General features: G+C 41.7%; 4 protein-coding genes across 6 annotated transcripts; 2 read left to right on the top strand and 2 right to left on the bottom strand.

Annotated features, from left to right (window-relative positions):
• Positions 1-5373: 5373 nt before the first annotated feature.
• On the bottom strand, positions 5374-23312 carry LOC126981351 (medium-chain acyl-CoA ligase ACSF2, mitochondrial-like). The gene is made up of 14 exons (XM_050832365.1): positions 23120-23312; positions 22121-22310; positions 19558-19686; positions 18236-18336; positions 17571-17690; positions 15656-15773; positions 14851-14946; positions 13556-13704; positions 12735-12903; positions 12001-12108; positions 11731-11879; positions 8138-8279; positions 7583-7693; positions 5374-6227 (listed from the first exon to the last, which is right to left on the bottom strand). Exons 1-14 carry the CDS (start codon positions 23215-23217, stop codon positions 6102-6104), a joined length of 1806 nt encoding a protein of 601 aa, XP_050688322.1. The 5' UTR covers positions 23218-23312; the 3' UTR covers positions 5374-6101.
• A 2038-nt stretch (positions 23313-25350) lies between these two features.
• Positions 25351-36565, bottom strand: LOC126981352 (ferritin subunit-like). The gene is made up of 6 exons (XM_050832366.1): positions 36239-36565; positions 35994-36047; positions 34713-34810; positions 31978-32136; positions 28493-28588; positions 25351-26100 (listed from the first exon to the last, which is right to left on the bottom strand). The coding sequence occupies exons 1-6, from the start codon at positions 36273-36275 to the stop codon at positions 25882-25884; spliced, it is 663 nt and encodes a 220-aa protein (XP_050688323.1). The 5' UTR covers positions 36276-36565; the 3' UTR covers positions 25351-25881.
• Positions 36566-42612: 6047 nt separating this feature from the next.
• On the top strand, positions 42613-50955 carry LOC126981353 (uncharacterized). Of its 3 annotated transcripts, none has more exons than XM_050832370.1 (6): positions 42613-42914; positions 45033-45120; positions 46791-46888; positions 48214-48384; positions 49275-49424; positions 50468-50955. In XM_050832370.1, exons 2-6 carry the CDS (start codon positions 45033-45035, stop codon positions 50597-50599), a joined length of 639 nt encoding a protein of 212 aa, XP_050688327.1. In that variant the 5' UTR covers positions 42613-42914; the 3' UTR covers positions 50600-50955. The 3 variants fall into 3 exon arrangements, with proteins under 3 accessions (XP_050688327.1, XP_050688325.1, XP_050688326.1); XM_050832368.1 differs by having other exon boundaries at positions 42613-42894; XM_050832369.1 differs by lacking the exon at positions 42613-42914 and adding an exon at positions 44510-44662.
• A 2790-nt stretch (positions 50956-53745) lies between these two features.
• On the top strand, positions 53746-102465 carry LOC126981355 (NACHT and WD repeat domain-containing protein 2-like). The gene is made up of 33 exons (XM_050832374.1): positions 53746-53986; positions 55797-55926; positions 56157-56245; positions 57755-57871; positions 57989-58192; positions 58373-58517; positions 59305-59530; positions 60205-60403; positions 64762-65001; positions 66486-66587; positions 69151-69249; positions 70338-70477; positions 73232-73442; positions 75338-75439; positions 78255-78397; positions 79058-79204; positions 81450-81555; positions 82863-83039; positions 86244-86459; positions 86941-87153; positions 87557-87672; positions 88092-88289; positions 88830-89028; positions 89609-89742; positions 90997-91108; positions 91452-91558; positions 92328-92474; positions 93963-94101; positions 95306-95467; positions 95870-96073; positions 99543-99742; positions 100184-100373; positions 101647-102465. Exons 2-33 carry the CDS (start codon positions 55824-55826, stop codon positions 101791-101793), a joined length of 5034 nt encoding a protein of 1677 aa, XP_050688331.1. The 5' UTR covers positions 53746-53986; positions 55797-55823; the 3' UTR covers positions 101794-102465.
• The last annotated feature ends 22535 nt before the right edge of the window (positions 102466-125000 follow it).

Consider the following 125000-nt stretch of genomic DNA (forward strand, 5'->3'; position numbering starts at 1 on the left):
CTTCACTTTCGGAGGTGCCCCTGCCTCCACCCTTTCCCTTCCTCCCACTCCCAGCGGCCTTCACACACACCCCAACCTCTCTCTGGTAGCCTTACGTAACCTTCACCCACTAAAATTCCTTGCCTTTTCTCCCAGCAGCGCCTGTGACCCCGGCGGAACGGAAGAGCGAACGTACGAAGAAACGGCTTATCGACACGTGAGCTCCAAAATGTCATGATTGCGGATTGTCTCTCATTACATTTTACTCAAGATCGCAACACAATGTAACTCAAGAACATGGAAAAAAGGGCACTGGTGGCGTTCTTTCCTCTCCCGTCGGAATGTGCGGGTCGTGGGCGGTGTGAGGTGGTGATCTGTCATCCCGCTCCGTGGCTGGAATGAAGAGATGATATATGTACTGCAGCTGGGGACGCGTTTATTAACCCGGTAGCAGCGGGGATCATGTTTCTTAATGGTCCCTCTAAGCGAGAAAAATGAGAAAAAAATCATCACTCACACAAACCATTTCATAATATATATCGAAGCATTTGTGATCAGTTTATGCATCATCTATTTTGGGGGGTTTATATCATGGCACAAATTTGGCCCGTCGCTGCTACACGGTAAAGCCACAAATTTGGCCCGTCGCTGCTACACGGTAAAGCCACAAATTTGGCCCGTTGCTGCTACACGGTAAAGCCACAAATTTGGCCCGTCGCTGCTACACGGTAAAGCCACAAATTTGCCCCGTCGCTGCTACACGGTTAGTGGTTTAAGATAGTCCGGAATATTGAAAAAAAAGCTGGTTTGGCTCAGAAAGATAATGGAGCAGTCACTGTCCAGCACGTGCGTGAGTGTGACTGAGCAAAGCGGGTGATGATGAACGATTAAAAGAGATTTGTATTATTTCTAGTGGCGAAACCATGCAAAATGAAGCACAGTGGATCCGAGGGGCATAGGGCAAGGCATAGGGTGTGCAGAGGGGTGGGGAACTGTGAAACATAGACCGAACAGACACATGCAAAGGGGCAGCGTGGGTATAGATATGAACAGATGTGTGGAAGTGAAGGAGGTCTTGAAAATATGTGTAAGGGGGCAGCATAGGTCTATAGGTCGTGTTTAGGAGGGAGCATGGGTCTACAATAAAGGTTTTGAGGGGCGCAACATAGGTCTATATAACGGATTTTGAGGGGCACAGCGTAGGTCTTTATAACAGGTTTTGAGGGGCACAACATAGGTCTATATAAAAGGTTTTGAGGGGGCACAACATAGGTCTATTGAACAGGTTTTGAGGGGCACAGCGTAGGTCTTTATAACAGGTTTTGAGGGGCACAACATAGGTCTATTGAACAGGTTTTGAGGGGCACAGCATAGGTCTATATAACAGGTTTTGAGGGGCATAACATAGGTCTATTGAACAGGTTTTAAGGGGCACAGCATAGGTCTATATAACAGGTTTTGAGGGGCACAACATAGGTCTATATAACGGGTTTTGAGGGGCACAGCATATGTCTATATAACAGGTGTTGAAAGGGTCTATCGAACAGGTATGTGGAGCCAGCGTAGGTCTACATAACAGGTGTAAGGGGGAGGAGCAGCTTTGGATGGCAAGTATTATATATGTATTTTTTATTTATTTTTTTCAAGGAATTTAGCAGCTACGGGCTCGCTTTCTTGTACTCCAGACGGCGTATGAGGGGATAAATATTAAGGTGTTTAAATCGTAAGTTCCCATATGGCTGAAGCTTCTCTGGACACGATGAAGCAAATGTTTGAGAGAATATGCGAAGGTTTTATGGCTAAGAGAAATGAAGCTGATGCGCTCAAGCTGATGAAAGAGAAAGTCCTGGGCGCGTTCTAGCCTGAGTTGCGTAGAACTGAGTATACGTGCGTGTGTGTGTGTGTGAGAGAGAGAGAGAGAGAGAGAGAGAGAGAGAGAGAGAGAGAGAGAGAGAGAGAGAGAGAGAGAGAGAGAGAGAGAGAGAGAGAGAGAGAGAGATACAAACATTTAGCCAAACTTACGGGTCATACACACACACACACACACACACACACACGGCAGGCGCCCTTACCAGCCTCCTTGCAGGTAATTGTCAACCATCACACTCTCTGAGGCCTACCACGGGTGATCCTCCCTGCCGTCAGCCGCTACGCGCACGACCCATTCGCGGCCTACTGCGGGTGCCCATGTGACCTACTTTACCTTGCTCTTACCAACTTGTAAGCTCTCCTTGACCCCCGGCCCGACGAAGGTGGCCTGGTATGGGTCCCTCGGCGCTTGTGGCCTCGAGGAGAGGTGAAAGTAAACTGGCTTTGTGTGGCTTTGAAGTGCGAGGGCGAGGGCGACAGCGGCGGACAAACAGACTTCAATTAGCTACTTGTAAAAAAAGGTAAAAAATATATATAGAATAATGAGGTTTCATCTTCCCATTTATCCTTGGCTTTTGTTTCTTTCCACCACCTCGGATGCAGGTCAAGGTCACGGGCGCCCTTGCGATGACGGCTCACGGCGCACGCATTTCCTGTCTGAGTTGTTGAAATCTCGTTGCAAGTGGCAAGACATTTCATCTGCCCTTGGAGAGTTTAAAGTATTAACAAGCAGCAGCGACAGTCTCTTGGAAACGAGAACACTTTCCGTACATCCTTTCCTCGTCTCCCTTACGACCTGTTGCTCGCCACCTGCCCACACCTGGCGGAGAGGCGCGCGCCACTCACTGTACGAGACAAGCCGCCAGGTGCTGCCCACAGATGCTGCTGCTGCTGATGATGATGATGATGGTAATGGTGTTGGTGATGAAGATTGATTGATTGATAGTTTAATGTTGCAGGTAAACAACAAGGGAGAAGGGAGGAACATGCCGTCCCAATCAACCCCCAGGAAGGACAGTGTGACTATATAATTGAAGGTGGCGATGATGGTTATAACAACTTTTCAAGTATGACTGAACATAACAAAGTAATAATAATGATTATATATAAAAAAAAAGAATAAAAAGCCATAGTAATGGTTAAGTCTCTTTATGACCTCGATAACTCATTACATAATTAGGAATTTTGAAAAAAAAAACGAAATTACACGCCCTTCGTCTGGTATTTGAGTATTTCCATGTTGCATCAGAAGTCTCTATGACAAAAAATAAAACCAGGGGAAGTTGTGACGTCATGAAAAACGTTATGACGTCATACCGTCGGACGCGATGACAAACCACATTCTCCTGCTCATCTAAAGACGATAGTGATGATTTGGATATACCCTGAAAGTTTCAAGTTAAAAGATCTTATACTTTTTTATTTTTTTTATTTGTGTGTGTCAGAGGGTGAGTGTTCCCTTAACCTTAGACCATACTATCATTTCCGATTGGGGCAAGAAGAACCTGGTGTCCTTCAAGGCCTCAAAAATTCAATTTTTCACCTATCAACTCGACACAACCTTCCAAACACCTATCCCCTATTCGTTGACAACACTCAGCTGTCACCTTCTCCTACACAAAACATCCTTGGTCTATCCAAACTGAAAATCTCAACTGGAAACTCCATATCTCCTCTCTCACTAAATCAGTTTCCTCGAGGTTGGGCGTTCCGTATCGTCTCCGCCAGTTTTTCTCCCCCGCACATATGTTGTCCATATAGAGGGGCCTTGTCTGCCCTCATATGGAGCAAGCATTACATGTGTGGGGGGGCTCCACTCACACAGCTTTCTTGGACAGAGTGGAGTCAAAGGCTCTTCGTCTCATCAACTCCCCTCCTCATACTGACAGTCTTCTACCTCTTAAAATCCACAGCCATGTTGCCTCTCTTTCTATCTTCTATCGATATTTTCATGCTGACTGCTCTTCTGAACTTGCTAACTGCATGCCTCCCCCCCCTCCGCAGTCCTACTGCACTTGACTTTCTATTCTAGCTCATCTCTATACTGTCCAAACCCCTTATGCAAGAGTTAACCAGCATCTACACTCTTTCATCCCTTACACTGGTAAACTCTGGAACAGCCTTCCTTCGTCTGTATTTCCTTCTGCCTGTGACTTGACCTCTTTCAAGAAGAGTGTATCAAGGCACCTCTCCATCCGAAATTAACAGATATTTTTCTATAAAAAAAAGTAGGCTGAGCGACTCTTTGGTGTTAATAAGACAATAGGGACGCGAAAATGAAGACACGAGATTGATATACTTCAAACACCCCATCGCCTCCAGTACATACCTCACTGGTAGTGGCTTATACCCAATTCGGCAGGTGTCTACCTGCCTACACCCATTGAGTGCTGCAGCGACAAGGCTATGATCAGTTGCAAAGAACTCAACCCTCCCGAAAACCATGCAGATCTAGAGGATCCTCCATCAAGTACTTATAAGGATGTGGTCAATTTTCTTAGCTACCCCTCCAGCATTACCATACCAAGTAAATGGGAGGCAGTCACTGAGTGGTCAGCGTGCCTGCGAGGCGTCCGGGAAGACACCGCTGGAAACAAGCTGGCAATTTTTCAGTCATCACCGAGTGGCTTAGTGTACCACATGCTGTCCTGAAGACCATCTGTCAACCCAGACTCTAGATTCTCTCTCTCTAAAAAAAGGAGGATCAAAGATGAGCTCCGGGGGCAGCATAAACACCAACGCCATTATAAACACTTGCCTGTGCCATAACGGTCCAAGAAAGCCCACCGGTGCCACAGGCAAAACATAATAAAAAATATAAAAATTCTAGCGGCGAAGTTTTAGTCTCTGCTACCAAGAACCTACAATTTACAACTTTCTGGATTTTGCTGAATTCAGGAGGAAAGAGATGTTGGGGACCGTAGTGCAAGAACCAAGGGGGCCAACACATGGCTCACATCCAACCCTAGCATTACCAGTAGCAGCACTGAAGTCGCCCAAGACAATGAGTGTGTTCCGGGAGAGGGGGGAGAGGGGCATTGGTCTAATACGGAGTTGAGTTTGGCGTAGAACATATTTCTCGGTAGAAGCGTACACTGCAACAGGAGACACGAACGGCAAGATGTGTTTCAGCCTCACTCGCATTCTACGTTCAACAACTGGAATAATTTTAACAAATGACTGCACTTGGCTGGAGATGCCTAAGGCTACCTCCATACGACGGGTATCATTGCTCCATTGTTAGTATGTGCACCACCCACTACTGATCTTGCCACTGCCAGACATCCTCGTCTCAGAGTCCAACAGCATCCATCTTCAACCTTCAAGGTTCATTCGATAGGTCAGTTAGTCTGTGATTCTCCACGAACTCAGGATGCTCCAGCCTCTAGGAACTGATAGGCTAAATATATATACAAAAAATAGGTGGAGGTTGAGCGTTGCACAGATGGAATATATAGACATGCAAAGCTGGTTGACTGCATAAAAAATAATATCCTAAATCCCTGGACGAAATGGGACAACAGAGTTACAGGCAGATATATATTCAAAATAACTACACTTGCATGCCATAAAATATTATTAACAAGTGTCTTACTTGGCAAAAACTATACAAACTTTTAGGGTGTGAAGATTTCATTTAGGTCAGCTTAAATTTATCTAAACTTGCTACCAAAGCAATGAAAGCAAATGTGTAGAAAATCATTTGCTATAAGATAGGTCCCCAGTTTAACTCCCAACAATGCTTTAATGTTCTGCAATTGGGAGAACGCAGAGACTTACTTACACAGTATCTACGTAAACATTTTATTTTACAATAAAACTTATTTAGAAAATTTCACAAGTGAAGCATAAATGTGATTACTTAACAATTAAAAATTTTGAATTAAACGTCATGTCAACTTATCATAAAACATTAAGTTGTACCTATAAGATTATTTTTATGAAAAGCGTTTTTTCCTTATGCATAATATTGCTCCCTGAGAAAGCCTTCATACATTTTTTATAGGAATTAATCAGAGAATTGAATATATTTACTAGAAACTAAACACATGCATGATTGTACAAAAAAACATAGTAGCCCCGCAATATAGCACAGCAAAACTTTGCTACTGGGCATGTAAACTTTACACTGCTAACTTGGTTGAGTATATAAGAAATGTTTTGAAAAATATGTGAATGGCAAAGGATTCCCTAAAGAGAATGAGGCATAGTACCAGTTTCTTGGTTGATTAAATGAAAAACTTATCCACCCTTCATCCCTCTAAATTAAGTTCTTTTATTGTCATTTCCCTCATTTTAAACTTTTGAACCTTTCCAGTTACTGTAGTTGGGAACTCCTCCTTAAATATCATGTAGCGAGGAATTTTGAAGTGTGCAATCTGGAAAGAAGGCGAGTGAAACACCTATGAAACATACATCAGCTACTTTTTTTTATTTTATCATAACTCCATCACTATCAAATCAATGGAGCTGCTGCATGACTTATGTAATGCGAATGACTGCAGACTTAAGTGCTTGAACCTTTTCTTGTTTAACTTGTTTCTTAGCACTATCAGTTCCTGGATGGCTTTTTTTTCTAAATATGTGCAAAACATTTTTTTTTTTACATTAAAGGAAACAACTCAAGAGCAAAAAAACGACAATAATGAAAAAAATCCCATTAGTCACTGCTCCTTTATAAAAGACTAAAGAGGAGTGGCCAAAAGAGAGGTCAATTTCGGGAGGCTTCAGAGATGTCCTGAAACTCACTTCTTGAAAGAGTTCAAGCCACAGGCAGGAGGACATACAGATGAAATACAGAGTTTACCATCGTGAGGAATGAAAGTGTGAAGATGCTGGTTGTATATATACAGTCGTCCCTCAAATAGTACGGGGGTTAGGGACTCAGGACCCCCGTACTATTCAAAAATCCGTATAAAATTAGTGCCCCCCCTAGAAACACTCCAAGGCTGCGTTTGAGAGAAGGAATCGGGACTCTCGGTATGTCCCGAGTGCTCTCAAACGAGTGACACAGCAGCACCAGTTGCAAACTGGGCACGTCCACTCCGCTCCAGGCTCTGAGAGGTGGAACACCTCTGTGCTGTGATGACGTCATCAGCAAATGTGGCAGCCCAAACAAACACATAAGTGCTTCCATTACATCGGGAAGATCAGCGTACGGCATTTTGCTGCGAGTGAGAAGCCGCTACCATAGCAATGACGAGGCTTAGTAAAAGGACGGACTTTATTTTTATTCTTGCAGCACTCTTGGAGCACTGGCAGTTACTGCGGCAAGAATTTGTTTTACACTATGATAGATACAGCGAACACTGCTCTCATTCACGTGGTATGCTCTCCCTACCACAACGTAACTCATCCCAAAACATAACTTCTCCTAAATCTGAATTCTTCTGCAAGGTGAACATCTTTCTCGAACACTTTGGGATGCTTTCAGCAGGTGTTTTGATAGAACAGTGCTGCCACTCACGCCAAGGCTACTTGGTGCGACGAGCGGGAAATTTAAAAATCCTAAAAAAAAACTATTTCATGACAATCCGTATAAAACCGAAACCGTACTATTGGAAACCGTACTATTTAAGGGACGACTGTATATATATATATATATATATATATATATATATATATATATATATATATATATATATATATATATATATATATATATATATATATATATATTAGTAAAGGCAATTACCAGTGATAATGAAAATCTTGAAGACAACAGTATCCTTACCTTCCCTTTGCACATTTTCCTGATAGCCTCTTCATTAAGGTCAGCATTTTCTTTACTTCGTATCCAGGCACCAACTTCCTCTCCCATCCTGCTGTCAGGTACGCCAAACACCTGCAATAAGTCATATCCTGCAGCAGTAGGCACCATTTTGGTGTTGATATATATATATATATATATATATATATATATATATATATATATATATATATATATATATATATATATATATATATATATATATATATATATATATATATATATATATATATATATATATATATATATATATATATATCTATATATATATATATATATATATATATATATATATATATTGCCAAGCTCACACTATGGATATAGTAATACTGTAGACTTACAAAAGTATATAGAGCAAGAAAAGCAATGAGCAGGTGATTGGAATGCTGAGTAAAAGAGCCAAGAGTGTCCTTCAAACACTATGTTCATCCTGGAAAACTGTGTTATGCAACATGTGTGTTGTGTCAATTGTTAATTCAATAAAAAAACAGTAGTTTTAATGAAATTAGTTTATCATACCTGAGCCTCAAGAACACCCGGGAGTTCCATTAGGAAGTTTTCAATTTCTGTTGGATAAATATTTTCTCCGCCCCGAATGATCATTTCTTTTATGCGACCAATAATTTCTGTATACCCATCAGGACGCATAATCCCCAGGTCTCTGCAAATTCAGATGAAAATATTAATGGCGGACCAAAATAATATGTGTAGGATATGGCTGCTTCATTTACAAATTGTAGACGCCTCCTCCGTCATTCAGCATCTCTCACTTGCAATGCATCTATGATTCAGAATCAAAATAAAAGAAATATGTAAACAAGAGGTGTTTATATTCCTAGGGAGGGAGTAGGCAGGTAGATAGACACCTGCAGAAATGAACATAAGCCACTACCAGTGAGGCGGCGCTATGAGCCTATCAAACACTCTCCCGTGTCCTCACATTCCGCTTCCCTATCGTCTCACGTAAAAAGCTAGTGTTGTTAGGGAGACACACAATAAAAAATGAAATTATGAGCTGGGATTTTTACACAAGAAACTAAGTTATATATTTTTCTTATGGCCAGGTTTTAATAGGATAACAAACTAACTAATGGGGAACACAGGCTCGCGGTTGCGTCACTGCACTCACTTGTTGCCTATAGTGCCGACGGTCCTCCCAAATAAGATCACATGCAGCTACCCTCAAGTTCTTCCCGGCATTATCGATCGAATCGCCGAAGTCATAAGTTACGTGGATGTCCCCTTGGTCCTCCTCCACTCAGGGTTGTCTTGTACAGAAATAACCCCATGAGTAGGATCGACGTCCGGTAGGCTTACCACATGCCCGTCTCGTACAGAAACAACTCTATGAGCAGGACCAAGGTCCATGAGGCTTGGCACATTCCCATATATCCGGAGTTGGCGTTCACAGTGAGCTGGTAACAGGCCTCGATTCAGTTTCATCACGAAGTCGCTGGTTCCACATATCAGGGATACCCCATGATCCTGCAAAGACACTTGGTACGCCTCTCCTATTTAGTTTCCATGTCTCACAGTCATACAGTAAGACAGAGAGCACAAGTGACTTAAAGATTCGAATCTTTGTCTGCCTGCATACATATCGACAACTAAATATACTCATGTCCACAACAGCGTGGACCAGCCCACTAAGTCGAGTGACTTCCTGGTAAGACACACCTTTGTTATGCACAATGCTACCAAGGTATGTGAAACTTTTGGTGACCACGACATCTTCACCATAGACATGAACAGATTGAACTGTGTCATCCAGCAAGCCTCAACGTAACTGTCCCAAAGACCTTCAGTCCCAGAGGCTTCGGCCCTTTATGCAACACTTCGAGAGACAACATCAGGACCTCCACCGATTCTGCAAGAAGTACAGCAGCATCACCAAAAACAAGATCAGTTACTTTGATCTCGCCAACACATGCTTCGCAACGACTTTGATCCAAACTTTGCCTTATATCCAGTCCATGCAAGCATTGAAAAGTGGTGGAGCAAGAACGCGCCCCTGCCCCACTCGTGAATTAACAGGGAAGAAACAGAAAACGCTTCACCCACACTTCACAGCACTCTCAGTCCCAGAGTAAAGGCCATTCATTAGGTTAGTAATGCTTGTAGGAATCCCAAAAATCTGCAGAATGTCCCCGAATGCCTCACTGAGTCAAAAGCATTATTGAGATAGATATAGGCTGTGAGCAGCCGCTGTCGAAACTCACGTCGGCGTTCTATAAGGACGCAAAGTGCTAGGATCCTGTGAATTGATGACTTAGTGAGCGAGAACCCAGATTGCCTGAGTCTTTGAAACTAGAGCATATGAGATCGAATTAGCATGAGCAGCAGAGGAGCGAGCACCTTGCCCGGCACACTGAGCTGTGTAATACCACGGCAACTCCTGCAGTACTGCCGGTCCCTAATCTCTTTCCAGATAAAGACAACCAATCACCTTTTCCATTCAAGAGGAATGGCATCAGACTGGCACATGGCAAACAGCACCACATGCATGAACCACTTTTTCACGTTCGACTTTCAGCCTCTCTGCGCTGATATTGCAGATCCCAGCTGCCTTTCCACCTTTCAATGTCTTCACAGCCTCTCTCACCTCCTCAAGAGAAGGTGGAGTTTCGCTAATTAGTGGATCAGCAGCTGCCATCTGCAACCCAGAAGGAGGAAGTTGTCCATTCCATTTGAGAGCTCTGCCGTGTACAACTGAACAAAGTACTCGGCACAACGAGCCTGGTGCCCATCCGCATCTGATACTATCTGCCTATTAACCGTACGGATAGTACTCGTCTAAAATATGGGATACTGCTTCTGAGCTCAAAAGGCAGGTCTAAGGTCATTTGCATTTAGAAAACCCTCGACATCCTTAGTGAGATCTCTGACGTACCTCTCCTTATCCCTCTTCAAAAGGGTTTTCGCCCTTCGTGACAGGGTCCTGTATCGTTCCGAGTCCCTAGCATGCCTAGCACCACGACTCTCCTCTATATTATCCAGTCTCTCCCTTGAGGCAACTCCACTTCTAGACCTTAGACGCTCTCCAGTACACTCCTTCTGGCTGTGGGAGATCCACGTTTAAAGGTATCCCACAAATCTCCAGGGTCCTCAAAAGTACCAACTTACCAAGTACTTCAAACCGATTAGAGACTCCCACTGCATACTTCTGAGCCCACGCCTGGTCCTTCAGTTTCTCAAGATAAAACCACGGACGATTGCATCCTGAGAATTTCCTGGACCTGATGCGTATCCTCAGTTTTGCAACAAGTCTGTGGTCGATCGCAAAGAACTCAGCACTCCGAAAAAAACTACAGTTCTAGAGGATCCTCCAACGACCACTAACAAAGATGTAATCGAGTTCATTTGTCACACCGTCAGCATTGCTATACCAAGTCCAGCAGCGAGGCTCACGTCTCTGGAACCAGGAACCAGCAGTCCTCAGCCTTCTAGACTCTGTAAAGTTCAGAAGAAGTGAACTGTTACGTTTCAGGTGGCAGAGATGTGGAGACAACTCGTAATCATGTCTCTCTGTGCCAGTAGATGCATTTGAGTTGCCCGAGACAATGTGTCACGTGGGGGACAGTAGTTAACTATAGAGTCGAACGACGTACATCATCTCTTTCTCCTGTAGTTTGCACAACTCGGTTATGGAGCCAAAGGTGTGCTTCAACCTCACCAGCATCATGCGCACATCAACCAGAGTAACTCCGATGAAAGAGGACTGCAGTTTTCTAGAAATGGCTATAGCTAACCCTTTGAGATTCGCAATACCGCCCTAGTCTGGCCACTAGCCAAGTAGCTTTAGTCCCCAGAATGTACCTTCATAACCTTTCCTCTGTATGACTTCTAAACTAGCTTTGATGTTCGAGAGAGGTGAGAGCATGCATTTTGGCTGAATAATGTAACTATCCTTTCATGGAAACACCTGTACTGAGAACATAAGAAGTATTAACCTTGTGATAGTATAAATGCATGGTTTATCAATACAAGGTCTCCACTTGCAAACCGAAATCAGAAAAATAAAAGGTTTCCACCCATCTCTGAAAACACAGTACCCTGGATCTGAGAGAGACGAAATAGAACTTAATTATGTTGTGATCATGACTAGCTCTTACCCCGTCTTCAGCCAGCGGTCTGGGCCCATCATCTCCTCAGTTTTCTTGGGATCCCCCCAGTAGCCAAGGAAATTCAGGTACCCCCTTATGCAGACTTCTCCAGCTTCCCCTATAGGAACCACCTGCCCATTATGATCAGCAATCTTTACCTGTTGATCAAAAAATGCAGTTGGAATAAATTAAAAGAAAGCAAGATTGCCATAAAAGTAACTCGCAATGGAAATTAGAGTCGTTTTTTAAATGAAATCAAAAGAATCTGCTCAGCATTACCTCAGTGTGATCAGATGGGTACCCAATTGTGGAGAATCTCACTTCAGGTGGATCTGAAGGGAAGCACTCAAATGACACTGGGCTTGTTTCTGTCATGCCGTACATTACCTGTTGATTGCACAATTAGCATATTATTCTTAAAATCCCAGTTCCCTAAGCTTCTAAAGCGTAAATGAACATTATTAGTTACCAAAAAATCCCGAAAGGCATTTTGTATCACTGCGGTATCCAAAATATAATTACTGGAATCTGGGCCTCCGTTTACCAATAAATCCTATGATGACTATGTTCAGAAAACAAAAGCTCTAATAGTATATACTTAATATCATGAGCCCTTGATTTTGTGCAGGGAATTATTAAATGATGGGAAGGGATCGAGAGCAGCAGGTTGGTAGCCGTATCACAACCCAGCTGAGCTCACAGCGGCAGATTTAACGCAGAAGCAGCTACCATTCACAAACAACACTCCTAGGATTACCACTGCTTAAATTTATAGTTTTCGCATGGTAACATGGTCCAACCATTGTAAAAGCATGAAATATAATCATGTTAATGGTCGTACATACAGACATACAGATTCCCTGAGTTTGCAGTTGTGAAAAAAATCAATATAACCCTTTTCATTACATGTGTCCTTGCACGAAGGCACTGCAAAATGTAAGCAGAATGGGGCTTCCGAAAAAAAAAATCTACTTATATTGGCATGAAACAGAGAAGAAAAAAAAACAGCTTACCAGGAAATCCTTCATGTGAAGTTCATTCATGACCGACATCACCAGTTCTGGAGGGCACGGCGCACCAGCCATTATTCCAGTTGACAGGGAACTCATATCTCTGTTCTTCCTTCTCTGAGCGTTTAGAATATCAACAAACATGGTCGGAGTACCATAGCAAGAGGTTAATCTGTAATACCAAGAGACAGCTGTCAAGTGTGAAGTGCCAAACTGTCAAGCTAATATAATTGGTAGAAAATATTGAAGAAAAAAAAGATATGGAGTATTATTGTATGAGTATGTGTAACCTTACTATAACTGCCGAGGATGATGGCAGACTACTCGCTAACCAAGTAGCAATCAAATAATATTCAAGTTTTAAGGCAAGTGATGCTGTCATTTTTTTTTATTCACAATATGATATAACATAGATATGGCAGTCTCATGAAATCTGAATGGAATTACATTTACATACCCATGAGGGCCATGACATGAGTGTCAGTGTGCATAAATGAAAAATGTAAAGTGCAATATAAGTATGATCTACAAGCTAACAGCATACTTCGAAGATCATTATTCTCAAGGGCAAAAATGTATACAAACAAAAAAGTCCGCTCCTGTAAAGAGATGTAGTGCTGAGTAGCCAAAAGAGGTGTCAGTATCGTAAGGAGAGGTGCCTTGATACTCTCCTCTTGAAATAGCTCAAGTCGTAGGCAAGAGGTAAGTAAGTAAGTAAGTAAGTAAGGATTTGATTTTAAAGATCATGCTGAACTACTCCCTTATGTTAATGAGACAATAGGAAACCGGAGTGTGTGGAGGTGGGTACTGTTGTGTCTCCTCACCTCTCATCCTGCATCGACTGGACTGCTGTGTCTGGTTCAAACCCCCGGGAAGGCAAAACACATGTAGCGCCAAACAGCATGCTCGTCACAGCTCCTGCCACGCTCCCGAAGCAGTGATACAGAGGCACCGTCAGACATATACGGTGGTGCTAAAAAGAAACAGACAAACGCAAGAGTTACACAACATGGCAGCCTGCGCCACCGACAGACGTCCAAGAGATCCCTCAAGACAGCCTACCCTACCAGCACTATAAGCAGCATCTAAAAAAAAAAGTGCATGTGGCTTCATTTAGTTCAGTCAGTCAATTCATTCAACTTGCAGTTACATCTGAGCCTGTATGGGGAAGGAGGAGGCTACAGGACCCTAGAGAAGGCTACCCATCCGGGACAAGCCGAGCGCACTAACTGCTAGAGTATATAGCTGTGTGTGTGTGTATGTGTGTGTGTGTGTGTATTTACCTAGTTGTAGTTTTACAGGGCCTGGGCTTATGCTCGTGTGGTCCCGTCTCCGTATCTATAATTATCCAACTTTTCCTTGAAACTTTGCACACACTTCGCCGATACTATTTCTTCACTTAATCTGTTCCAAACCTCTATATTTCTTTGTGGGAAGCTATATTTCTTTATGTCTCTTGAGCATCTTCCCTTCCTCAACTTTTTACTATGTCCTCTAGTATTCCTGCTGGAAGGTTCCTCTCTTAGTAGCAATTTCTCGTTATCTACTTCTTCCATTTTACTCAATAGCCTATATATTTGTATTAGGTCTCCTCTTTCTCTTCTTTGTTCCAGTGTTGGCAAGTCCATTTCCTTTAGTCTCTCTTCATATGTCAGTCCCTCCAGTTATGTGTGTGTGTGTGTGTGTGTGTGTGTGTGTTCTTATTGACATATTTTTAATATCCTTAATTTACATATTTATATAATATAACTTCTTAACCCTGTATATGATACATTTCCATGTTTGGTAAAGAATTCAATTTACAGATCGCTCGCTTTGTAACCCTAAATCATCCTCTTTTTTTTCTTGAAATATAAATCCTATGGGGCCTCAATTTACTTCCTGCTTCAAGTATGGTTTTCTGTGAACAAATTAGTTCCGTTTCTTCTCTTAATACATATTGAAGTGAATGTGGCTCACTATCCTACTGTTAATCAATATTATTCTTTAAAATACAAGTTTAGACATATATTCTGTTCACTTACTCCCTGAAAACATTATTCACTTGTTCTGTTTTATAACTCAGTTACTATATTATATAACTGTTGGAAAGAAAAGTTGCTAAACTACGAAAACTTACCTTTTTATGATACTCTGCACGATACCCAATTCCATAAGCATTATTAGCTATCATATGGTGGGAGAGCACAGCAGCTTTTGGCAACCCTGTTGTTCCCTGAAACAAGACAAAATACATACAGAAATGAATATTTTCAACAACAGTCCGCAAACCTGCGCCAAGGTACGCGAAGCTGTACACTTGGAACCTATCTCCTATTCTCTCTCTCTCTCTCTCTCTCTCTCTCTCTCTCTCTCTCTCTCTCTCTCTCTCTCTCTCTCTCTCTCTCTCTCTCTCCTGCCTATGACTGTAACTCATGCAAGAGGAGAGCATCACGACACCTCTCCAGCCGAAATTGACCTCTTTTCTTTGGCCTCTCATTCTATCTGCTTTTGTTCGAAGCAGCGTGTAGCGTTTTTTTTTTTATTATTATTTTTGTTTTTGTTCTGAGCTGACTCCCTTGCTGTAATAAATAAATAAATAAATATAAAAACCATCAGGAGAAAAATTCACCAACAACGCGTGACAAGAAAAAGAGGTGGTCATTTGTACGCCAAATAATTCATTTACTACCTAAGTAAGTGTGTCTCTAGAGAACGTATACTGTAAACAAACACCCACTGGAAACTTAATTACAAGAAATGTATGATAGAGAATGATGTCATAAATTGATATTGGACAGATCTGCGGGGTGATTTTTACTCGTTATAAGTATATAAAGCAGAAATTAGGGTGCACCTTATATGCCGAGGACTCGAATCCCAGAAATTGCATTTATTTTCACTTCAATTTAGTTGCATCAAGCTAAGTAACATAAAATACTTACTGATGTGAACTGTATGCTGCAGGGATCATCAAACTTTATCCTTCTTCCAAGCTGTTCCAAGCTTTTGACGTGAGAACTGTCTCCTGCATCGAATAAGTCGCTGAATTTCATGGTTCCACTGTAATAAATGAGTGACATTATTTATCAATACCACTGGAAATTAATGTATGGTGTAGAAGTGAGGCGTGTACAAAAGATTTTTTTATTCTTAACTGAAATCCGCCCGCTACCACCTGGGATTTTTCAGTCATCGCCGAGTGGCCTAAGACTATCCACATGCTGTCCTGAAGATCACCCATCAACCCGGACTCTAGAAGAAACTGTCAAAGTGAATCAAGAATGAGTTCCCGGGGAAGCCCATGAGCCAAGCATAAATGGCGCCACTATAAAAATTGCCTGCGCCATGATGGGCTTGGGCTGACCACCATACCCCTGAAGAAAGCCTACCGGCGTTACAGGCGAAGACGTAAAAATAAATATAAAAGTAGCCGTAATAGCAGCAACACCTATCCACTCGTACGCTGATGACCCTACTCTGCATTATTCAACTTCTTTCAACAGAAGACCCTCCCAACAGGAATCACAAGACTTCTGACTGGAGGCTGCAGAACGCTTAACTTCAGACCTTGCTATCATTTCTGAATGGGGTGAGAGGAACCTGGTGTAATTCAACGCCTCAAAAACTCAATTTCTCCACCTATCAACTCGATACAATCTTCCAGACACCTATCCCCTATTCTTCGACAACATTCAACTGTCACCTTCTCCTACACTAAACATCCTCGGTCTAGCCCTCAAAATTTTAACTTGAAACTTCACATCTCCTGTCTTGCTAAATCAGCTTCCTCGAAGTTGGGAGTTCTGTATCGTCTCCATCAGTTCTTTCCCCCTGCACAGATGCTGTTCATATACAGGGGCCTTGTCCACCTTCGTATGGTGTATAAATCTCACATGTGGGGGGGCTCCACACACCCAGCCCTTTTCGACAGCGTGGAGTCTAAGGTTCTTCGTCTCATCAACTCCCCTCCTCTTCCTGACAGTCTCCTACGAGTAGTTCTTAAATTCCACCGCAATGTTGCATCTCTTTCTATCTTTTACCGATATTTTTTGAATACTGACTGCTCTTCTGAACTTGATAACTGCATGCCACCCCTCTTCCCACGGCCCCGCTGCACTCGCCTTTCTACTCTTGCTCCCGAAGAGTTAACTAGCACCTTTATTCTTTTATCCCTTCCACTGGTAAACTCTGGAACAGCCTTCCTTTGTCTGTATATCCTCCTGCCTATGACTTGACCTCTTTCAAGAGATTAGTGTCAAGACACCTCTTCTGAAATGGACCTCTCATTTGGCCTCTTACTCTGTTTGCGTTTATTGGAGCAGCGCCTAGCGGGCTGTTTTGTTGACTTATTGTTTTGTGGCCTTAAGCTGTCTCCCTTGGTGTAAAAAAATATACAGCATGGGAGACAGCACAAGGGCACAAAACAAAAAGTCAACAAAAAAGCCCGCTAAGCTCTGCTACAATAAACTCAAACAGAATAAATGCCAAAAGAGAGGTCAATTTCAGGTGATAAATGGATTCTCGCCACTGACAAGTCGTTTAACCAACAGAAAGGTTTCTAATATTACAGTGACCCATGATAACATATATTACGTGCACACAATTAGTTTATTGTGAAACAAACTGTAAAATCCAAAAAAGACTAACATAGGAAAGTGAGCGTATGAACAGAAAATAAAACCTAAATATTATTTCCTGAATATATAACTCAGCATATGTAGCACACTTCAACATTACACATAATTTACATAAAAGGCATTAACATAGTGAAGTAGAGTTCTTGTCAACATAGCTGAATCATACTTGTACTGTAGGTATTAAGATGAAAAGAAAAAATCAAAAGAGAAACCTACTTACCTTAACATTTCCTCAGACATGACAATAACTTTTTCAAGGTGAGGTAATCTTGCACTCTTGAGGCTGCCTGTGGCTGACGATGGCAACTCAGGCGCCAACTCGCACAGCATTTCATAGTAACTGTTAGAGCGAAAATAATAATAGCATGGGGGCCAAGCAACTACTGTAGCTTGCTTCATCTTTGACCTTTACGTTTCGTTACATATCCTCATATTTTATTGTCACAATATTCTTTAATCAATGTTACAGACGATATGGTCAAGCCTTAATAATAATTCATTGTCTGGTGGAGTACCAGAAAGCTTCTGAAACTATTATTTTCTGGAATTGGAAACAAATTTTAAAGCATTTTGGAGTCACATATCTTTAATTGCAGCGTAGAGACACTGATTATTTACAGATTCCAGTAATCTGCAACTGCCGGGGACAATGTATGAAAATACAAGAATGAAGTAAAACAAAGTTGATGAAGCAACTCGCACTGCCATGGCCTAAACAGACCCTTAAAACACTGAAGAGGAAGAAGAAATATGAATGTGACATATTTAAGAGAAAAAAGAATTTGTCCATTATCAGTGACAGTGACAACTGCATAAATTTGTTGCATTCACCAAGCCTAAACATATGAGAATAAAAATATTTAGCACCTGCACTTCATTACTTACTCTGATGTTTTGAATGCCTTGTCGCACACCAGGGCTTTTACAGCGACCTTGTTGAGACAATATTCCAGCTCCCTTGCTTGATATGCTGGATTGACATGGACCTGAATGAAGAGAAATATTACTTTTAATATTATTCTAGCTATTAAAACAGTTTTTTCAAAGCTAAATACTCTCAGATGAAGCAGTATAATTTCATTAATGAAAATAAAATATTTATTGCATATGCTGAAAAAGCTTTTCAAACATTATTTATGATGAAAGTAATGGGATGAACTATTCCTTGGATATTTCTTCAAAAAATAAAATTGATTACTGAATAATTGAAAATCATAGTGGCTCAATTCATGAATTAGTAAATTATTAAAGAGCAAAATACAACAAATTACCATATAGTTCTAAACCTCAATAATCATTTAAATAATAGCTGGAAAAATGTCTTTTTCCATTATGAGCAATTGATGGAAATGTGCACTGAAGAAATTTTTTTCTCAGTAATAAATTTTTTGTAAAGTTTAACTTTTTAACAGGGAAGCCTGAATGATTTCTCTCCATTACGTGCTCAACGAATATGAAGAGTTGCATTAATAATTAATGGTCCGTTTTGAACCTTGTATATTTGCCGTATAAATCTGCGAAGAAAACTGTTCTCCATCTATTTTAGTTACTGAAAAATTTAATTAGAAGCAGCTAGTACACAGATCAAACTTTGGAGGGGCTGATTTTTGCTGCCAAATAAAAGTACTACCTTAGTAGAAGTCAACTAATAATTATTGATCTATAAACGAACGATGAACAAAATATGAACCATTGAATAGCTAAAAAGAGAGTTAGGAGCACACGCTATGGGCTGCACGTGGCCGCGGTGTTTGTCTCCGTCTGGTTTTATTCAAATATCTGTTACTGTGTGGTGAATTGATGCATCCAGGCCCTCCAGGTTCAAAGAAGTGCTAACATTCGAGCTGTAACTATTGAAACTTTTATCTACTGGCTCTATGCAACTTACACAATAAAGCGTTAAAGAAAATCCCGAAAAACGAGTTTTGCCTCCAGGCCGGTGGAGCTAGAGACGATCAGAACAAATACGATTTTTTTTAATGCCTGTATGAGAGAAACAAGAAGTTGAATACTCTGCCAATCCTAATTCCTTTTCTTGAAAAAATGAAATTAGCTTTCTTCCTACGCTCATGAGGTAAAATGGAATAGTGTGCAAATAGGAATGATTTAAGTAATTTTCCTCTGATAATGTACTCTCAAGCAAAACAGACTTAAATAAAATGTTATGACTGTCTTTAAAAAGGAAAATACATATCAATGTCACTAACCAGTACCAGGCCCGCCTTGGCTGCTGCAAACTGTGTGAGAACCCACTCGTAGCTGTTGGGTCCCCATATTCCTAAGCGGTCTCCAGGTTCCAGACCCAAACTTCTGAGGCCGGCAGCAACACAATCACTCTGGTACATTGGAAAATTTATTAATCAGTAGTATGTAAATAATAACTCTGAAGGTAACTAGATGTTTATAATAACATCCTAATGAATCATGATGAGAATAATAATAATAATAATAATAATAATAATAATAATAATAATAATAATAATAATAATAATAATAATAATAATAATAGTAGTAGTAGTAGTAGTAGTAGTAGTAGTAGTAGTAGTAGTAGTAATAGTAGTAGTTGTAGAAGTAGTAATAATAATAATAATAATAATAATAATAATAATAATAATAATAATAATAATAATAGTAGTAGTAGTAGTAGTAGTAGTAGTAGTAGTAGTAGTAGTAGTAGTAGTAGTAGTAGTAGTAGTAGTAGTAATAATAATAATAATAATAATAATAATAATAATAATAATAATAATAATAATAGCAATAATTCGAAACTTACTTATACAAAGGTAATGTCAAAATCAGTAACCTGTGAAAGGTATCAGACATAAGAAAATGCACAATTAGGAAAGCATTAATGATTCTTAAGGCGGCTTTACACCTGACCAGCTGGGTGCTCTCGGGAGCAAGTACCTTCACACGTGGGATGAGCCGCCGGGAGCATAAAGACGTAAACTGCTAGTAAATGCAAGGGCATGAATTCATCCCGGACACCCCAAAAGGCTACTACCATATCTTAAAACCACAATGAGTTTGGTCCATTAGCCTAATATTGCAGAAATACTTTAAGTAAACGAGTTTTATCATAAGTAGTATTGACTGATTGATTGATTGTTCATTGTTGCATTTAACAACAAAGGAGAAGGGATGGAGGAACATGCCATCGCAACCCCCAGGCATTACATAGTGTGATTATATAATACACGAAAATAATCATTCCTTTCCTCCTTCGATATCTCGCAAAGAGATAAACATTTCTCATAATGTTGCTGCCACTCTCTCAAAAGTTGTTTTGCGCAGACTCAGCTTCTCATACAGCTTACCTTGTGGGTCCCACAAGTATCTATGCTGCCTCACTTCTTCTAGTAATGCCACCTCGGCCTCCCTGCTCCAAATCTTGTTATCTGCATCTGTCATTTCTTGTTTTATTGGCGCCGACATGTTGTTTACCCCAAGGCAAGTATAGAGAAGGTATCGTCATACAGGCGAGAGGAAATCACTCGTTGGCAACTCCTATAGCCTTCACGCTTGGCCCCGCCCCATCCTCGTTGTCTGCCCAAACCGACGACTTCACACACCTCACTCTCACCCTGTTTCCTGACCCCAACATTCATTTTTACGAAAAACTGAGACCACCATCATCTTCCTGAGAAAATTCTGCATCACACGAGCATAAAATTGTAACAATAGTGTAAAATTACACATACGAAAATCAGAGTTAAATGAAGTAGGGAATACATATTTTCTTGCACTTATTTCCCTTCAACTCCTTAGTACTCAGCTGGTTTTCGCCGCATCACTTTTTTAAGCACAGATCCTAAATCTGCATACTTTTCTGCTTCTGATGGTGTAGGGTATGTCCCGAGGTAAAAATATACATAGGGTCAAAATCGCCTCCGAACATAAGCCGAGCCGTGACGGCGTTCATTCGCATCGGCTTTTGTTTACTCAAGTCAGGCTCGCCGCTCACCTCAAGCCTTGGCCTCGGGGCTGTGCGTGAGCGGCGAGTCTGACTTGGGTAAACAAATGCCGATGTGAATGAACCCCGTCACGGCTCGGCTTATGTTCGAAGCGATTACCTATGCCAGATTTAGGATCTGCACCAAAAAAGTGATTCGACGAAAACCAGCTGAGTACTAAGGGTTGAAGGAAATAAGTGCAGAAAAATGTGTATTTTTACTTCATTTAACTTTCCATTTTCGTATGTTTATTTTACATTATTATTATTTATGTAATGTGAAGTCGTCGGTTTGAAGACAGGATGAGGCGGGGCTTAATTAGGCTCGAGGAAGGGGCGGAGCTTATCGAGACGCCAGCCAATCATCGTCCAGGATGATATGCCGTGAACATTTCTATTTATAATTTTTATTCACCGACAATTGCTACATAGAGTATATAACGAAAAATCCACATCTTATTTTATTTTATTGTAGTAGTTTATAACATAAAAAACATCCGAGAGGTCCTAATAAAAAAGCTCATTTCAAAATTTGGTTCTTCACGTTCTATGAGAGTGACGATACCTCTCTATACTTGCCTTGGTTTACCCAGCCGCCAGTCGGCAATACAAGACGGACACAGAGAACTTGCCGCGAGAAGGGCTCCCAGACCAAAAATGCAGCCGGCAGCACGTCGCGGCTGTATTGCCGATCAGGAATTGCCAGGTGTAAAGCCGCCTTTAGCCGTGTGGAAAATATATTAACGCATAATATAAAACGGCCGCTATAAAAACCGGTCTCATCATGCAAACGGTCAAGATGTAATGTTCTTACTCACTTCTTCTTTAAACTGCCTGAAAGTCTTCCTTGTGCCCTGAAACACTGACACCAAGGCCTCCCGCTCGCCATACAGCTGCTCGGCTCTGTTCACCACCTCACCCAGAGTAGTCCCCAAGAGCGGCCACGTGCCTGGGTTTGACACATAGCTGTATGTAAGTTTGCTGCTGTTGGTACAACTGCTTTGAAACCTGGAACATTATAGTAAAAAGGCTACATCAGTAACTAATATGGAAATACATTTATTTCTGTTTGAGTCACCATGTCTGCATTTTGGGCCAAAAGGTACGTCTTCTGAAGCTACTAAATCAAAGGAGTCATATTGTTTTCCGCTAAATGTGAACTATATGTTGACATCATCGTGGTGTTAGTACACTTTATTTACTATACAAAATTCATTCTAACGCATAAAATCTTCATAGATGCGCTTTCAATATACTTGAAAAATCTGGACCATTCCATTGCACATTTTTTTTTATCGTTGCTACCTGGTACCTACATATGGCGTGCAGTTCGTTTTTTTTTTATATTTTTACTTCCTTCGAGTTATTTGCCGTTAAAAATAGGTAATGCAAGGAATGTCAACAAACAAACTAACGGGGAGCATATGCCAAGAGGCGCGTCGCTTCACTCACCCCCCTAGTCCACCACAGACGGTCAACCCGGGCAAGCCTCCACGCAGCTGTCCTTCCCATGCTGAGCCCATCCTAGAATCGATCGACTTTTCCTATCCATGAGTTACGTGGGCGTCCCCTTGGTCTCCTCCACTCACGGTTGTCTCGTACCGAAACAATCCCTTGGTCTCCTCCACTCACGGTTGTCTCGTACCGAAACAATCCCTTGGTCTCCTCCACTCACGGTTGTCTCGTACCGAAACAATCCTATAAGTTCTTATCTTCAATCATTGACATTCATATCTCATATCTTCATATCTTGTAATGAGTAAAGCGACGCTCCAGCGAGCATATGCTCCCCGTATGTTAGTTATTAAAGAACTTACCTTGACGACTTGTTAATCTTCGGCGAAATTAGACACCTTGACACTCCGTGATGAAATATCCACTTATGGATGTGTTTTTTAAAAAGGTTGATATGCATGTTCCGATTCGTGTCCCTCCCTGGCAGGTACCACTTCACTCTCCCTTAGCAACACCCTTATAGAGTGACTGATATACCGCGACTGAGTCTTAGATAGATTAAACACTAGCATGGTAGCAGCAGTGCGGTTGACGACAGTGGAGTTTCCAACGCCCGAATTACCTCTTGCACAAATGTAAGTTAACAGAGGAATAACATTTTTGTAACCCCCTCCAAAACCTTCCTTCATGACAAGAACTGGGTGAAAATATCCATGACATTGTTTGATATCTACAAAGTAAGGATGACAATGTACCCATGGCGGCACGTATACGTGGCACCCTATCCCTCAAAAGTCCCTCACATGGCCAAGCAGTGCACACAACTCTATGTTGTTGTTGAAGGACGTTTGTTGGGAATATACCCCCAAGGAAGGAGATAATGCATGTCTGCACCGTACTGGTGGTGAGCGGACGTGCCTGTTTGAACACTTGCTTCTTCACTTGAATTAATTATATATCACTCATCACACATATTTCTGCCAGTCATCCATAGTGGCTGCTCCAGGGATGATTATTCTACTTTGATATGCTAACCATGGCAAGATGATATATACTGATCAGATGGAAAAAAAATTAGGACAGGGAAGGATTACGGTGACCAGAGTCCCGCTTTTAGGCGGGACAGTCCCGCATTTTTTTACGCTTGTCTTGCCTTTTAATTAAGTGTTCCTAAAATGTCCCGCTTTATTTACGCCTGTCCCGCTTTTATGAAATTGGTACTGAAATGTCCCGCTTTTTTCGTGAGCTACTGATAATTATACATCTCACAGTCTTCATTCTTTCACTAACTGGTAACTTTACACAAGTCGTAGTCGTAACGTTCATAGCCTACTCCATACAGGTTAAGGTGAAGGAAGATAAGCTACGGGTAGCTGCTATCTTTACCTTGATACAGGTGTGTGTGTGTGTGTGTGTGTGTCCCGCTTTTAGCTTCAGCAAATGTGATCACCTTAGGAAAGGTTGACCACTTCTCCCTCGTCATATTCTTGCCAGTGCCTTTCCCTTTACCCAATAACTGCCGTAGTGACTTGCCCACAGCAGCAAGATGCCAAATTTAAGAGAACGACAAAAACTGGCCACCGGGCCACCCACAGCTAGTGCAAAGGGGGCCATAGCATTGCCCCCTACACATGCTTCGCCAACACGTCCGAAGTTCCGAACCAGCAGACCACCATGCAGTCAACTCACGGAACAGGCGGGCGCCTCAGCATTGCCTTCCGCACAAGTCATAGCCAGAGCATTTGCTGCTGTGTCTCAGTGGGACTCTATAGACCTCCCGAAGTACGCCGGCACTTGGAAGAACAGGATACGCCAGCCAGACTTTTCATCTCTCAACACCGAAATATACAACGTTCCCTTCTCCATGCGGGAACTACAATCAGTTCTTTTCCTCTGCAACGACACCTCACAATAAAGTATAGCAGACTGGCATCATACCAAGTGGATGGCTCAAAGCCATTGTACTTCCCATCCCTAAACCTGGGAAGGATGGTTCACAGCCCTTACATCCAGATAGTAGTTTCTGTTCTTGTCATAAAACCGGCAAGAATTATGTAGAGTATGTAATCATGGTGTCGGAGCGGCTCCGATTGTCTGAAATGGCGGAGGCGGAGTTGTCAACTCGGAATTATCCACCACCCTTCCTCCTATATCTTCCCTAACACGTTTAACTATTGATAATAGATATAATGACTTTTTTAACACCAACAGAAATCATTTGGGTGCTTGATAACAATACAAAGTAAAAGATTCAACGCGTAGCTTATGGTATGCAAGGTTATTATCTAACAAGCTTAACCTCAAGCTTTCAGACATAGTGCTGCCATCAAGCTGCGCTTTGGATAACTAGTTCGCTTTCACAGTCTCGCGGGCACCATTGCCTCTCCTCCTTTGGATTCCTTACACAAGTATTCCTAATAATATTGGCCTGGTCCTAAGCGCGAGGGATCGCAAGTCCCATACGCCGTAACTCGAGGAGTGCCTGTATAAAGTCACCCCCTTCCCCAATCGGTGCGTTAAGGTAAGGGCTTACTATATTAAACATTCAAATAACAAAAAAAAAAATTACAAAGGTCAATGAAAGCAAAAATACTTCAGATTTGCATATTTATAGAACACATCATTAAAAATATTATGCTATAATCTCATTTGGTGATGCTGATGAATAAACATCATATGCGCTACAGAAAAACATTTCTACATTTCAGAGCAAAATAAGCAAACTCAGCACAATGCATGTTGATCTGGGTACACTATCTTTTACCGACTAAATAATACACAAAATTGAGTTATGTTTAGGGAGAGAAGTTAACAACTATCACAAATAGCATGTTATTGCTGACTTACAAAAATGTATGATCCACTCCTTCCATCCAGCACAATATCTTTAATGATAATTTCCTAAACATGATTAGGGCTCCTTAAAACTTGTGGTGAATAAAGAAAATTATATAAAATTCTGGTATTATATATTCATTAAATGGTGTGAACACTCAGCAATACAATCATGGGAGAGTTTAAAGCATACAGTCTACATAATCTGTCAAAAAGGATACTAGTGATAACTGCTCATACCTCAGTCAAAAAGGATATTAGTGAGAAACTGTACGCAATTGCTGATACCTTACAACTCCCCCTTGAACATTTTTTGGTCAAAGATGTATTCAGCAAAGCTGAGACCTTCACCTGAGTGGCCCCTCAGCAGCTCATCCATGGTCTTAATGGCTCCTTGCAGCTTGCGGACCCCTGTATGCTGCTCCTCCAAGATGGGATTAGTAAACACATCAGCACCATGGTAATCATCAGCACAGCTCTTCACCACTTCATGTATTTTCTTCGTGACCTGAGGGGATGATACAAATAGTCAGCTCTTACACAATCATACAAACAAAAAGGGCTGCTTGCCTTCAAAGGAAAGAGTGTGTGTGTTGTGTGTGTGTATTTACCAAGTTGTAATTTTACAGGGCCTGGGCTTACGCTCGTGTGGTCCCGTCTCCGTATCTATAATTATCCAACTTTTCCTTGAAGCTCTGCACACTCTTTGCCGATACTATTTCTTCACTTAGTCTGTTCTGTGTGTGTGTGTGTGTGTGTGTGTGTTTACCTAGCTGTGACATACAGGAAAAGAGCTATGCTCGCGCAGTCCAATCTCCATATCCACTCTTATCCAACTTTTCCTTAAAATCATGAATGTTCCTTGCACAAACCACCTCCTCCTTCAGTCTATTCCATAGCTCAATGCTTCTGTTTGGGAAGCTAAACTTTTTCACATCTCCTACATGTGGTCGCCCTCAACTTCTTTCCACGACCTCTCGTTTCTCTCTCGTTCCACTTGTGTGTATTTAACTAGTTGTGAAATAAAGGAAAAGAGGCGTACTAGGCTCGTGCTGTCCCGTCTCCTTAACGCTTATTATCCAGTTTGGCTTTAAATTCATGAATAGTTTTTGCACACACAGTTTCCTCGTCAAGTCCGTTCCATGTTGTTATACTTCTGTATGGAAAACTATTTCTTGACGTCTTTCCTACAGACATTCTTCTTCAATTTCTTACTATTCCCTCTTGTCTCACTCCTATCACGTATCACTAAGTCTTCCCTGTCCAATTTCTCCAATCCCTCTTGTATCCTGTATAATGCTATTAGGTCCTCTCTCTTCTTCTTTCCTATGTTGTTAGTCCCAATTTCTCCAGTCTTTCTTCATAAGTATGTTCTCTCAGTTTCCGGTAATTTAGTCACTGCTCTCTGTATTCTTTCCAACCTTCTAATTTCTTTCTTCAATCTAGGTGACCACGCTAATGCTGCATATTCTAGTCTTGGACGTATCATCAATGTTATTAGTTTCTTCACCATTTCTTCATGTAGATATGTAAATGTTGCTTTTATGCTTCTAAGAAGATTGTATGTTTCCCCAGTTATCCGATTTATATGGTTTCCAAAGGATAACTTGTCTGTTATGATCACTCACAGATCTTTTTCCTGTTTTTTTACGATGTGTGTGTGTGTGTTTCAACATGGTCTGACCACATGATAGCTTGTGACTGCAAACCAGTACCCTCTCCAACTGAACATGGAGCTCACAAGTGATGCATCACTGAACACTAACTGAAACCTCACACTCACACACACCTAGGAGGCAGGGCACAACCCCCAACTAACATCCAGTATCCCTTCAATGCTGGTTGGACAGGGGGCATGGGGGATTAAAAGAGACTGCCCAAGCATCTTCACTCCCCCTGGAAATTGAACCCAGGGCCTTTTAGGAAGAGATGCTCTATGCATTGGTGAAATAAAAGCTATTTTGTGTGTGTGTGGGGGGGGGGGGGGGGTTACTTGGTACCTTTTGGTACTAGGGGGCTTGAATAAAGTGTAATTAATTGTGTAAATAAAAAACAAAACCTAAACTATTCATATACATTACCTTGAGAAATATTTCCTTAAGTACCTACATGACCACAGAACAAGTCTTAAAGGGCTCAAATACCATGGTAAAGCTTGCACTAATTATCTCACTTTGACAGAAACCCTGACTTTAATTCAGCCACCCAGCCACACCCAAACAACATCTCATCAAGCAATGCTACAGCATGGCCATCTCCTAAAATATATTTGGATGGCCACAGTATCCTGTAGTATGCCTTCCTGCCTAAAGAACAGTTGAATGATTTCTCTTCAATTCTTAATTAATTTCATTCACAATCACACATGTCACATACCACCCAAAAAATGATCCTCCCTCTTTCTTTTCCTCCCTTCTCAGAAGCTCCTTCCTCCTCCTTCCCTCTTCCCGTCCCAGGAAATATGGAGACCCCCCTCAAATCACAACCAATTTCTGTCAACACCCCAGAAGGGCCATTCACAGCTGGCTGGTAAGGCTACCTAATGAAGTGCTAATTCCCTGAGGAACAAAGGTCATCAAACAGTCCAGAAACAACAGGCACCACAGCCAAAGTCTGCACAAGGATAAAATGTCATACAATAAGAAAATAAAAAAATCATACCAATTAAGTATGGTTAGTACCTCCCCTGTGGTTAGACTACGAAAAAAGAAAAAAAAAAATTATGAAAACAATAAAATGGAAGAGTAAAAGATGGGGGGTGTATTAATGGGGCAACCTAATGAAGGCAAGTTAGGACTTGGCTACCATAAGCACACCTAGTTCCCAACATTCCATTGCTTATGCAAAGAGAATATGGAAATATGATCTAAATTTTAAATTCTCAAGGAAATATTACTTACAGCAAGTTCCATTTCCAGTGCTTCCTTGAGGGCAGATGCAATGGTGAGTGTTTTAAGTTCAGCTGCAGCAATTTGCTGATCACTCAATTTCCACAGCTGAAACGGAAGAGATATTGTGAACTAAAGAAACAAAACTTGTATGGAAATTATAGGAAGGAAGTTGGATATATCTCCAGCAACAACCCATAGCACACACTAAGAGAATGTACACCAGGTCTTTACATCAGTTTGAAGAAAATAACTGGTAAAAGTTTCCCCAAAAAAAGTTTGTTTATGACAACACAAAATCAATCAATCAATCAAGCATACACCAGGGGGGAACATCACCTCACCCACCCAATAACAATGTACCCAGGGGTTCCTCTAGGCAAATCTACATGCAGGCCTCCTTCCCATCTCAAGTACCTTGTCACAGGATCTATCAAATTACTCAAGCCATGAACTCTGGCCATCCCCTTGGCCTCCTCCACTCAAGATTGTCTATCTATATCTCCGATGCCCTGCCCCCTCACGGAAACTTCCCTCCAAGGGATGGCCGCGGCAGAGGTATCTCCATTTCTTCCTATTCTGGCATTCCCTCTCAGCACACTCAATCCTGCTACTTCCAACTCTCTTGCTCCAATACTTGCTCACCCTATTGATCCACTTCACAGGTGGTCTTCCCCTGACACCCTATCCCTCAATCTAAAAATCAAATCGATGGCAACCACCAGATACTCTGTGTGAGTGTTGCCTTTCAGAGTGCGAATATTTTTTTAATAATATGTATTTGTTTTCCATACGACAAAACGAAAGGCATATCATAATTCATATCGTACAAAGTTTCACAACCACAACACAACACACACCAAAAAAACACTAGAAATGGGGAGAGTAAGTAATGGAAATTAGAATGTGTTCATATTAGCAGGGTCGAAGCGCCATAAGGCAGCTACCACAAAAATAATGGAGCAGAAACCGCTACAAAATTGAAAACTAATAAAAGGAAAAAAAAGACATTATTCGTGTTAGCAGGGTCAAGGAAACAGCATATACGGTGCGAGTAATGTATGAGAGCAGTATATGCAGACGTTCTGAGGACGTAATTTATCAGGAAAAGGATGGAAGGAGGTTGACGTATCTCTTATGTCTCCGACGCTCGAATATCTGAGCGCAGCTGACGTATCTATTACGTCACTGACGCTTTACGGGTTAAGTCGCCCTAGACGATGAGTGTGTCCCGAGGGGGGCATTGGTCTAATAAGGAATCGAGCTTGGCGTAGAACACCTCCTTCCCTTCAGTTTCACACCACTGCAACAAGAGACATTACGTCCAAGATGCTATTCACTCGCTTGCATTATACACTCATCAACCTGAGTAATCTCAATCACAAATGGCTGCAGTTGCCTGGGGAAGCCTATAGCTACCCCTTTAGATGGGCACCACTGCTCATGCCAGACCAATGGTAACCGTACCCCCACTAATGATCTCACCCCCCACTATTGATCTCACCACTTTCAGGCCTACTTGTCTCAGAGTCCCACTATTTCCACCCTCAGCATTCTGAGTTCATTAGATAGGTAAGGCAGTCTGTGATCCTCTGGAAAGCTAAGGGCATTCCAGGAGCCCACATGCAGAGACAGCCTAAGGTTAATCCTGGGCATGGTTCTGCAGGTGGGCGCAGCTTCTGCGCCCCTGTGGCTACTCCTAAAATAAAGAGGGGCTAGAGGGTCCTCCCTCCTATGAGATGCTGGGGTCCTTTAGGCCCCGTCCAGACGATGGGCAGTTGCCCGCCGTGCAAACACTGTTACCAGATATCATACTGCTTTAACTGTTTTGAAGGTGGGAGCGAAGAACTGATGACGTCAGAAGTGGGAAAACTACGGGCAAATCATCAAGTGCCCTTGCCTGTGGACGAGGCAGTGCCTTCTGGTGTGATGGTTGGTATAAAGAGAGCATGTTACCAGACACACGAAGTTAATCTGCGGAACTCCTTTGCAGTCAGTTTCAGATTTCCACTATACACTTGACGGGAGAACATGTCTGTCCCCTGTGGCAAAGAACAGGTGTTGAAATGCCTGAATTTTTACTCTTTTCTCTACTCCCACATGACCACTGCGTGTAACGAAACACACGAGAAATTAATCCAAACAAGGAAAGGTTCGCCGACGCCGGGGATCGAACCTGCGACCAGCGTAACGGGAGAGCCACTCCTTTACCAGTCGGCCAAAGAGGTACCCCGCTGGCAAAGTGGGTTATGGGAGGCTTGCCCATCAGGCAAGTCGGCACTACAGTGTGGTCAAGGGAAGCCACCGTGCAGTTAATTCACCTATATAGACAGCACCCTTGCTGTAGCCCATGTTGTGCTACTCTCAGTCCGGTTGTGCTATCAGCTGCTGCCTGCCCTGGAGTGTCCGGTCTGCAATGTGTGCCTGGTAGTGGCAGAAACCCTCCACCAAATGTTCGACCTGGTAACCCTGCTAAACAAGCAAGGAATATACGATCAACGGGCAGTGCCTGGCGGGCAACTACCCCTCTTGTGGACACAAGTTTGCCCGCCAGTCTTTGCCCAGTGAACGGACTGTGGCACACAGCAACATCTGGTAGCACTGTTTGTTGCCAGATGCTTCCTTCGTTTCTGTGCTTATGACATCATCCCATTGCTTAGTATGACATGGTAACAGTGTTTGCACGGTGGGCAACTGCCCCTCGTCTGGACGGGCCTTAAGGCTATGGCCTGTGCCTGTCACTGACAGTATGCTTGCCAAATGTAGATCCACTAAGGAAGCCTGCTGCACAGTCATGCCCCCCACTGAAACCAGATAGGAGTTGAGACTCACACCACGACTCCAACCTTTACTGCTTTTGTTTTTTGCATTGGGCAAATTTTGTGGAGAGGGGTTGCAGGCCCCTCCTCAACCAACCCAAATATGAGACTGGTCTGACAGGTGACTGTAGGGCAGGGACGCAGGACCCCAGAGTAGATAAATCCCCCAGTCACTCAGAGAAGTATGAAGAGGTAGGAAAAAAACAAAAAAAAGAAAAAGGGAAAAACAGCTTGGGGAGGTTGAGAATGCTGCACTCCTCATCCAGATAGACCAGCCTCTACAGGACTGTCTAGAGCCAAAGCGAATACTGGTACTAAATACTGCTCAGAGAAAAATAATCCATTACACTTGACAGTGTCATCAGGGCAAGCAGACCTTATCCTCAGTCTCCCCATGCACCAAATTTAAATTGTGTATGGATTTTTTTGTAAAAGTTTTTTTCATTCTGTGGATATATCCTGAACATGCATGGTACTTCCTGGGAAGGAATTAAAGAAATAATTTTAGAGGTATTTTGAGGTTTTCTCCTTAATAGATTTTCATGACTAGAAGCCGTATAGATGTAAGGCAGAGTATTTCAAATTCCTGGAGAATAAATTACCTAAGTGTATCATATCAGCTGATGTGATAGTGCTTCAGTTTTGATGTTCAAACATAAAATTTTAAAAACAACTGACCATCTCATTCCCAAATGTATAGTTCTTTGCATACATAATTCCTCGCATGTTAAGGTAGTCCATCATTTGGATTGCATGACCTCTCTCTTCTGAGGCAGATTCCAGGAAAAACTTGGTCATGCCTGGTCGCTCCACAACATACTGGCCAAACAATGCTCCCTGTAAGAAAATAGTTGCATTAGTAATTTTGACAAGACTTACTGCTGTGGTTAGTACAATATCAGAATAGTCCCCTAAAATGCTGATAACAAGTGACTGAACCAAAACTTAAAACTTCAGAATTCTACATAACACAAATACCAAGAAATTATATAGACCATTATCTATAGACACAATACAGACAATGACATACACCACAGAAATTATGCAATCATTTGTGAATAAGCAACAATGGGCTGGTATTGTTTCACTGCCTCCAGCAATAATTACCAACTCTTTTACATAAGCTTGAAAATGTTTATCACTACCTGTTTGGATGTAACAAAACTGTACACCTGTCCCCCCATATTTGTGGGTTCACTATTTGCAGATTCCCACACTCAATGGTTTCTCAAAAACTGAATAAGTACCATTATTTATGAGGTATATGTACGACGAACTGCCATTCTCCCCAACTTTCATTAATATTGTAAAGCGTTAGTCTTAACACTTCACCAACACTCAGAAACGCTTGGCTATTTCCCATTACATTTACTCTGGATTGAAAGTTTGGAAAGTTTCGTTTAGTCGGTGCAACATCTGTGGTCATATGCCGAGAGAGACAGAAGGGGAAGGAATTATAGGAGACGGGACACAACCCCCGATTAATAACTGGTGTCCATTCACTGCTGGGTGGACAGAGGTGTAGGGTATCGAAAAAGCCGCCCAAATTTTTCTACTTCGCCCGGGAATCGAACCTGGGGTCTCTCGGTTATGAGCCGAGTGTGCTAACCACTGCACCACGAAGACCCCTACTCTGGATTGATACACAAGACTATTTTGTAGTGTAAATATGTTCTTCATTTGAATGGGAACAACAAGGAGGAAAATTTTTCATCAGGTGGGCTAAAAAAAGACTACTGTAACAAAAGGATGGGAGATCAGATAAAGGGAGGAGGGCGATATGGTTAGCAGACGCTATTGCAGTTACCATATGCAATTGGTTAATTAAAAAACTACTCTTGGTCAGTTCCCTTAAATTTCTGACACTATTGACCATGTCCGTTAAATCCAAAATTTGTTAAAAGCGGGTCCATTGTACCAAGGGTTTACTATACTTTGGAATGAACACCATTACTTTAGAAAAAAATAATACTATCCCAAGCTGATAGATTTAATACTTCTTTCTCTTTGTGAGGGCTGAAGCAGGACTGGAATGAGACCATTGGTGCCATCCACAGTGGCAGGTTTCTTCTGGTTGCAGTTCATTCTCGGTCCAGTTGAGATATCTTTCGAATGGCTTACCTACTACTTGATCGTGACCATTGCTATAATGTGAATCAGGCCTTAGTTTACCCATGCACTCCCATTGATAGTGGATACCTAAGTCATAGTCTGATTGTACCAGAGCCCCTCAGTGCTCAGTACTCGGGTAAGTACATACATACATACTTGTCGTCAGGAGATGCATATCTGAGTGTACAATGCCTAAATAAACATGTTCGGTTGAATGAAATTACATGGATAACTGCAATATACCCCATGGATGGATCTCATTTATAATATCATTTAACTGACCATAGTTGTCACAAAGGAATTAAATGGAATTTTTTTTTAAAGATTACATATCTAATGGGCAGAGACTACCTACTTTTTCCATGTGTGCAAGGGTGGTTTTTGAACTTGTATTTGCAGAATAAGCGGACTTCTGTGATAATAGATGAATACCACAACTAATCAATATCAGCAACATTCCCTTATTCCTCTTAACTTTTTTTCCCAGGAATTTTTAGTTCTCCAGATATTTTGGTGATATCTTCCTACCAATTTCCTCATCTACTCTTACTTTCCCTGACCAATATTTTCACCTAACTACTCTATACTTTCTCAAGTCTTTTTCTCACCTCTTGTCACATTTCTCTGTAGTATTTTCTTGGGAGTCTTTCCATGAATCTCCATTCATTCCTCTCCTGCATACCTTAGATCTATTTATTTAGGATGCTTCTTAAACCACTGAACTCTTAACCCTTCACCTATGGTCACTCAAGATCACCATCATGCCAAATTTCTAATGCTATTGAATATAACAAGTTTTCATATATATATATATATATATATATATATATATATATATATATATATATATATATATATATATATATATATATATATATATATATATATATATATATATATATATATATATATATATATATATATATATATATATATATATATATATATATATATATATATATATATATATATATATATATATATATATATATATATATATATATATATATATATATATATATATATATATATATATATATATATATATATATATATATATATATATATATATATATATATATATATATATATATATATATATATATAATGCCTAAAAATGCTTTTTTTGAGTAGTTTTCAGAGAAAAAAAATACTAAAAAGAAAACTATCGATCATAGAGCAATAATATTTCATACAGATATGTAGCATAATGAGATATATACGGTGTGAAAATTTCGTTGAAATAATCCTATAAACAAAAAAAACCTGCATCGCCTCCCTTAAAACAATTAACTACTTACCATGTACAAATATTTGAAGGCAGCATGAAACTCATGCTCGATATGCTCCTCAATGGCAGTCATGCAGGCTGCATTGTAGCACAAAGGCTTGGGGTAAGCTGAAAATGATGTCTGATTAAGAAACTGTCCTAACAAGCTCTTTAAATGTATTATATTCTACAATGTAATCAAAGGTTCGGTGTAGTTAACAACAATGCTTACTGTGCACAACATGGAAGTAGAACTCTTAAGATTATATCGAATCAGTGCAGGCAGTGCAAACTAATGTATGGAGCAAAAAGTAATAGTAAATTTGACTCCGGCGAGAAGTTTAAAGCCCTTTAAATCCGTCAAGTTCTTTAAATGTCTGCATTCAGGATATTTTTTTTTTTTTTTTTGTGCCAGCCTATAGCACCAGTAGGCTTTCTTGAGGGGTCTGGATGGTAGTCAGCTCCAGCCCGTCATGGCACAGGCAAGTGTTTTATAGTGGCGCCATCGTTTTATAGTGGGCCCATATTTCAAATGTAGACAAAATTTCATTGTTATGTGCTGGGAAGACATCTGATGGAAATTAAATCAGTCCTGCCTTATTATTAATTACTGACCTATTAGTTTGACATTTGTATTAGGGAAAAGCCAAGAGCTGTTAAGTTTCCAGTCATGATTTAACAGGACAAACTGCCAATGTTTAATGTTGTCTATGAAGATGGGATAGCTGTCTGATGTTTAATCTATAAGAATAATAAAATAAATCACCGAGGTGTTGAAGGTCATGAAGTCTGAAATGCAAATATCAAAGTAATGTGTAATTCCTAGGTTATTTTATGTTAAACTGAAAAATGCAGTGTGGAATTATCAGTACATTTGACTTATCTATGGGTTTCGGACAGAAATGAAGGTTCCCAAAACCAATTTCTTAAGAAATCGGTACAATACCGTGGAGTGGAATGTGTACATTGTATAGGTTTAGTACAATTACTGTATTTTTACAAAAAAAGGGGATATCTACACAATGTAAACAAAGCAAAGCACCTGTGGTGGACTTCGCATATTCTGCAAGAATAATTCAATAGTGATTAACTGGGTCATCATAGTATTAAGATAAATTTATCTGTAATGTATAGTAATAACTGCACATAGAGCCATTAGAGGAGAAACCCTACAACTGGAAATCACCCAGTAATTCAATAATATGCATTTTATAAATTAAGAAAATTACCCTGAAAACTTATATAGACTATGGACTCATTATACGGATAATAACAAGCTATATACTGAGTAACTGCATTCTCAAACACTTACCACTCTCTTGGTTTTCATTACAAAACTGGTTTTCATTTGCACTTGCGCCAATACCTGCAGGGAAAAAAAGAGCAAAAGATTCGGTTACTTGGTTTGAGAGGGGTTACTCAAGAAAAAAAAAGCAAATGCACCTAACAGCAATAATTATAAATATATCCCAGCGCCCTTTAAGGCACATAGCAACTCAAGGTGCTCAAGTCAGACATCGAATTTCAAGTTAGTGTACGGTAAGCACTCTTACTAACCCAGGATCACCAAGCCACAGATGTACCACATAATCATTGTGCTGGTGTTTCTTGAGGGCAAATATCTGAAGAGCTCGAGCCTGTAATCTGCCAAGTTCCACAACGTACAAGGGGCTGGTATGATATGGCTTGCTGCTGCCCTGGCTGGCCGAGGGATGAGATATCAGTGCGGTCAACGAGCTTGAGATGATGACGTGGGGATGAAACAGATAATGGATTACGAAGGGAGAGATAGGTGGTCGGAATGGTCACGGCACTACACTGAATGCGCGTCGACCAGGCCCCAACCGTGAACTGTGTGAGACTGGCGGACACTGCTGAATGCGGGAAGGGGGCGGCGGCTGAGGGGAGCGCAGGAGGTGGGGCGGCGCCAGGCAGCGGAGCCACACACAGGAGGCCCGTATTCTCAAACCTATCGGCGCCCAAGTGCACATATTTGACAAGGCTTTCGTAGGCGTTTTGAGCATTTCCAGGGGTAGTTTAATGACCCTGGTGGTAGTTTGATCCTTCTTCTGTACCATAAACGTTAAAAAAAATCATGAAGACCCGATTAATATCCTTTTCAGCCTTTGGAAACAGTTGATATGGGAGGTATAGCTGCATGATATACCATCATTCCTCAAGCCTGCCAAACAAAGCTACGCCAAAGAAATTACATTTAATAAAAACAAAGAGAAACTGAAGAGTTATTGACCCCATCTGAACGGTTAGATAACGAATCACCTACTAGAAAAAAAATGGATCCAAAAATCAATAAAAAAAATCCGTCTACATGCAGTTCCATAAAAGCAACATGGCAATGAAAAGTTGCGAAAATTATACAAAATAACCAAAAGTAGGATAGCCTACTCACTAACAATCGTTAAGTTAGGATAGCCTAAAATAAATCATTATGAAAGCCTTTGAACATTAAAAAGAAATCGCTACTGCCCATAAATATGTCACAACTAGCTACCATACCTCCTTTCATCAAAATTTGTAAAATTTATTTTGCATGCTTAAGTATGCTATAGAGTTTGCATTACCTTAATATGATTACAACTCGCCCACTATTAGCATTGATGATAAGTGTTTATCGGACTAAAGCATTGAAAAAGGACTCACTCTCCCATTTCATAGACCCTCATATGCGTGTAATGGTGCATGGTTTCCTTTCTCTGGGAAGACCCGCCTTGGCACGTGAGCGCTGCGTGGCACTGCGTTCTAGATGAACTACGCAGTTGGCTCGCTCTCCTTGATAATGAATGTCAACTGGAAGCAACTTGGTTATTATAAACTACTGAAGCTAGTTTTAATCAGATTTCTTGATGATAAATCGCAGGGTATTGCTTTGATAGTGTTGCCCCTTTGTACTATATATATGTGACCAATATATCATCATCGTCGTCATCACCATCATCATCATCATGGCGTTATTGGGAGGTGGTGGCCGAGTGGTAAGCATGCGGGAGTAGTGAACCCGAGGACCTAGCGCGGACTATAGGTTCGCCAGTCCCCACCAAAACGCTGATTTTTCAAGTCACCGCCGAGTGGCGGAAGATTACCCGCATGCTGTCTGGATCTTCAATCAACCTTAACTTCAGCGACTTCGGTCAAGAGGAGCACTATAGGTGCCTATAGGTGCTACAGGCAGGACAAAAAGAAAAACAACAACCTATACATAAGCAGGCTCTGCCTGCAAATAGAAAGCCAGGGTATGGACTTGGGCTTATTGCACGCGTTTCCTATTCATCTATATCATGCGTGCATGAATGCTTTTTGTACCAATCATACGCTTTCCATGCTATGATTTATGAATATAGATATGAGTGTACAAAGCTCTACTTCATTCTTATGACTACTGCATCTATCTGTTTGCCTTTTTCTTTTCTTTTTATGTGTAGCTGCATGCAACCGGATATCCGATACGCGTAGGCTTCATGGCACTAACCTTCACTCATGCATGCAATACAAGAGGACAATATATATATATATATATATATATATATATATATATATATATATATATATATATATATATATATATATATATATATATATATATATATATATACCTATATTCACACAACCAAGAGGTTCAGAGTTCGATTCCCGGGTGGTGTGGAGACGGATGGGCATTGGATGAGTATTGGGTGTCAGTTGGTGGTAGTGTTCCATGTAGGTGTGTGTGGGGGGGGAGCATTTCAGCCGAACCCAGAGATCGATCCGTCACCTGTGAGTTCCAATCAGATCATTCGGGAGGGATATCGCCTGGCGACTGCGAGTCCGTCATGGGGTCAGATCATGATGAATTATATACACAGTCTTATAATATGTATAAAGAAACTCTGTATCAAAAAAAAATACACATGTTGGAGCTGTTTCTAACCAGACATACGTGTTATCGTGGTTGGGATGAAGCCATATACCCTGTTAGACGACAGAACATGAATCCTATCTATCGACTGCGACCAGCAGTATTACAGTAGCAGCTACTAGAATACTTTATTTTATTTTTTATAGTAGCAGTTGACGTGATATCGACTAGCTATATTGAGTAGCTAATCGACATTATGATTTTATCTCCACTAAATAAAACTTTGCTGGTTATGAGGGATAAAAAGAGACTTGCAATATATCGAATTCTATTAAAAGTGCAGTTAGGTCACTTACTAAAAGTCATGGATGTTATTCTACAGATTCAAAGGAGAGATGAGCGACATTCAGCAAACACATAAAAGAAACAGCTGCTACCGCGTTTGCAGAATGACTCTGGGGCACGTCCTTTGTGTGGGTCGAGGCCTCTTCCTTGAATCTTAGTGCACCACTACATAGGTTTTAATGTTGCATGGACTGCTGCAGGACGCATCTGGCATCATCCTTGATTCTTTCTTGGTCATCCTTGCTCTCAGTTTTGTAAACAGATAGAGGTCGTGAGGTTACAGAGAGTTTCAGTGCACATAAAGACATTTAATTTGATTCCATTGAACCAGGAAAGTTTCTTTCTTGTAGGTAATCGCATGTATCCATAACGAAGTATGTACGGCTTCTTTAACCTCTGTTAGCACTTTAGATACACAAATACCCAAGGTGGATGGATGGCAGGTATTCGCTATAACCTCTACATGCGACTGTTGCCATGGGACCCACAGGGTATGTTGCCCTTGGGTCGCGGCGAGGCGCCATATTCCTCTCTCTCTCTCTCTCTCTCTCTCTCTCTCTCTCTCTCTCACACACACACACACACACATATATATATATATATATATATATATATATATATATATATATATATATATATATATATATATATATATATATATATATATATATATATATATATATATATATATATATATATGTGTGTGTGTGTGTGTGTGTGTGTGTGTGTGTGAGAGAGAGAGATTGATTGATTGATTGATAGTTTATTGTTGCAGGTAAACAACAAGGGAGAAGGGAGGAACATGCCATCCCAACCCCCAGGCAGGACAGAGTGTGATTATACAACTATTAATACATGTGTAGGTAGCACCATGAAACTAAAAAGATACAATGTTAGGAAGGAAAGCACAACAAGGGAGGGGGCAGTACCTCCCCCTGGACAATAAGACAATAAAATGTGTGGACGGAGAACATTGCCCAAGCACTAGATGGGAATGAATACAGAGATAGAGTAATACTAGTCCTTAAAGTAAAATACTGCAGAGATCACAGCCTTGTATAGCGAGAGAGAGAGAGAGAGAGAGAATATGGCGCCTCGCCGCACACACACACACACACACACACACACACACACACACACATATATATATATATATATATATATATATATATATATATATATATATATATATATATATATATATATATATATGTGTGTGTGAGAGAGAGAGAGAGAGAGAGAGAGAGAGAGAGAGAGAGAGAGAGAGAGAGAGAGAGAGAGAGAATTCGTCACAGTGATCGTTTTTGCTTTTTTGAGCTCTTACTAAAACTTTAGGAAAATTCAGCGGTGGAAATATGAATATATAGAATTCTTCGAAGCTGCCTTTGTGTCCACTGTCATATGAAGGTCACCCCAAATGATACACTAGTGCTGCGACACGCAACTTGGTGATGCAAGTCATCATTTGATCGTAATTCTTGGCAGAGCCTTGGACCACATCAAGGCGACAGGATATGTCGCCACACTATATGACTCTTCGCTGCGTGAGTAGGGCTACAAGGCTCAATATAGGATGGATATGTATCCCTCTTTTTATTTGTTCACGTGTTACTTTTCTACATATTCTTAGTAATCAAGATATATAAAAACAAATCAGGCTCATGAATTTAAGTTTCTGGAGAGAAAAACAAATCATTCTATGCGAGCAGTAAACAGAAAGGCTCCCTTGCGACTCCCCAAAAGAAATTTAATTATTGCCTAATGGGAATTCTATGGGTTTTGTTTGTTAGCTGAGTCACAGCATTGGCAGCTGAAGAATATTAATTTTCATTATGCTATATACTTCATGACTAAAGGTAAGCAACTGAGATTTAAGTTTTTGGAGGCTTGCTGATTGAATGATTACAGTTTGTTTGTCGAAGAGTTTAAGATGATACGGTAGTATACTATGTAATATCGACGGGTATAATGGGCTTAATATTCGACTCTGATATATCTACCCCTTGGCAGACTAGTTATAACATATAGATTTTAATTTATTTTCTGAAATGTCTTTTTATAGTGATAAGGAGGCATATTGACGCATTTCCTTTCAGAATTATGAGGTCTTAAGAAGTGACCAATTACAGTGTCAAACCCTAGTGTTACTTTCATGGTTCTTGAAACTCTAACACTGCATATATTTGAGGTGAAGTCACTTCAAAGCCAATCTCTAGCCATTAGGATATGGCTGTAAGACAACCTTGAATGGAGAACATCAAAGCTTATGGCTGAATGGAAGTAATTGATCTAACCTAAATCTGATCAAATGATCAGGATGAGGCATGCTGGACTTTGAGGGAACTGAGTCGACAAAAGAAAACACATCGTTCCTGTGACAGTTGCTCCCGAATTATAATTCAATTAGCATTACCCTCCTAGTACTAGGCTTCAAAAAACATGTAGTGCTTGGCAATAAATTTGAAAACTGCTGCCGAGAAAGGAGGGCCCATTCTCTCAATAGTTTCCAGCCTCCGTCCGATTCTCCCCCCTACATAGTCTAAGGTGGTATGCTATCAGGGGGCCTAAATGATAATGATCGTATGCTGCAGAATAACATGATAATAATAAAGGTAACGTTGGGGGCATACGCTATAGCTGCACGTGGCCAAGGAGTTCATCTCTGTCGCATTAGCCCTTAATTAATGGGAGTAATCCATCACCCCGGGGCACAGGGTTAGTGTGACATCCGAGTCACCGCAGTTTACCTTCACCAGGTTTCCTCAGGTAGGCTACCCATTTATCGACCAGCCCGAAAGGGAGGATGAACAGCTGGGTGAGCTGCATGCTGATAATCTGGGTCGGGATTCGAACGCGGGCTCGCGGATTCGTATCTAGGCACGCTAATCACAAGACTATGGAGGCGTGTTGTGATAATGATAGCTGATATGTATTTGCAGTTATCATATTTATAGTTTTCAATGCTGTTTTCACTTTTTGAATGAAACAGACCTGAAAAGAATATAGAGGTGCCTAAGCCCGGCATACTACCTATATATGTGTAGCCTATTCAAATATTTTTTTTCCTCTACGCCAAAGTACGTGAGATATTCACTAAATTATCCCAGTAAGCGCCCCTGTTGTGAAGTTTCTTCTGTTTTAATGTTTCCAACTTACGGATCCATCTCATGTGTTCTGTCATTTAATAATGCCATGTTGTAGGGTTCATCAGGGCTAACAAATGTTATTACATATACAATGTCATGTCTACAATGCATGGGTAAGTCACGAAAACAACTTGAAGAGAACAACAACAACAACACTAAAATGGACAATCTGTTGATCGGCGTCTGCGACGCCGATAAAAATCAGGCGTTTTAGCATGAGCGACCCTCATTTGGGTCGCGACCATAGGTTTGGGAACCACTGAATCTACAGGTACCCATATTATTGCATCTTTATGTGTTATTTTGTTTTATATTATAGCTATATTGAATTTATATGTAACTTTGATCTGCGTAACCAACCTGTTTACTAGCTACACGAAAGAAAAGCTGTTTTACGGTAAAACGACTAACTCAAGCATAAAGCCATTCATTATGTTACAAGGTGTCACGTAATTCTGTGGCAAATAATAATAGTTTCATGTATTGATTATAAATCCTTACATGACGCCACCAAGCCGTACGATACTCTGGCCGAGGGGTGTCGGCAGCCAGGAATCCGCCCCGCCCACACCCGCTGCTCCAGCCTTGCCTCTCCTACGCCTCTACTTTGTTCCCAGACCCCAGAGCAGGCAAGCCGAATTGCTGCTGATCGAGCAGTAACCAGAAACTAGAGCTCCAGGTGTACTGTTGCACACTCAGTGTAGTGTCACAGTGTCCTGGGTAACGTGTAATCTGGGTTTCACAAGCTCTTTATCATCAGTTTTCCCAATATCAGTCTGGGAACCACTAAACTCGTCTGAGGTTTCAAGAGGGTCATCAGAAGTATCGTCCTTATCGTCCTTACCAGCCTATCAGATCCCCTGCTAAAGGTACTTGACCGCTTGAGAAGGTAGGCATGATAGAACGTAACATTTTATTGACTGAAGATCTGCAGATACATTGATTGTCCAGAGGTGAACGACTTATTTATGCTTTTTGTGTTTCGGGTACTTGACTGACAAGTTTACCTTGAATCATAATGGTCAGTGTTAAAACTGATGCAACGATAGACTGCATGAACACTTGGGCAGGGTCTCTCTCGGATAGAAAGTTATAACAGTTAGGTTAGGTATGGACCTAACCCAAACATGTGGACATTCTAACCTATACTACTCCCAACCAAACATTGGGTTCATCGTTGAATCCATTCTAGCACTGACCATGGTTAAATGTTAATATTGAATATCTTTGATCTAAAAAAAAATAGTTGTAGGCATCCTGTATTACTTATCATCGATCGGGTTTATTTAATGAAATTTCTATTTAGCAGCTATGAAATGTAGTTGAATATTCTTGCATGCCTTAAGAACTGACGGATTTGACTGAGCCATGCTGGGGGAGCAATTTATAACTATTATCCTCCGGGGATTGAGCCTCGAGTAGCCTCTGGGCTTTGCAATGTGATTAAGAAAAATGAAATACTAAGTACCATAGTGGCATAAAGTCGTCAGTGTGTGTGTGTGTGTGTGTGTAATTCGCCATGGTCTTATCACGTGATCGCCTATCAAGTACAGTGTAGTACCCTCCCCGACTGAATTTGAAGCTCAAGTGACTGATCTCTGGGTACGGCTGAACACACACACGCATAGGTAACCACACATATACCCGGGAGCATATTCCCGATATCTATTGGCAAAGTCACTTTGATCTGTTGGTCTGTGGTCCCCGAGTGAAGACGCTTGGCTGTAGCTCTGAAAATAATCATAGGGTACTTAGCCTACTCATTGTGATTCCCACACAAAAGTATTAACACGGGTCTTTATCAAAGCTTACCTAACCTAAAGTAACCTGAAACCTTATCTGTTAATTAAGAGTGGGCGCTCCATAGAGTAGTAAGAGTAGTACGAGAGATCGGGAATATGCTATAGGGACCATTAATTCGTGTGTGTGTGTGTGTGTGTGTGTGTGTGTAATATATACTGGTAATATTTACAAATTCTGTACAGCCCATACCTTAGTTTAGTAGCAGTTCACTTAGTGCAGGAGTTCCCAACCTTTTTGTTCCTCTGTACCCCTTGGGCATTTTTATAAGTTCCCGTGTACCCCTAATAATCTAGGATAAAAAAACTATGAAATTGCAATGTTTTGATGTTATTTTATAATGAAATATGTATGTGTAGACTGATGATATAATTTAAATAAGTTTTGTTTACTAAAATGAGGAAAAAAAAAAAAAAAAAAAAACACGACATAGTGCAATTTGAATGCAGATAACAACACCATGTATTGTACAGTAGTGGTTATTCTCTCGGACCCAATGTACCCCCTGAAAAGTGCAAATGTACCACTGGGGGTACATGTAACCCAGGTTGGGAACCCCTGATTAATTTTTTAGTGGATACGTATTACTAAACCTATGCTTTGTTTAAAAAGATTTTATATTGAAATGGGCTTGGAGAAAACAAGTCGCGCGCATCGTACTCATTTGATCTAACTCTCCGTATCTTCTGCGCGTTCACCTTTGCGCTTCTTGGTAGTTATCTCTAGGGGGACACTCGGTCGCTGCTGGACACTTTGCTCAGTGCAATCAGCGAGTGACTCGTGTATCTGTGTGGGTGCGACTTGGGATCCGTAGGTGTATCGTTTACGCTCGGAAAGGTAAGATCGTTGATATTCATATATGTAAGAGTAACCGGGAATGTGTGAATCCGCGAATACAAGGGAACAGGTGGACTGTAGAGAACTATCTGATACATTCAAGCTGTTTTGAGAGGATGTGGTGGTCACAAAAAAGTGTGAAAATAAAGGATATGAAGGTTTTTTGTTTTTTACTTGCCACATACTTTTGTGGATACTGTAGTACCCTGACACACTTATCAGTTTTATTTAATTGTGGCATAAACTGATTCAATATTAGTTTTTTTTTCATAAAATCTGTTACTTGCTCTCTCATACCCTCCACTTTTATTCTCTAGCATTACAAAAGTTGCTGTGATATGTGAAGACAACTGTAATATCATTTTTGCAGATGCATGTGATGTTCCTTTGCCTGGTGGGGATGGTGCTGGGCATCAGTGGGGCTGACTCGCAGAGAATCAGCGTACTAGATACAGATGGTAAGATTCTTTGTTTTGTACCTCTTTACCATGTTCCCACATCTGGCATGCCAATGTTCCTTGGTACGTAGTACAAGTTTTTAAGCTACGGAATTTTAAATATAAACAAATTTATTTGTTAGAATAAGGTGGTCTTTGACTTTTTTTTTATTAACACAAACAACTATTGTTCGTGATAATTAAAGTAAAAAAAATATGCATTGGTCAGTGAAGGGGTGGCCGTTTATCTCTGCCTCTTATCTATAAACTGTGTTTATTTCCTTGCCATTTAACAGTCATGCAGTGAATAATATCCTTTCATGGAGATTATTAATAACCTAGTCATGTGTTGAAAGGGAAAAAATATGCAATTCAAATGTTTGAGAGAGGGTCAGATAGTGATTTGATTTGAGGGGGAAGGCAGCAAAAATGAGTTGGAATGCAAATTGTTATATTTTGTTTGAAATATATGCTGTAATTGCTACACATGCATAGTGGACATGAATATTTTACTGTTAGTTGAATAATGATTCCTATGAGTTAATTTCTTTATAGGTTCCAGAATTCAATTATTTTAGGTGGTAGGAATGCTAGAAAGCTCATGAAAGTTGAAGCAGCAATTTGAGAAGTAAGAGATGATATGAGGCACTGAGCAGCAGAGGGTGAATGTGCCAAAAATCGCCCTATTGAGTTACAGGCGGTATCTGGTAGATCAAGGCTTCTTCTAACACAATATGAATCTTTTGAAGGTAAAACAATCAGTATGTCCATGAGTGAACTTCACCTACCTTTTCCTGCCAAACTCAATGATTATTTTCCTATTCAAATTTTTCATAAAATAAAAGAAAAAAATAATAAAAAAAATTGTGATTGATTAGGATAATACAATTGCTACAGGCAATTTTGCTCATGAGGGAACTTTATTGGGTAGCATTATTTTCAGAATCTCGCAAGATTTTGAGAAGCCTTGCAAGGTACAGTTATCTTTGCAATGCAGTGGTTTCAGGTGTTAAAAGACTTGTTTTGGCACATTATATCTGCAGTATAATGTCAAAAGCAAGAGCAGTTCAGCTCCCTATCCAGGACAAGACCAACATTTACTATGTGAGCTATAATGACACTGAGGCTGTGTTGGGGGTGAGGTGAACAGGCCGTTCTTCATGGCTGATGACCAGCATAGTGCACTGATGCAAATGAACAGTAATAACAATGTGGATTTTGTTTTTTGCCATTTAAGTGGGGGTTATAAATCATGCATATTCCATGTTAAATTGTTTCTTCATATTTCTTCTTCTCCCCTATTTCTAGATAATTTTCCTTCATTTAAAAGTGTTTTACTCAGGAAGGATAAGGGAACAAAGTCCACTTTAGTTTGTTTTCATAAAATAGAAAAAAAAAAGTTTTATTGTTCAGTGATAAATAATTATAAATAGTGACATATATTTGTTAAAAATCAAAATTAACTTCAGACAAAACCTGTTTAAGGCCATTATGATGTGCACTGCATGCAGTAAGAAATGACTAATAGGGATGTAGCTTGCATGATTCAGGAGCTAGTGGCTATTTTGTTAGAACACTCATCAAAATGGTTACATGGCCATTGAGGGAAACTTACTGATGATATTTCCATGCATCACAAATAATCTCATTGTTTTGATATAATCACAGCATGTCATTTTAATATTTTGCAGATTTTCCCTCCAAGTTCCTTGCTGGCAGAGACCATGTTGGGAGTTTCATGGATCTGATGAAAAGTCATTTTGACACCTCCCTTGACTTCCTCTTTGCTGTAAGTAATTTTGCAATGTGTATTTAACACCAAAATGACATTTCTTACTTTGCATTTTAATTACGTATTACTCGGCAACCAGCAATGTGATTTTCTTAATTTTGGTAGCAAAAAAATGCAGAAGCCTTTATCTTCACAAAACTGGTGTTTTGAGTGCATATATTTTACATACCTGTTGTGGCTATTATGATTTTATCTTTTCTTAATGTTCCAGAGGTTTGAAATATTCTGAGGCACAGCTATGATAATAAAATTACGAAACATGGAATTGTCTGCTTACATTTGAGGGGTTCAATAGGCAGGTACACTGAGCAATGCTGCACTGTACCGTACTAGATAGCACAGAATTTGTGGGTGGTCACACCACAGTCGGGTAGGCGGTGCACAGCCTGTAGTCATGAAGATGATGGTCAAGGACCCAAATCCACAACCAAACACCAAACATGCTACACAGCCCCTTCCCCCGATAGCCCCCCTTCACATTACAGCTAACGGAATACAAAAATTACTGGAAGGACTTGACGCTAGTTTTGAGGACATAATTTATCAAGAAAAGGATGGAAGGAGGGCGATGTATCTCTTACGTCTCTGACGCTCGAATGTCTGAGAGCGGCTGACGTATCTCTTATATCTCTGACGCTTTACGGGTTAAAACAGGTGACTGGACTGACCCAGCCAATTATCACCCCATCTCACTAACATTGATTCCATGTAGAATTTTCAAACACATAAAACAAATGCATCATGAATCATCTTGACACAAGCAACATCCTGACTGACTCACAACACGGCTTTTGACCTAAACGTTCCTGTGAATTGCAGCTCATTACTACATTTCATGAATTACAAGGCTACTTGACCGACGTGACATTAAACAAGTTGACACTATTGTTTTAGATATTGCCAAAGCCTTCGACAAAGTCCTGCACAAAAGACTGATATTAAAATTGAAATACTACAGTATTTCAGGACTTATTCTTCACTGAATCACTGCATTTCTTACTGACAGGACTCCATGTCCTTGATGGATCTTCATCTGACACTGTCCCTGTTTCTTAGGTGTCCCACAAGGCACTGTTCTAGGTCCCCTTCTTTTCCTCCTGTACATTAACGATCTTTCACTTTCAACGCCTAACTCTTCCACTAGACTATTTGCCAATGATAGTTTACTCTTTAGAGCAGTTAAGACTAATGATGACTGCGGACTACTACAAAAGGACCTGGATGTCCTCCAGCAGAGGGAGCGCATCTGGCAGATTTATAATTTAGTATTATGACTGCAATATATTTGGCAACAACTAATTTTACTATATATGCATTGGCAGAGCAAATTTTATGGCAGCCAGTACATTGAGCGCCCAGGAATGGCCAAGTTACTTGCTGAAGAGAGTGATCGCCACTGGGAAGAAGGAATGGATGTGCTCAAAAAGTATCTACAGCTGGGAGGAGTTACACATGAGGATGGCTTCCTTGATAAAATGTCCTTCACAAGCAAGGTTGGTTAAAAGTGTAATTTTTCTAAGTTTATCTTCTAATTCAGAAATTCACCATTTTCAGTGTTTAAAACACCTTTGTATGAAATGCACTTTTCTTTTCAAAACTTTATTTAGAGGAAAAATTACCATTTTCACACAAACACTGATTCCATTGAATTTGTCCAGCTGAAAACTTTCTATTGATGTATGGTGATATTGCTATGTGTGTTTTCATTATGTTTTTGCTATATTTGTCTTTGAAGGCCTGTAGCTCAAAACTAGGTAATTTGCTTGTTCGCCCCTTGAGCACTAGACGCCTCATATATCCTCAGGATAACCTTTCCTGTTAATCCTGTCATAAGGCATCTCCAGGTCCATGAAAATGCAAACTGCTTCCAACTCTTCTCTTGGTTCTTTCAACTATCATTTTCAATGCAAAGATTAGACTGAAATATATGCTCCCTTTCTGAAAACAAACTTGGTCATTGACCATGCTTTTATTGACACACTTTTCTGACACACTGAGCAAGCTTAATCCCCTATACCTGTTACAGTCATCCCTACTCTCTTTTTCTTTGTACAGTGGCACAGTAATGGTCCTTCCAGTTGTCTGGAACCTCACCCTGCTCCCATGCTAAAGTACATATCAACAATATCCACCCCTCAATTAGATTTTTATCAGATTTCAGCATTTCTGCATTAATGCCAGGGGCCTTTTCTACTTTCAACTTCTTTACTACCTCCTCTCACCCCAAATGAAGAGAGAGTGTCAAAACAAGGAGAGTTTGAGATGCTTCTGCTGTGGTCAACCCCTTGAGGGAACATGGCATCAGAGATATAGATAATTAGTCCTTGATACTTGTTAGGCATGAAACTTAAGGACCTAATGGATACATATTATATTTTTGCAGAATGTTTTACCTAGCCAAACTGAACCATCTCATGTGAAGTACATTAGCTCACTCAAGGCTGTGATGGGGAAGTCTCGGGACATGGTTAATGCCTACACAGACCTGAACCATGAAGCTGGCCGGAAGCATGGTGGGAATGGTGATGCTGATGTAAGTTTTCAACCTGCAATATTATATGAGGTTTTATTTATTTACTGGTTATTGTTAGAGGTGTTTCTTGAATGTCTTATTGGAATAAGATAGAAAACTACTACTATCTATGCTCTATTGGAATAAGATAGATAACTGCCATTGCTGTTTTTTTTTTTTTTTCTTTGTTCCTTTGGCAAGAAACCTAATTTTGGAATCATTGAAATAGATTTTCTAAGGAGGAAGTATTATTGATATTGGCTTTAAATAATTATAGCACTCGAGAAGTGGCCAATGTAATTCCTTAAGGCATCTTTTGCAAACTGTTTTCATGATGTGTAATATGACACCATGTTGGGTAGGTGTAATCTTATTTTAGAAGTTTAAAAGGTAAAAATCCCTGCACCACGTGAGTCCTATTTGATTAAAGGAGCATAGTCTCTTTTCAGTTTAGAGGGAGCATTGGGGCTTGTCTTTACTGGATACGTTTTTAATGTGGTTTGTGCACCAGAAAATTGAGCTTGTGGTGCTTTGCTGTTGATGTTTATGGCAAGCATCACTAAGATTTCTGCATTGCCTGGGGAGTATATAGCTCAAACTGAAACTTCAAACAATTATATTTGGTTATTTTTCTGTTAAATGTTGGATGGGATTCATCAGTGAGAGAATTGGATCTTCTGACCTCCTTCATTGGATGTTATTGATTGTCATTTTCCTAGCAGTTTTTGCTAATATTATTTTTATCTTATTGGAATTTTTTTCATGTTCTGCCTATGGTGCAAGAAGGCTTTCTTGGTGGGGCCTAATGGTATACCCCAGCCTGTTATGGCACATGCAAGTGTTTATAGGGGCATCACCTTGCTTGGCTCATGCTGTCCCCCAGAGAGAATCTAGTGTCAGGGTTGATAGGTGGTCTTCAGGGCAGCATGTGGGTGTCTTAGGCCACTTGGTGGTGACCGAAAAATCCCAGCTTGTGGAAACGAACTGGGTCTTCCTGGATGCTGCGCCGGCACGCTAACCACTCTGCCACCGCCTCCCCTATTGTATTGATTGCACCCTTTCAGGTATCCCACTTCCTCCAAGAAAAGGCAGAGAAAGAGTCTGAGGTGGCAAGGAAGATGGCTGGACACTATGTGACACTGCAGAAGATGGATGCTTCTGGTATTGCTCTTGGTATCTTTGACAAGGAGCTTTAAATTTTTTTTTGTTTGAATTAATCATTGCAGCAAGATGAAAAGATATAGAAGCATGTTAGGGCATTGATCAAAGTCATTTGTTTTGCATGGCTGCTGCAATGTCATTCTTTGAGATATAGGCTACCTAGGTATTCTGTAAAGGAAAAAATGTTTATATATTATTTCAAACAAAACTGTGAATTCTTAGTAGATTTTTAGTACATAGCTATATACTTTTGATGTGTAAAGCAATTATGATATATTCAGTTGTTCTACTTAACTGTTCACATTTAAGTGTATGTCATGTAAGAAAAAAGTTAAGCATACCTATAGATGCTCAGTTGATATACTCTTATTATTAAAAGTTAAAATTTTAATTATTTTTATTCAAAGTCCTTAAACAGACTGAAGGCATGCCATGGTTATCTTTGGCACTGTGGAAAATATTCCAGTTTGTATATATTGTATATTATTGTCTTTGATATGGGGATGTTCAGCAATGAACAAGGGAACAAGTGGTAATTCAGTATCACAGCAGGATTACAAGTGTAATAGTGAAGAGGGTTTTGACTTGTTGAATCTTTACTGACTTGGCAACTCTTAACTTGGTGAGTTTAGAATTTCCAGCAATCTCTTTGATACCAGCCAGCAACAAAAGCACACCTCCAAACCTGTGCTTCAACATAAGTTATTCTCATACCTTGAGAAGCATATTTTAAAGAAAAGGCCATGAGCAAACTGAAAACACCCAGTCCAGTCCTATAACCACCACACAACCCTTAAAGCCCATCATCATCGTTAGCTACTCTGTCTGGACTTCATCTACTTTCCTCAACACGTCTCTCCCCATCTTCCAGAACTCTAAGCTAAGTGTAGAATTAAAGGGGCTATTACACGGGGAAAATTTTCCGTGGATCTTCAGTCTTAAATCGTTGAGTTTTGCCTACGTGGACACACTACCTTAGTCTTCCAAATACACTTGCCCCGTTCTCTCTTCTTTCTGTGGTCTCGAGTCTCTTAACTGACACGTTCTCACAATTATAAAGGAAAACATGCAAAATGCTTTTGAACAATGTCTTCCTTGAATCATCAGATCTATTATATGGTCAACGTTAGTAAAAGTGTAGTTGATAGGGTAAGGTGGGGTAAGATGCCCCCCTGGGGTGAAAGGCCCCCCCCTTGGTTTTGTCTTTCTTTTCTCAACCAGTCACATGATCAAGTAGGCAACGCCAACTCTGTGTTCACAGGAACTACTGGAGTAAACAATGGACACTTGCTCTGGTCACAAGGGGACATTTCTTCTTTTTGACTAATTTCTTGCAAGTTTTCAGTGATTTTAATGATACCTAATTAACGACAAAGAACTTTAGAGTTAGTCTGATGGCTATGGATAGTTGCTCTAAGATGTCTAGACCATATTGCATGTGATTATACTCTGTCTACTTACTTGTAGGAAAGATGGTGACATTTTGTGTATATATAAGGTGCCAGGGTAAGAGGCCCCCTGTGCCTTTGGGGTAAGTTGCCCACAGGGAGGCCTTTTACCTCACATGTGGGCCTTTTACCGCGTTATCAGCAAATTGGCAAATGGCCCTGTTTTTTTGTGTGGGGAACTATTTGCTAATAGCAGACCTTCAGAAAAATGGGTCCTATGTCGGGGTTGTAGAAATTGGCCACATGCAGAATGCACAACTGGAGTAGGCCTAGATCTGTACGTATGCCAAAACTGCGAGTCTGATTAGGCATTACAGTATTGCTATAAATAGAATTTGTTGAAGTTTTTGAAAGGAATCCATAAGTGAACACTTTTGAGTTTGAGACTATAAGGAAGTTGGTGTTTTTAACTGTTTCAGATATCAATATTCAACAGAAAGGACATGTTTTATCAATTTAATTGAACATTTAGTTCCATATATTTTTCATGAAAGTAGATGTTCCTTTTGTTACAAAAATTCAGAAGAAAGGGAAGCTAGTCTAATATTACTATCCTAAAAGAAGGGGATACCTTTCAGAAAATTTGAGTGTGTTCCTATATTTCACATCAAGAGAGATTAATAGGGTATTGTTTTCAAAAAGGGAATACATATTATATTTTTATAATGTGAAAAACTATTTTCCTTATGTTTCTGAGTTTTATTATTGTAAGCCAGAGTGGGGTAAAAGGCCTACCCAGCGGGGCTTTTACCCCACATGCGGGGTAAGAAGCCCCCTTTATTATTTTTTTTTAAATTGTCATTATAATAAGGTGTAAATCATAATGAATGGATATAATATATGGGGGGCTCCCGTGGTCCCGTGGTAGTCTCTACCTTGCGCTTCGGCGGGTTGCTGGGACGTGGGTTCGAGACCTATCAGTTACCATGGGGGTGGAAAGGTGGGCTCTTTCTGACACCCTCACCCCGTTGTTGGGCCTCCTCCTTGAAAGAATTGGGTATATCTCTACCAGCTGTCTGGGGGGTTGCGCGGCATGCACCGCCTTCCTCCATTGGTGTATATCCCCAACGAAATACCAAAAAAAGAAAAAAGCTTAAGTTAAGCTTAAGCTTTCAACATAACTTTTTTTTCAATTTTATTGCAAAAAATGTGGCTAAAACAGGCAATCTCTCTTAAGGGGGGCAACTTACCCCACCTTATCCTATAGAACAGTGTTTCTTAAACTTTTTTGTGCAGCGGACCCCTTTTATTAAAATTACTCATGTAGCGGACCCTTTATTATTATAATTTTCCTCTTGAGTTTGAAAGTGTTTGCAGGTCATAATATACTGAAATTACAACTGAATTATTTATTACTGGCTTATCTTCAAAATAAATGTTTATATTTTGCTTAACATAATTTCCACAACATTTGGTGCTACAAAAATAGGAATTTATGACGTTTTGGCCGAAAATTTGACTGAAATCGATATTAAAAATTATCCTGCGGACCCCTTGGAACATTCCACGGACCCCTGGGGGTCCGCGGACCACACTTTAAGAAACACTGCTATAGAACAACGAAAACATGTAAATCTCAGGGTCAACACCGGTAGCGTCTCTCGTTGCCTAGGCAACGGCGTGTTGATGCCACTAGCAGCTTTACATGTTATAAAGAATGATTATGTTAAAGGCTAAATATAATCGTAATGAATATGATATTATCTTTTTAAACATTTTTCCAGTATGGGAAGTAAATTTTGTTCGTGTAGAAATATTACAAAGTACACGGTGATGAACGTAGAGTCGAGCTTCGAGAAAGCCATTCAGTGTGTGGTCAACAGTTTGTGTGTGTGTGTGTAACGCTCTTGCTCCGGGCCGCCGCTGCCGCCTCTGTTGCTTCGTCATGAGTTGCATGGCCATGGCTCATGACTAGGGCCACCTTCAGAACCTTCAGTCCTGGGCGGAGGAAGGAACTTGCTGAAGTCTGACGAGGTAAAAGGACATCAGCAGGAACGCTAGCCTAAAGTGTGTGTGTGTGTGTTATATATATATATATATATATATATATATATATATATATATATATATATATATATATATATATATATATATATATATATATATATATATATATATATATATATATATATATATATATATATATACACACACACACACACATACATACATACATACATACATACATCACGCCTCACCTGTTCGAATGTGAAAGTGGCTCACATAGGTTTTGCCATCACAGTTAAGAGTAAACGCCATAATTAGCCGCATCTAGCAATGCACAGTAGCGTCAAAAATCTGCCACAGATTAACCACGATTGCCGCTCGGGAAAAACCCTCCTGTCTGAAGGGCTCAATAGGCAGTGCACGCGGCCGGTAAATCACTGCCGCGCGGCAGCGTGTGAAGGGCCTTATTGAACTCCAATGATTTCTAAACCGCGCGGGAAAAAACCGCTCGTGTGAAGCGGGCCTAATGTGAATCAAGTTGCGTCTTCAACATATTTCCAAAAGCAGATTACTGTATTTTTTATGTTTGGCATACAGCGCCGGTAGGCTGTCATGATGGGCCCCAGCCTGATAGTGGTGCAGGCAAGTATTTTTACAGTGGAGCCATTATTGCGTGGCTCGTGCTGCTCATCGGAACTTAACTTGATCCTTTTTAGAGAGTCGCTGAGTCCAGCTTGTTATTTGGTCATCAGGATCTTGATCTGGACATCAGTTACTGTGGAAAGGAAGTAGGATAGACCAATTCAAGTATCCTATACCTTCTGGCAGTAAAATACTCCAAAATAATTTGTGGCTTGCTGAGAAAAGTATTAAGAAATTTAATGCTTAGAGAAGTATTTAAGAAATTTAAGTGGGTTAACATGGGAGTCGAGATAAACGGTGAATGCCTCTACATACAACCGCAGATAACATAGTATTACTAAGTAACTCTGATAAGTGTGATTGCTCTGATTGAAGAACTCCACACGAAATAAGTGAAATAAACCTGCAGATAATTATGAATAAAAGAAAGATAAAGTTTAATAATCACTTGGCAGGACCAGAAGCAGTTATCGGGAACGAAACACATAGCAGGGTATAGGAATGCACATATCTAAGACAAACAGTTAATGCAAACCCAGACCACAAAAAAATAAATCTGCAATAAAATAGGAATGGGATGGAGTGCTTTTGGTCAACGTAGGATTATCATGAATAACAACTTGCCAGTTTCATTGAAAAGTGTACAATAGTGTGCTGTCCTGCAAAATCCTAACCTACGGTTCTGAAACTTGGCGCTTCACAAAGTATATATTTAGAAAGTCAAGAAGTGTACACAAAAGAATGGAACGAAAAATGCTGCGTATAATATGGACAAACAGAAAACGACTATCATGAATTAGAGAAAAGACAGAAAAGCACACTTCAATGATTATTATTAATGAAAAAACTTGGAAAGGTTATATCATAAATAAAACCGATGACAGATGGATAACAAAAGTAAAAGAATGGCAACCCAGAAACTTTACGAGAAGTCAGGGAAGGCAAAGGATGAGGTACATCAATGAAATTCGAGCATTTGCCGGAGAACGATGAAGTACACGATCATCAAACAGAAAGAGGTGGAGAATGTTGGAAGTTTTTTTTCTTTTTTTTTTTCCTGTAGTAACCTCATCCTGAATTAATATGATGCCTTCTTACACGCAATAAAATTATGTTACTATTCAAGACACATTGAAGAAAAAATAATTTTCTTTGTGAATCTCACAGTAATATGATTTTTTTTGTCCATGCACAGTAGTAGCAGTGGAAGCACGGGCTCACAATGGACGACCGAACGGTGGACAAAATCTTCTCCGGCAGCCTGGAGACCCTGCCACCTGTCAGTTCAAAAGTGTGCCGAATTTTTACCTCCTCCACATTCACAGGTACGTTGTAGGGCTGGGCAGAAAAAGGAGTCTTGGCGGGATAGGTCATAACGGAGCGGGGTGAGGAGCTGTGAGAGGTTGGTGCGTGGCCAAATGGGCGGGGCAAGCTTGATTAAACACTCAATAATGTGATTTAGATTTTTCTTTTCAGTCCACTGAGCCATGTTTGATCCTTCATCATCATTACAATACTAAAATCGACATTCAATCTTTCTCCTTTATTTTCATAGATATGTTGATGGAGAGGAACACACTGATGGCGGAGGTATATCCGAGGCTAAAGGAGTTCTGCAGGGAGAAACATGGCCTGGAGTTTCAGGTGTGTGTGTGTGTGTGTGTGTGTGTGTGTGTGTGTGTGTGTAATTCAATATCACGGACTTGATCACGAGATGGAGTCATCATCGCCAGCAAGTACCTTCTCGATAAGAGCAAGCTTATTATAGTCAATCTCTGTGTACTGTTGGGACCATTATAGACCACATTCCCCATTTCCCTTGCTCAAGGGTGACAGTAAACACTCCATGTCAGCGGGAAAATCTCGGCCTGAGCGGGGCTGGCACCTCAGCCCAGCTAGAACCTGAAAAGGCCTTAATCCAGTGAGTAATAGGAGCGGTGTGCGTGGGTGGGTGAGGATCGAGCAAAGAATGTGGGTTGTTTCATCCACCTGGAAACCAAGGAAAGAAAACTACATGAAAACGGCGTTGTAATCGTAAAGTGGAACCTACAAGCCTTTTGGCGGCCTTAATGTGTGAATTTCTTTGTCTTGGGCGACTTTGAGATTTCTGCTTGCACCGACAAGTTGGCAAAGAATTATGTGTTGGTCCCCATGGTCTGGTATCAGGAACACCAACAGCTCTCTTCTAAATTTTGCAAGACCCAGGAGGCTGAGAATTACTATTTGTGTTATTGCCATATCACTTTTCAACGATTGTATGGACTAGGTCTTATGCAGCGTTGTGGATCAGAGTTATTGTGAAGCATCTGTTGGGAATACCAAGATCACTGACCTTGCTTTTCATGATGGCTTAGCAATCTTTGCGGTCTTGCTGGGGGCTCTGGTGATGGTTCTCGATGCACTGCGCAAGAAGTCGAAACCCTTGGAACTTCAAGTCTCCTGGGCTAAGATGAAGGGACAGGTGTTTGGAGGCTTACTGGATAAGACAGTGCAGTCATTTAGTGCGTGTTGCGGGGACATTGATATCATGTAAAATTTCACATACATTGGTAGCGTAGTGCAGTACAGAGGCAGGTCTCGTCAAGAAGTACAGGGCTACGCTTACTGGTCTGAACAAGCGCAGTTCACGACAGACCAGTGTTTGTAAACAAAAGCGCCAACTTTTGACGATGGGACACCAAATGACACAACACCGGGCGCTTTCAATACCATGGCATACTCACAAACGAATATGGAATATCAAATTTGAGGCAGCGAATAATAATTTTTTGGGCAAAGTTAAATGATTTTTCTCTTTGATATATTGATTTTTGAGTCTAACATAAAAAAATAACCTAGTGTTTTAATGTTGATCTAAGTATGAAAGTTCTTCACCGAAGTGTGTGTGTGTGTGTGTGTGTGTGTGTGTGTGTGTGTGTGTGTGTGTGTGTGTGTGTTCACATCAAGTAAAGAAAAGGCTAAACCGATTTTCTAGGGGGCATTATTCCATCCTATAAGGACAACTATAATAATTATGACCATCCTCTAGTTTTACTCGTTGCCACCACGACATTACTCTGGTTGCAGAACCCTTACACGAAGCCTCATCTGAGAAACAATGGCTGATTCATTCGCCCCGCAGAGTGATGTACAATTATTTTATCCCTGCCGCAGGTGGTGGACATGAGGTGGGGCGTGAGAGACGAGGCGACAGACGACCACATGACTACCGAACTTTGTATGAGGGAGATTGATAACTGTCAGAGACTATCTATGGGACCCAACTTTGTGGTGAGTTCCGGTGTACAGATCTTTCCTTAAGGGGAAAAAAGGATGTATGTTTTCTGCTTATATTTTGTGTTCTCTATCAAAAAACAGTATGTTCATTATTATGTTCTTTCTTCACAGTTTTTTGGAGGACAGAAGTATGGCTACCGGCCCATTCCGACAGTCATATTGGGCTCAGAGCTGCTTATGTTGCGGGAAGCCCTCATCACTATGGGCGTGGACACCTTGCTTATCGACACCTGGTACAAGAAAGACTCCAATGCAGTGCCTTTTGTCTACATTCTCCAACCCATTTCTTCCATACTCGTCAACTTCAATAACAAAGTTAGTGCTAGATCTTTAGACGCACGCTGATACCCCTGTGCAGGATAGTTCACCGAACGGCGCATGCGTGCATGTGTGTGTGTGTGTGTGTGTGTGTGTGTGTGTGTGTGTCTCGGTAACAATAGTAACAAGGATAAATATACCGTCACCTCACCTGTCATTCCTCCCTGCGCCCCGCAGCGCGTGCCGAAGTTGCAGGCTCAGGACCAGGCGACGTGGTGGGACACACTGGTTAAGATGCAGAAGCTCCTAAGGAAGGCGGCACAGGCATGCTACAACACTCACAAGATGGACAAGGAGGCCATGCATAACTACTTCATGTCAGGTGAGAGAATGGATGACATTAACCTCCCCCCCCCAAAAAAAATAGCCCCCCAACACAAAAAATCTAGATAATCAGCTTATTCTTATATTTTACACAAAAAAAGTAGCTTTACACCACACTGATAAATTAGTTCAACATATGCATACATTAAGTTTTTAAAAACCATTATGATTTTGAGAAAATCGTCAGGCATTTTGTTAATATTGTCCGTACCCTGCCAAGGAGAAACTGAGACTAAGAGCCATTTTCACAGTTTCCCATGATGGGTTAGTAAACTCTCGAACCAATACAAAAGACGTGTAGTGTTCGGTTTTCACAGTCAAGTACAGAAATTTGAGGAAACTATACGGAAAATCTCTTGTGTCTGGTGGTGAGTGAAAACCTCACCATTATGGATTGTATGGGATTGTATAGTTTGGTTTGGGCTGTTACAAAGACACAGTGTCGGACTGTGGAATTATCTCTAAGACACCGAGTACTAAGGCAACATTAGTCAAGCCTTCCTCACTCGCCCATTTCTTGTACACTGCAAGTTAACTTGGACCAACCTAAGACAATTTGTCATAAACACACACACACACACACACACACACACACAGACACACACACACCAAGTAGATAGAGTGTGTGGTGTGTGGAGGACCCGGCTGTACCCAGTGATCGATTATAATGTGCTTGCTCTTGTTGGGAGGGTATTTACTGGTGATTGCAAGTTGAACTCGTGATCAGACCGTGATGGTGAAAATATTATTACTAATTCGCTCCCTTTGTCCCCCACATATTACAGTCACAGAGCGGGAGGTCATTAAAGGGATCCTCTCTGTGCGGAACACCAAGAACCACACACTCGCCCTGGTTCGCTACATCAACAACATCAACCTTCAAAACCTCCGTCGTGCCGCCAATTTCATTGACATCGTGAACAGGCAGATCGACGGGGAGGCAATGAAGCTGCTCTCCGATCTAAGGGACGTCAGGCTACCGGCCCGGATCGAGTCCACTAATTATCACAGGTGAATATGTCGGGAAAGTTAATTTGGATGAAGGGTTATATTTCAGTAATGGAGTAGTGTAAGTGAAACGAAATGTATTTATTTGTTTTTCTATATGTTCCAGTCAGTGAACCCTACAGTATGGACCGGAAACTTGCCCCAGCACTGTCATTAAGCCACGAATTTTGGAAAATCAACCGCTTTGGTGCGAATCGCTATAACTCCCTTATTTCTGGGGCTACAGAAATGTTTTTGGTATCAATCGACGGCAAAATGAAAGGGCTATATTTGTTATTTTTAACCCCCTTTCCCAACCCTGGGGTCGCGACCCCAAGTTGGGTCGCCTAGCGTTTTTCTTGGGGTCGCGACGACCTCAAAATATCTAACATGGTGTTATTATATTATGATAACACATATACAACTAAACTAGTGGGGTCGTGGTCATGTCTAGAGATGCATGATTGGGGTCGCCTGAAAAAAAGGCTGGGAACCACTGTTTGTTAATAAGCGACCGGACTCAAAAAACGACTAGAAAGGAAAAAAAAAAAAATTATATATATATATATATATATATATATATATATATATATATATATATATATATATATATATATATATATATATATATACACACACTTCTTGCGTCGCATCATGATCGTAATCTATTGCGTAAAACTAACATTCTTTTTCTTCAGGTACTCGGTAGAATGGATAGGACGCGAAGGCTTGGCTAAGGAGACTCATGGAGAATATCTTCAGCAATTCTGTACCGATTTCTACAAAGGCATGACCAAACTAATTGATCGTGCCATGAGGAAGGAGGACTCTTCAGCGCAGGGCCAGATCATAACCGAGATTCTGCAACACCTTCACGCCTGCAAGAATTCGGTCACGGTGAGGAAAGATGGGTATCGGGTACACATGTGACTTTGGCAAAGTCCGGGTGTACATGTAGTTTACAGTAACAAGTAGAGATGTATGTTGGCTAGGAAATTATTTATAGAAAGGTTGATGTGCGCACGGTAGATTAAGAGTTATATAAAGATAAGCAGTTTGGTGTGTCGGGCATGTACAGGGATAGGTGGGTGAATGGGGAGGCGGTGGCCGATTGGCGTGGTGAATCCGGGGACCTACGTAGGTTCGAGTCCCACCAATGCACGTTGACAATTTTCAACCATCGCCGAGTGGCTTAAGATTACCCACATGCTGCCCTGATCAATCCTAACTTCAGCGACTTCGGTGGATAGGAGCTCCGGGGGTAGCATGGGCCAAACGAGAGTCATATATATATATATATATATATATATATATATATATATATATATATATATATATATATATATATATATATATATATATATATATATGGAGTAGGTAGGAAGACACCTACCGAACGGGCGCAAGCCACTCCCGGTGAGGTATATATGGGAGGTGAGAAGGGAGCTGAAGCCCTCCAAAGACCCTTCCCATGTCCTCACTAACCGTTTCCCTATTGTCTCACCAACACCGGAGAGTAGTTCAGCATGCTCTCTAAAGACAGATCCTCTCTTTATCCACACCACACTACATTCACACAACATATACACCTTTTCCCAAAATTAAAATTTCAAAATGGCGCACATAAACCAAGCCTCGGTGTCCCCGCCTGGGGGGGGGACCACAAATTCCCCCAGGGAGGACTCCCCTTCTGGCTGCCGACCCGAGAGGTGTCTTGATAACTCCTCGAACCTCTTTCTTCTCAATTTCTGCAACATTCGCGGTCTTCGCTCTAATTTTCATTCTGTGGAACATCATCTCTCCTCCTCTAAACCTCACCTTCTCTTCCTTACCGAAACACAGGTTTCTGAGGCTACTGACAACAATCTCTACTCTGTTCCCTCCTACTATCTCTATCCTAAATTTCAATCCAAAGCTAGATGTTGCTCCTACGTGCGCAACGACATCACTTGCTCTCGTGCCCACGACCTTGACTCTTCTGAATTTTCCACCATCTGGCTAAGACTTCATTGTCACTCTATTACTAAATACATCTGTGCTGTTTATCTCTCACCTAACTCTACCAACTATGTAAAATTCTTTGACTATTTGAATTCTAAAGTGGAGCACATCTTGACCCACTCTCCCTTCGCTGAAATCTCCATCCTAGGAGATTTCAATGTTCACCACCAGCTTTGGCTTTCATCCTCTTTCACTGACCATCCTGGTGAACAAGCCTACAACTTTGCTATCCTCAACGACCTAGAACAGTTGGTCCAGCACCCTACACGTATTCCCGACCGTCTTGGAGATCGGCCCAACATTCTAAACCTCTTCCTTACCTCAAACCCTTCTGCTTATTCTGTCAAACTGTTCTCTCCGTTGGGCTCCTTCGATCACAATCTTATTTCTGTATCCTGTCCTATCGCTCCTGTACACCCTCTGGACCCACCGAAGAGGCGATGCTTCTGGCATTTTGCTTCAGCTCGGTGGGACGACCTGAGGATGTACTTTTCCGATTTCCCGTGGAATGATTATTGCTTCCAGGATAGAGACCCCTCTGTGTGTGCTCAGCGCATCACAGAGGTGATTGTCTCTGGAATGGAGGCATACATTCCTCGTTCTTTCTCTACTCCTCACGCTAAAAAGCCTTGGTTTAATCACGCTTGTTCTCGTGCTGTCAATGATAGAGAGGTAGCTCACAAAAGGTACCAGAGCCTTCAAACTAATGCTAATTATGAACTTTACATTTCTGCCCGAAATCGTGCCAAATCTATTCTCCGACTAACCAAAAATTCTTTCATTAATAGAAAATGTCAAAACCTTGCTTTCTCTAACTCTTCCCGTGACTTCTGGCATCTAGCCAAAAACATCTCCTCCAACTTCACTTCTTCATCTTTCCCTCCACTCCTCAGTCCTGATGGCAACACTGCCGTCTCATCTATCTCTAAGGCTGAACTCTTCTCTCAAACATTTTCTAAAAACTCCACTCTGGACGATTCTGGGCATATTCCTTCTACTCATCCCCCCTCTGACTCCTTTATGCCTGTTATAAAGATTCTTCAAAATGATGTTTTCTACGCCCTCTCTGGCCTCAATCCTCAGAAGGCTTATGGACCTGATGGAGTGCCTCCTATTGTCCTTAAAAACTGTGCCTCCGTGCTGTCACCCTGCCTGGTCAAACTCTTTCGCCTCTGCCTGTCAACATCTACCTTTCCTTCTTGCTGGAAGTATGCCTTCATACAGCCTGTGCCTAAGAAGGGTGACCGCTCCAATCCCTCAAACTACCGTCCTATAGCTTTACTTTCTTGTCTATCTAAAGCTTTTGCCTTAACCGGAAGATTCAAAAGCACCTTTCCACTTCTGACCTTCTATCTGATCGCCAGTATGGGTTCCGCAAGGGGCGTTCTACTGGTGATCTCCTAGCCTTCTTAACTGACTCTTGGTCATCCTCTCTTAGCCGTTTCGGTGAAACTTTTGCTATTGCGCTGGACATATCAAAAGCTTTTGATAGGGTCTGGCACAAATCTTTGCTTTCTAAACTACCCTCCTACGGTTTCTATCCTTCTCTCTGTACCTTTATCTCCAGTTTCCTTTCTGACCGTTCTATTTCTGCCGTGGTAGACGGTCACTGTTCTTCCCCTAAATCTATTAACAGTGGTGTCCCACAGGGTTCTCTCCTATCTCCCACTCTTTTTCTGTTGTTCAGTGATGATCTTCTTTCCAAAACGAACTGTCCTATCCATTCCTACGCCGATGATTCCACTCTGCATTATTCAACTTTTTTTCAGGAACTTAACGACTCAAGGCTGGAGGCTGCAGAACGCTTAGCCTCAGCCCTTACTATTATTTCCGATTGGGGCAAGAAGAACCTGGTGTCCTTCAACGCCTCGAAAACACAGTTTCTCCACCTATCCACTCGACACAATCTTCCAAACAACTATCCCCTATTCTTTGACAACACCCAGCTATCACCTTCCTCAACACTAAACATCCTCGGTCTATCCTTAACTCAAAATCTCAACTGGAAACTTCATATCTCACCTCTTACTAAATCAGCTTCCTCGAGGCTGGGCGTTCTGTACCGTCTCCGCCAGTTCTTCTCCCCTGCACAGTTGCTGTCCATATACAGGAGCCTTGTCCGCCCTCGTATGGAGTATGCATCTCATGTGTGGGGGGGCTCCACTCACACAGCTCTTCTGAACAGAGTGGAGGCTAAGGCTCTTCGTCTCATCAGCTCTCCTCCTCATACTGATAGTCTTCTACCTCTTAAATTCCGCCGCAATGTTGCCTCTCTTTCTATCTTCTATCGATATTTCCACGCTGACTGCTCTTCTGAACTTGCTAACTGCATTCCTCCCCCTCCCGGCCCCGCTGCACTCGACTTTCTACTCATGCTCATCCCTATACTGTCCAAACCCCTTATGCAAGAGTTAACCAGCATCTTCACTCTTTCATCCCTCACGGTGGTAAACTCTGGAACAATCTTCCTTCATCTGTATTTCCTCCTGCCTACGACTTGAACTCTTTCAAGAGGAGGGTATCAGGACACCTCTCCAGTATTTGATCTTCCTTTCGGCCACCTCTTTTGTTTCTTTTTTAGGAGCAGCGAGTATCGGGCTTTTTTTTTTATTATTTTTTTCTTTTTTTTTGTGCCCTTTAGCTGCCTTCTTTGTTGTAAAAAAAAAAAAAAAAAAAAAATATATATATATATATATATATATATATATATATATATATATATATATATATATATATATATATATTATATATATACATTATATATATATATATATATATATATATATATATATATATATATATATATATGACGGCAGCTACTACAAATAAAATTCGCCTGCGCTACTGACAGGCTGGGGTCGCCCAAGAGACCCCTCAAGAGAGCCTACCGGCGCTATAGGCAGCAATTAAAAAAAGGGTCAACACATTATACTGTAATATACTTTGCGACATGCTTGTAAGAGTAGTGCTGACATGACATTTGAAATAGACGTCTCGTGTTAGAATGCGCAGCCTGTAGTTCATGGGTCCATTAGCAGACACGCAGAGGGATTATTTCCTTTTCCAACAAGCTGAAATATATGAGATTATAAGTTTACCAAGACTGCAACAAAACAATGTAGTAGGTAGTCATGTACGCTTTTGATATTTATGATGAATTAATTATTAAAATAATGCATAAAATACTTTTATTTGTTTATTATTTCATCTGCTTTTGTTTAATTCTTGCCTATGTTTTCTGGTATGAAAAACAGGTGTTTTATGGGAGGGAGGAAGAAGTCCAAAAGGTGAAAGACTACATCACGGGTCCGTCGGTGAACCCGTTGCTGCTGCATGGTGCGGGGGGCTGCGGCAAGACCTCTCTCCTCGCAAAATGTGCCTCCAGCTGTGTCGAATGGCTGTCGCACACCAAGCCCATATTGGTAATCCGCTTTGTCGGAACCTCCCCGGAGTCCACGGCCCTCACACCGCTCCTTACTTCCATCTGCCACCAGGTGAGTTACCGACACAAAACTACATTGTTCATATTACTGTTCCACCCATGACTCCCGAGCGGGTGCAATGTCTCACTGCCCAGTGTACTTCTTTTGGAGACCAAAATTTATTTAATAGATGAGTTCCATAAATCTTCTTTTTTCTACAGGAAAGGAAGCAGCTCAAGGCCATAAAGTGTAGAAAAAAGCCCGCTAAATGCTGCTCCTTAAAAAAAAAAGATAAAAGTAGAGAGTGTCCAAAAGAGAGGTCAATTTCGGGTGGAGAGGTGTCTTGATACTATCTATCTATCTGTCTATATCTCCGACGCCTTGCTCCCTCGCGGGAACTTTCCTCCAGGGGGTGGCCGCGGCAGAAGTGTCTCCATCTCTCCCCGTTCTGGCACTCCCTCTCAGCACATTCAATCCTGCTACTTCCAACTCTCTCGCTCCAATACTCACTCACCCTATTGATCCACTTCATAGGGAGTCTTCCCCTGACATCCCCTCCCTCAATCCTTCCCTCATACACTCTCTTCACGAATTCATTCTCCCCATTCTCATCACGCACAGACGTATTTTGTAATAGAATGACACTGAAGTCTTAGCCAGATGGCGAAAAATTCAAATGAGTGAAGGTTATGGGAAAGTGAGCAAGTGATATATTATTGCGCGCATAGACGAAGCATCAAGCTTTGGATTGAATTTTAGGATAAAGATGGTAGGAAGGAACAGAGTAAGGACTACTGTCAATAGCCTCAGAGACTTGTCTTTCGGTAAGAAAGAGAGGGTGAGGCGTAGAGGACGAGAGATGGTTTTCCAGAGAATGGAAATTAGAGCGAAGACCGCCAATGTTACAGAACTTGATGAAGATAAAGTTGGAAGAGCTTTCAAGACGCCTCTTTTTGTCATTATCAATAGTGGAAACTAACCTGAAGACATTTATGGTCCCCCCCTAGATAAGGATTCCGAGGGATGTTTTTTTTAACCAGATTCATAACAAATTTTGAGGAACTAGTATGCGCTGCGTGTATGTAGTTTGGTGTAGAAAGTAAGAGAACTTGTTGTTAATGAGACATGAATGATGAAACATAAAATGAGAACATGGAAGAGTCTTTGACAGGCTGGCAACACCCTCTCTCTTCCCATGCTGAAATAGACCGCACCGGCTTATGTCCGTTTCGGCAGTTGTTGACCTGCCTGCTTACCCCAATAACTTTTCTTGTGGAAATCAGTTCCCTAAATTGTTAAAGGTAAAAGCTCTGATGACTTGCAACTGTTAGTCTCATTATTGTCCCGATATAAACCCATTCTTATGCTGTTTCATATAAAAACACACTCAGAACACACTCCTTTTCACTTTCTATTAATGTATCATACGAATCCATGTTCACCAATGTCTCTTTACTCCATTTAAAAAAAGCAGCATCGTCACTCTCTTGAAAATATTCTGTAACTCAATGTCAGCTGCAAATGTCCTGCTATTCATGCCGATGCCTTTTCTGCAGATATCCTACAACTACATGCTGCCCTTTGAGGACATTCCTGACGACCTGGTCCCTCTCACCGCCCACCTGAAGGAACTTCTCAACTGTGCCACGCCTCAGATGGTTAGTGGGTGGTAAGAGTGCTGATAACGGTGGCAGGTGTAGACTATGACTGATGGTTGCAGCGTTGAGTATATAATTATAGGGTAACAGTTGATGAGGGATTACAGTGGTCGTATAGACTATACATTTCATCAAGTGACCTTCGGCGTGGATGGCAGTATTAGCGGATATCATCGCCGTCACCTTCACACTCACATATTGTTAGCCGTCAACTTCTAAATAAATTTTAAATACTGTTTACATTTAAATATATGATAAGACCATGTAATTCTAGGAAAGATTCGTTTTTTGAGCACAAAACAATAGATAGACCAATAGATGTTCCACAGTGACTCTGGTCCACAACTCTGCCTGGTAGGCCCAGTCCAAACAAGTGTTGAAAATCAATGGGGCAAGGACACAGCCCTGCCTCACTCTCGCACTCATGGGAAAGAAGCTGGACAAGCTCCCCCAACACTTCACAGCACTCTTAGTCCCGGAATACAGGCCAGTCAGCAAACCAATGTCCTTACTGGAATCCCTCAGGGTCGCAGGAGATCCCAGAGTGCCTCGCGATGCACTGAATTAACGCCTTGAGATCGACATATAATGCAAATATTCCCTGTCACGTCGGTGCTCCGTCAGTACGCTAAGCGCTAGGGTAGCCTACGATCAGCTGTCGACTTGCAAAAAAAGACCTAAACTATATATTTTTTTTCGATTTACAAAGAACAATGAAAGGTTAATTATTTGTTTCAATCACATTTTATAAAAATTATTGAATTTACACGTGTCAGACACCTCATTCGGTAAGCCAGCCACACCACCGCCTGTCAGCCACTTGGCCCTACAAGTGGTTATATAAACTTAAGGATATTATCGTATTACCTTATCTTTTTTCAGCAAAGGATGCAGCTCAATGGCAAAAATAATAATACTAAAAAAAAAGCCCGCTAATCTGGTTATCTGCACAAGTACAACCCCTCCGACTTGCTATAATTGCTATAATATGCTATACTTGTTTTCTAAGCTACATGTGCTTATTATTATTATTATTTTTACGTCTTCGCCTGTAGCGCCAGTAGGTTTTCTTCAGGGGCCTGGTGGTCGGCCCAAGCCCGTCATGGAGCAGGCAATTTTCATAGTTGCGCCATTTATGCTTGGCTCATGCTGCCCCCCGAAACTCATTCTTGATTCACATGGACGGTTTCCTCTAGAGTCCGGGTTGATGGGTGGTCTTCAGGACAGCATGTGGGTAGTCTTAGGCCACTCGGCGGTGACTGAAAAATCCCAGGTGGTAGCGGGCGGATTCGAACCGACGTCGTCCATGGCGCGGTGAATGCGGGGCCCGCACGCTAACCACTCAGCCACCGCAAATCTCTCCGTTTTTCTTTATAAAAAAAATAGCAACATTTCTAGTCTATCTACACAGGTGTACCCTTTCCTCTTTCCTAAAAGAGGCTGCACTTGTGCTACAGCCTACAAGTGGTTACAAAATGAACATATGGTGTTAGTAGTTCCAGATGAAGATCCAAACCACAGTCACACGCCATGTGTCGAGTAAAGAGGTAGTAATGAGCCGTCAGTGAACAGCGACACTCATGTGCAGCTGTCAACGACGAGCGACTCTCTTGTATCAGTCAGGGAGCCCATTGGCCTACATTTACACTGTTGGGAACGAAGGGTTTGATGATGTTGATCGGTTGCTACTAATATGGGAATGAAAAATTCTGAACTTCAGCATTCTTGGGGTTTAGAGGGGGCAGACCCCCAAGCGCCCCCCGCAAAATAGGCCTTTATTTACACTTTGGAGAACAAGACTGGAATTAACATGGATCAACACCATTGTACTACTGTACTGAATTAGGGCGAACTTGAGTGCGAATGCTTTGGTACCTTCTGTGAGCTGCCTCTCTATCTTTGATAGCACGAGAACAAGCATGATTGAACCAACTCTTTTTAGCATGAGGGGTAGAGAAAGTACGTGGAATGTGTACCTCCATTCCAGAGACAATCACCTCAGTGATGCGCTGGGCACACACAGAGGAGTCTCTTTCCTGCAAGCAGTAATCATTCCACAGGAAATCGGAAGAGTACATCCTCAGGTCGTCCCATAGAGCTGAAGCAAAATGTCAGAAGCATCGCCTCTTCGGTGGGTCCAGAGGCTGTACATGAGCGATAGGGCAGAATACAGAAATAAGGTTGTGATCGGAGGAGCCCAACGGAGAGAACAGTTTGACAGAGTAAGCCGAAGGGTTAGAGGTTCAGAAGAGGTCTAGAATGTTGGGCGTGTTTCCAAGGCGGTCGGGAATATGTGTAGGGTGCTGAACCAACTGCCCTAGATCACTGAGGAAAGCAAAGTTGTAGGCTTGTTCACCAGGCTGGTGAAAGCCAAAGCTGGTGGTGAACATTGAAATCTCCTAGGATGAAGATTTCAGTGAAGGGAGAGTGGGTGGTGTCTTTGTTGTTAGTGCTATTGTTGGTGATGATGTTGGTGATGATGGTGTAGGTGGTGCAGTACAAACAGCCAAAGTGTATGTAGTCTTACTACTCACCTCACCTCGCGTCTTCTTCCCTCCGCCAGCCGCTGCTCATCTTCCTAGACAGCGTGGACCAGGTGACGGGGGCAACGGACGCCAACAGGATGTCGTGGATACCCACGCGTCTCCCTCCTAACGTAAAGGTAACAGCCATGTAGCTCTGAATGCATCTCTAGGCGTTTCTTGTTCCATGATGATAAAGCTTTCTGTTGCAGATTTTTTTTCTTCTGATTTCTAACCAGCTGCTGTCCATGATGGCGAGTCACACTGCATTTTCTTTTTCTTTCCTGGGTTATCCATTTAGCATGACAATTACCATATCTAATAATGGGGCCAGCAACAAAGCACAAGCGATGTCTGAATGACGCGGAAATGTAAATGTCATTCTATGAACTAACCAAACCTGCCTTACAAGCCTAACCTACCTAGAGATAGTAATCTATTGCCGTAAAGCTTGTAAATTATTGCCGTTAAATTGGTAACCTATTACCGTTAATTTGGTAATGATATATCTCTTATCAATTGAGCTTTGGCACGTTGGCGGCGGGCCTCCTCGAGGCACCCGCATCGGGCGAAACTGCCGTGAGTGACGGGTGGAAGGCAAAACCCACGGGAAGGAGTAGGGTTCCCTAGCCCCTCCTCTTGAGTTTGGCGTGGCCGGTGAGGCACAGAAGCGGCGCTTGCCCTTTATTTGCACATACAGAGCCAGATGTCTCATATTATATATATCTGAAATGAGATGAATTGCAGGGATTTGAAAAGCCATAGATCATTCGAATATGATCTGACTATACTGTTTGATACAAACTTGTCTTGTCGTGGGCTTGTATAGTATATTATCGATACAAATCGGCATGTTTGGAATTTATAAGGACTGAAGGTTTTTTGTATTCATAAAAATTCAAATGTTTTATTGAAAAGCTAGCTTGAATATCTATCACAGCAGTTTTTACGTATTCACGAACGAGAAATGCGCAGATGCCACATCTTTCAAAATTCCCGCTTTGTTGATGGACAGATGAAATGAAACCGACTATATAGTAGCGGTGGTAGTAGTAGTAATAGTAGTAGTTGTTGTAGTAGTGATAGTAGTAGTAGTTATAGTAGTAGTAGTATGAGGAGGAGGAGTCGCAGGAGTAGTAGTAGTTGTATTAACAGTAGCAGTGGTCGTAGTAACAGTGATAACACGTAGTAAGGAGCAAAGTCAGAAGTAATGGTGGTGGTCCCGCAGATCGTGGTCTCGTGCGTGTCTGAGGAGGGGGACCCGGAGCTCTCCAAGGACTATATATTGCTGAGGCGGATGATCGATAACGTTGACAACTTTCTCGAGGTGACGGCGCTCGGCGAGGACCTGGCCATGGACATTATCAAGTGAGAGGACGAAGATATACGAATTAAAAGGGAATACTGACATAACGGGAAGGGAAGGAGAGAGGATGATAGTAATGAGTGTTTAACATCAGCGCATGCAACTTTATTTTATCATGTAGTACTAGGACCCAACAAATTGTACCCGTTAATTGTTTAGCCTCTGCGTTTAAACATATTTCTCACATGCTTGTGCTTGTGTTCCTTGCTGCTAACCTGCCATAGACGCAGATATTGCTTGAGGAGGTTAGTTAAGTGATGTGCTAACCCGTGTCCAGTCGATGTTTTCATGGGTGTTCATATAGTGATGGACGAAGTGGCGGACTAGATCTCTTCCAGCAATGAAAAGTAAACAGCTCCCCAATCCCAATCAGTTCGTCGGTTAATCGCAGTCTCAAAGGATGATGCCATCACCTAGGAATGATGAGCTTCTCTCTCGTATGACGAGCGGTAGAATGGAGCTCTTTTAGCAACTGAAAGCAAACATCTATTGATCTTGCCTGATTGGAGATGTTTCCCACTCCAGCCGTAGCTGCAGGAACTTAGACTTGAAAGAGGCCGTTTTGGGGAACATTGTAGCTCTATGTTGTGCTAATAGAATATCAGAAAAGAGGGAGAAACTATAGTGCAGCAAACAGTGTCTCTCAAGACGCAGCGACAGGGGAAGCTTCACTTAATTTTTTTCCGTGGAGCAGTGGTCAAAGTGCCTGGCTACGACTCCGCGGGCCCGGGTTCGAATCCCGACCCCGGCAGTCGGCGTTCATCCTCCCTTTCGGGCTGGTCCATAAATGGGTACCTGGGGAAACCTAAGGAAGGTAAACTGTGGTTACGTGCTAGTCCCAGATTTCACGTTTCACGTTTCTCGGATAATGGGTTCTCTTACCTACCACAGGCTCAAAGGGAGACACGCACCGCGAGAGAGTCTGGCAGGACAACTGGCAATGACTTGAAGTTTTTTTTTTTACAATAAAGGAAGCAGCTCAAGGAAAAAAAAATAAGAGAAAATAAGCCCGCTAATCACTACCAGTATAAAAAAAAGTTTAGAGAAAATAGAGTGGCCAAAAGAGAGGACAATATCGTGTAGAATGGTGTCTCAATACTCTCCTCTTGATAGAGGTCAAGTCGTAGGCAGGAAGAAATACAGACGCAGGAGGATTGTTCCAGAGTTTGCCGGTGTAAGGGATGAAAGAATGATGATGCTTGTGAAATGCCAGAATTTTCTCTTTACAACACTCCCACACGACAAACCGCGTGTAACGAAACACACGAGAAATTAATCCAGACAAGGAAAGGTTTGCCGGCGCCGGGGATCGAACCCGCGACCAGCGTAACGGGAGAGCCACTCCTTTACCAGTCGGCCAAAGAGGTACCCCCCCTGGTTAAGTGGGTTATGGGAGGCTCGCCCATCAGGCAAGTCGTGTCACTACACTTGTTAAATCTTGCTTAAGGGATTTAGACAGTATAGGGATGAGCTTGAGTAGAAAGTCCAGTGCAGCGGGGCTGCGGTTGAGGGGTACGGATGCATTTAGCGAGTTCAGAAGAATAGTCAGCAAGAAAATACCGATAGAAGAGAAAGAGATGCAACATTGCTGCGGAATTTAAAAGCCAGAGGGCCGATAGATAGAGGAGGGGTGTTGATGAGACGAAGAGCCTCGGACTCCACTCTGTCCAAGAGTGCTGTGTGTGTGGAGCCCATACACACATGAAATTAATATATAGTCCATACGAGGGCGGACAAGGCGGAGACAAGGCGGAGACGATACAGAACGCCCAACCTCGAGGAAGCTGATTTAGTAAGAGAAGAGATATGAGGTTTCCAGTTGAGATTTTGAGTTAAGGATAGACCGAGGATATTTATTGTGGAAGAAGGTGACAGCCGAGTGTTGTCGAAGAATAGGGGATAGGTGTTTTTTTTTAATTTTTTTTTTTTTTTTTTTTACGTCGTTGCCTGTTGCGCCGGTAGGCATCTTCCTGGTGGGGCCTGATGGTCGGCCCAGCCCGTTCTGGCGCAGGCGAGTGTTTATAGTGGCGCCATCTTGCATTGGCTCATGCTGCCCCCCCGGAACTCGTTCTTGATTCACTTGGACGGCTTCCTCTAGAGTCCGGGTTGATGGGTGGTCTTCAGGACAGCATGTGGGTAGTTTTAAGCCACTCGGTGGTGACTGAAAAATCCGAGTGGTAGCGTGGGGATTCGAACCCGCGTCGTCCATCACGCGGTGAATATGGGCCCAGTACGCTACCAGTTCGGCCACTGCCTACTGGATGACTGTGTCGAGCTGATAGATGAAGAAATTGAATTTCTGAGGCTTGAAAGACACCAAGTTCCTCTTGGCCCATTCAGAAATGATAGTAAGGTCTGAGATTAAACGTTCGGTAGCCTCCATTTTAAAATCGTGTAGTTCCTGTTGGGAGAGTCTTTTGTCAAAAGATGTCGAATAATGCAGAGTAGAATCATCGGCGTAGGAGTGGATAGGACAGTTTGTTTTGGAAAGATCATCAATGAACAACAGAGAGTGGGAGAGAGGACAGAGCCCTGTAGGACACCACTGTTGATAGGTTTCAGCAAAGACATAGGAAATAATTAGTTTACCAATAAAAGGGTAGATGGATAAGGTTTGGTAGTTAGTGGAAACAGGATAGACATTTTCAAGAAACGTTTAGATCAGTTCATGGATAGTGAGGTTAGGTGGGGTCAGATTTATAGGAGCTGCCATGCATAGGCCTCTTGCCGACTTCTTGTGTTTTTATTTGCCGCAGGAAGTGGATGTGCACAGCTAAGCGGGATCTGAATAACTACCAGTGGCGTGTGGTGAGCAACGCTATCTCCCGCTGCTCCCTGCCCATCTTCGTCAAGCTAGTATTCGCTGAGATATGTCGATGGAAGAGTTACAGCAAGCCACAAGACACCTACCTCGCTTCCAACGTAATGGACTCCATCATGATGCTCTTCTCCAAAGTGGAAGTCAAGGTGAGAACGAAGAGGTGAAGAGGTGAAGAGTAGGATAACGAACGTTTCGTTTCATATTACCCCTCAAAGCAGCATACGATCTTGCCATGGTAGGCTTCCCATTGATGAAGTGTAGTAAGGCTGAAGATAGTTCAACTGGTACTTTGCGGCCACTGTTGCAGTGTTCTCTATACCTAGTATTGGCGGCTAGGATACTTCCTTTCTTCCAGATCCCAGATGTAAACAAATGTTACTCAGAATCCACTCCATCCCTCAGGGTCACATGTTGACTTCGGTATCGGATCCACATTAAGCTGTGTGGACAGCAATCAATGAATCAATGACTCGACTCATTTTCTTTGTGCTGCCTATAGCGTCAGAAATGTTTCTTGAGGGACAACGGGTCCATGCCCATTATTGGCGCAAGTGATACTCTCTGCCCATGAGCCATTCGGATAATACTCGTCTGTGATCTGGATTTGGAGCAGGGATTCTTCAGAAATCGAAAGGCAGGTCTCAGGTCGTTTGCATTTAGACAACCCTCGACATCCTCAGCGAGACGTTTGACATACTTCTCCTTATCACTTCTCAGAAGGGTTCTAGTCCATCATGACGGAGTACTGTATCGCCCCGACTCCCCAGCCAGCCTAGCACCACTGCTCTATATTCCCCAGTGTCTTCTTCGAGGCAATGCCTCTCCTAGACCTTGGGCGCTCTCCAATGCACTCCTCGGCAGCTTTGTGAGTTTTACGTTTAAAGGTATCCCGCAACTCTCCAGGGTCCACTAAAGTACCAAGCACTTCAAACCAGTTTGAGAGTGTCACCGCATACCCCTGAGCACACGCCTTGTCCCTCAGTTTGTCAAAATTTAACCCTGGCGGGTTGCATCTTGAGAATTTATTGGACCTGATGCGTATCCTCAGTTTTGCAACAAGTCTGTGGTCGGTAATAGAGAACTCAACACTCTGGAAAATCCTAAAGTTCTGGAGGATCCTCCAACAAGTACTAACAAGGATATGATCGATCTCATTTGCCACACCGGGAGCATTGCTGTACCAAGTCCAGCGGAGAGGCATACGTCTCTGGAACCAAGACTTAGCAATCATTCAGCAATATTCTGGACTTTGCAAAGTTCATAAGTCAACTGTCTACATTTCTGGTGCCAGAGTCATGGGGACAACACATTGCCTCTTTCTCTGTGCCAGTAACTGCATTGAAGACGCCCAAGACAACTAGTGTGTCGCGTGGGAGGCACTGGTCAACTATAGATCTTGTCCTAGAACATCTTTTTCTCCTCAAGTTCGCAAATCTCGGTAGAGGCGTACACTGTAATAAAAGATACGAAACCCAAGGTGTGCTTCAGCCTCACTAGCAGCGTGCGCTCCTCAATCTCCAGAGAATTGCAGTCGGTAAGGTGTAGCTATAATTACTCCTTTGCACTCTGTCCTGATCAGTAGTAGGCATAATCCCTACTACTGATCTCCCCATAGCTGTAATGACTTGTGTCAAACCAGCCACTTCTCCATGAGACTGATTCGACTTATATTACCTGCATAGTCCGTCAACGCCAACTCCGGCTACATCGGCGTGTGGCACGTTAAACTGGAAGCCGATCCTGCTCATCGATTTGTCTCTGTAAGAGACAATCCTGAGTGGAGGAAGCCAAGGGGACGCCCACAGAGTTCGTGGCTTGATCAAGTCGATAGATCCTGCCAGGAGGTACTCAGGATAGGAAGAGAGCCTGCATGGAGACTTGCCCGGAGAAATCCCTGAACCTGGCGTCGAAGAGTGGGCGACGCGACGTCCTCCGTCGCATGTCCCTATTGATTGTGCTCATTCATATCCTTTTTATTGTTCTTAGAGTGTCACCTGTCTATATCTTGCAATGCTCAATACCCTTAATTTCCCCTATACAGCATGGGCGTTTGCTGGTGTCTCACGCTCTCGCCTACATTACTGCCAGCAAGAACGGTCTGTCCGAGTCAGAGCTGGAGGACCTCATCTCCCTCGACGATAAGGCAAGTGTGTGTGTGTGTGTGTGTGTGTGTGTGTGTGTGTGTGTGTGTGTGTGTGTGTGTGTGTGTGTGTGTGTGTGTGTGTGTGTGTGTGTGTGTGTCAGAAAGAGAAGCAGGGCCAAAAATGGCCTTGCCCCCATCCACTTTTTTCTCTTCTCATTCTCCCCTGGCCCCTACCCCTTCCTCCTCTCCCTCATCTTCCTCTTCGTTCTCCTCCTCCTCCTTCCCCTTATCTCTTCCGCTACAGCCGCTACCCTCTCACCTACCTACCCTCTTCCCCGTTCCACACAGTCCCACCCTGTTACCACCCCTCCCTCTCTCTCCCCACCCGTGCCTCCTGTTTCAACTTCTCTTTCAGCCCCTGACGCCGTTCCTAGGAAAGTCTTAGTTGTGGGGGACAGTCAAGTTAGGCTCATTGACAGGTATTTTTGTTCAAGGGATAAGGGAAATAGAGTTAGAGTTTGCTTTCCCGGGGTAGGTATTCAGCACGTTTCTGACAGGATCGAGGATCTTTTAGCAGGAGATAGTACTCAGCCAATCGTCTTCTGCAGTTTCGGTGGCAATTATATCGGTAGAGTGGGAAGCGAAGAGATATATAGGCGCTTTAGGGAATCGTTCGCTAAAGTGAGAGACTTCGGGGGGTGCCGGCCGTTTGTGGTGTTTTGCCAAGGAGAGGGGTAAGTGAGGGATGGCTTTCCAGGACCTTAGCAGTAAACAGCAGGCTGGCGAATTACTGTAAGCGTAATAGTTGGCTTTTCATTGATAATTGGGACCTCTTCTACGATAAAGGCACCTTGTATGCCAAGGATGGTGTGCACTTGTCACTTCAGGGGGTTGAGGTTCTCGCAGACTCCCTCGAGCGATCACTTAGCACCCTGTAGGATTTTTTAGGGTAGGCGAGGGGGGAGGGCCTAACATTAGTGGCTATGCATCGCAGAATGGGACTAGGGAGCTCAGGAATAATCGAAAGGATGTAACAACCTAGCTTTCTCTAATTCTTCCAGAGACTTCTGACACTTAGCCAAAAATATCTCCTCCAATTTCACTTCTTCCTCTTTCCCGCCTCTTCTTAACACAGACGGCAGCACTGCCGTTTCATCTATCTCTAAGATTCAAACTTTCTGTAACAACTCCACTCTGGACGATTCTGGGCATATTCCTCCTACTTATTCCCCCTCTGACTCCTTCATGCCTGTTATTGAGATTCTTAAGAATGATGTTTTCTATTCCCTCTCTGGTCTCAACTCTCAGAAGGCTTATGGACCTGATGGAGTGCCTCCTATTGTCCTTAAAAAACTGTGCTTCGGTGCTGACACCCTGCCTGGTCAAACTCTTTTGTCTCTGCCTATCAACATCTACCTTTCCTTCCTGCCGGAAGTACGCTTTTGTACAGCCTGTGCCTAAGAAGGGTGACCGTTCCAATCCCTCAAACTACCGCCCCATAGCTTTACTTTCCTGTCTATCTAAAGCTTTTGAATTGTACAAAACGAAAGCAAGGGAGAGAATTTGACCGTTGAAAACAAACACAGGTGAGCTCATTGAGAATGGAGAAGATATGAGTCAAATGTTGAATGACTATTTCATCTCAGTTTTCGCGCAGGAAAATCTAACAACCATTCCGGAGAGAGTTCAGGTATATGAGGGCGAAGAGGACGACAAGTTGAGGGATGTGATCATCACCAGGCAGGCAGTCCTGGATGAGATCGGTAGGTTGAAGAAAAACAAATCGCCGGGCCCAGACAAAATTTTCCCACGGGTTCTGAAAGAATGCAAAGAGATCCTTAGTGGTCCACTTACCGATATTTTTAAGATGTCGGTAAATTCTGGGTATGTGCCCAATCAATGGAAAGTAGCTAATGTGACGCCGATTTCCAAAAAGGGAGACAAGTCAGCCACCTCAAATTATCCCCCAATTAGCTTAACATCAGTTATAGGAAAGATGTTGGAGTCAATTATAGCCGGGGGCATTCGGGACCATCTAGAAAAGCATAAATTAATTCATGATTCACATCATGAGTTCACGAAGGGTAGGTCTTGCCTTACTAACCTGTTGTCCTTCTACACTAAAGTAATCGAGGTGGTTGACCGAGCGTTCGACAAAGTCCCTCATCACCGGCTATTACTAAAATTACAGGCTCACGGCGTAGATGGGAAAGTTTTGAACTGGATCAGTGGCAGGAAGCAGAGAGTGCCAGGCGCTACTCAAGTTGATAAAGACGAATGAGAAGCCAGAAGATGTCATTTTCGGAAGGAGAGGTGTCTTGCTTCTCTCCTCTTGAAAGACTTCAAAATTAATAATATGCAGGAGAACTTACAGACTGAGGAATGCTATTCCGGAGTTTACAAGCGGAATGGATGGAAGAATGGAGACTGTCAATAAGAGGAGGGCAGTTGACGAGACAAAGAGACTTTGACCCCACTCTTTCTAACGTAGCTTCTCTACGTCTGTGTGTAGCCCCCCCAACACATGGGATGCATACTGCATACGCGGCCGGCAAGGTCTCCTTATTTGGAGAGAGAGGGGGAAAGGAACTGATGGAGACGATACAGAACGCCTAACTTCGAGGAAGCTGATTTAGTGAAAGGAAATGTGAAGTTTCCAGTTAGGATTGCAAGTTAAGGATAGACCGATAATGTTTATTGTAGAAGGGGACAGTTTAGTGTTATCAAAGAATAGAGTATAGGTGTTTTTCTTATCTCTGTTTCAGTGGAAAGGAAGGAAGGCAGATAACTAAATCAGTTCAAAGAAGAACAGAGAGGCTTTTCTCTGTGTGTGAAAATGGCATGTATAATCCCAGAGTAACCTGGTCTTGTGCAGGTGCTGGACGACGTGTACCAGTACCACATGCCGCCCGTCCGCCGCATCCCGCCTCTCCTCTGGACAAGGATTAGGAACGATCTGCCCAACTACCTGTCTGACTGTGAGGCCGACGGTGTGTCTGTCCTTAACTGGTATCACAGGTGAGGCTGTGGCCGCATTCAGACCCTCTTCTTCCCTCTTTTTTTTGTAATACTTTGATGTAATCTGTTTATCATATTCATTGTGTAAAGTTGTTTTCCAACACTGGACTTTGCATAGAACATTCGAGGCTACCAGTTCTAAATTCGTACAGAAAAAAAAAATCAATACATTATTGCATAGTTTTTGTTCAAGAAAGGATGACAAAAAATGCATAAAAAAACACCATATTCCTATTTTGTAGAATTACTGTTTTTAACAAAGAAAAAACAAATTTAGAAATATGAAACAAGCAGCTTTTAAAAGAAGTCTGCAAACATATAAGGAAAGATTTTTTTTATTTGAGATATATCTTATATAACAAGTATTATGGATTTTATTTCATGTGATGAAACATCGTTTTCACAGAATGGAGTAAAATGACAATCATGTTTTACGTCATGACTCACTCTCCGTGACTCATGACCCACCTCCCATAGCCTGGGTACAGTACGTTAGATAAATGTAACCAAACTTAATCTACTATGAGGAAACTTCACCCACCCTTGATCCTCTTCTACACCCGTTAATCGACTCCCCCCCCCCCTCTCCCCCACGTGAGTAATTAATTAAGCGTACTTTTTTTTCGGTTATATTAATACTATTCTTCTCTCTTCACTCAGACAATTCAACGAAGCCGCACGTAAGAGGTATTTCACCAACCAGAATCAGGCCATGTACTTCTACTCTATGATTGCGGACTACTTCCTGGGCATGTGGGGAGGAGGAGTACCCAAGCCCTTCAAGTATACTGAGATCCAGAGACACAGGTAATGACGATTAAAATCATTCACGAGCACACTGATATAGTCATGCCGACCTTCAGTGGCGAGAGGGGCTCCCTCATCCCCCCCCCCCTCATTGTGGTCCCGAAAAGTGTTAACCAACACATGTCATTAATTGTTCTCGTTATTTTCTTGGATGTTTTTCATCGCACTCGACAGAGCATCCATTTATGATGAGGACTGAACGTCTCAGAACACAACTCTGACAGTATTTGACCACATAATACATGATCATTGAAAGCGTACCCATCCATCCACAACAGCCATGCTAACAGCAAACCAATCAGTAGCACGGGGCTGTCAGGATCCAGGTGGATCCTCCCAAAACGCGGGGACTCTCGCCACTGAAGGCCGGCGTGACTATAGTATGACTATGCGCTATAAATCTTCACGGGTTCTAATCTGCCTGAAACCTTAAGCCGAGAAAATTATCGGTATCCCTATCACTTTCCAACCTTGGATAGGTTATTCCATTCATTACGTAGCAACAAAAATGAGGCTTCTTAGGATTAGCTATCAGGTGTTCAGCGTCCCTGTCCACGGCTAGCAATCAACCCAGTACCTAAGCTTGATTAGTTGGGGTGGGGCCTTCAACTTCTCTTCGAAAAATCTTAATTCCCGCGAAGCCGGAATCGGGATTCCAGTCACGACCCCGACCAGGTTAATGGGGGTCTGATCACGTGGGGAGGTCCCTCAGTGCATTAGCATTGGGAGAATGTCCTTTCTAAGGCAAGTGCAGGAAAAAAATAACTCTGGGAACCCTGCACCCTCAAAACGAGAGGGTCTCTTAGCCCGTACAACCAGGCCAGGGGTAAAAATTCGAAGACTTTCGTGTGTAGGCACATATAACGTTCTGACCCTCTCAGATGATCAATGACTGACTCACTGAATAGATGAGTGTGAGTCTCTGAGACGAGAAGGCTTAGCAGTTGCGAGATTAGTGGGGGGTGCACCTACCACTGGTCCGGATGAGAAACTACGTCTTAGGAATGTAGCTGGGCTGGCTATGAGTTGTATATTGGTCCCAATGGCGCCCAAGATCAAGTAGTGATTTTGCCGAGGGGGAAACGCTGGTTAATCGAATGTCACATTGCCATGATTGCTGATTGCCATAACTAATACAGGGCACTGTTGCATAAGTCTACAAGGAGGGGTATCTCATGAGTCTCGCTGAAAAAATGGAGTGTTGATTTCAGTCACCAGCTTACCGAGTCCTTAAGAAAATCTGCTCCAACTCTTCCCCTCAGGTGAGGTTGCCACGTGCAAAGGGCATATTGGGCTGAGTATATATTTTAAGTAGCTGTACATGGGGACTTTAACTAGCACACTAAGCAGCGTAATGCCAGGGTATATGTTGCAGTCCTGGTGGTCCCCTGTCCTTTTCCAGATAAGGACGACTAACCCCCTTATCCAGTCAGAAGGATTAGTACCAGATTGCTATACGGCAGTCAAGACCCCATGCAGCCCTCGGATCATGGCTTCATTTCCAACTTTGAGCAGCTCTGCACTGATGTAAAAAATATTAGGTTCCTTCCCACCTCTCAACCCTTCCACAATACACAGCCTCTTTGGCTTTGTCAAGAAAGGGTGGGTTTTCGTCGATGAGTACATCTCGAGATTATTTTTGGCTGACTTGAATCTTGAGTTCTGCAGCAACAAGCCTATGGTTAGTTGCAAAGAACTTAGCACTTCGGAAATCCCTGCAGTATGGTCCCCGCAACGGTACTTACAAGGATATGGTCAATTTCCTTAGTTACCCATCCAGCATTGCTATATCAAGTCCAGCGGTGCAACTCTGGCCCAGATACCAAGAACCTGCAATTCTCAAACTCCTGAACCTTTCAAAACTCAGGAGGAGAGAGCTGTTGGTGTTCATAGTACTAGAACCATGGGGACGAAACATGACTCATAGCCAACCCTGCCAGTGCCAATAGTAGCACTGAGGTCGCCCATGACAATGAGTGTGTCCTGAGGGGCGCACGGGTCTAATGCGGAGTCAGTTTGGCGTAGAACACCTCTTAAGATTCACACATCTCGGCAAGAGGGTACACTGCAGCAAGATACTGTATATGAAGCCATGAAGGATATATCCCAAGTAAACAATCATAAATGGAAAAAAAGTTTATGCATGTACATTGTTGATATATTAACTAGATCAGCAGGAAAGAGCTAGAGAGCTTCAAAGCCATCTGAATGGAGTAAATTTAATTCTCTTCTTCTTTGCTTCTAGGTTTAACCTTAAGAGCAAAGAAGGTTTAGCGGACCGAAAAGTGCCTGCCCAGCCTCTCGTCTACTACAACAAGGAGGGGAAGATCACCCGCTACAACCTCAGAAAGGTTAGTGTACACAGAGCTCGGTCGCTTATATCACTATGAAGGACTTTGTATTAAATGTGTAAATGTTACCATTGCTTTCATCTAAAGTGGAGCACATCTTGACCCACTCTCCCTTCGCTGAAATCTCCATCCTAGGAGATTTCATTGTTCACCACCAGCTTTGGCTTTCATCGTCTTCTACTGACCAGCCTGGTAAACAAGCCTACAACTTTGCTCTCCTGAATTATCTAGAGCAGTTGGTTCAGCACCCTCCACGTATCCCCGACCGTCTTGGAGACCGTCCCAACATACTAGACCTCTTCCTTATCTCTAACCCTTCTGCTTACTCTGTCAAACTGTTCTCTCCGTTGGGCTCCTCCGATCACAACCTTATTTCTGTATCCTGTCCTATTGCTCCTGTACATCCTCTGGACCCACCGAAGAGGCGATGTTTTTTCTGCTCGGTGGGACGACCTGAGGATGTACTTTTCTGATTTCCCGTGGAATGATTACTGCTTCCAGGAGAGAGACCCCTCTGTGTGTGCCCAGCGCATCACAGAGGTGATTGTCTCTGGAATGGAGGCATACATTCCACGTTCTTTCTCTACTCCTCATGCTAAAAAGCCTTGGTTTAATAATGCTTGTTCTCGTGCTATTAAAGATAGAGAGGCAGCTCACAAAAGGTACCAGAGCCTTCGCACTCCTGCTAACCATGATCTTTATATTTCTGCCCGGAACCGTGCCAAATCTATTCTTCAACTTACTAAAAGCTCTTTCATAAATAGAAAATGTCAAAACCTTCCTTTTTCTAATTCTTCCCGTGGCTTCTGGCACCTAGCCAAAAATATCTCCTCCAATTTCACTTCTTCCTCTTTCCTTCCTCTCCTTAACCCTGACGGCAGCACCGCCGTCTCATCTATCTCTAAGGCCCCGTTCACACTGTGCCGACTCTGGGCCACGACAACCCAGCGATTTCTGCATTTGACAAGTCGGCTCCAGTACTCAGGAATCGGCTAACGAGCTCCGAATGCTCTCACTGAGAAGGTAATTGCTGGCGATCACGAGTCCAGCACATGATTAAGCCGTTATGATTATAAGCACACGTACAAGCTCCTTCCCCAAACATACACAATTTTTGTTCTATAAATTATTTTATTAGCTGTTGGGCTTTTCTGAACCTAAAGCTCCGTAAAATGAAAATTATTATGTCGACTTTACTGGGATTGGTCAAATGTTGTAACCTTGCACTCAGAGGAAAAATCTAATAATAAGTTAACCCCCTCAACACACACACTCATGCACAAATTAACTTTGTTCTTCTTCCACAGTTCGGAGAGTTACCTTTCCACCTGGTGCGAGCGCGACGCTTCGAGGACCTGTACACACACGTGCTCTTCAACTACCAGTGGCTGCACGCCAAGCTGAGCTCCTGCCCACTCCAGGCTGTACTGTCAGACTTCGAAGATGCCTCAGCTCATATCGACGACCGAGACCAGATCAGGCATGTGTCATTCTTTTTCTTCTTTTTCTCTTTCATGCAATAACCAGTGAAATGATATGTCATAGTTGTGATTAGCTGTTTTCCAGCTGTTGCGAAATATAGATGGATTTGGTAAGTTCCGCATAAAATGGAGGGAGTACAATAATGAACCTAGTTATTTAAATAGCAAATGTAAGGGATTGGTTAGGTATATGGGGCTATGGAAAGACAATAGTAGGATACGGTGAGCTCAAATATTAATAGGTTTGAGCTTTGATGGTAAATTTGAAATTCATTGTACGGCGAGGCTTATTGATAATGAAGATGAATGTATAGCTACATAACACGTCTTAGTTTCCCCACCCTTTTCTGAACCAGGCTCCGTTTCGTCTAAAAAAAAAAAGACATATCCAATGTTCATTGTCGATTATTTTTCTTACGTGTTAGTCATTCTTACTGTTGTCCACATTAAAAGTATTGTATGCAATTTCCCAAGGAAGAATAAATGTTCATGCAACAAATCGTTTTACAGTTTCCGAGGGCGAGGTAAGTCACGGAGTGGGAATAATTAACAGTTAGGTCGGTGAAAGCTTAGATAATGATGCTAAAGTGTATCAAAAAGGGCGTTAAAGGCAACGAAATCAAATGAACGGATATAAAATAAATTGGATTTTCATTTAGCTAGAGTGAACATTACATGGACAGAATTACCATTAATACTTGCATTAGTAGCGGCAGAAGCAGAAGTAGTAGTAGCAGAGCTTTATCAATTCATTCACATTATACAGTAAATTGTTTGATACAAAATCTTAGCAGAAAATTGGTGAAATTTGTCTCATTGAGAATGTAAGCAATACCCGTTTGTCTTGATCTTAGCTCGTTAGGATGTGACTCTGTATGGCAGTGACTACAGCCTTTATAACTGCCTGATTCGTTATGGAGACATTTTCCATTTAACTGGACAGTTCCGAAACTAAAGCGTTTCCTTAAGGCGAGGGAAATACCCTGTTCGCGGTAAAAACAATCTCTCGGGTGGTGGAAATGGTACGAATAATTTCGGCACTTTTTCGTCACACTACGGTGCCAGATCTCAAAATATCCCTTTACCACAATAAGTGCTTACTAGATTATTTTCGGTATTTGTCAGATGGAACATCATTCTCCATGGAAACTATTGAAAAAATGTTTCAGTGTTGCAGATTAGAAATAAATGTGATAATTCTGCGAGCTTAGGTGCGAGTATTTGGCTTATAATAGCTCTTTTGTAGGGCGCGTATCATCGAATCACAAGAAAAGTGTTAACATAAACACTTGGGATCAATGTATTTTAGATTCGAAGTACGGTGTACCGTGTATCAAGATGTTTCACGAGATATTTTAGAATGTGGGTCTCTATAACGCATCCGAGGTTATGTACCAAGTCCTAGAATAAAATAGCCAGCGATTACTAGAATTTAGGGAGTTTGTGGACGCTATAATAGGGTGGTATGTGGCCGAGCCTCCCTGGTGCAAGGGGCGGGCTATATACCAGTTTAGCGTTGAAGACTATTGTGTATTTGCCTTTAATAATGCACTGTTACCTATTAAATAAAGATTCATGATATAAAATAAATAAGTAAAACTATAATCAGTCATCTTAATTTCACCATAAATAAATCTATCAATAATAATAACGAATTATCATAACACTACTTATAATAATAATATCAATAATAATGGTCATAATAACTATATTCATAATAATAATAATAATAATAATAATAATAATAATAATAATAATAATAATATTAATAATGATAAAAATAATGACTCCAACAGCGAAGAAACGAAGCGTAGAAAAAGGTACAGTATTGTGTGTTTGTTCCACCTCTGCTCTGAGTTCCATGAGGCGGCGGCTCCAGCTCCCCGCCTTATGCTCCTGACGAGACTTCAAATCCTCTCATTCTCTTTCCTCGCCATGCTCGCCTCGCCTCAACGCCTGCACTCTTTCAATGTTTTGAGCACATTTTCTACCCTTCTTTCCCTCATCCCTCTCAGGAAAACAGGACATCCTTCCTTATCTGCCATAGCTTCAGGACCTCCATGCCCTCAGGTCATGTGTGGTCACTGGATCACGTGACACAGATGATTTAATACCTATTATTCTATTATCAATTTATTCCAGAATACCTTGATTCGCTTTGCTAGATCTTAAGGATCTTAGGTTTGGCAGTATGTCAGATCTCTCTCTCTCTCTCTCTCTCTCTCTCTCTCTCTCTCTCTCTCTCTCTCTCTCTCTCTCTCTCTCTCTCTCTCTCTCTCTCTCTCTCTCTCTCTCTCTCTCTCTCTCTCTCTATCTATCTATATATCTATATATATATATATATATATATATATATATATATATATATATATATATATATATATATATATATATATATATATATATACATATATATATATATATATATATATATATATATATATATATATATATATATATATATATATATATATATATATATATATATATATATATATATATATATATATATATATATATATATATATATATATATATATATATATATATATATATATATATATATATATATATATATATATATATATATATATATATATATATATATATATATATATATATATATATATATATATATATATATATATATATATATGTATCATTCCCAAACACTTGTTAGTTGTTAGTGTTTAATTTTTTACCACCAATTTTTCTTAGTGTTTTTTCTTAGTCTTTTATCTATTGCTCCATGAATGAATTGTGTTAATTTCCCTACCTAGTAATCAATAAGCATATATCCCTCGTACTGTACTTGCAAATAGTTCAGTGCTTATATTGCTCTCATCCCAGCTTAAGGACTACTATTTTATTTTACCTATATTTGAAATTTGATGTAGTAATCATTGCTTCGTAATAAGCCGTGATTTAGTATATATTGCTTAGTAATAAGCTTAGACGAAAAAGAGTTATTTAACATGCGTGTTGCAGCTTTGTAGAAGTCGCTCCATTCCCTGATTTTTCATCCTTTACATAATGCCCGCTGTGGCCTGAAACCCACTCCCTATCCGCATCGCTAAGGCTAATTGTGTCCTGAAAGGCATAGGTTCCTTTACAACAAGGCCCGCGAAGTAGCTAGTGACCCTCAGTAAGCCAGGCTGTGAGTGACTGCCTCATCCCAGTCTAACTTTCCCCTATGTGTTCAGGGAGCTCATGCTTGTGGCCGACGCGCTGAGGCTCGGCGGCGCCATACTGTCCCAGTACCCCGACATGTTGGCCCCGCAGCTCATCGGTCGCCTGCTGCCAGAGATGGAGGCCAACCCGCACGTAAAAAGCCTTTTAGAGCAGTGTGACGCTGAGGGAATCGAACACTGCGGCCTCCTTCCATCCTACCACTGCAGCCACACGCCCGGAGGGCCCCTGAAGGTTTGAATAAATAAATGTTTATTTTTTAATCATTGTTTGTCTTTTTACAATTCTTTATCGTAAGTGAAGTACTCGTCTGCTCTGACACAGGCGGGTTTTTTTAATGTTTCAGTTTTTAGTGCTGCTGGGATCCTAATTACCTCCCTAGTGATCCCCAACATTTGATCGGAATAGAAAGCTGGACTAGGAAAAGCAGTACGCGTTTGATCGTATACTCCAAGTGAAATGAAACTTGTTAGCTGGCTGCGGTCCCTCTTCTGGACACTTAATTATATTGTCTTTCATAGGAGCGTGATTAGCGGTCTTTTTTCGCTCTTGATTCCTTTGCTTGAAAAGCAGAAATATATATGTTTCACAATGATCTTTAGGATCCGTAATATTAAGAACATGAACACAGTAACCTTGATCATTGACCACTGTGCTTTCGTTTTTTATACTCGAAATCGTTTTTACTTCTTAATGCAATTACTCAATCTTTCAGTATTCGTTGGAAGGCCACCAGTTCGCTGTGTTTGGATTTCGGTTGACACAAGACCTGCGTTACATCGTGAGTGTGTCCAACAAGTTCATCACGTGGGACCTCTCTACCTCGGACCTGACCCGTGAGGTGATCCCAGGCATCGAGGGCATCATGCAGGAGCTGGTGCTTTCTCCCGACAACAAATACTCTATCGCCCATACCAATAATAGTCAGGTAGGCATGCTAAGGGAGTGTCTGTGAAAACATTATCATTAAATTATGTTTCAGGTAATATTATTCCTCATATTTTCTACCAGGGTAATACCTGAGTTTCAAGCATTCTTGTCATGTAGATTTATATTAGTCCAGCCAGGAAATAAATTTTAAATGAAAGTAAATGATACGGCTCTTTCAGCATTCTTCAGGATAACTTTTTTTCTATCAGTCTTATTAACACTTTTTATTATGTCCATAAACACACACACACACACACACACACACACACACACTATACCTATTAAACATACTTCTACCTCCTTAACTGTAAAAGAAATACACATCACAAACACTCGTCAGTTACCTACGCAATGATTGTTTCACTAGAATGTCTATCAAGTTTCTTCGTTATACCCAACAGACGGTGCTTCTCAACATGCTGACCAGTGAATTCTTTCTTCTGGAAAATCCAATGCCGGGGGAAAAGGTTATCGGCACTCTGCTCTCAGATCTGTGTGCCCTCATACACGGCGAGAGGTGAGAGAGAGAGAGAGAGAGAGAGGCTATGTTAAAGTACGCCATTTTGAATTTGTAAAATTTGGAAAATGGTGTGTATGTTGTGTGAATGTATTGTGGTGGAGAAAGAGAGAGGATCTGTCTTTAGAGAGCATGCTGGACTACTCTGGTGTTGATGAGACAATAGGGAAACGGAAAGTGAGGACATGGGAAGGGTCCTTGGAGGGCTTCAGCACCCTCCTCGCTTCCCATACATACCTCACCGGGAGTGGCTTACGCCCGTTTCAGTCGGTGTCTTCCTACCTGCTTGCTTCATATAGATCCAAGACTGATGTGGTAGTTACGAACTCTAGTGAGGGAACATTTTGCTTGGCTGTAATAAATTCCCCATGATGCATGAGTGTACTTCAAACATGTAGAAGTGATTTTGTGTTGTTCAGATCCTGGGTACTGTACACGCTGCGCGGAGAGGAGCGGGAGCGGGTTCCGTCACCAGTGGACAAACCCATCCTCTTCATGGACTTCATCAGCCCTGCCGACTACAGTCTCGTCTGCTGGTCGGGGGACTTTGATGACAAAAACCTACTCATCTACACGGTTGTGGGCGGCCAAGCCTTCCCCATTGTCGAGTTTCACAGGTGCGAGCCCGTATCCTTAAAGAGAGAGAGAGAGAGAGAGAGAGAGAGAGAGAGAGAGAGAGAGAGAGAGAGAGAGAGAGAGAGAGAGAGAGAGAGAGAGAATTACCCTTCATTAATATTCGAATCTTATTCATTTCACGTCATCCATGAATATCATAATTAGTTATTTTCCTTATTTCCGTTTCATACCGTTCATAACTCCCTCTCATACCAGTTCAGAGTTCAAAATAACATGGAGTTTCAAATATTTACGCACCAAGTGAAAGTGGCGATTGCATGCATGGCTATGAGGCTGCATGTCAACGTCTTGGTATATAAACACTGTACGTATTACTTGAATTAAAATTCGGCTTTATTACCAGTGCATTCCTGCTGACACAACAGTCCTTTATTTTACCGTCCTTCTCATTCCTACCTTCACCTCGTCCCTGAGCAGAGTATGACATGGTAACAATCCATCATCATTCCATCTTGGCACAATACGTAGTTCAGTTTACTTAATTTCATCCTAACTTTGGATTTCTTCTCGTCTCTGAGCAGCGTCATGACATGGACAAAGAATCGTGAGTATCTTTACTGCTGCACGCGGGAGCATGGGCAGGACGTGTGTGCCTTCCGGAGGGGTGAGGCGAGCTGGACGATGGACAGAGTCGTGGCCGCCAACGAACACCGTCTTCTGATGCTCCACCTCACCGGCGACCAGATGCACCTCATTGGCACCTTTATGCTCGGCTTTCAGGTGTGTGTGTGTGTGTGTGTGTGTGTGTGTGAGAGAGAGAGAGAGAGAGAGAGAGAGAGAGAGAGAGAGAGAATTTCCTAAACAATGAGTTCATGTATGTTTATTTGTGATAATATAGCGTTATACAGTTCTATGCAGCTCATGATTTTAACGATTTATTAAAACTTTTCTTATTCCTCTGTGTGTGTGTGTGTGTGTGTGTGTGTGTGTGTGTGTGTGTGTGTGTGTGTGTGTATTTACTTGCCTGCTTGTTTTTTCTGCGTGCGTGCATGTGTGCGTGTCTGTCCGTGTTTTTTTTTATTTGTTTGAATGTATTTTTATGCTTGCTTGTGTGTGTGTGTGTGTGTGTGTGTGTGTGTGTGTGTGTGTGTGTGTGTGTGTGTGTGTGTGTGTGTGTGTGTGTGTGTGTGTGTGTGTGTGTGTGTGTGTGTGTGTGTGTGTGTGTGTGTGTGTATTTGCTTGCCTGCTTGTTTGTGTGCGTTCATGTGTGCGTGTGTGTGTCCGTGTTTTTGTTTTTTAATGTGTGTTTTGCTTGCTTGTTTGTTTCTTTGTGTGTGTGTGTGTGTGTGTGTGTGTACAGGTGTGGGAAGTGGAAAGCGGGAAGGTGTGGACTCTCAGGCTCCCTCACGGCATCCGAAACATCTCGACGCAGCTCCTCAAGTCCAACTCGTGCGTCCTCTCCAAAGGGTACAAGTACGCAGTGGCGGGCGTGAGGTGAGTATACACAAGACCTGTTGTCACTGTTTAACCCAATCCGCTCCGACGTTTTCAAATTTTCGCACTCGTAACACCTAACATCGTACTCATTTATCTGAACAACGATAACGCTCATGAACACTAAGTACTGGCACCGAATCAATAGTGTAAAACAATAATAAATAATGACTGAAAAGAAGTTAGTGGAAAGTAATAAAAAGTGTATCGTTTTGATCGAAATGCCTGAGGGGAAGACAGATTTGGCCACCCTCAGATCGGATAGGGTTAACCCGTCTGCTGCGATTGGCATGGCTTTGGTTTTCACTGGTAGCCTGGTAACATATACTTCCAGATCTTTCTCTGTCTCTGTGGTGGATAATGGAGTGTTTCCCATGTGGTATTGGTATGCTGGATATCCCCTTTACGTTTTTCTTCATTGAATTGTAACAGTTACTTTTTGTTCCATTCCTGTAGCTTGATGATGTCTTCTTGTAGGAAATCCGCAGTCAAGGGGTTAAGGAAGGAAAGTAAAATAAAGAGGAGGAGTCAAGACGTAAGTGTGACTGTGACTCTGCAGAGGAAACGAGGTGAAAGACTTGGATGGCGAGTCATGAACGAAGGGAAGGGGTATGAGAATGTTAAGGTCATGCCACAGCGAGTAATATAAATGGATAACCTTTTCGAGGGTATCAAATTCATGAAAACTGTTGATGGGGCTATTACACTGGGCAAATTTTCCGTGGATCTTCAGCCAAACCACGATTTCCGCTGGCGTGGTTCTCATTTGTTTCTTGTTATTGCTACTGATAATGATGGTGAGTAATACCGTCGTCCTTCGGTGAAATCTACCGTAGCTTTGGAAGATCGTGGACACGTCAGAAAACCACGAAAATATGAGAGCCACGCCAGCGGAAATCGTGGTTTGACTGAAGATCCACGGAAAAGTTGCCCAGTGTAATAGCCCTTTAGGTCTTTAGGACTGTTCTTGGGGGAAACATAAACCTATTCTTTATTTACAGGCATGTTAAATTTCGTGTCAACCCTTTGCTTCTCCACCCGGAAGCAGCGGGGATCATGTTTCTTAATGGTCCCTCTAAGCGAGAAAAATTAGAAAAAATCACCCCTCACACAAACCATTTCATAATATATATCGAAGCATTTGTGATCAGTTTATGCATCACCTATTTTGGGGGGGTTTATATCATGGCACAAATTTGGCCCGTCGCTGCTACCGGGTTAACACGTGAAATCATACTGCGCTTGTGTCCTCAGGAAGAACCTTTACGTGTGGGAGCTGGAGACGCAGGAGCTGTTGAAGGTGTTAGACGCTCACTTTGGCCGCATCATCGACATGGTGGCTCTGGTCGTTGGCTCCTGGAATTCCGTATGTGAGAGAGAGAGAGAGAGAGAGAGAGAGAGAGAGAGAGAGAGAGAGAGAGAGAGAGAGAGACACACACACACACACACACACACACACACACACACAGAGAGAGAGAGAGAGAGAGAGAGAGAGAGAGAGAGAGAGAGAGAGAGAGAGAGAGAGAGAGAGAGAGAGAGAGAGAGATTGATTTTAATGTGCTGTACCATATGGAAAATAATAAATGACTGTAATCATATGTTATCTCGCTATACACAAACGCTATTAATTGATAACCTCCTCCTCCTCTTCTTCTCCTCCTCCTCCTCTTCCTCCACGTTATCTTCTCACTCTGCTTTTGTTTCTTCAGGTCATCACGTCGTCGCTGGACAGGACAGTCAAGGTGTGGAACATCAATAACATCTTCGAACAGGTGCACGTTATTGATCGCCACGAATTGCAAGTAGACGACATCAGGTGAGCGCGGACAGTCATTTATGAAGCTGTAATAGCCATGGCATCAACAGCAGATAGATAGATAGATAGATAGATAGATATTTATTGACCACAAATGTACATAAAACCAAAAGAGACAGCAGGAGCATCAGTGACAGCTTTCCTTACTTCACCGCATCACTGGCGCTCCTGCTGCTGCTGTTGTGATGATAATGTGATGCAAATAATGGAAATGTTGATTATGTTGATGTTTGTGAAAATGATTTGAAAGATAACAGCAAGCATCATCGTCCGGTACAACATATCCTAAAATAGCAGGTTAAAGTAAAAATAATCATCATCATCATCATCATCATCATAATAATAATAATAATAATAATAATAATAATAATAATAATAATAATAATAATAATAATAATAATAATAATAATAATAACAGTAATAACACAGGAACTTGTGGTATTCTCCTCCTCCTCCATCTACTACTACAACTACTACAATTACTAGCACTACTAATACTATTACTATTGTCTATTCTACCGCCGTTGAGGCGAGAAGCCCCTCCCTATTATTATTATTATTATTATTATTATTATTATTATTATTATTATTATTATTAAAATATATATATATATATATATATATATATATATATATATATATATATATATATATATATATATATATATACATATATAATATTAATTAAATTCATGATGATATAACAAAAATAATAATTGGTAATGGTATTTATAATCGTAACAATATCAACAACTACAATGGTTCGCAGCCTGTCCCCGAGTCGCCCGCTGGCCGTCACTGTCACCAGGAACTGTGTGGGCATATGGAACCTTCGGCTGGGCAAGCTGATGTGTAAGCTTGCTGACTCACCACTGGGAGCCATCGTGACCCAAGCCGGCATCACCAAGGACTCCAGGTTCGGCGCCGTCCCACATGTTCTGCCTTCTTATCTCTATTTGCCTTGCTATCTTCAAATTTTTTATCTTTGTTGATATGTCTTTTTATCGATTCATCTACCATTTTTTTACAACAAAAGAGAAAGGATATGGACGAAAAAGAAATGTATAGGTAAAACCGCTATTAGGTTACTCGCTCAAACATTGGGCAGGCTGAAGGTCCAAAAAAGAGGTGCCTATTGTTAGCATTTATGTCATAACGAGGAAATGCAGTCGTAAGATGGCCGTTCTACAGTTTGCCAGTCAAACGGATCAAATTTAGATACCGGTTCACTCTTGCATAAGGAAACTGACTCTACATTGACTATTACTCATTCTGAAAGAGCTGTGTTGGTGGATGAGCCTTAGTATATGGTTAGTACTTATAAATAAAAGAGCGGATAGGAAATGGACCTGGAAAGGTATACATGCGTAAAAATCGGTTCACTTCCCTTTGTCAGCGGTAATTTGAATAATTATTTCTGTTATTTTTCATATTTGTCTTATGATTTAGGACCCCTGGAGGTGTCAGAGAGCCCCAAACAGTAAGCAATGGTGTTTGGCTTATATTGAGATATAGACACGTGTTGAATACAGCGAAAATAGGTTAAAAGTGATGTGTTGGCAAGCGAGCAGGGCGACGAGTATCGTATATTCCCTGATGCAGTACTATGCAATCCTTTGTGTAAATCACACAGTGGTTGTTCACGCAAACAGTTGTCCATAAAAATGTAGGAGCCGTCTTTACCGTGTAGCTGGACCGTTAGGGACTGGCCGGCTGAGTTATGACCAAGCAGAGCAGACTTCAGGTTAAGAGCTTGTAATGTATCAATAAAGATCTTTCAGATATTTCAGCGAGTGAGGTTGGTGCACACCATGTTCTTCACGTATCTTATGGCAGTCTACGCTTCTGCTGAGATGTATGAGAATTTAGATGTTTTGCGCCAAACTCGATTCCAATTCCCTCACCCAAGAGATACTACCATTCACATGTGATTTAGTCGCAAGATTTTTATAAAAGACTTAGAATTCTCCCCTTAAAATATTTAGTTATAATAAAGAGGAACTAAATTTTATCTATATTTTAGTTCTCGTTCGTATAATTTTTATTGTATATCTATATTTATTGTATAAATTGGAACTATAACATCTATAAGATCATGTGGAAATCAATTTCACCAGTTATGATATGGGAAAAAATGTCATTAGGCGTCTTTTTTCACAAGCAATTGGTGCAAAAGGAACTAGTCTGACATATTAAAACAAACAAGTTTGCTTTTGTTTTGAGGTGCATTCAATAACTTCACTGTGTTTTGGGTTATCTATAAAGTTCCGCTTTAACTAATCATTTAATTTACATTATCTCTTGTGAATTGAAAAACATGCAAACTTTATTTCACAGGTAATTAATTTCTCTTCAGCAAGGAAGATTGCCTGAGATCTTTCAGTATTTCCATATTTATTTTCAGATACATAGTGTCCACTGAGTCAGGGAACGTCTTGATTTGGAACGTGCGGGCCGAGGCAGTCGTGTTTAAGACTGAACAAAAGAATGTCCAACAACTACTGTTGTTGGACGACGACACCAAGTTTGTCACTGTGTCCAAGGTGAGTCTGGCTTCCCCATACAGGTAGGTAAGTGTATAGTACCCTACCCTGTATAGTATAAAGATATTATTAATGAAGGGCATAAGCCAAGTGAGGTCTAACTTTAATTACTAAGTGTTCCCTGAGGATGACTTCAAAACGTTTTATGTTTACAATTCTATAAATATACCAACTGATCTTTTTTTTTTTAGCAAGTCAAGTGAGAGAACCTTTACTCCTTATAAAAATAAACACGATGAACTGATCTTAGTCAGTTGAGAGGAGCCAATCTGTAGGGATAACAATCTTACCCGTGCTATTATTGGAACTCTTGCGCCGTGAGACCAAAGAAAACCGAAGGAAGTCGCTCTACCAATCAAGCAAAAGATTTTTTTGAACAAATGGGAATATGGAGACTTTTCCATCTTTTCTGTACACTACACCGAGTGGAAAGGTGGACCTTACCCCACTCTACTCGCTTTTGTGTCTACTCAATACACCTATACTATATTTTTCAACGGAGTATCTTTGTTAGGTATGCTGAACTTTGTAGTCATTAGGCAACTTGTGTTGTTATTTTAGAGTTCAAATAATTGTGAAGTTCGCATTATAATACCTCAGTATCATGGTTACATCTAATCAGAAAGCCTGCTGGCGTATAACAAGGGTTACCTGTTTTAGCGAGCTGTAGCGAGTCGAAACCGAAACAGGAGGACTTTTGTATTAACCCGGTAGCTGCGGGGGTCATGTTTCTTAGGTTAGGTTAGGTTAGGTTAGGTTAACCTCTTCAGTACCATGACGCAGTATATGAGTCATTTCATCTCTCGAACCATATCCTAGAGACGCTGTATGTGCGTCATGGTCATTGGACTATTCTACGTAGTCTGTAAAACCAGGATATGGCATGGAGGTTATGTTTTGTCTGCTTGTATTGAAGGGGTTAAAGGCCCCTCTAAGCAAAATAATGAGACAGAATCATCACTCACACAAACCATTTCATAATATATATCAACGCATATGTGATCAGTTTATGCATCATCTATTTTGGGAGGTTTATATCATGGCAGAAATTTGGCCCATCGCTGGTACACGGTAAAGCCGCAAATTTGGCCCGTCTCTGCTACCGGGTTAAGTAGGTATGAAGAAGTCTTGGGGTACCACGTGCGTAGACTACAATCTATCCTCTGGCACTTCTCATACAAGTGACTTCCATAATCAATTACAGGTTGCGCTGGACACAGGTGAGCTCTCGTGTTACCTGGCCACGCGCTCCATCCCCTCTGGCGCACTGGTTTACGAGCTGGACTACCCGATACGCAGCTTCCGACAGATCGCAGTGACAGCAGACGGTCTCTTCCTCGTCATCCCCTCCATTGAAGGCATCAAGGTGAGGTGTGAGGATAATCAGAATGGAGTAGACGGGGATAAGTGGGATTGATGGAGAAAATGAGGGATTAGGCATCATTATATAAAAAGTTAACGCCACCTCGGCTACCCACAGGAGCGTCAAAAGAGGTCGGTTAGGCCAGATTTTGCTTTAATAATGTCTGGATTAATGGCAGAACTGTGTTGATATTAAGAGGAGTGTATCAAGAAACCTGTCCACCCGAAATTGACCTCTCTTTTGGCCACTCTCTACTTTTTTCTCTCGTGGCAGCAGCGATTAGCGGGCTTTTGTTTTCTACACTTTTTTTTTGTCGCCCTCGAGCTGCTTCCTTTCCTGTAAAAAAAAGTATAACATATGATATTAATGTTGTTCTTTCTGTGTGTATGGCGGGTGTGAGTGCAGGACGCGTTGCTTGTGTGTCACGCAAAAACAGGAACTTTAGTGCACAAGATGCCTCTCAAGTATCCGAGCTTTAAGGATTTTCATCTGGTGGTGCCGCTCCCCAACAAGCCAACCCAAGTGGCGCTCATCGACCAAGACAAAGGCAACATCGTTGACATCCGGTCGAAGAAGTTCGTCCGCTCCATTCCCAAGTGGGGCGGCAAGGTGAGTTGGCAAACATTAACTTGGAATTTGCCCTGAGCTGTGTTTTTATGCATATTACTCTTGGTCAAAAGGCATACTAAACTGAAAGAATAGAAACATGAGTATTTGTATGTACTAAGGAGACTGCAAAAGTGACAGGCAGGCTACTCATGATAGTTCGTGATAAGTTTTTCATCAGCCCCCGGCCCTCGTCATCTGTAAATATACCTAATCTTCATTAATTTCGAAACTTTCGAGCAGTTTTTTGTTTCAGTTTTATAAAATTAACTGCTTTCCTTTCTTCCCTCCATCCACTGCATTCGCCTACTCTCTATTCTTGAACCTGAACTGAGCATTTATATTCTGCGTTTTTTTTTATTTAATTAGTGGGCATTGTTTCGACGGTTCGGAGGTAGCTATTACTTTATTTGTGTGTACAGAATAATCGTCTGGCATGACTCTTAGTTTTATTTATTTTTTGGAATATGTAAGCGTATATGATTGTAGTAGCTTCCCTGCCGTTATACGTTTTGAATGCATGTAATTGATTTCTAACCAACACCGAAAAAAAGATCCTGTGTAAATATTTCCCTCCACATGTGTTGTTATTTTCTCAAGTATATTTAAAAAGGAAACTTCTCTCAGTCCTGGACTGTAAAAAGAACTGACAACATATTTCTAATGGTGACTAATAGTAGAGTCATTTTGGGGGGCTCCGTGACCAACCTCTCCGTACCTTTTTTTCTCAGTGGATTTGGCATACTAGACCAATTTGAAGGAAATTTAGCTCCTATGTACCTCCCAAAAATGACGGCTAACTTTTTATAGCCCAAAATCCAAAAAGGGGCGCCAAAATTACTGCCACCCCCTATATCTCAGTAACTAATTCAGCTAGGAGGATAATTTTGGTGTCTAGACATAGGTTTTGGGGGTCAAGGATTCCAATTCTGCCATCAGTTCACTTGTAAAACAATTCCATAGCAGAGAAATCCAATATGGCCACCAATATGGCCACTGCTATACAATTTTCTTTGTTTCTCAACTACTATGTCACCTAGAAAGCTGATGTTGGTTTTAAAGCAAAGGTTTTGGGGGTCATGCTATCTGTTTATATATAATAGAAAACTGTTGCACACCAACTTGCACAAAACTGTTACCACACCACAACTTTGATCTAAAGTCCAGCTTCAATAGTCTACATCACTATCTGGTCACAGTCACTACTACATGAGTCACTCTCACTGTATGAACTTCTGCTATCTGAATCACTGTCCACATTACTGCTCTCTTCACTGACACTGTTGACCTCTGTGTTTGGTTCTGGCGGTTGTGGCATGGACAAGGGAAGTGGGGGCTCAGTCGACCTCACAGGTAGACACAGTCCGTTTACCAAATGCCATCCATGTCCTATCGGTGATGGGTGCCTTTGCAGCTGGTAATGCTTGAGCAAATATGCAAGATAATTTGCACGAAGCAGATGCTGATACAAACTGTCCGAGTCGGGCATGAGTCGCATTGTACTCTTCTTCTTCTGGGCCCTCCACTTTGCAGCTCTAGCTTCTGCTGGTGTCTTGCTTTTGGTGTTGCCATAGACGTAGCGAATGACGAACTGTTCCAAATCGCTGATCACATTCTGCGGTGCTGGAAGCTCTGCACCACATGAAAGTAGCTTACGTGCCTCTTCAGATTTTACCAAGCGTCCTACAATCAGCAGTTTACTTGCCCCGAAGAACCCGGAGTTGTGGTCACACCCACTAATGACATGTATTGGAATAATTGATTGCGACATGTCTTCGCTACACAAACGTTTGGCATCAATCAATTGATGTTTTCGTTTCAAGCACAAGACCCCTGGCATCATATGAGCAACATATGCTGCTTGGGCATAGTTGTCAGAGTCCTCTGTATCAAGTATGACTGCTGCTTTGTAGCCCTCTGACCGAAGCACACTATACATCGTGAACATGGCGGTGTCAGCTTCTGCTTGAAAACATAGGAGTTCAGGCAAATCCTTACCCGTAGTGAGATTCCGTGCATAGCTGCCAACCACACAGTAGACTATCTCTGTCCCTGTTCTTTCTGCCACTCTCTGGAATGCCCTTTGAAGAATTGCCTGTAGACGGATCTTGTTCGAAGGTTTACCTAGCAGAGTATGGAAATCCTTACTGGAGGGAAACTTATCGTCTACCTTTATAAAGACATTCTTGATTGGCATCTGTTTCTGTCGACGCATCCGCTCACAGTCCTTAATGTTGTAGTCCTGGTCGTAGGAATCGTTTACGCAAATGATCCTCTCTGCATTTGGGTGTCTACTCAGGACGAAATCTACCATTTTCTGTCCATAGTCGCCCCAGGTAAATTGGGTCCCATCCCTCTTCTCCCTGTCCTCAGCGCTTGGCACCGCAAGTCGCCAAATGAGCCCCATGTCAATTATGCTTGTATACACCTCAGGTTCTGGGGTCACCTCCATTGCCAATTTCCGCAAAAGTTTACTTTTCTGAGACTTCCGGAACGTTCCATTCGCATTAAAGATAGAAAGACTCTCAGGCGTGATACGATGTTGCATGACATCTTCAAGTTTGAGTGTCCCACTACCATCAACTAATCCAACAACAGACGCCAGTGCATCCCGCTCCATTTCTTCTGCCTTTCCCCTTAGGTTTGTATCAGCATCTGCTTCGTGCAAATTATCTTGCATATTTGCTCAAGCATTACCAGCTGCAAAGGCACCCATCACCGATAGGACATGGATGGCATTTGGTAAACGGACTGTGTCTACCTGTGAGGTCGACTGAGCCCTCACTTCCCTTGTCCATGCCACAACCGCCAGAACCAAACACAGAGGTCAACAGCGTCAGTGAAGAGAGCAGCAGTAATGTGGACAGTGATTCAGATAGCAGAAGTTCATACAGTGAGAGTGACTCATGTAGTAGTGACTGTGACCAGATAGTGATGTAGACTATTGAAGCTGGACTTTAGATCAAAGTTGTGGTGTGGTAACAGTTTTGTGCAAGTTGGTGTGCAACAGTTTTCTATTATATATAAACAGATAGCATGACCCCCAAAACCTTTGCTTTAAAACCAACATCAGCTTTCTAGGTGACATAGTAGTTGAGAAACAAAGAAAATTGTATAGCAGTGGCCATATTGGTGGCCATATTGGATTTCTCTGCTATGGAATTGTTTTACAAGTGAACTGATGGCAGAATTGGAATCCTTGACCCCCAAAACCTATGTCTAGACACCAAAATTATCCTCCTAGCTGAATTAGTTACTGAGATATAGGGGGTGGCAGTAATTTTGGCGCCCCTTTTTGGATTTTGGGCTATAAAAAAGTTAGCCGTCATTTTTGGGAGGTACATAGGAGCTAAATTTCCTTCAAATTGGTCTAGTATGCCAAATCCACTGAGAAAAAAAGGTACGGAGAGGTTGGTCACGGAACCCCCCAAAATGACTCTACTATAAGTGCCTTTGCATCCCTCCTGTGCAGGTGTCGCGAGACGGTCGTTACGGCTTGTATGCTCCTGCTCGAGGCGGCCTCGAGCTTCTGGAGCTACGTCACGGCACGTCCGTCCGTACCCTCATCCCGCGCGTCGCTGAGGGCGTGTTCTCCGTCATCTGCCTCTTCACACGCACGGACGAGTATGTCCTCTACTACCACGGTGGCCGCAAGACCATCAGGGTGTTCAGGTGCGTATTGCCAGTACTGCATTTCCTAGCGTGGAAAGTGACTTATATGTAACAGTTCTTAGTTTGTATTAGCTATTAAGTAATCTAGAATTCTTCAATTCTTTTTGACCTTATTACTGCACCAACGAAAGCCTACCGGCGCTACAGGCAGCAAAAAAGAAAAAAAAAAAAATAAATAAAAAAAAAAATAAATAAATAAATAAATAAATAAAATCTTGTGCCACTTTTTCTTTCGAAATTGGCCTCATGGCCTCTCATATTGACTTTTATGTTGTTGTTGGAATAGCGCATACCGGATTTTTTTGTTTGCTGTTTTGTTGAGCGTGCTGTCATTGCAGGATAAGAAATGAAAGCCTCAACAAGTGAAACCTTACATTGGGGTGACATGAGGCTAGTACACCAACCATGTGTTTCTGTTCACACACCATCATGGCCTTGCAGAATAACAGACGGAAAGATGATTGCCAACTACCGCGTCCAGGCTGAACTAACGGCCATCGCTGGCAGTGAGGACGGGCGCACCATCGTGCTGGGCACCGTGGACGGCTGCCTCTCAACCCTTACCATCGCGGACCCAACGCGGCCCGGCATCAGGGACTACCTGGCTGACCTGCCCTCCAGAAACCCCCAAGTGAGTCCCTCTCCATTACGTCCTCGCACAAATCTCAAGCTGTTTATGCCTCAAGCATTGCGGGGGCAACAGTTGCCGGCGTGCGGCACATATGCTGAATGTAATCCATGCAATACCTTGTGAAATAGTCTATTGTGTCTGTATATATACTTTTTGGAAGATAAGAAATGATTATAAAGTATTTGATATTATCAGTTATAATTCCATATTGCCCTAAAAGATTATCATCGACATATATATATATATATATATATATATATATATATATATATACACACACACACACATATATATATATATATATATATATATATATATATATATATATATATATATATATATATATATATATATATATATATATATATATATATATATATATATATATATATATATATATATATATATATATATATATATATATATATATATATATATATATATATATATATATATATATATATATATATATATATATATATATATATATATATATATATATATATATATATATATATATATATATATATATATTCATGTGTGTGTGTGTGTGTGTGTGTGTGTGAACATATTCTAGTCCATGAATTTCTGTTTCGTTGGACCGTGTCGACGTAGGAGGCGGATGTAAGTTGGCCCGAGTGTAGATGAGTATAAGTCATATTGAGTAGCAGAGTAACATTGGCATAGAGCTGTTCCTACTACTGTTGATGTGTTGAACGCACCGTAGAGTATTGCCTCAGAACCTCTTTACCCTTGCAGTACTAAAGATAGTATTAGTGGTATTCTTGAGAGAGAAGTAAACATATGGTCCATGTACGATCCGTAGAGCTGATGTTCCTCAGGTCCTTGGTATAGCCACTGGAGACTTATAGGACGATCGTTACAACAGTACAGATTTAGATTCAGACACTTGTGTTACGCAGTATAATATGCACGGGCTATGAGCCACATCTAAGTTGGTGTAAAAAGCATGATTACTCAGTAGCAGTATATTCAAATTGCGTAGCGTTTTATTGTGATGAGTTAGTCACTACTCTCTCTCTCTCTCTCTCTCTCTCTCTCTCTCTCTCTCTCTCTCTCTCTCTCTCTCTCTCTCTCTCTCTCTCTCTCTCTCTCTCTCTCTCTCTCTCTCACACACACACACACATACACACACACACACACACACACACACACACACACACACACACACACACACACACACACACACACACACACACACGCTTCTAATTCCCAATATAATCATACTTCTCCCTCTCTTTCGCCACCAAAGAAATACGAGGAAGAAGAGGCCAAGCAAGGCATGACTCTCCGCAAAGTGGTCAACATGGTGTTGATGACGAACAGGCTGCAGGGACCGACCGGGAACTCCAGTAGTCGCTCGTCCTCATCCGCTGCGTCAACGGAGGGAAGCCACTGACGAGCAATGATGCGAATGTACATTGTCGAAACCAGGGATGTGGAGTATGTAACGCGAGGTTCATGTGTGTGTGTATGTGTGTGTGTGTGTGTTGAGTTGAGACCGGTGTGGCCAGTGGGACCGATTCCGGCCAGTGTGGACAGTGTTTTGAAGTGAATGACAGTAGCAAATCGAATGTGGTGACATGTATACGGTGTAAAGGAGATCTTCATTCCTCGTGTGTTCATCTGGGTGGAATCAAAAGCACAAATCTGCGTCATGTTAACTGGTTGTGTGATCACTGTGCGGAAACAATTCGTGTGGAGCCTACTAAGAAAAGCGACGACACTGACAAGTTAAAGGATGAGCTGAATGAGCTGGTAATGAAAGGCTTTGCAGAGATGCGAGGTGAGGTAAAGAGTGTGGTGAGGAAGTCCAGCAATGATGTGGGTGTTGTGGAGGAGACGGTGAGAGAGGTTGTGACGTCAGCAGTTACGAGTGCAAGGGAGAACATGGTTACTGGTGAGTTAACTCCGGATGTGGGGGACTGGGCTGAGGTGGTTAGGAGGGGCAAGAAAAAAATGGGGAAGAACTTGTTGGTACTAAAAGCCAACAATAATGATGGAAAAGCTATTGACAGTAAAAAAGATGTTGCAACGGTTTTGGCGGGTGTGCCTATCAGCGATTCTAGGTTCACTACTAAGGATTTCAGAGGCTGTGCGGCCTCGTTTTTTGGGAATAATATCGTAACGAACAATCGTATCGGTACGAGATTTTGCGACAGTGTATTTCACACACTGCCTTAATTTTGAAGGGTATCGCCAACCGCCACAAGTAGAGAATAAAGGCACTTGTCCCTATACCAAGAGGGTAAAGTCATCAGTGTCAGGCAAAGATACGAACACAACTACCAGAGGCTCCGCCCACCTTGTTCCTCTTCCCTCCATCTCCCGCCTCCTCCCTTCTCCCTCAATCTCTCTCTCTCTCTCTCTCTCTCTCTCTCTCTCTCTCTCTCTCTCTCTCTCTCTCTCATGTAGCTTCGTAACTATAATGAATGAAAGGCATGCATTAATTGTAGTGGCGTTATATACTCTTTCTAATACTGATAGGCATCCTTTAAATAAAGTTGAGAGTAGGGTAACGTGTTACTTACATAGCCTAATTACCTCCGTAACTATTGGTAGCGTAGTGGTTTGGTGGTTTATGGTGTACGTTTTCGTAGGGCTATTGTATAGCATGTACCTACTGATAAAAGTAATGGTGCTCTTATCACCAAATTATAGTGGTGCTATTAATTTTATTGTCAGGGAAGAGCTGAAAGTATGGTAACGGGAGGAATTGCGAAGGTATAACAACAAAAAACAAACGAGAGAGAAACAAATACAAGCGAGCAATCGTTCTACCATCAATCATGGTAGTCATCATTTACTACCTCACCCTACTCTCACATGTCATTACGTCCACGGCCCAGATGTGTATCACTATGCTCAAAATTAAAGTCCCAGTATCACATCAAGCATGCCTTAATTGAAAAAAAAAATCATTCTCGAGTATGTATGTATCTTCCAGAGAGAGAGAGAGAGAGAGAGAGATTCAGGGAGAAGGGAGGAGGCGGGAGATGGAGGGAAGAGGAACAAGGTGGGCGGAGCCTCTGGTAGTTGTGTTCGTATCTTTGCCTGACACTGATGACTTTACCCTCTTGGTATAGGGACAAGTGCCTTTATTCTCTACTTGTGGCGGTTGGCGATACCCTTCAAAATTAAGGCAGTGTGTGAAATACACTGTCGCAAAATCTCGTACCGATACGATTGTTCGTTACGATATTATTCCCAAAAAACGAGGCCGCACAGCCTCTGAAATCCTTAGTAGTGGTGGTAATATTGTAATGAATTTCGATGATGAAGCAACCAGGAATGAAGCTGCGGAGAGACTTAAAATTATAGATAAGGTGAAGACCAGTAATGTGAAGAAAATCATGCCGAGAATTATGCTTTGTAATGTTAGCAAAGGAGACGATAAGGATGAAAGGTGGAAAGTTTCGTTAAGTCGGCGCAACATCTGTGGTCATATGCCGGAGAGAGACAGAAGGGGAAGGAATTATAGGAGAAGGGAACAGACCCCAGGAGGCGGGACACAGCCCCCGATTAATACCTGGTACCCATTCACTGCTGGGTGGACAGGGGCGTAGGGTATCGGAAAAGCCCACCCGGGCTCTCTCGATTGTGAGCCGAGTGTGCTAACCACTGCACCACGAAGCCCCAACGATAAGAATGAACTGATGGCTAAACTAATAGAGAAGAATGAGTGCTTACAATCTATTGAAGGTGTGGAGAAGATGAAGCTGGTATTTGAGAAACCGGCCGCGGGTGATACTGTTCACTACATCATAAAGTGCGACCCGGGTGTGCGAGCTAGCATTCATAGACATGGGGATATGCTGAGGCTCGAGTGGGGCAGATATAAGCTAGCATTCATAGACATGGGGATATGCTGAGGCTCGAGTGGGGTAGATATAAGGTTCGAGATCGCTATCATGCTTTGGTGCGTTTTTACTGTCAGAGATTTGGTCATACGAAGACAAACTGCAGTGACAAGGCAAAGGGGAACAAACCAACATGTCCTTAGTGCGCGGGTGAACATGAAATCAAAGAATGTGAAGCTAATTTTAAGAAATGCATTAACTGCGTGAGGGCTAATAGGAACGGAGAGCTCGGTCATACAGTAAATGAACACTGCTGTCCACTGATGGTGTCGGAGCTTCAGAGAGTCAAGGAAAACACGGATCATGGCTACTCACAATAATGTGAGTAGAAAGTGTGCATTAGTAAATATTCAATCTGTGAGAAACAAGACATTTAATCTACGCGACTTAACTTGGTAGCAGCGGGGATCAGTTTCTTAATGGTCCCTCTAAGCGAGAAAAATGAGAAAAAAATCATCACTCACATAAACCATTTCATAATATATATCAAAGCATTTGTGATCAGTTTATGTATCATCTATTTTTGGGGATCTATATCATGGCACAAATTTGGCCGTTGCTGCTACACGGTAAAGCCACAAATTTGCCCCGTCGCTGCTACACGGTAAAGCCACTAATTTGGCCGTCGCTGCTACACGGTAAAGCCACAAATTTGGCCCGTCGCTGCTACACGGTAAAGCCACAAATTTGGCCCGTCGCTGCTACACGGTAAAGCCACAAATTTGGCCCGTCGCTGCTACATGGTAAAGCCACAAATTTGGCCCGTCGCTGCTACACGGTAAAGCCACAAATTTGGCCCGTCGCTGCTACATGGTAAAGCCACAAATTTGGCCCGTCGCTGCTACATGGTAAAGCCACAAATTTGGCCCGACGCTGCTACATGGTAAAGCCACAAATTTGGCCCGTCGCTGCTACATGGTAAAGCCACAAATTTGGCCCGTCGCTGCTACATGGTAAATCCACAAATTTGGCCCGTCGCTGCTACATGGTAAAGCCACAAATTTGGCCCGTCGCTGCTACACGGTAAAGCCACAAATTTGGCCCGTCGCTGCTACACGGTAAAGCCACAAATTTGGCCCGTCGCTGCTACATGGTAAAGCCACAAATTTGGCCCGTCGCTGCTACACGGTAAAGCCACAAATTTGTCCCGTCGCTGCTACACGGTAAAGCCACAAATTTGGCCCGTCGCTGCTACGGTAAAGCCACAAATTTGTCCCGTCGCTGCTACGGTAAAGCCACAAATTTGTCCGTCGCTGCTACACGGTAAAGCCACAAATTTGTCCCGTCGCTGCTACACGGTAAAGCCACAAATTTGTCCCGTCGCTGCTACACGGTAAAGCCACAAATTTGGCCCGTCGCTGCTACACGGTAAAGCCACAAATTTGGCCCGTCGCTGCTACACGGTAAAGCCACAAATTTGGCCCGTCGCTGCTACATGGTTAATTGATGATGAACGCCTGGATATACTGGGTATTACGGAAACTTGGTTCAGTGACTCTGACTTGGCAGCCATCAGTGAAATGACCCCTGATACGCATATGTTTCTTCACACTACAAGACAAAATGCCCGTGGGGGAGGCGTAGGAGTCTTTATCTCTAAAGCATTTAAGAAAATAAGAAAGCGTACGCTTGATCGACAGGAAAGTTACGAGGTGCTTCAGGTGGAATGTGAGGTAAATGGCAACAGGATTACGCTAATTATATTATATAGACCCCTTATTCGAGCATGAGCAGTTTTATTGAAGAGCTAAAGACATACTTAGACTCTGTTGATATGGTTGGTGCTAATGTCATTATTTGTGGCGATTGTAATGTATGGATGGACGATCTGAGTGCACGCTATGTATCGGATCTCGTGGATATGATTGACTCTTTTAACCTGGCTAATATGGTGGATGAGCCGACGACGATAGGTGGACATATGATCGACTTGGTCCTTGTGGATAAGGATAATAATCTGGTTCAAGGTGAACAGGTAGAAGACATTTTCAGTATATCACTGGTGCATAAGCTGATAAACTTTAGCGTGCAACTAGCGATAGAAAGGAAACAGAAAAGGATGATTAAGTTTCGCTCTAAGAGAAACTTTGATTCAGAAGTATTACTACGCTCAATATTTAACGGCATATCATCTCAACGACTCGATTCGTGCGTACACGGTACTGTGAATACAGATGAATGTCTTACGTGCTTTGATGAACTCTTCAGTAGTGTTGCCAAAGACCGATACGAGGAAATGTGCCCTATTATCGAAAAATAAAACTGTGATCAGTGACAGCGCGCCCTGGTATAACAGTGTGGTTGATCGTGCAAAAAAAGAGAAGAGGAAGGAACGAAACTGGCGTAGGCATGGGACAGAATTATTTAGACTTGAATACACTCGTGCTCGGAATAATGAGAGAAAAGTTATTATCGCGAGAAAACGTGAGTACTACAAGAACAAGACTGAGGCTGACAATGTTAATAAGTTATTTAGAATCCTGGACAATATAACTGTAAAAAAGAAATGTAATAGGTTACCTGAAGGTTTTTCGGATGATGAACTTGCGAATGATTTTATCCGATTCTTTGAAGCTAAGATAAGTGGTATTATAAGTTTTAGAGAAGATTCACAGGATGATCTGTTGCTGGAGGCTCCAGTTCCTGGGTATAGACTAACTTCATTTAGACCCATAACCTCAGCATCTCTGAAATCGATAATAAAAAGGATGAAGCCAACTTATTGTGCCAATGATCCATTGCCCATTGGTGAGTTACTTCATAGAGATAACATTGACTTATTAATTGAAATCTTGGTAGACCTTGTGAACATCAGCATTGTTAGTCATACTTTCCCTGACATGGAGAAAAGGGCGATCGTGAAGCCGATACTTAAGGGTGCGTTGGATCCGCAGTGCTTGAGCTCATTTCGTCCGGTGTCGAATTTAACTTTTCTTTCCAAGATCATGGAGAATGTAATTCTAGAACAATTAAGCGAACACTTGCAATTAGTGGAGGCTCTACCGGATAACCAGTCGGCATATCGACGTTTGTATTCTACGGAAACCGCATTGTGCTCGGTGGTAAATGATATACATGAGTTGATGGATGAAGGGAATTGTGGGATTCTTATACTACTAGATTTGAGTGCGGCTTTTGACACCGTTGTGCACGATATCTTGTTACGTGATTGTGAAAAAATAGGGATAGAAGGAGCGGCATTCAAGTTATCTTGAAAACCGACCTTATTGTGTACAGATTGGTGGAACCTTTTCTGAAGTGAAGACATTGGAACGGGGTGTTCCACAGGGAAGTGTTTTGGGTCCTGTCCTGTTCTGTATTTACACCATTGAGCTGTCTTACCTGCTTGCCAAGCATGGAGTTGCTTTTAAGTTGTTCGCGGATGACACGCAGTTTTATTTCTCATTAAGGGATGTACAGGACACTGAAGCAAAATTATCGGCTATAATGGTTGACATTGGGCGCTGGATGGACTGCAAACAATTAAAACTCAATGAGAACAAGACGGGGTGTTTGGTTATTGGTAGAAATTTTGATATCAACAGACGTGACGTTCGTCACTTACAAGTGAATGGGGGAGTTATGAGTGTGAGTGACGGTGTGAGGGACTAGGGTGTGTTTTTAGACAGTAATCTATCATTCAAAACTCAAATTCAACACACAGTACGTATAGCAAATTATCATATGAAAAATTTATCTTTTGTGAAGAAATACCTTGACGAAAATCAAATGCTGATGCTCATTCACAAGCATGTTATAAGCAGATTAGATTATTGCAACTCTCTATACTATGGTGTGCCTGACTATCTATTAAGAAAACTGCAACTAGTCATGAATCGGGCGGCTAGATTGATAAAAGGACTCTCACGCCGGGACAGGATCACTCCTGCTCTTATAGACTTACACTGGTTACCGATAAAAGCAAGAATAGTGTTTAAGAGATGTGTTATGGTGTATCAGTCTTTGAAATCGGGGAGGCCTAGATACATTAGGGAGTTGCTCAGTGATTTTCATGTCGATGCCAATGTGACCTTGCGACATAGTATAGAAGAGTACAGACTTGCAGAGCCTCGGTTCAATGCTGAATCTGGACGTAGGGCGTTTAGCAGAAATGCCCCCCGCCTATATAATATGCTACCACTTAGTGTCAAGCAAGCTGATAATGTTGCCATATTAAAAAAAAATTGAAGACTTTTCTGTTCGGTCAGTGCTATGATCTGGAAAGTAAGACTGTGAGAGAGCCCTACAGATGTTGAAAGGAAGATTGAGGGTGGGAGTATGGAGCGTCTACAAAGATGGAATACTCCCATGAAGGACTACAGTCAAGTGTGTGTGTGTGTGTGTGTGTGTGTGTGTGTGTGTGTGTGTGTGTGTGTGTGTTGTGTATGACATGGATATAGTAAGTTGTTGAGTATCTATTATGGTGTGTGTGTGTGTGTGTGTGTGTGTGTGTGTGTGTGTGTGTGTGTGTGTGTGTGTATGTGTGTGTGTGTGTGTGTGTGTGTGTGTGCACACACACACACACACACACACACACACACACACACACACACACACACACACACACATACACACACACACACACACATTTATTATAATAAAATCACTGAGGCTGTAGATATTGAAAACCATGTAATATATCTGGATATTAGTAATGCGCTCGACAAAGTTCCTCACCACTGGCTGTTACTAATATTAGAGGCTTACGGATTAGATGTGTAGAATGTGTAGAAGCAGAGAGTTGATCAACGGTAAAGATAAATCAGACTAGAAGTGTGTAAGGTTCGATATTATATACACTGCTGATAATCATTTATATCAATGTTGTGGACTCAGGAATTAGTAGATATTTTAGTGATCCTGCAAATGATACAGAGATTGGATCAGCGTTTGTGCGAAACAGGGTGTACTAGATACATTGATTGATTAGGCGACGACGAGACAGATGGAATTCTCTCTTACTAAATCAGCTTCCTCGAGGCTGGGCGTTCTGTACCGTCTCCGCCAGTTCTTCTCCCCCGCACAAATGCTTTCCATATATAGGGGCCTTGTCCGCCCTCGTATGGAGTATGCATCTCGCGTGTGTGTGGGCTCCACTCAATCAGCTCTCTTGGACAGAGTGGAGTCTAAAACTCTTCGTCTCATTAACTTTCCTCCTCTTACTGATAGTCTTCTACCTCTTAAATTCCGCCGTCATGTTGCTTCTCTTTCTATCTTCTATCGATATTTTCATGCTGACTGCTCTTCTGAACTTGCTAACTGCATGCCTCCCACCCTCCCACTGCACACGACTTTCCACTCATGCTCATCCCTATACTGTTCAAACCCCTTATGCGAGAGTTAACCAGCACCTCAATTCTTTCATCCCCTTCACTGGTAAACTCTGGAACGGCCTTCCATCGTCTGTATCTCCTCCTGCCTATGACTTGACCTCTTTCAAGAAGAGTGTATCAAGACATCTTTCCACCCGAAATTGACCTCTCTTTTGGCTACTCTTTACTTTTTTTTTATGGGAGCGACGAGTAACGGGCTTTTTTTGTACTCTTTTTTTGTTGCTTTGAGCCGTGACCTTTGAAGTAAAAAAAGAAAATCAATGTCAATGGCAATTTAATGAATTCAATGAAAATATAGTATTTAGAGTATAGGTAGAAATAATCATTCACAATTTATAAGTAAATGAAACTTGTCTTAGCAGGTCTAGATACAAGAGGGGCTTAGGAGTTTTGGTGAACTCTGATCTCCGTCTATGGACTCAGTTCATTTAGGCTTAGAATCGTACATACAGGGTATTTGGTTTCATTTCAAGAAGCTTAAGCATTAGACGAGTTTTCAATTAATAATTAGCATCAGCTGGACCTAATTTCGATTATTCAATTAATTTCTGGTCTCCTTACTAAATACAAAGTAGATATCAAGATGTTATAATCTATGCAGAGGAATATTTTTAAAATTATTCACGAGTTGAGAAATCTGCCATGTAAAATATATATATATATATATATATATATATATATATATATATATATATATATATATATATATATATATATATATATATATTTTTTTATGATGAGTAGAAAAGGGTGTGGTGAGTGCCAATACGATAAATATATTCAATAAAATCTTAAATAAATTCTTGGATAGTAAGATAAAAAAGGATTAGGATTACAAAAATTGCCTTACACACACACACACACACACACACACACACACACACACACACACACACACACACACACACACACACACACACACACACACATGATAATGATAATGATAATAATAATAATAATAATAATAATAATAATAATAATAATAATAATAATAATAATAATAATAATAATAATAATAATAATAATAATGGTCTATTTTCTGCTTGGAAGCCTTTCAGCTGAATGTTTATGTTGCAATAAAACAAATGTGTGGGAGGGTTGTTGGGAGGTCTTGGTGAAGTGCAGTGTGTGATTCGGTGACAGGTTGGCCGATATCTCCTAAAGGTAGCGGGCGGGAGTGAATCTTGGTGTTTGTTTGTTTACGTGTGTGTGTGTGTGTGTGAACGTGTGTGTGTTAGAGAGAGAGAGAGAGAGAGAGAGAGAGAGAGAGAGAGAGAGAGAGAGAGAGAGAGAGAGAGAGAGAGAGAGAGAGAGAGAGAGATATCAAATGTTCGTTTACCTAATCATCAGGTATTGTTTTGTGAAGTTTTAATCTTCACGCTTGAGAAAACTTCAAAATATCATATTCTAGTCATGTATCCATTAGTATGTAAGGAATTGTATAATGTATACTCGCCGTAGTAAAGTGAGTCAAAAACAAAATTAATCCTATTTATGTATATTAATAGTTTGTCCTTATAGCTTGGCATAAATTTGTTTAGGGTTGTTAATACTAATGAAATATATCATTTTTTCGTGAAGGACTTCCGTTTTGGCACACAAGATATAGTACTTGCGGAAGGTAAATATATATATATATATATATATATATATATATATATATATATATATATATATATATATATATATATATATATATATATATATATATATATATATATAAAACTGTGGAATGAATCGAATGAGAAAACGTAATAATAAATATATATCTAACTTAGGTTTTATTATATTATGTATTTATGCCTATATGATATAAATTACAGGTATTATGGTTGGAGGAATTAGGGCAAGGAAAACTTTAACCCGGTGGTAGCAGCGTGGATCATGTTTCTTAATGGTCCCTCTAAGCGGGAAAAATGAGAACAAATCATCACTCACACAAACTATTTCATAATATAAATCAAAGTATTTGTGATCAATTTATGTATCATCTATTTTGGGGGGTCAAAATCATGGCACAAATTTGGCCCGTCGCTGCTTCACGGTAAAGCCACAAACTTGGCCCGTCGCTGCTTCCGGGTTAAGGGTTTGAAGACATCCTGATGATTTTACAGCTCATACGCGCCTTCCAGCTTTTGTTATCTTTCTTTTTTATAACTATCGTTCGTTATGGCACAATACATATTACGCCACGTTTCGCCATTATCCTCCCTTAACATCTCTTCTACCTTCTTTTCCTTCTCCTCCTTTCTGCTGTCCATCGCTCTTCCAGACTTCCCGCAGATAAAAGATAGGCTAGAAGCGCTTTCCTAGGCTATACGAGAATGAAGAGCATCACATTTTTCTTTAAATAAACCATGAGATGCTACTAAAATATGTTGTCTTTTAATGATAGTTGCAAGACCCAAACTGTGCCACCTGAAAACCTCATGCATTAATAAAATGAGAGAAATCGGGTTAACTTTTCAATAGTATGTTATTTTTCTCGCATTCAGAAATTCTGTTCTTCATGTGTTTTGATGGCTGGCTTAGTTGTTAATCCACTGCCAGTGTTCTCTGATTATGGCGCATTATTCATGCTGATATGTTCATCGAAGCTGAGTGTGTAAAAGTCTTGATGTACAAGTGAATAATAATTGTTTTTTTCACTTGAATGCCGGATTATATATCACATGAAAATAAATCTACTCGCCCCTGCATCAGAACAAAAGAGCAAAGAAACTGGAAAAGGGCCAAGGAAAACCGCCAGGCTGAGTGGTTAGCGTGCGGGCCCCGCATTCACCGCGTGGTGGATGACGCGGGTTCTAATCCACACGCTACCACCTGGGACTTTTCAGTCACCGCCGACTGGTCTAAGACTATCCACATGGTGTCCTGAAGACCACCCATCAACCCGGACTCTAGAAAAAACCGTCCAAGTGAATCAAGAATGAGTTCCGGGGCAGCATGAGCCAAGAATAAATGGCGCCACTATAAAAATTGCCTGCGCCATGACGGGTTTGGGCCGACCACCAGACCCCCGAAGAAAGCCTACTGGCGCTATAGGGCAACACGTAAAATAAAAAATAAAGACGTCATTTCTTAGTTGCCATTCTGTATGGCACACACACACACACACACACACACACACACACACACTATTCATATTTACTTCCCAGCGTCATGGTGTGGAGGAAGGTGAAGTTTTGGAACAGAGTGGTTACAGGCGGAAATGGAGTTGTGCGCAACAAGCAGGAAGGGTCACCTTGACTAAACAGGAATCGTGTGTTGCATAACGTTGAAGGTTAGAATCATCGTCAGGTTTTAAAATTAAATCTCCATCGAATTAGAAAAGATACAAACATGTTTCCTCAGTGTCTGACATCGAACGCTCTCCCTCCAGCTCGACCTCAGGCTTATCCAGGACTCGATCAGTTCAGGTGAGCTTCGCCCACCAGGTGCCAAGCAGTCTATCTCTGTTCACCAAACGTCACGACTAGACTTTTATCAGTGGTCGCCCCGCATCTGTGAACATACTCGCGAATAATGGTCCCTATTTTTCCACAACGTCCTTCTGCCACCTTGCTCTGTGCGTGGGGGTTGGTGCATGAGGTCGAACTCAGCAAGACTGTCTGCACGCATGTATTTACCTATTTGTATAGTCTACAGGGCCCGAGCTAAGCTTAATACTCCCGTCTCCATATCTACATTCATCCAGCCTTTCCTTTCCTTTCCTGTGTGTGTGTGTGTGTCTGTGTGATCGACCATTTCAAGAATACTATTGTGCACGTTTTCTTTCATTCACGGAGAGTCGCCTGATTGGTGGAGTGGATGGGACGTGAGGAATGTGTAGGCGTGAGGAGCCAGGCTGTCTAGCAAGTCAGTCTCTCTCTCTCTCTCTCTCTCTCTCTCTCTCTCTCTCTCTCTCTCTCTCTCTCTCTCTCTCTCTCTCTCTCTCTCTCTCTCTCTCTCTCTTTCAGAGAACGGCCAAGGACATAGCTCCCTTGAGCTCTGAGCCGCTCCCACCTCGGCCTCTCCTTCACAAACATCTTTGTTTATTCTTCTCATTCACAGCCGCTCCTCCTCTCCAGCAGACATACCCAAGCATCTGACCCTCCTTATCCGTCTGCTTAATGCTGATGTCTCGCCAGAGATGCTGTTTTGTTTGGCCCCTTACTTTACCCTTCCGCCAGGTGGCTTCTACGCAGATGATAATGTCTTGATGATCGCTGCCGACACGAGGAGAAAGTTGCGTTGGCCGACGGTGCAGGTAACAGGTAACAGCTGATCCTGAAACGTGTTCCGGATTACAAGACTTCCCTTAATTAGTATTCAATTTAATTAAAGAAATAAAATAAAATCGAAGCCAGTTTTTGGCATAAGCAACTTCATTTGTAGAGCTCCTGACCTCTAAAACATACTCTATTACCCTATAGCCTGCACATAGCGTTGGTCACAAAATAAACATAGCAGGCATTCATCAGTAAGTAGAAAATTACGGGAGATAATTAACCCGTCCTTAAAAGTAACTCATCACCACACTTAGCTACAAAGGCAAACCTCACACACGCTATAAAGTTTCCTTTCTTTAAGGGGCCACTATTCACTATACATAAGATTAAAGTGTAAAGGCACTGTATGATGCCAAACAGCCAAGTAGAACAACAAGTGATGAGCAACAGTTGAGCAAAGGAGGTGACTGAATGGCACACAAAAGAGCACACACACACACATACGTACTCATACAAAAAATAAACATACGCACACGTGAAAAGAGACCCACCACCCACATATATATATATATATATATATATATATATATATATATATATATATATATATATATATATATATATATATATATATATATATATATATATATATATATATATATCTATATATATATATATCTCTCTCTCTCTCTCTCTCTCTCTCTCTCTCTCTCTCTCTCTCTCTCTCTCTCTCTCTCTCTCTCTCTCTCTCTCTCTCTCTCTCTCTCTCTCTCTCTCTCTCTGTATGTGCGTGTTGCCTTGCCATGAGTATTGGGACGTTGAATATTACCTGCCTCTCTGAGTTGGCTGTGGACACGGTGCCGATTGTGATTGACTGCCTCGAGGTTAACAACGGAACGGAGTCGGTGGTGTGTAGTACCTTCCCCTGTTGGATGGCCACGGAGAATGGGATGGTAATGAATACCTGCCTATATAGTTAGGCCACCGACACGGAGACGGTGTTTTGTGCATACCTATGTTGGTTTAGCCACGGACACGTCGACGGTGGTGATACCTGCCTCTGTGCGTTGGCCACGGAGATGGGGATGGTGGTAAAAAACTGCCTCTCTCGGTCGGCCATAACCAAGGGATTACCTTCCCTTGTGGGTTTGCCACGAAGAGGGGGACGGTGGTGCCCTTGTGCAGGCCGTCCGCATGAAATTTTTCAAGGTGGTGCAGAGCAAATATAATATAGGTCCATTACTTAAATACTTCAGATCGTATATTTTCCTATTACGGAAACTCTAGTAGAAATATTTACTATAATAGTAAATAGATGACATATACTAGCTATATGAAGAACCTTAACTTAGCCATATGGAAAAACTTGCATGCGCTATGAAGGCAGACCAGGAAGTCCGTCCGACCTAGACTTGTTTGCAGTGCTTTCCAGTTTACCAGAAGGACTTGTAAAGGACTTTATCTATCACCGTACTACAGCCAAACCTTTACTTGGGATCTCAGTGTTTTAATGCTGCGAGTCGGATATTTTCCTGCCACCCGTCAGTCTCCAGGGGAAAGCACGCATGCGGGTGTCCACTCTTGCGACATTCAGTGTGTGAATTTAATTACTATCAATTAAGTTCTAATTATTTGTCGAACAAGGCATTAGAGTATGTGTTGTGTTGTATGACTATAATAATCAACCGTGTAGTTAATCATAAGGGCTGTTGGGAGCTTATTGAGTGGAAGGTTCGTTCATCTCTAGAGAGCAGGAACGAAGCAGACCTGCTGCCACGCACAAGCGGGAATGACGTCAGCTACAGGAGCTGAGGAGGCAGGCCCCAACAGTTGGTTCGAGAGTGAGAGAAAACCTTGATGAAGTCGGAGGTAGCCACTTCACGCGCCAGTCCCGCTGTCAGCAAGCTGTTAGCTTTACACTGTCCTTATTTTCTTTAATTAACGGAGATCATTTTACTGCTGCCAAAGTACACCCACTCAAAAAACTATCGTTACAGTGGGGTCCGACGAATTTCACACTGAGCAACCCGGTAATCTTGGCAGGGTTGGTAAGAGTGCGATCACCCCCACCACCTCAGGTGTGCTGGGGGGAGCAGGACAGGACCCCCGTAAGGGAGGGATACCAGATATCACCATAATATTAACGGAGTGCTTTGAGTGCCACTTGTCTAAGCTTTATATTCACAAATTATTAAACAATGATGCTCATGTGATATACGTAACAGCGGCGGGTAGAAGTATTCTCCCAAGTTAAAGACAAAAACAACCAAGACATGTCAGATATCAGATTGGGTAGGCGGTGGCTGAACAGATAGCAAGACGGCCCCGCGTTCAGGAGGACGCGAGTTCAATCCCCTGACAATAGCCTGACATCTATTGTTTGTAAGTTAATGGAGCCTATCATTCGCGACAATATGGTGAAATTCTTCGAAGAAAATAATATAATAAATAATTCGCAACATGGCTTTCGTAGTAAACGTTCGTGTTTGACTAACTTACTTGATTTTTTTCACTATATTTTTGAGGTGTTCGATGAAAGCAGATCAGTAGTTATCATATATCTGGATTTTCAAAAGGCATTTGACAAGGTCCCCCACCAACGATTGCTCAGCAAACTACTGGCGCACGGTATCTCAGGTAACATTCACAATTGGCTTGCGGACTGGCTCTCTGAGCGGAAACAGAGAGTAGATCTAAACGGTGTTACATCTAACTGGCTCGATGCTCTTCTTAATTTATGTTAATGATATCGATGATGGGCTCACTTGCAAAGTATCAAAATTTGCTGATGACACAAAAATTGCTACTAAAGTAACTGCGACACTCGACGAAGAAGCTTTACAATCAGATCTAGATCGACTTGCACGTTGGGCCAATCAATGGCAAATGAAATTTAACGTTGACAAATGTAAAGTGTTGCACATCGGAAAAAATAACAATCGCGTTCGGTACGTAATGAATGGCCAACAACTTTCTGCAGTAAGTAAAGAAAAGGATCTTGGAATCACTATATCAAGCGATTTAAAGCCCGGTCAGCATTGTTCAGAGGTAGTTAAAACTGCAAACAAATTGGTTGGCTTCATCGGACGAGTCTTTAATAATAAATCGGAAAAAGTAATATTAAAACTGTATAATTCGTTGGTTCGACCCCGTCTAGAGTACTGTGTACAGTTTTGGTCTCCCTACTACAGAAAAGACATAGAAAAGTTGGAACGGGTCCAACGAAGAGTAACTAAGATGATTCCTAGGTTGAGAAATTTGTCATATGAACAAAGGCTTAAAGAAGTGAATTTATTCAGCCTATCAAAACGAAGAATGCGAGGCGATCTAATAGAAGTGTTTAAAATGTTTAAAGGATTCAGTGATATTAATGCGGAAGATTACTTTACAATTGATCGATCAAATAGAACAAGAAGAAATCACAATTTGAATCAATCGAGTTGTTAATGTTTGGAACTCTCTACCCTGTGATATCGTTGATAGTACAACAGTTACGGCCTTCAAGAATAGATTAGACAAGTGTTTTGAATCCAACCAGCAACTAAGATATTACTCATTGTCGTAATAACGTTAAGTTCTTTCGAATACTAGTGTCCTTGTCCGCTTTTATCGCCCGGTTAGTGGTAGCAGTAATGGTAGTTCTTTCCTCTTTCCTACATAAATTCCATGCAGTTTTTCCATGCTGCATGGTTCTTTTTCCTTTCCTGCCAGCTTTGGCTGGAGGGATGGGGGGGTGGGGAGGAGCCTTCGCCTTTGCTGTCCTTCATCTTCCATCTTTGATTAGATAGTTAGTATAGCTTGTCACAAACAACCTCGTAAGGACCAGCAGGTCTGCTGTTGTTTGTTCTTCCTTTGTGGCCCTTTGTGTTCCGGTGCCACCAAGCTGGGATTTTTCAGCCGCCGCCGAGTGGCTTAAAACTACCCACATGCTGTCCAGAAGACCACCTATCAACCCGGACTCTAGATTATAGGATTAAAGATGAGCTACGGGAGGGCAGCATGAGCCAATGCAAGATGGCGCCACTATAAACACTCGCCTGCGCCAGAACGGGCTGGGCCGACCATCAGGACCCACCGGGAAGAAGCCTTGGACCGACCATCAGGATCCACCGGGAAGAAGCCTACCGGCACAATAATAAAGACGTAAAAAAAAAAAAAAAAAAAATAGTTGGATTCAATTTTCAATATATCATCCTGGGGCAAAGCTTTCCACTGATTTGTTTTTTCTTTCATGAACAAAAGGTGGGCATCTGAAGAAAAAAAAATGCGCAACGCTAAAAGAGCACTTTAACAGGTTGTAAGTTTAAACAGACAGTTCTACTCTGGACTTCTACTTTCTGCATTCTGCCTCTGGCTACTTTGTCGCGCTTTTAAGTTGACGAATAAGGAATTTGGCGCGGGCGTTTTGAATTGCCGAAATTAGCCGTCCCTGGAGAAGAGTAATTTATTAAATAGCTTGCGTGCAGGAGTTAATTTGTCTAACATGTTGGTATAAGGACTCTCCGAGAATTATTAGAGAATTAATCTTATTGGGTGCATTCCATGACTGTTGCGAGACAAGCGAATACCGTGACTCGAGTAGTGCATGCTATACTAGTGAACCCAGTGCCAACATTATCTTGCCATCAACAGCAAATTTCAAGTTCGAGTTCAGACAATTTAATCAAAATTATTCTCATGGCAACAAACGTATGACTCAAGATTCATTGAATCAACATAAATACTGTACACATTAGTCACTTTGGGAAGGCTTGCCTTTTATCTAGTAGGATTCAACACTGATAGCAATTTTATTCATTCATTTGGATATAAACAATACCTACAATAAACCCTTTATTCATTAACATCGTGTTATTCCTGTAACATGCACCTCTGATTCAACAACAAAATATAAAACCATGTTAAAGTTTTAAGAGCTTACTACTGTCGTTCTTTAGACTTTAAAGCCTTGGTGCAGGGACCAAATGCTACGTTTTTGTCCCTATGCAGCATGTTCTATGACATGTTCTTTAAAAAAGAAAGTCGTTACCTAACATTCGTACTGCAGCAAGATGACAACCATAAGGTCGCTGATCTTTACAATCCGGGACTTGTGGTTTTGACTATAAAAATGCTCAAAGGTCCACTTTTACTAATAAGCCCGAGGTCCTATGTAAACTTTAACTTAACTCCCACAGAAAATATCTTCTTTTATTCGTAATATGCTCCATCTCTCACTTGTCCTCTTCCTCCATTCTTTTTTTGTCGCAGGTTATAATATGTTCAGCTGCCACTTCAAAGTTTCTCTGAGTTAGTGGATCACTATCTACTTTAAGTTAAAGTCTTCGAAATATAATTGTATAGAAAAATGTCTTGCCAATATGAAGGTTGTGCATCAAATGTGGGTTTATTCACATACTCAGCAAAACCAAATGACGAGATGTGCCTCTCTAGAACAATACAGTGCGTGTCAGGGAAACGGGAAGTGAGGACACGGGAAGGGTCTTTGGTGGTCTTTCGCTTCCCGCATATACATCACCGGGAGTGGCTTACGCCCGTTTCGGTAGGTGTTTTCCTACTTACTCCCTCACTCAAATTCTCTCTCTCTCTCTCTCTCTCTCTCTCTCTCTCTCTCTCTCTCTCTCTCTCTCTCTCTCTCTCTCTCTCTCTCTCTCTCTCTCTCTCTCTCTCTCTCTCTCTAAGCGTATACTGAGTAAAGTATGTAAATGGCCATTCATTCATCCATTCAATCTTTCATTCATTTCTTTATCCTCCCAAGGTAAGGCCATAGCCAGGTATTTGCATCATTCCAGCCACGCTCCTTCCCTGTATCTCAACCTGTGCCTTCGGATGTCTTTATTTTCTCTAACAATTAAAGTTAATCTGTACTTTATAATCCGATATTCGTAAGGATCGATGTCCAATGTGTTAAGTCAAAGGAGAATGCGGTGCAAGAGAAAGCATTTTAGAACAAATGAGTAAATCTGACGGAGACGAAGTTTGTGTCGTGATGGGAACGCGAGACGATATCATCAGGTGAGCCAGAGGGCTGGGGACCAAACACAGGGTCAAGCCAGTCTCTTTCGTTAACTTTCGCTCGCTTCAACACTTTTAGCAATAGCGATATCGAATGTCAGTTGATGAACAATTTCCTCAGTAACAATAACGAGACAAATATAAGACTCCGCACTTCCCATACTTCAAGGATGCTGAAGGGATCGTCATCCCGACAAAAACAGGCGTTAATGGCGGTCACGTGCCAGGACGCACCGTTTTGGACTCGTGCGTTAACAGTGAAAGACAAAGGAAGATGCCGTCGAGGTTAGAAGCCAAGCCAACACGAGTGATAGGAACTACTCCACCTTCATTCATTTAGCTGTTTTAAAACTATATTCTATGCTTTTAAAGGCAGTATGTATCGTTTGTCCCATGCTGTTCACTATCCTATGCGAGAGGTCTCTTACCGGTCTTGCAAAAGTAACAGCTCTAGGGTATCTGCATTTTTTTCTTTTTTTTTTTAGCCAATTCAAGTAGATGTTAAGATATATGTTTTGGTCCCAAGCCATGAACTGCTGTATGACCCAGTTTTTTGAGAGCACCACAGTTAGCGTACTATTGAGAAGTTTTCATCTTCCACCACGGAGTCAAGGTGAATATTCTAAAGAGCTTCAGCTAGTGTTTCTGCCACAGAGAACCAAGTTAAGAATATTGAAAGAAAATGGGCAGATGATATCGCGACAAAGTTTCACTCAACTCTGGCGCTAAAAATCAGGAATATTTTATGAGTACATTGATTGACGTGGATATGGGAAAGACAGGGAAAGAAAGGCCACAAGCAGACCTTAGTACGAGGAAGTAAAGTTGATCAAGGAAAAAAAAGCTAGAAATGTGAATATCATGGTAATTTTTTTTTCTCTTTTTCCTTTAGAATTTTTAATATGCTCCCATCCTGAGTAACTCCCGGCAGGATCTATCGACTTGCTCAAGCCACGAACTCCATCGGCGCCCCCTTGGCCTCCTCCACTCCCGATGAGCGGGATCAGCTTCAGGGTAACGTGCCACGTGCCCGTATAGCCGGAGTTGGCGTTGACGGACTATGCAGGTATTCGTAATATATGCTGAATCAGTCTCAATGAGTAGTCGCCGGTTTGACACAGTCATTATTATTATTATTATTATTATTATTATTATTATTATTATTATTATTATTATTATTATTATTATTATTATGATAAACTACCAAAGCCTCCCTCCAGGGTGAAGATACAACAAGTTGAACCACACAAAATACCAAGAGGTGCTGGAGGGAAACAAAGGCAACGAATAGTTAAGAAACTCGCCAGTCAAAGCCAAAAGGGAAAAAAATAAAATTACTGTTTCAAAAAGACATTCACACGAGACTCAAATGTAGAAATGTCTGCGGAAAGGACAATCTCATTGGGTAACTGATTCCATAAATTTCTCAACGACGGAAGAAAACATCGTGAGAATTGTGTCGTACAAAAATTCATAGGATTGAAAGCAAGATCGTCTTAACTAAGAGCAAACCTCGTGACCCGGGCAGGAGTAAAAGGATCAGGCAAAGCATTGTGGAAGCCTTACACAATGCTTTGCCTGACCCTTATCCTTCTTGTCCTTCTCCTCCTCCTCCTCCACCTCCAATTTTTCCTCCTCCTTCTCCTCCTCCTCCACCTCCAATTTTTCCTCCTCCTTCTCCTCCTCCTCCTCCACCTCCAATTTTTCCTCCTCCTTCTCCTCCTCCTCCTCCTCCTTCTTCATCATCATTTTCCTCCTCTTCTTCTCTCTTCTCTTCTTCTTCTACTTCGTCATCTTATTATTATTATTATTATTATTATTATTATTATTATTATTATTATTATTATAATTATTATTATTATTATTATGATTATTTTCTTCTTCTTTTTATCGTCTTCCCCGCCGTCTTCGTCTTTGTGTTCTTTTCTTCTTCTTTCTTGCTTTCTTGCTCTTTTTATTATCTTCTTCTAATTTTTATTCTTCTTTGTCTACTTCTTCTTCATCCTCTCGTTTTTATTGTTTTTTTCTTATTTACCTTCTTTTTCATAAGCATCGTGTTTTTTTTTTCTTCTTTTTTTCTTTCTTTCTGGTTGGGATTATTTTAGCCTTCTATATTTTTTTCCATTGCTAGGAAACTAGTTTCCTTCTGAGCTGTATTAAGCCACCCTGAACGCATGAGCAAAAAAGAATATGGCAACATTTTGCAGGACAATGGAAAGGAGCAGATAATAATCATGTTGTTAGGCGAAGCTAAGAAGGTCGAATGAGAAACATTTGGGAGTGACGAGGACAGAGGCGGCCCTTGGGGTCATTCCTGTTCAGTGAAGGCCCCTCTCGTCCGTTAGCCATCACTCGTCTCCACAAAGGTTCGCTTCTATGAACGGTTAATATTGTTTTAATGAACGAAATATTCTAGCAAGGAAGAACATGGCGGGTCTGCAGCGCACCTGGCCAGTCTCCGCTTTGCCATACTAATTAAGTCCTTGGTGTAAGGGCCCGAGGGGTATCTGAGGGTCAGGGGGACTCACAGTGCCTTTCTTAACAACATGGTCCCCTTCAGGTTTTCATTGGGACTGTTCAGACAGTGTGGTGCTGAAAAGTACGTTATTATATTGATTAAAACATTGTTATTAATTAATACTTGATAATGATTATCGCAACCTTGAAATACTTACGTGCGTAAGTGCACATGAAGGAAGTGCCCTGAATTCTAATGAGCTGCGTCATTGGTTACCTAAGTCCTAAGTTTACTCCGATTGCGGTAATGCCTCAAAGCTGAATACCCACACCCACCGATGACATTACAAATAATGCTACGAATAAAGAGATAAAAAAAACAATGATACATAAAATTTTATTGGAGAATAATAACTGCAAAACTTACAACTAAAACATATAGAGAAGACAATCACATTTAAAAATTGCGTTTCGAGACGGGCTATAAGACAGAATGAAATGGGAGTTGAAGAGTTGAGTGTTGGTGAGTGGGAAGAGATGGCGTACAACTCACCATCCATCTCTGCATGCCAATGGCGTGGAGCAAGACGAGGCAGGCGATGGTGCAACACAGCGGCTGGACGTTGAATGACGATGTTGATGCGCGCTGGGAAGTCAACACTTGCTGGAGGCAACACATTCTAACCATCCAGTGCAATACGTACACACACACACACACACACACACACACACACACACACACACGCACACAAATGCACTCACATACACAAATACGTCAGCACACGAGAGAGAGAGAGAGAGAGAGAGAGAGAGAGAGAGAGAGAGAGAGAGAGAGAGAGAGAGAGAGAGAGAGAGAGAGAGAGAGAGAGAGAGAGAGAGAGAGAGAGAGAGAGAGAGAGTGTGTGTGTGTTTGGGGCTAATCACTATGTGTCTCACGGACTTAGTTTTATACATGCATGCGAGACTCGTATTGATAATGGAGAGCAGCAGCAGCGGAGGCTTGGCAGTGTGACGGCGACAGATACATAGCTACAACACTGCATCCTTTCTTTTTATTGTTGTTTGTTTGTTTCAGGTGTTTTGGGGCTGAGGAACAGTAGGCAACTTAGAACTATATGCACCCCTCCCTCTCTTCCTGACTCGTCTCTTGTAATAATAATAATAATAATAATATATAAGCCTTTTGCATTGTGTTCTTTTCTCTGGTGATAATTTATTCTGTTCTTCTCAGACAATGGATCTAATCTCATCTTTCTCTTTCCGTTGTCATGACCGCTACAGATCGGCTCTCTCGTCGGGTCTTCGCATGATTTGTCATGCCCACTTCCAATTTTGTTACCATTAGAATGTCTTCAACATATATATTTCTGTGTTCCTTTATCCATAATGCTTCCTGCCTCTCCATGATGTTATGTACAGAGTTTCTTATCTGTAAATAACATTACTTTTATGTTCCAGTTTCCTTACGTTCACTCATAACGATCAGACATTTTGATCAAATCTTTCTGATCCTTTTGAATATTACCCATAATCCAACACCGTCTTACTGTTCATTTCGTTAAGTGAACACGCAACTCTCTTTCATTACGTCCATCCCTACCATCAGCTTGGTAACAGGACCTTTAAATTATAAACTCAGCCTAAACCAGGATATAAAACCATTCAGTCATGAGCCCAGGTGCGTGATGTGTTTGTTGTGGACTGTGTGTTCGTGTGCGTGCTCGCGCGGGCGTGTGTGTGTGTGTGTGTGTGTGTGTTTGTGATTGTGTGTAATTTACCACGCCCTGATCATGAGTTGGCTCCAGTCAGCAAGAACCCTCCCGAGTAAAGTAAGCTCATTATAATCGATATCTGGGTACTGTTAGGACATTCACACACCACACACTCCATCTTCCTTGCTCAAGGGGGGACAACCACTCCTTGTCAGCGGAGAAAAATCTTCTCCTGAGCGGAGCTCGAAACTCAGCCTGCCAAACCGGAGGCTCAACTCAAACACCAGGCACTCTGTGTGTGTGTGTGTGTGTGTGTGTGTGTGTGTGTGTGTGTGTGTGTGTGTGTGTGTGTGTGTGTGTGTGTGTGTGTGTGTGTGTGTGTGTGTGTGTGTGTGTGTGTGTGTGTGTGTGTGTGTGTGTAATTCACCTCTTGGTCTGCTGCGGGTCTCTCGTGTGTGTGTGTTTAACTTACTGGTATCATTAACTAATACGAGGAATTATCTTATATTTTTTTTATTATTGAGATATTGTCTTTTAATTATGTACAAAATATCTTAAGCTATATTCACATTTAAATATATATATAAATCTGTACACTCTCTTACATATATGAAAAATATGATACAGAGAATAAATACATGGGAAGTTAGGAACGTGAGATACGGGAAGCAGACCCGGGTGACTGCTTCTGCTGGCTGGGGTGGGGTGGACAGACACGGTTTATTCCATTATCTTTGGTTCTCAGGAGGCGCTGCTGTACAATCCTACCTTGCAGTCTGCCATTCTATGATGCCTCAATAATTCTGTCCCTCGAGACACTAACCACCACTACTTGCTTGATTCTCCATTCCACCCCCCACAAGGTTTTGCCACCGCCGCCCCAACCCTACCCGGCCCCACTTGCACCACTACTCACGCATCTTTGGTCCGCTCTCTCACAGCCCAGCATCCAGGCCCAACCAATTTGGGCTGGCCCACTGTTGCTGGCATAGGAAACGGACGGCTTGAATAATCGTGT

The sequence above is a fragment of the Eriocheir sinensis genome, chromosome 47, assembly GCF_024679095.1.
Source record: "Eriocheir sinensis breed Jianghai 21 chromosome 47, ASM2467909v1, whole genome shotgun sequence".
Classification (NCBI taxonomy): Eukaryota; Metazoa; Arthropoda; class Malacostraca; order Decapoda; family Varunidae; genus Eriocheir; species Eriocheir sinensis.

Excerpts from the sequence above, each read along its gene's own strand:
- LOC126981351 (XM_050832365.1), bottom strand. The coding sequence starts at position 23,217 with ATGCATATCAACCTTTTTAAAAAACACATCCATAAGTGGATATTTCAT. Across the intron at positions 18,337-19,557 it reads CCAAGGCGGGCCTGGTACTG|GTCCATGTCAATCCAGCATA; the intron begins GTTAGTGACATT and ends CTCTTCATTCAG. Across the intron at positions 17,691-18,235 it reads AAGGCATTCAAAACATCAGA|TTACTATGAAATGCTGTGCG; the intron begins GTAAGTAATGAA and ends TCGCTCTAACAG.
- LOC126981352 (XM_050832366.1), bottom strand. The coding sequence starts at position 36,275 with ATGATTATGTGGTACATCTGTGGCTTGGTGATCCTGG. Across the intron at positions 34,811-35,993 it reads TAATGAAAACCAAGAGAGTG|CTTACCCCAAGCCTTTGTGC; the intron begins GTAAGTGTTTGA and ends CATCATTTTCAG. Across the intron at positions 26,101-28,492 it reads CACTGGAAATGGAACTTGCT|GTCACGAAGAAAATACATGA; the intron begins GTAAGTAATATT and ends TCATCCCCTCAG.
- LOC126981355 (XM_050832374.1), top strand. The coding sequence starts at position 55,824 with ATGGACGACCGAACGGTGGACAAAATCTTCTCCGGCAGCCTGGAGACC. Across the intron at positions 65,002-66,485 it reads TTACTTCCATCTGCCACCAG|ATATCCTACAACTACATGCT; the intron begins GTGAGTTACCGA and ends CCTTTTCTGCAG. Across the intron at positions 81,556-82,862 it reads CCCGCTACAACCTCAGAAAG|TTCGGAGAGTTACCTTTCCA; the intron begins GTTAGTGTACAC and ends CTTCTTCCACAG.
- LOC126981353 (XM_050832370.1), top strand. The coding sequence starts at position 45,033 with ATGCATGTGATGTTCCTTTGCCTGGTGGGGATGGTGCTGGGCATCAGT. Across the intron at positions 48,385-49,274 it reads AAATGTCCTTCACAAGCAAG|AATGTTTTACCTAGCCAAAC; the intron begins GTTGGTTAAAAG and ends ATATTTTTGCAG. Across the intron at positions 49,425-50,467 it reads GTGGGAATGGTGATGCTGAT|GTATCCCACTTCCTCCAAGA; the intron begins GTAAGTTTTCAA and ends GCACCCTTTCAG.